Source organism: Rhyacophila brunnea, unplaced genomic scaffold, assembly GCF_057557595.1.
Source record: "Rhyacophila brunnea isolate RB1 unplaced genomic scaffold, BYU_Rbru_1.0 scaffold_23, whole genome shotgun sequence".
Classification (NCBI taxonomy): domain Eukaryota; kingdom Metazoa; phylum Arthropoda; class Insecta; order Trichoptera; family Rhyacophilidae; genus Rhyacophila; species Rhyacophila brunnea.
In genome coordinates this window covers 9,511,067-9,655,245 of record NW_028232893.1, presented here as the reverse complement: position 1 = coordinate 9,655,245, position 144,179 = coordinate 9,511,067, and the positions used below count along the sequence as shown (strand labels likewise).

General features: G+C 35.7%; 4 protein-coding genes across 12 annotated transcripts in view; all 4 read right to left on the bottom strand.

Moving 5' to 3' along the window:
• Positions 1-27,065, bottom strand: part of LOC147069465 (GAS2-like protein pickled eggs) — a 375,836-nt gene extending 348,771 nt beyond the window's left edge. The window contains exon 1 of the mRNA XM_085950140.1: positions 26,629-27,065. The gene's annotated coding sequence lies outside the window, so the exon portion shown is untranslated. The remainder of the gene's footprint in view (positions 1-26,628) is intronic.
• A 13,282-nt stretch (positions 27,066-40,347) lies between these two features.
• On the bottom strand, positions 40,348-87,294 carry LOC147069464 (uncharacterized). 5 transcript variants are annotated; one of them, XM_085950500.1, is made up of 7 exons: positions 87,055-87,294; positions 72,595-72,807; positions 69,367-69,433; positions 59,517-69,261; positions 50,804-51,099; positions 45,547-48,509; positions 40,348-43,558 (listed from the first exon to the last, which is right to left on the bottom strand). In XM_085950500.1, exons 2-7 carry the CDS (start codon positions 72,774-72,776, stop codon positions 41,755-41,757), a joined length of 15,057 nt encoding a protein of 5,018 aa, XP_085806626.1. In that variant the 5' UTR covers positions 72,777-72,807; positions 87,055-87,294; the 3' UTR covers positions 40,348-41,754. The 5 variants fall into 5 exon arrangements, with proteins under 5 accessions (XP_085806626.1, XP_085806627.1, XP_085806628.1 ...); XM_085950501.1 differs by lacking the exon at positions 87,055-87,294 and adding an exon at positions 81,897-82,066; XM_085950502.1 differs by lacking the exon at positions 87,055-87,294 and adding an exon at positions 81,198-81,533.
• A 1,645-nt stretch (positions 87,295-88,939) lies between these two features.
• On the bottom strand, positions 88,940-94,831 carry LOC147069463 (uncharacterized). 5 transcript variants are annotated; one of them, XR_015071178.1, is made up of 3 exons: positions 94,344-94,831; positions 89,939-92,276; positions 88,940-89,475 (listed from the first exon to the last, which is right to left on the bottom strand). XR_015071178.1 is itself a non-coding variant. In XM_085950509.1 (3 exons), exon 3 carries the CDS (start codon positions 92,241-92,243, stop codon positions 91,701-91,703), a length of 543 nt encoding a protein of 180 aa, XP_085806635.1. In that variant the 5' UTR covers positions 92,244-92,276; positions 93,389-93,483; positions 94,001-94,076; the 3' UTR covers positions 90,145-91,700. The 5 variants fall into 5 exon arrangements, 4 of the variants coding, with proteins under 4 accessions (XP_085806635.1, XP_085806633.1, XP_085806634.1 ...); XM_085950509.1 differs by lacking the exons at positions 88,940-89,475; positions 94,344-94,831 and adding exons at positions 93,389-93,483; positions 94,001-94,076 and having other exon boundaries at positions 90,145-92,276; XM_085950507.1 differs by lacking the exon at positions 88,940-89,475 and having other exon boundaries at positions 90,145-92,276; positions 94,079-94,831.
• A 2,001-nt stretch (positions 94,832-96,832) lies between these two features.
• LOC147069462 (hsp70-binding protein 1) lies at positions 96,833-105,253 on the bottom strand. Its single transcript, XM_085950661.1, has 6 exons — positions 104,966-105,253; positions 104,812-104,892; positions 103,416-103,608; positions 101,757-101,978; positions 100,611-100,766; positions 96,833-97,223 (listed from the first exon to the last, which is right to left on the bottom strand). Exons 1-6 carry the CDS (start codon positions 105,077-105,079, stop codon positions 96,898-96,900), a joined length of 1,092 nt encoding a protein of 363 aa, XP_085806787.1. The 5' UTR covers positions 105,080-105,253; the 3' UTR covers positions 96,833-96,897.
• Between the last annotated feature and the right edge of the window lie 38,926 nt (positions 105,254-144,179).

Below are 144,179 nucleotides of genomic sequence, written 5' to 3'. Positions count from 1 at the left end.
TCAAACATGTTGTCAAGAGACCTTTCTTTATCTATAGTCTCCGAATGTATGACTGGATCGTCCTGTGCTCTGTTCAAGAAATACGAAGCATTTCGAACAGAGCGTTGGAGCGGAGCTCAGAGCAGAAGCGGAGCCGGAGCACCAAAAAATTTTAGTGCTCCACTGTTCCGGTATTATTAAATTTTCGTCCTAAAATCTAATGAAGATATTATATTACATGACACTTTACAACTCTGATATTATTTGAAATAAGGCAACACTGCCAAGTAATAAATTTTGATAACCTCGCTTTTTTTTTACAGAAGAGGTAGATAATGAAAGACGATTTGCTGTCCGTCATTTTGTTTAATAATGAAAAGGACGAATAATAAACCTCATTTCAAAACTACTTATTTTTTATTTTTAGTAAGTACCTATTAAAAGTTTTTACCCGAAGCGGAGCTTTAGCAAGTATTAGGTCCCGGAGCGGATCTGGAGTGGAGCAACCCAAAAAAGTGTCAGCTCCAACCCTCTGATTTCGAAGGCACCAATCGTCTTCCACTCCCTTGTTATAAATAGTTATACCGATACATAGTAAAAAAAAACATTTTTCGCTTTTTATTTCTTCGATATTTCGAATATTCGATTAAAAAACTTCATATTAACAGAAATATAATATTAAATATATCTTTGTAAAGGATGGAAGAATTTATTCTTTTCATAAGAAGTTTGTTATGAAAAATAGTGTCTCGAAACAGAGCGATTTTTTTGTGTTCTACTACTCAAAGTTTCGTTGTAAATTTATGATCGACATGACGTGTTGGCATCGTCAATTTTTTCCCGCCTGCCAAATTGGCTTTTTACTGAAGACGTATCTTGTCTCCAGATCTATTATGTTAATGTCATTACGTTAGCCTCAGAGATCCTCCTAATTATTTTGTAACAAGACAAAAAAACCGACTAAGCCGCATTAAATGATAAAAGAAAAAAAACTGCACAAAAAATGTTTGTTTAATTTGATGCTAACGTATTATTAAAATGTAATATACTATGTATACACAAGGAATTAAATTTGGCCACGATCATAATAATATCTATTCGTAATTAAGTGTCCATGTATTGTAACGACTAAATTATTAGTGTTAATAACTTAGTCGTTACAAGGTTTGTGCGTTTGATCAATGTCCGGTGGAAGTAGTAACCAATGTTCCCTGTAAGGTGTGCACGCGCACAAATGTTTTCATCCATCGCACAGTCCTCACATATTGGTGATATACATATTTGTTTATTCGGAAATAGATGATTGTGAGTCTGGAAATAAGTGGATTGAATGGAGGTTGTATCTTTTAAAAGGGTATTTAAGTCAAAAAGTACACCGGGATGCTGTTACGAAATTGAAAAATTTGAAAAGAGGTGGACTTTTGAAAATAGTGACGGAAAGACCCGAAGAACGAAAGAATAGGATTGAGATCGCTGAGCGCAAAAAATCTAGTTGCGATCTAGTCAAAGTGTTTATAATGTACTACCTATTAGCTATGAAATAAAATGCTTCTATGCTTTCTTTACAAAATATTCATAATCATGTATCTATTTATAATAGACAGATATTCCCGTAAGCTAGCGAAGTAAAAATTATGCGTTCGATTTTTTTTTATTTCATATGTCACACTCAGCCTCTTTGCGTCCCTCTTGACAGTCGACGATATTCGCCCATCTCCTCTGGGAGCGGCCCACGAGCCGAGTGTCTACAGGGTTACCTCCATAAACTTTATAGAGAGTTCTATCGCACATAACAACGTGACTGGTCCATCTGAGTCTTCACGATTGCAGTGCAAAAAAATGCAGGGTTTTAAACACACTTATTCGCACAGCAAACATCTGTTGAAAAATAGGTTAGGTATTTTTTAAAATAAAAACTTAAATAATCGATTTTTAATTTGTTTATCAAATATTCAGAGTTTATATTGAAGCTGTGTCAAACGAAATAATAAAAATTTGATTCAAAATATTGAAGAAATAAAAGCGGAAATCATGTTTTTGTAGGTACTCAAAATAAATATTTAACAATTTTGTTTTTTAATTATTTTAGAAATTACTTAAAACACTCTGAAGTTAATACTCAAGTACTCTCTCTCATACAATGGACATCGTTAATAATATACTACTTATAATATTCTTATTACATGCGTGAAACAACAAATTCGTGTAAGACGAAAAACATGACAATTTACAGAAACAGTATTACTTACTAGGCAAAAAAAACACAATTAATTAAATAGATATCCTTGGGAATGTTTGTAAAAATGTCAACACAATTTGACACTGAACTGTAAAATGCAATTACGAGTATTTCGAAACAATGGAGGAGATTTTGACAATGAACACCGTATTACGTAACATAAGATTAGTTTAATTATGTAACAATGCCTTCAAGAAACTGGCTACTTGACTAACATAGTATTATATTGCATTAAATAGATTGTCATATCTATGTATAAAACACAAGCATAGACTCTTAGTAAAAGAGAGGTCCAGTGTCACTCTACTATATTCTATACACAAGGCATTATCGACAGCTAACGTGATAAATATTATCACTTTATCATAGTATGTATGTGTTGAGGTGATTAACTGTTACAATAAGTTAACCGTCTAATCTAAACTGTCAAAACTGACTATCTCGCTTTAAAAGTTAACACAGCCAAGAGAGGGGCTGTTAATAATTAGCACTTTTTGACAGTTCTCAATACTTAAATGTAATAAATTACCGTCAATATCCGCCTTGTGTATAGAAAGTTGTATGGAAAGGTGCTGCCTGGGCATAACACGTAATTGAATAAGAGAGTTAAAACAAATGAATACGATTTATAGCTAAATGCCATCTTTAAATTAAGCCACGAAGTCTCAGCTGAAGCATATTTAGCTGTAGGTATAATGAGGTACATTTATACACTGTTATTATATTTATATATTAATATTAATTATTATAAAAATAAAAACAATAAACTTCATATTGTTCATAATGAGGTATACTTGCAGGTTACATTCTTTCAGAAACATTTGAATACACAAAAACGCTTTGACGTTTGGCTGAGCTATATTTAATCATAAAGAGGACATTGCCAATTCCGACAAGCTATACACCAATACAGTAAAGTTTGACGCAGGGTTTTGAATGTGTGAGTGTCCTACGAAAATGAACCATGCATTATAGACGTGCAATAGTGTGTGTAATACAACAATATTTTCAATTTATTTATTATTTAAAATATTGTGAACATTACAAATTATAAGTTTAAGACGTGCACAACATGGCATGAAACATTATTATAAATTAATAAAAGGGATAAAAATGAAAATATAAAAAGAGAACATAATATAAACATACAAAAGCAGTGAAAATACAATTATATATCGATAGAAGTTCAAAGAAGTACACCGAGTTTGCTGTGGAGACCCTATTTAAAGAATTTATAAAATAGCGTTAAGTGGAATATATCAACATCCGAAGCAATTCGGTTGAACATAGTTATCGCCCTCCCAATTGGCATTACCAATGGCAGGTTGGTTCTGTTCAATGAACGTCAATGCATAAACCGAGAGCAGTTGTCAGTATTCGACGTATGACGTATTCTTGACACATTTTTAAGTTTATCCCGTATTCTTCCTTACTCGAGATCGGTTGCCTGCTTCTCCTTACCCGTTAGGTATTTCAGTTCCGATTATTTCTGATTTCCCTAGGTGTGACCCTCCAGAATTCTCAGGTCACCGTTTTTCTGTCAAGTCACATCTCCCAAACTTAGTGCGCTCGTCAAGAGTATTGACACAGTATCGCCTGGCACTCGTCAGGTTGACTGCGCGTGGGCGAAGGCGGGGAGTTTAGTGATGCAAACCTTCGACTTTGTGTGCCGTTAATATTCGGGTTTGCTCACTGAGCAAACATGTCGCGAAGTAATCCGTAGATCAAGAAAAAAACAGGTATTTTATTAACTGCCTATACTAAGCGCAATTCGTACACGGGACACTTGAACAAGTCCAGTTAGTTACTGACTGTTTCAAAATAATTTACGAAAATTTTAATGGCAACATTATTTTCAACCACCTACTTACTAGTTGACTAAGTATTCACAATAATAACATGCTTTCATTCAGTGGCGTTTTTAGGGACGTTTAACTTTAAATAAATAAATTAAATAAAAAATTCCAACCCCAACGCACGCTGTAAATAAAAATAAACATTATTGATTAAATATTTTTTTTATTCAACAAATAATTCACAAGATTTAGGAATGTAACATTCTTTTTTATTGAACATACATAATTTGTAAACACTTCTGAGAGTATTGACAAAAAAAACCAAAATTTTTTGGCGTAATTGAGACGTATTTTACAACGTTTTTATTAGGTCGTATTCTTATTTGTCCGGTGGTTGTTTATCCAGTACAAATCTTGCAATCGATTTTTAACTAACTTCCCGACTTGCTAGACATTTGAAACTTTTAAAATATATCAGAACACAATGCCAATGCATTCTTTTAATACTTTTAGCCATCTTTAAGCACAATTGAATTCATTTTCAGTTAATTCTGTTTTGTATGAAAAGTTATTTCGGAAGAAATCCGTAATCCAATCCACTATTATTGGTTGCTAGGGGTCTGGGGTCCTAGCAACTAAATTATTAATATATACGTGCGTTACTATGGAAATCAATATGAAATGTCAAAATGGCGTTTTAGTATTATTTCTATCAAGTACAAATTTTTTTGATCGTTTAAGCTAGTCAAGTCAAGTTTATATGATTCAACAGAAATTTCAAAAACTTTGTATATAAAAAGTTCTTTTTATCTTGTTAATTCGAACCTCCACTCACCACTCCACCCATATTATGATCTGATTAGGATCGAGCATGGTTTCAAAAAAATTATTAAACTATATCCAGTACTAGGCTAAAAAAAACGTCTGCATTGAATGAATGATATTAGATGAATGAAAAATGTTTTTGGATGATGCTAAGGCTCGCCAGAAGAGATGATAATAATATAAATTTAAATAAATATACAATAATAATTTACAAAAGAGAAATAGTTCAACTATTTGCCGTCCCTCGCGTACTGACGCCCAGACGCCGTGCACCTATTTCACCCTGATCTTAAGTACGTTCCTGACGTTCTACCCACCGAACAGAGCCGGTACTCCGTTGATCTCTACACAAGGTTAAAAAAAATCATTGATAATAAAAATATGTAAGTATTATAGATATTCCAATGGGCTTAAAAAAATAAAGAACTTAATTATTATTTCTTCACAGTCACAATGTTGATTTTCGTGTGAGGGCGGAAGATTAAGGTCACAGCTTAATACACATTGATTATTTTTTTAAATAGTATGTAGGCACACGTACGCACGTACAAACATAACTACAATACACTAATCGCTTGTCATTTTGTTTGTATAACCTGTAACGAAATTCGAATGTTCCATTTTGAAAAAAAATGGAACGTTTTACACGAAATGGCCGCCAAACACGCGGGAAAACTGTCTGTACAGAATAATAATATGAAATTGACAATAATGTCAAAAGACGTTATTGGTCTTTATGGCAGAAGTAATAATAAATAATTACATTTGACGCGAATAATTCGTTTTAAGAAAATTATAAAAAAAAGTCTTATGTGTTTTTAACACCAAAGAAAAATATCCGTGATATTTCCAATTATATTTTTAATGCTTAGTCCAATCTATTGCGCGTGCACAAATTGAACGTAGTATAAAAGCTGTTTACGAACATTTGTATAAGAACATTTAAATGTTTTTATATAAATTTTCTTGATTTATTTGTATTCCGCCGATATACAAAAATACTGACAAACAAGCAATCAATCAGTGTGAATTAATATTATGATAGATACTTATATGATTTTTACTGTTTCATCGGAAGTAGCGACGCGTGTTCTACTGAAATATTTATTTCTGAAAAATATATCTTACGATGTGGACTATCCAAACTACATTTAATTAACTTGATTGTGCACAGACATTTTAGTTGACACAAATGTATACTAAGAGACTTTTGTATAATTTGTTGATGGAGACGTGTATTTTGGTCTAGACTAGACATAAGTGGAACACCATTGTTGTTAAATAAATGTTATATCTCAAAGAAATGTATTTTGATGAAAATTCAATTAGTCCCGAATGCTTTTCAGTCATTTGCGAAACGGTCTGATGATTTCAATTAACGCCTCGAAAGGTGTACATCCACGCCGCAAGTTTGGAAACCACTAACTGACTAGGTAGACCGTTTATACATTTTAATCAATGACATTTTCTGTAATTTTATTTTAAACTAATTCGCGGTAACGGATTCTGCCGCCGACAAACGAGTGGCGCTGCTTCGCCAGATGAAAATGAACCGTTTTCAATTTTCAAAAACGTTCTATTAAAGCAAGATGGCGGCCGAGAGCGCGGGAAAAACAGTTATTACGTGTGGCGCAACTCCGGCGACTTGACACTCGGGTGACAAATGTCACCGCATTCGGAAAGTAGAAAGCATTTTTTTTTATTACATAGCATAACTGTATTAGAATAAATCGGAATCGATGGCCCGAAACATTATTAAATTTAACGGATTTTTTTCACCACTGGCAAGAAAGAGATTGAATTAATATAATATAAATCATATAGGATTATTGATTTCCATGTCCAATCGAATACAACAAACGTGTTCAATGAATAAAACATAAAATAGAAAAAAAATAAGAATTGAGACTTGTGGCCGTTTGAACTAAGAATATAAAACATGTTATATATTATAGCTACACATTAGTAGGTATAAATATTAGATTCAGAATTAGGTGAAAAATGCTGTATATACCTACCAGAGTTTCTCAACATTTTCTGTCGAAATCTGGGGTTATTTGAACAAATTCGTTAAGGTGATACATCAGTGAAACGGCAATTAATTTTCAACAATAGGCGCGACGCAATTTTGGACTCGCTGCCATTCAGAGAGAGAACGTTGAGCTGGAAACACGTCAATTTTTTTCGTGATGGCAACGGGCGTATTAATTTTTAAATCGTGTAAAGATGACTAAAAACGTTGCCCGTTTACTTTAAAAAGAAAACATGTCAATGAATATATTATTATTGTTACTGATAGAACAATAAACAGAACTTTAAATTGACATATGTTGGATTTATATGACATCTATGTACTTAATTTGGTTTATTCAATTCGCGTCTAATCGCACACAATTTTATCAGTCATTTGCTCCCCGTTTTTACTCTAATTTTACACCCAAAATTCAAAAAACCGGTTATGCCGACAAACGAAATTTTCTCTACAATTATCTAATAGGTAATAGTTCTTGGCTTACCAATCCTTAGGAGTGCGACTGATGCAAACCAGCAAGTTTTTTTATTTAAATTTTGACGTTTTTCCGAAGTGAAACTGTGAATACACTGTAAACTTTTAAACAAAGTGGAATACTTATATATTTTTTTAATTTTCTTCTATATTAGGTATACATTTTCTATAGTTTACTATTATTATCTACTTACACAGTTTTTATTGAAATACGCAATTACTTTTAAGCCAACCAACACTGGAGGACTCGGATGTTTTTAGCATAAGAGCATACATAAGTGAAACGGCAAATAATTTTCAACAGTAGGTGGGACGAAATTTTTCACTCGTCGCCAATCGGAGACCGACAGCGAGGTGTAAGCACAATTTGTTTTGTGATGGCGTCGGAGGAATTTATTCTTAAATCGTGTAAAGATTACTAAAAAACGTTACCCATTTACTTGAAAAAGAAAACGTGTCAATGAATATACTATTATTATTACTAATATAACAATAGCATAACATTAAATGGACGTGTGTTGAATTTTTATTGCAAATTATATTTCGTTCGGCTCGCGTAATTTGCACAATCCACGCATCGCCTAGTCACGATCTTTTTAGACCATGCCTCAACTGAAGTAGATATAGCCTTCCGAACGTGATTTTTTGAAGTCTATATACTGTCTTATATATATATATATTATACTGAATACCTACAATCTTAGAACTCCAAACTCGTTGTGATTTCGTTTCGAGAAGATAGAGTGGTAAGTAATTATAAGAGGTACTTCATTAATAATAATTATTACTATCGGATCCAACCAAACATATTTTTAGTTTGATACTATTATACACATTATGGAATTAATTTTAGGTTATTAAAAGGGGTTCGACAATACGCTTTCTAGCCCCAGAGACAAACTTGGGGAAGTTACATTTTGAATCGAATGCGTTAGTTACTTTGGACAACTAATCACAACAATACACAGTTTCTCACGTCTTACCGATGTATTATTAAGATGGTAACACTACCTATTTAATTATAAACGATACAACTGTGACTGACTGTGACTTCTAGAATTTCAGCTCTAGGATACAGATATATAACATGAAACGGACGGAAACTCTACTGCGAGGTTGTCTTCGGTTGCCATAGAAATGGCGTCAGTTTTGACAACCGGCGCATGACTGCGTTTCAACATAGCGAGATAACTATCTACAATTCTACAAGCTAAATATTAATTCACACATCAGCCCACGTCGAAAAATACAGCCAGCCAAACACTGTTCGGCATTCGAGTTTCTATGGGCAGCAAAAATAATAATATTTCGACCGATCGAAGGCTCGATAGCTAATTATACCTGAAATCACCGGTGTTGAGGTGTATTAATTTGTTCGATTAAAGTTTTGGACGCAGGATTAATTTTATTCACAAAATACGAAGTAAATAATATATTATGTAGATAGGTGCGAATTTAAATTATTAGATAACATTACTTAAGGCTATACCTACATACCTCAGATGAGGTATGGTCTAAAAAGATCGTGGCTAGGCGATGCGCGGATTGTGCAAATGACGCGTGCCGAACGAAATATAATTTGTCATATAAATCCAACATGCGTCCATTTAATGTTCTGTTTATTGTTCCATTAGTAATAATAATAATATATTCATTGACATGATTTCTTTTTCAAGTACCTAAATGGGTAACGTTTTTTAGTCATCTTTACACGATTTAAGTATTAATACGCCCGTCGCCATCGCGAAACAAATTGACGTGTTCACAGCTCGACGTTCACTCTCCGATTGGCAGCCAGTCCGAAATTTCGTCGCACCTATAGTTGAAAATTATTTGCCGTTTCACTGAAGTACCGTCTTAACTGTCGATAGTAGTAAAGTAGCACTTAAGTATTACGTATCCCGGCCTATAGCGTCGTGACCAGGTTCGAATCCTGGGTCTTAAAAGTACACATTCTGTGTTTCATACATAATTTTGAAAACACTTCTGAGAAAATGTATTAGTATAAACCCATAGAAGACACCCCGCAGGAATCGAGCCTGCATCTCTCGAGTTTCGCGCCCGTGCACATTGACCACAATGCTAAAGGCGCCGTACTTAATTGCGACAAATTTTAACTAAATGGCTCTTATAATACTCTCTGAAGCGATTTTCAAAATTGAGCTACATTGGCTATCGGCTTTTGTACTTTAAATCAAAGCAGGTATTACTTTGATTACCTACTAACTTTTTTCAAAAAGATTTTTTCTATTGGTTATAATACATTTCATGTATTATATTTTCATCCAGTGATAGCGAAGAGAAGTTAAAAAAACCCGAAGGGTGTCCAAGAGCCAGTTGGATCGACGAGATAATCAGGTTTAGCTGAAATACATTGCAAGAAGTGAGAAGACAGTATTAACACCAAGTAACCCGCGGCAATTTATTCAATCATACACGAAAATTGCAGAATAAATACGTTAATCTTTGATCTATGTAATGATTTTTTTAATTTCTTAAATGTTCGGCGCTAATCCCTACGTTCATACAAATATTGCTTACGATTACAGACCAAATAACTTTATAGTATTCAAATGCATACCCAGTTTACCATGTTGTAATCTCATTACGAATGGAATAATTGTTAATCATATTTATATATTTTTTAAATCGACGTATTGAAATTATTGTTACAAGTCAATGTGTTCATTTTAGTAAAAAATATTACTTACAATATATAATTTTACGTTTCTGCGCAGTTCCAATTGTATAAACATTGTTTTGAACTCAAATGATGACACAACAGATGAGTAAAGCAAATATACCTAGATATACTATAGCGTTACTGTCATTCGCATTACGCACTAAAAAAAATAATTATTAATTCGTCCATATTATAGGTTATGGTTATATTATATGTTGTGGTGTTTCTTTAAAATAATGAGGAAAATTTTGCAAACCATGAAAAAGATATATTGGAAGCTTTTACAAGACATTCTGGTAATTAATAATAGACTCCTTTGCAGTGGTAAAACATAATGATGGGATTAGGTACCACCTCGATAGGGGGACTGTAAGCATTTTTTTTAAAAATTTACATGAAGATGAAGCGCGTTCCTAAATTATAGATGCCAGAATAAAGTTCATAATAATTAACAAGAATTCAGATATTTTATCGTACATCCGTGGATGGGGTTTCCACCTAGTAGCTTGTGTTTATTATCGTGACGAAAGTTTTAAACCAGTATTCTTCAACCGGTGGTCCGCGGACCGGCGCAGGTCCACAAGAATTTATTACCGGTCCGCGAAAGCTTTCACCATGCTATCAACCGACTAATATCGCTACACGATTCGGGGAATTCGCACTAGATGAAATGCTGGGAGAATTTTTTAAGGCTGCTGATATTAACCATAAAGTCATATTCAACATTTAAAAGAGTTAGGTGAAGACTTTTATAAATATTTCTCTGAAAATTAAGAATTACGTGAAAGCGGACCTCTAACCTCTGGATTAATAATCCCTTTTTGGAAGATATTAAATAAATCAGGCGCACTTGATTCTCGTGAGAAAGAAAAGCTGATGTCACTCTGGTGTCCAGACATAAATTGCAATCATTGTCTCATATTTTGGATATCCCTTGATAAAGAATATCCATCTCTGAATAATAAAGATCATATTATTGGTAATTTTTTCGACTTCCTATTTAAGATGTGAAAAGAATTTTTCACAGCGCTCGAAATGGAAAATTTTACGAACCGGAGCGCTCGATAATTTTACGAAAATATAAACTATATTATACTATACTACATTAATTGTAAATGTGATTTATAAGAATAAGTGTGTTATTTTTTTAATTATATGAAATATCTAGCTCAGACGGTCAAATTAATGTTTCCACCAGACGGAGCGATAATTTTGTGGATTTTATGAACCGGAACGGCGCTCCGGTGCGTTCCGGTCCATTTCGAGCCCTGATTTTTCATCTACGTCAATAATAGAAACCAAACAGAAATCGAATGGATGTTAATGCAGCGTTTCGTCTCTCAGAAACAATGCTGCAACCACGTATATCAAATTTGCTTACAAAGAAGCAGCAGCAGATGTGGCACTAACCAAAAGTTGTAATTTTAAAACATAAGATTTAATAAATACAATTCTATCTGTGATGGTTATTATTTATGGCTAATACCGGTTCGCGAAAAATTTCTCCTATGTTCACCGGGGCGCGGGTGTTAAAAAGTTGAAGAACACTGTCTTAAACAACAGTAATATTCACTCATGTCAATAAATAAAATGAATTTGACAGACGCTGATTTAAAGTTTAGCCCCATGACATCTTGTATCATGGGTGTCATACAAATGACAGGTTATTATGACGAAGGTAAAACCTTCGATGTGTCTGATTAACTTTGACGCGGTGTCATAACTACGAAATAAGCCTATGTTTGGAATTTTAAAATATTACATTCTGGACAGGCAGTGACGAAATAACCGATATCCCACAATGTGGTGAGGAAAATAATGCGAAAATTAATTGATTATCTTATCATGTTCATATACAAAAAAAAATGTTTGACAAGTGCTGATTATAATGCAAAATGTTGCCATTAATCAGGGTCGCGCGAGTCGGTTGTTAAAATAATATTAAGTATTAGGTATGACCACGGTTGCGAACCGTTTATTGATCAGACAGAAATCAAAATGATATCTGGTATGGTAAGCTGGATGGTTTAGGTCATTTAGGATGAGGATTAAAAATATGCATGTGCAGCCCGTATGTGCAACCAACAGTGCTGTCGCCTAGCGGGATAACCAGGGAACTCAGAAATAATGGGAGCTGAAATACATAACGGGTAAGGCGATAGCAGGCAACCGACTCAAGTAAGGAAGGATCCGTGTTAAACTTACACACGTGTCAAGAATACGTTTTACGTCGAATACTGAAAACTGCTCTCGGTTTATGCATTTACGCTCATTTAATTTTGGCGTATTACACGCACTATTGCACGTGCATAATGCGTGCTTCATTTTCGTAGGACACTCACACATTCAAAAGCCTGCTCCAACATACGGCGTATTGAATATAGCCTATCGGTATTCTATTTATTATCTGTTCTGTGGGTATAACGAAGCAGATTCAGTATCTATATTTATAGCTGTGTCATGCTTGTGCTTGATTGTCATAATACACTACGTTTTTGTGCTTGCTACTATTTTTAAGACGTGCCCAAAAATGAGCAATTCGATTAAAAAACAAATTTTGGTATTTCTTTTTTCGATATACTTTTTTTTCGACCATGCCTAATAAAAGTATCTGTATCACTATATTATTTAAAAATGGTTGAACATAATACATAAACATTAAACTTTAGTAATTAATACAGGGTTATTAATTAGGTAGGAATTCTTAAAACCAATATAACTAATATACGATATACATGAAGAATAAAATTCAAATCCAATATAGTCAATGTCTTGTGAGCGCAGACTCCGACACGGTGTTTGATGCGATGGATCCAGATAGACCTATCCATAGAGTTTTTGAAGGAACCCCTGTAGGCACTCAGGTCCTGAGCCGCATCCGAATGGTATATAACGTCAAGAGAGACGCAGAGAGGCTGAGTGTGACCGATTGGAGAGAGAGAGATATCTCGGGATAGATATCTCTGAAGGATGGTAATGCAGTCAGCCATGGATCTGAATAGAGTGTAGCAAAAGCTTTACTAACTAACTAGTAGATACTTCGTTACCGACGGACGGTTTAGTGCCATGGAACAAGGTTTTGAAGAAAAGTATTTTATTACAGTCAGGCAATAAGGCCTAAATATGACAAAGCGTGCCGATTGCTTTCAATATTGAATGCACGTTACATGTACCTGACAATGTTCAAAACACATTATTATTTATCTTGCAGACGTAACTATTGAAAATAAAATTTCTTTATCACGCGTTATAGTTTATCTCATATTTTTGCACACTCGACATCCGTAGTCTGTTATACCACACCCAGTGGGGTTGCAGCGCTCGTAATGAAAAAAATTAAGAACCTGAGCGCTCTTTACATAAATGCATACTTAGTTACCTATCTAATTTTAATGCGTATTTTATAAAAAAATAAGTGTTACATTTTTTGTTTTTCAAATTAATTTCTTCATAAAAACGGAGCAATAATTTTGGGGATTTTGTGCACCGGAACGGCGCTCTGGTCCATTTCGAGCCCTAGGGGCCCTAGGGGGTATGTTAGTTCCCATCAATTTTGTGTGCCCTAGTCCGCGCAGAAAGAGTCCGCGCAGAGAAGCTGCTACTTTCCGTTTACCTTACTGATTAGCTTAAATCAAATTAAATCAAGAACCAGATGTTGAATATTTTAGATGACATCATTGATTATATAAACATTACTGCATACTTATTTGAAATCTAATCTAAAATGCATGTGCAGTCGAAATGCTGATATCAAACATTCGATTAAAATTTGTTTATTTGCATAATATATTTTGCAGAATTCAAATAACAACGTATTATAATATTTATAAAATGTTATCAAACATCATTATCTTATAGTAAGTTGTTATTCATTAGTCATTACATTACGTTGGTTATTAATGTTATTATAAAATATGTTATATTATAATCTTATATTATTTTCCTGGACAATTATCACTAATACCAACGCATCCATATTATCTAGGCTGCAGTACGCTTGATAAGAATAAATAATAACATTAATAACACTTAGCATTTTAAGATATTCAGTGTTTAATTAGTGGTAATTCATAATAATTTATAAAATTAATAATTATCACTCGGTGTTCAACAGATAATATTATAAAGATTGATTTTCGACACATATGTTTCGTTCGCATGATTTGCTTTTTACCGTTTTTCTTGCCAGATCTTGGATTTTTCGATAGGCATCTAGCATGCAAAAAAGGCACCTAGCTTGTGGCGTTTTTTTATTTAAATGTGTTGAAAATAGGTGCGATGAAACTTTTGACTCGCTGGCAATCGGAGAGCGAAAGTCGAGCTGTGAACACGTCAATTTGTTTCGTGATGGCGACGGGGGTATTAATTCTTAAATCGTATAAAGATGACTAAAAAACGTTACCCGTTTACTTGAAAAAGAAAACATGTCAATGAATATATTAGTATTGTTACTAATAGAACAATGAACAGAACATTAAATGGACGCATGTTTAAGACGGTACTTCAATGAAACGGCAAATAATTTTCAACTATAGGCGCGACGAAATTTTGGACTCGCTCGCATTCTGAGAGAGAACGTCGAGTTGGAAACACGTCACTTTGTTTCGTGATGGCGACAGGCATATTAATTCTTAAATCGTGTAAAGATGACTAAAGACGTTACCCATTTACTTTAAAAAGAAAACGTGTCAATGGATATATTATTATTGTTACTAATAGAACAATAAACAGAACATAAAATGGACGAATGTTGGATTTATATGACAAATTATATTTTGTTTGGCATGCGTCATTTACACAATCCGCGCATCGCCTAGTCACGATCTTTTTAGACCGTGCCCAAACTGAGGTATGGTCTTAATGTTTTTGTATATTATTCCGAATCTCCGCGTATATAAAATGATAATTTAACAATTATTCGTCTTAAAGGTATTTTCTTTAATTCTCTATGTCTGTCCTACAAAAAAGAAGCTCTCGTCTTCAAACATAAAACGAAACTTGAACGTCGTCGACACAATATAGGTATTTATTGTCAATTTTGAAATCTATTTCTGTTAAAATGTGTGGTTTTCACACGTATCGAATTCGTCCTTGGTATAATAAGTAAATTTACTTGTTCTACTACTATTTTCACAAAATCTAACGTATTTTCCTGCCAAATAGCTTGTTTTCATACCCCGTCTGGCATGTTTTTGTCAACGACAGTTGGCAACACTGGCTTTAACTATGTCGGCTTACCGAAATTTATATAATTGTATAGTTCTTGTTAATACTCTATGGCAAGTAAAATTCCGAGAAATACATACATACAATTTTTAATGGGAAATAGCCACCCCTAGGTTCAACACTAGATACTATTGAATTGTCCATATTATCATAAATTGATGAAAAGTCCGGGTGCCATATAATTGAAAATAAAGAATTTGACATATAATATTATTTACTTTATTAAAATATAGGTACTTACCTACATAATTTGTAAACACCTCAGATATTATAGATACCTACCTACTAGAAAAAATGATTTTTTGAAAAAATACCGCGTCCGACAAGACTTTATATGTGCTTTAATTACGACGAATTTAACTAGTAGTTCTTAAGGCTATACTTCAGCTGGGCCAGGTCTAAACCAAAATTGTGCAAATGAGTGCGTGTAGAACAAAACATAAGTTGTCATAAAAAGTCAACATGCGTCCATTTAATGTTATGTTTATTATTCTATTACTAACAATAATAATATAATCATTGACATGTTTTCTTTTTCAAGTAAATGGTAACGTTTTTTAGTCATCTTTACACGATTTAAAAATTAATTCCCCCGTCGCCATCACAAAACAAATTGACGTGTTCACAGCTCAACTTTCACTCTCCGATTGCCAGCCAGTCCGAAATTTCGTCGCACCTATAGTTGAAAATTATTTGCTGTTTCACTGAAGTACCGTCTTAATGTATACGTCCGATGGGACTTAACCTGTAACTACTATTTTCTAAAAACTTGTGTTCTCACCCCATCTAGCATATTGTTGTTAATGGACAATAATTGGCAACATTGTGTCAGCGTGGAATTGGGTAGGTAGGTATTCAAAATTAACTGAAGTTATTTCACGAATTGTCACATACCTACTTATCTCAAAATAGCAAATGCCTTTGTTACTTTTAAACTGATCATCAGCTGCCCCATGAGTCATGGCATCACGTTCAGTATCGCACGGAAGAGCCGTGTCCTCTCATCATGACTAAGTTGAAATCGTGTCATATTGCTTCTGCATCTGGTTTCATAAGAATTCAAGAATGCCTAACATATCCAAAATTAGACGTCGAGATCACACTGTAAGAAATAAACTGTGATTGAACCAATGACTTACGAACACTGCACCCGAGTAATAAAAATGCTCTCAAAAACAACCCTGCTAATACAAAATAATATTCATTACCGTTACACAGTATATATCTGGATAAACGAGCACACGATGGCTTAGCGGCTGACGCGTCGGCTTATAATGTTGTGGGTCTCAAGTTAGATTCCTGGATCTGGCAAATATACATATTGTTTTTAATGTATGACCTTAGTAGGTTAAGCATCCAAACTATTTCTCGTACCTACAAACAAATCGGTTAATACAAACCTCTAGTCTGTGAAGGCCCCCATATGATCTTATTAGGATCTGACATAATCGAAATAAAAAGAAAAAATCTCTTCAATTTGAATCGAGCACATATTAAGTACATTCTTATATAAATTGAGGTTTTCAGTGTTTCCAATCTGACACCATAATATGTATACTTCTTCATACCTTTCCGTCAATTTGTCACAAATTAATTATTGTAATGTTATTTAATATTTTCTATACACATACTCATTCTATTACCGCACTGTAAGCATCTATCAAACTATAATGAGAGTAAGTATAATTTTTTTTTTCACGACCCGATTGAAATAAAGATTGCTTAATTCCTAAATTTTTCAAAATTAGCGTTTACGTGTATGTTTAATACATGTTCTCCCTGTCTGCTTCTCTCTTTCACAGTTTCATGTGATGTTTTCTCTCATGCGTTACAGGGGTGCTTGACGGGATTTGATTTGGATTTAAGGTTTGTACTTTTCTATTTGAGTCATTTCCTGTGACCCTGGTTTCGCCTTTCGGCATCTTCAGGCACTATGCGTTCCCACCAATGGCAAATAAACATTGCCAACGAATACAATTAGATAATATCGTATTAAATTATTATATAAACAAGAAAATGTGGCATCATATGTATAACAAAATTTATGTAGGTAATTAATAGTTACATATTAAATGGACGACTCACTTCATACCCGGCGCGCACGAGAAATTGTGCATGAAAGTCATTCACAGATGTATAGGTAGATGTCACGTGACCATTGACGTATCAGTTTCCATTATGCGATACAAGCTTCGAGAATTTATAGTAATATAACCTTTATTGTAATGGTGTATTAGTGTCATTACTCTTGCGTTAGAAACAGATTCTCGGTTACTTACGACTTCTCGGAGATTAGACGCAAGTGAGCCCACGAATCACAGGCGACTGACTGTCCAATGGTTCCTGTCATTCAATTGCATTGAATAAACATTCATCAATATCTTAAAATGGCATTTTATAAATAATACTAACACATGCAAAGTGATATCCTATCTTTCTTGGAGTGTTTAGTAGATTTTTTTACAATTTTTAAATAGGCACATAGGCGTTTTGTAACACAATAATAACGGTGGAGTCGAAACCTGACAGTCAGAAATTTTGTATGGGCCGACCCAGCGGTGTCGCCAGACCGCTTGCAAGCAGAATGTTCATTTGAGCGTAGGATACCGATATTAAAATATGAATTTCGCCATCCGGCAGACTCGACACAAAGTGAGTGTCATTTTATTTTCTAGATGATTCGTCCATATTAATGTCATTGGCTGTTTCTGAAACCTATGTCATATGCATTGAACAAACACTGTACTTACAAATTATGATGCATAGATAGAATGAATCAGATTAAAACGCCCGAAGCGATGCAATTGTTACTATTCTACGTCTAATCATTTATTGTTATATTAGACGGCATCATAGGGAATCATAAAAAATGTATTAGTGTGCCAATTCCGGCACGCACGCCCGCGATTCACTACCGCAGCCCGAGGCGATGTGACTCACGGTCGACAGGCGGAGGAAAACCCGCGATAGTTGACGGATAACTCAACACTGGAAACGCACGATTTTTACACTTTATTTGTGGTGATTCGTGTGGTAAAAATGGACGATTCAATGCAATGTTGCCTGATAAGCCCGACATGCTAATTTACAATGCTTGCAAGCGGCGTTTTTCGTTGACGCAGCCGATGGGTCACCAAATTTAAAAGGGGGCTTCCAAATTGTTCGTAATTCTTACAAGTTGTTTTTTATTTAATAAATTCGATTTAAATTTCGACGCACACGATGGCCGAGCTGCTTACGTCGGTCCCAGGTTCAAATCCTGGCTCTGACCAATACAGATATCGTTTTTCAATTTATAAGTCCGAGTATTGATCTAATAGGTTGAGCAAGTGGCCAACATCAATTTCTCGTAAAACCAAAATCTGCTCATTCATCAACTATCATTCAATAATGTTAAAATCACAAGCAGGATGCTCAAACTTTTACTTGATATGAAGTAAATAAAAAAACAAACAAACAAACAAATAGAATACTGAAATGTCATTTTGACATTTCATTTTGATTTCCATAGTAACGCACGTATATTTTAATAATTTAGTTGCTAGGACCACCCCATTAGCAACCAATAATAGTCTTTTACTTTTTAAGGATTTTTCTGAAATAACTTTCCATACAAAACAGAATTAACAGAAAATGAATTCAATTCTGCTTAAAGATGGCTAAAAGTATTAAAAGAATGCATTGGCATCGTGTTCTGATATATTCTAAGAGTTTCAAATGTCTAGCTAGTCGGGAAGTTAGTTAAAAATCGATTGCAAGATTTGTACTGGACAAACAACCACCGGACAAACAAGAATACGAGCTAATAAAAAAGTTGCAATTACATATTATATTGACGTGGTAGGTATGAAGTTGAAAACCGTTCATGTCTTGTTGGTCAAACTTTTATTTACTTTACCTAAGTCTTGCTTTATTATTTTTATTTCATAGCCATGAAATAAAACAGAGGTTGTCAACCTGCCGAGGACGTCCGAAAAAAATAATAATGCGATAATTGACACCGCTGGCTTATTGCTACGCCTACCTTTTAAGGAGGCATGGCTAAGGTCACAGTGATTGCAGGCCAGGTCATTTCTGCATAGCTGATTAACTTTCCGAAAACATAATTTATATAGTACCCACTAAGTACTAAGTAAGTCATGGTTTGCAATCCTGGGACCCTGCTCAATTTCTTTATTCCAAAATCCGCGTAGTTATATTTTTGAAAATTGGCTATTTTTATCAATTATTATTTGGTTTAGGCAGGCCTTAATGGCTTTAAAAAAACTAACCATCACAATCTGCAAATAAAATTGTATTCTTAGTTCAATAAAAACAAATTTGACTGACAAAGTTTTGTGTGAACTATTTATGTCGGATTTTAACAGCCTACTTCCACCCTTCGCCACTGACTATATACAAATAAATACATTTCAATCTTGACGATGACTATGATAATTTAACAAATTATAGGTTCAAGACGTTCACAGCATGACAAGAAAAAACTAAAGAAATAGAAACCATATTAGAAAAAGAGTACCAAGGTACCTTATAAAGAGAAAATAAAAAAAAACTACACCGAATGTGCTAATCGGACCATATTTTATGGATGTATCTATAGTAACGTAGAATAATATCAATATGCGGAGAAATTTGATTGAACCGGGAACACAAAATGAATGAGAACTGGCTTACGCTATCGGGGGTGGCATAAATAAGGTACAGATCTCAGAGTAAATAGTAATAATATAAAGAGAGTGGTCATTGTTCAGCAAAATGAAGCCGTGTTTCTCGCGTATAACGCAGAGTAGAACCTCAATTTTATTATTAATTATCAACTTAACTATGAAACGTCATACCATCATGGTGCTTCTCAGTACGACTACCAAGATAACATAGTTAACAGTTAACTAAATTTTCCACTAAATTAACAAAAAATAATTATTTCTAACTTCATATTTAACACAAAAACAATAAATTTCAGGAACACATGCTCGCAGTTTTTAAATTAATGTAATCATTCAAATCAATATTTACCGGCGACGCTTCCAAAATATATTTAATTCAGCCGTAGAAATTCTATCTTACACTAACGCATATTGCGAAGACATAAGCGTGCCGAATGCATTCTTATTCGCACTTATTTTCCGTTTTTGTTCAGGCCTTGGTACAGATCCGGGGATAAACTTAAACACATGTTGGTCTCATAACATGCATTAAACTTTGTCACGTAAATATAATAATAAATGATGGCTCAGTTTGTGTGCGCCGCGTAAGGTCAGCCAATCAAAATTCCCGCCCAATTGGCAATACCAATGTCAGGTTATTCATTGATATTAACGCTGTATTTATCTCTTCTGTAAAATTTAGCAGACATTATTAATTATTTTCATAATAATATTAGGGAAGGCAGTTTGAAGATTTGTGGAAGTAAGCAGATAAGTGGAGTTTAGAACTGGAATGCAAAACAGTCAGCGGAGATAGGGATTGCAATACCGGTATCCCAGTATTTTTCGATACCGAAAAACCAATTTTAAATATCATATAATACCGATATATTCGGTATTGAAAGTGGAAACAAAATGTATTAATTAACGTAGAAGGTTTAACATGACTGAATTTTTTGTCGGGTTATGCGATGCCTGGTTTACTTCCATTGCCCTTCAACGCCCTTGAAGACCAGCAATGACACGTGCTATAAAATATCAATATTTTAAAGAGATTTATAAATATATATTTATTGGTACTCAGATACTTCTGTTTTTTCCATATATTTTACGAATACCGGTATTAGAATAAATTGTATTCAGTATTCCAATCCCTAAGCGGAGCAATGTGGTTTTATCCAAAGTAGGGCGGATCCGGAGCACGGATTTCCGACTAAGTATAATTTAAAAAAATTAATAGGAGACCAGAAAAAAATCCATTTAAGTAAGTATGCAGACAGGTATAAATTTCTAAGAATAAAATTAACTTAAAACTTCAATAGAACAATAATCATACATATTATATGAATACTTTTTCGAAGAATATCTTCTATTTTTCTAAGAATTTAATGTTTTATTTTGTGAATATTATTAGTATCTACCTACCGCGTTTTCATGCGTCTAAAAAAGGTATGCTATTTCAACGCTCACGAGTATGAACGACTAAACCGCATAATCATCAGATACCATTCCATATTCCATACCTAAATTCTTAGTAAATATCTCTTCAGGCATAAGAGTAATTTGGTGTAGTTTTTCTATGAAAAAATCAATGATCACTAAGTATAATTAATTACTTAAGTATTTTAACAATCACCGACAAAATCAAACATTACTTAGGCAGATATGTTTCCAATTTGTTAATGTCAATCGTCAGCGTACGTCAAAATGCAGCTTTGATGCTATTTTCAAAGCATGATCCTGGACATTCATTAAACGTTGTAAATAATCTATTTACATCATTTTGAAGCCTTATTATCCTTTATATTTATTTTAAACATTTGATGACTGCATAAAGTATTTTTAATACATAAAATAGTATTCTTTTAAACCTCTCGCTCTAATATTTTAGAATATAGTCATATTTCAGTACGTCCATGTGAAGTGGTGTTAAGATTTTTTATAATTATTAATTTTTAAAAGGATTTATAAAACCATTAGTAAAATTTATGTCGACATTATTATAGTGAAATATTTACAAAAAAAAAATATATTGATAATCTCTGTGATCACAAATTTGACAAGAATTAGGCATTTTATTATTCAAAAAATGGGCAAGATTTACACATTAAAGATAATTTTAAAGATACTGTTTATTAGCTATATCTTTGACCATTCAAATGTGATAAACATTCTACGAATATTTGCTTTATAATAATTATTGGCCTAAGAATAAGGTAGTATTTTTTTGAAATACGCCATTTCTATTGGCATTTCCCATTGGCTAAGCTATAACATACGGCCATAGCCATAGATTGACAAACGATAAATGAAGTAGGGAGTAAGATCATGTTAACTCGCGTGTTTAAACATGTAGGTACCTAACCGATTTTTTTTAAACGGTATGGTTTGTTCGTAATAAATACAAATTTTCGATTGCGTCTGCCGCACAGCCATAAATCAAACCTTCTAGGAACGTCGATGCGGTGTTGCATATGAAGGCAGTCGCACGTAACATCTCGAAACGTATAGATATTTGGATGCGGCGATCGGCGAGCTGGTATAGGAATGACCAATTCGCAGCCCGAGAAGCGAACGATTTGTTGATAGCAGCACTAAATGTTTTTTTCAAACTAAAAAGACGCATTCGAACAATCTGCGGAGCTCCATTTGGCAACGTGTGTTTTGTGAATAACGATGACGTCACATCAACGTATTCGACGCGTTGCAGACGAGGCGAGTTTAGATGTAATAGCTGGCTAACAGACAGTCTTCACACGAATAATACCTATACCATAGACTATAGATACATCTAGACGCCACCCGTTGCATTGCTAAATGACGCTGCGTGCCGTGCGTTTGGTTTGTGGGCGAGTGAACGCATTCGTCTACAAATGTTCGAGACCATATACCATTTCGCTAGTGCTCGCACTAGACGCTCAGAATTAAAATATAATTTTCTATTTTTTTACGTTATATAGTATTTTTAAGCGGTCAAAATGCAACCACTAAGTAAGATATCCATAATTTAAGTTATTTTAAAGAAACACACTAGGTGATATTAAAATATATAATAATATACAAATAAATTATCACGAACATGTATCAACGTACCTATGAAACGTAATACCATCTTTTTGCTTATCAGTACGGCTACCATATTTTAATACAACACACAGAACCATCTTTGCTACTTAATTAACTAAAAATATTTACCACTGACTTTATGTTTAACACAAAAAATAGCAATTTTAGCAACACGAGCTCGCAGGTTATCGACGCTACGTGAAGCGATTCACCACGATTTGCCGGCGATACTTTTGGAAACGAACTCACACATATGTAGACCTTTTATCTTACTCTAGCGCGTGTCGCAGAGATTATAAGGGTGCCGAATACTTTCTCACTCGCACTCATGCATCGTTTTTGTTCAGGCCTGTCGCCAACTGCTTACAGCCCAGCCCACCCGCAAAATTACCGAACGCCGAACATACCCGACGATTCAGGACTATTTGTGCGAGCTCTACTCTACATAGTTACACCAAATCGATGACTTATTGAAAAGAGCTCAGACTAAATTGTATGTTTAAGGGGGGACATGCTCGTCGAAGGTCAAAATTGAGTTTTTATTGTATTTTAAAACCATGATCCTGGACACTCCTTAAACGTTGTAGATGATCTATTTATATAATTTTGAAGCCTTATTATCCTTTATAGTTATTTTAAACATTTGATGACTGCATGAAGTATTTTTGTTACATAAAATAGTATTCTTTTAAACCTCTCGCTCTAATGTTTTAGAATATAGTCATATTTCGGTACATAACTGTGCAGTGGTGTTAAGATTTTTTACATTTATTAATTTTTAAACGCATTTATAAAACCATTAGCATAATTTATTACGAGATAATTTTTGTAAAATATTCACGATAAAAAATTATATTGATAATCTCTGTGATCCCACATTTGACAAGAATTAGGCATTTTATTATTCAAAAAATCGGCAAGATTAACAGATTTGAAGATGATTCTAAAGATATTTATTATAACCTATGTCTTTGACCATTCAAGTGTGATAAACATCTTATGAATAATGATTGCTTTATAATAATTATTGACCTAAGAATAAGGTAGTGTTTTTTTGAAATACGCCATTTCTTTTGTCATTCCCCAGTGGTTAAGCTACAACATACGGCCGTAGCCATAAATTGACAAATTATAATTGAAGTAGGGAGTAAAATGATATTGACGCGCGTGTTTGAACATGTACCGTTTAAAAAAAAAAATTTAAAAAAATCGGTTAGGTACATGTTCAAACACGCGCGTTAACATAATTTTACTCCCTACTTTAATTATAGTTTGTCATTTTATGGCTACGGCCGTATGTTGTAGCTTAACCACTAGGGAATGACAAAAGAAATGGCGTATTTCAAAAAAACACTACCTTATTCTTAGGTCAATAATTATTATAAAGCAATCATTATTTATAAGATTTTTATCACACTTGAATGGTCAAAGACATAGTTTATAATAAGTTTCTTTAGAATCATCTTCAAATGTGTTAATCTTGCCGATTTTTTGAATAATAAAATGCCTAATTCTTGTCAAATTTGGGTTCACAGAGATTATCAAAATAATTTTTTATCGTGAATATTTTACAAAAATTATCTCGTAATAAATTATACTAATGGTTTTATAAATGCGTTTAAAAATTAATAAATGTAAAAAATTTTAACACCACTGCACAGTTATGTACCGAAATATGACTATATTCTAAAACATTAGAGCGAGAGGTTTAAAAGAATACTATTTTATGTATCAAAAATACTTCATGCAGTCATCAAATGTTTAAAATAACTATAAAGGATAATAAGGCTTCAAAATTATATAAATAGATTATCTACAACGTTTAAGGAGTGTCCAGGATCATGGTTTGAAAATACAATAAAAACTCAATTTTGACCTTCGACGAGCATGTCCCCCCTTAAGTATTAATAATTTAGTGACTGTTTACATTGAGATTATGTACCGATTATATTTACTGATAGTGATAAGTCAATGTCTAAGTGGTCCAAATAATGTATGTAGTATTAAGTAGGTTATTATACAGCACTTAGGTACTGAACTAAATCGTTATCCGTTCACCTAATCATCCTCCATCTTTGATTAACAGCAAACATTATTATTTCAGTGGAGATTAGGAATGAATATTATCATTGGATCAATTTATTTTAATCTCTAGAACGAATTCATAGGTACCTACTTAAAATATATTTACAAGCATATTATTTTTTTCGAAATGATATACCTATTTTCATTAGGCTTTCGTGAAATCGGCTTGATACCAGTGACGTCAGTGGCGAAGGGTGACTTTTGGAAAGAGGTAGGGAGATCAGAGAAAAAGAACACACTTGTCAGGTATTACTTACGGGAAATAAGAAGATAATAGCAAATGATTAATAGATACACACTAATAACAACGACACACTAATTCAATGAAATTTCAATAAATTAATTAACAAAGGCATGGTCTAAAAAGATCGTGGCTAGGCGATGCGCGGATTGCGGGTGCAAATGACGCATGCCGAACGAAATATAATTTGTCATATAAATCCAACATGCGTCCATTTAATGTTCTGTTTATTGTTCTATTAGTAACAATAATAATATATTTATTGACATGTTTTCTTTTTCAAGTAAATGGGTAACGTTTTTAGTCATCTTTACACGATTTAAGAATTAATACCCCTGTCGCCATCACGAAACAAATTGACGTATTCACTCCTCGACGTTCGCTCTCCGACTTGCAGCGAGTCCAAAATTTCGTCGCGCCTATAGTTGAAAATTATTTGCCGTTTCACTGAAGTATCGTCTTAAATAATGTAAGTTTAGTATCGAACATTATTAAGAAAACATAATTTTGAAAACCACAAAAATATACCTACCGACACATTAGTAAAAGTTAGATCGAGTGGGACACGAACTCACATCGTTCACTTTCCGCGCGAATGCTCTCGCCTTTAAGCTATCGATCCTTTTATGATTCATGCGATTTATTTCTTATAACTACCTACTTTTTAACTGAGGTATTTCAAATTCCGCCAATCCGTATGGAAGTTGCTTTGTAATCAATGATAATAGTAACTCAATCGTAACTAATGTCCGTCGCCAGCCAAATTTATTATTGATGATGTCGTATTTAATTTGTGAATAATGTTTTTTTTTAATTATTATAATTATTCAATACTGAATAAGTATACATAAGGTTTAAGAATGTTTGTTTGTAGTAAGTATATTATAGTTTATAGTTACCGAGGTTTTTCAAAAATATGTTTATTCTACAATACCTAATTACTTGTAAAAAAACAGCGTTTTAAAATAATATACCTAGGTATAAGTTAAAACATGTTACAATAACAATTGCATCAATATTCCGTGAAGATTAAGAATTATTAACAATCCTCAAAATATTATTATCATACGTAACTCACTATAAGCAATTAGGTACACCATATTTTAATTGTTTGAAATAAAACTAAAAAATATTTTGTAGGCTCCTAAATCAAAATTTATCCAGCTATTTATTACACTAATTCAAATAGTACCTATGTACATTCAATAAGATGGTTTACGTTTTGGGATATTTATTATAGAACGTATATTTCCCCGGCGAAATGGAAAGCACGTAAATTTACAGATCAGCTGTTTATTTGGTATATGTATGCCAGTTGTAAAATCAATAATCCTACCTCTCATAAAACAATCCAGATTTGAGCACGGAAAACGTAAAAATTTACGTTTTTATCACATAATAACACCACTTCTAACACTGTCACAATGGTAATTCGTATTATCTATGCACAAATTGTAAAATAAAAACACTTAACATTAAAAATATATATTTTGCGCGATTTTAATAAACTATATTAAATTGGCGTTCGTCTCTTGGTTTACAGTATACAGACGAATATAACGAATTGGACGTGTATCTTTTATTGTTTATGGTGTGTTATTTAATAACAAAACAAGAATATTGTGGATATTTGTTTAGAGAACGTGCGTTTGACAGCAGAATAGTAGAAAGCATAGCACAATCGGACACGACCTCCCGGAGCGGCGCGTAAAATCATACTAACATTTTCGTCATTTTCATTTTGCTTGCGCGGAGCGAAGAGCTTTCAATGTCGACCGCAAACACACTGGTGCAATTTACACAAATACAGCCTCAGAAAATAAATAAGGTGTAGTATTCCTCTCATAAAGAAAAACGTGAAACTTTAAGAAAAGAAAAAAAAATCCTAATATCCATCTGATATATAATTTAATTATATGGCCATGAATTATATTATAATTAATTGTTATAAATAGTACACATTATTAATAAATCGGTACCGATGACAAAAATGTTTACATTCTCTAATGAAATCGGAAATGATTGGGAAGTTTTAGATTTTAAAACCAGCGCTGGAAATGGAAACAGAACTGAACCTGTTTAATCCATTAATTATTATGGAACCAGAACCTCTTAAATTTTTGGGGTTCTATTACTTACGATCAAAGTTCATCTATGCTGGACTCATTTACAAAAAATATCAATTAATAAATATATCATATCTAGATGTTTTCCAACGTCATTTTTTTAAAAAGATTTTTGAGTAGTATGGATGAATACAATGAATACATCTTGCTGCGTTGAAATGCTCTGCTTAAGATGTATGTCTTAAAGACAATATACAGATTATTTTTAATTTTAAAATTAAGTTCGATCAACTAAATTCACTTTGAATGAGTTCATTTGTTCAAACATGTAAAGACAAAATAAATAATTCCAATTAAATATCAGATTAATATTTTCTATCTGATCACTTTGTGGAATGCTTTAATTGATCAAATATTTTCTATAATCATCTTCATCAACATGAGTATTTACTAATGACTCAAATCCTCGACACTCTTTACAGCTTCATATTTATTGGTTTAAAATTTTATCAATATCGTATTTTCTTAGATTTTAACTAATTCCATCACATCGGTATCGATTGCTTTTACCTGACTATGTTTAATGTGAACAGCACAATTATGGCATGTTTTAACTATTCCACTCTTTTATTATTTATATTAATTCGGTACTAACATTCAAACATAATTGTTAAAGATATCACTTACTACTTTAAAAACATTTGTGAAAGTGCCATAATTATGATTCTTTTCAGTGTTTCATGACGAGGAATTAGTATCCCCTTTAGAACACACTAAGTCGAGAGTGGCACTAGTTTTCCATTGACAATTGCTCTGTCTGTCGCTGATTTCCAAAAGGAGTAGATGCAAACCGTAGAGAAGACTACCGGGCGGCGAAATCATCCAGATCACGATCATCAATCGTGAGGTTACGACGAAGAAGAAACTTTCCATTGTAGTATTTGTACACGGCTAAAAATTAACATTCCAATCATTGACATCGTTATGCTTTGTGCCATAGAAAATGAAAAAAATCAAGTACTGGTGGAAATAATTGTATTTTTACGGTTGATTAGAGGGCACCGCAACGCTTTGTGCTGCGACCGGTGAACCAGTTATACTGCCAGGATACGCATGGCATAATAACAATAACAATATTGTTAAGTACGCCACTGCAAAACAATCATCGCGGTAACGAAGTGTGAAATCCGTAGCCATAGACACTCTCAAATTCTAAAAAATATAATTTCATTCATTCGCCCTTGAAATGGTAACTCTAAATTCTTATTTTTAATTCCAAAACACTTTTTTTCAAATACATCTTGTGCCCGCGTTTGATATTCTACCTAATAATACGTATTTTTTTTTATTTAGGAATACAATTAGCTACAATTAAACCTATATACAAAAAAATGGCAAGAGCAAATGTATTGCAACCAGTTTCTACAGAACTTAATAAATAACGTGAGCCATGGTCCCCCAAATCCTGAAGCGCACCCCCCCCCCCCCTACATATCGCTAAGGTTAAGGGCAGTGTGATTAAATGTATTCCGTGTATTTTTAGGGATTTTTAAATAAATCCAGTTGATTTGTTGTCGGCACTTAGCATATTATGAAGGACTGATCGCGACCTCCTTATGTGGTAACCAATTAACATGGAACCCTTCGCCATATTGGATAAAAAGTCAGGAAACACATTTAAATTAATTATAAAATAAAATTCTACAAGCGAATTATATCAATCATCATAATATCACATCAAATTATATCGCACAGTTACATATTTTTAAATGTTAATAATCATTAAGGAAAATAGCCCGCAGGCGACTTTTTTACTATTAGAGAAAATATTTTATGGTGTGTGTACATCAATGACATTAATATGGACGAAGCATCTAGAAAATAAAATGACACTCACTTTGTGTCGGGTCTGCCGGATGGCGAAATTCATATTTTAATATCGGTATCCTACGCTCAAATGAACATTCTGCTTGTAAGCGGTCTGGCGACACCGCTGGGTCTGCCCATACAAAATTTCTGACTGTCAGGTTTCGACTCCACCGTTATTATTGTGTTACAAAATGCCAATGTGCCTAGTTAAAAATTGTAAAAAAATCTACTAAACACTCCAAGAAAGATGAGATATCACTTTTCATGTGTTAGTATTATTTATTATTTATAAAATGTAATTTTAAGATATTGATGAATTTTTATTCAATGCAATTGAATGACAGGAACCATTGGACAGTCAGTCGCCTGTGATTCGCTGGGCTCACTCGCGTCTAATCTCCGAGAAGTCGTAAGTAACCGAGAATCTGTTTCTAACGCAATGAGTCATGACACTAATACGCCATTACAATAAAAGTTATATTACTATAAATTCTCGAAGCTTGTATCGCATAATGGAAACGGATTCGTCATATGGTCACGTGACATCTACTTATACATCTGTGAATGACTTTCATGTACAATTTCTCGTGCGCGCCGGGTATGAAGTGAGTTGTCCATTTAATATGTCATTGGTGTACATATATTAAGAAGAACAAGAAACATGAATACAATATAATATAATATTGTACATGTGGTAATAGTTAACATTGGGACGATAAGCCACAAAAACAAAACGAAAAATTTAATCAAGTCTCTTAATTCTCTTAATCTCAAATCTCAAAATTATTTAGATTAGACAATTTATATTGAAATCAGTGGGTCTATTCTATACTACGTCTTATCGACCGCTAAAGTGATAAAGTGATAGATATTATCAAACTTAGGGTAGATTTGTATCAAGAAGAAGAAGAAAGAATAAATTGACAATAGATAAGATAAGTTATTATTATTATTATACGCCCACGGTGGCCGCGCGGCATAAGCGTTGGACTACAAAGCCGTGGGTCCCAGGTTCGAATCCTGGGTCTGGCAAGTACAAAAATTGTTTTTCAATTTGTGTGTGTCAGGGTATGGACCTAATAGGTTGAGCAAGTGGCTGACATCCATTTCTCGTAAAAAACAAAATCTGTCAATACAAACCTCCACTCTGTGGAGGCCCATATGATCCTATCAGGATCGGACATGGTCGAAAAAAAAAAAAAATATTATTTATATTGAAATTCTAATGCATTTAAATTAAAATTCCATCAAGTACCTTCGATCGATAGTATTAATATTTTTATATTGGTATGTTATCATTAATGCATGTTGGCGCAATTTCTCTACATTAGTAGTGGTTTCAGATTTTGCTGGCAATGCAGGCGACTCATTTGGGTGTTGGCGCGTTACTTTCAAATGACACTTACACGCTGAAAAGTGATTTCACCATAATTACATAGGATTTTTTTTTGAATTCTTTGATTAATTCTTGAAAATCTTTTTTTGTAATTGGAATGGAGTATGGGGACCGCTTACGTTGTTTCACACAATGGTGGCCCATTTCTTTAATGCGGTTCTGTTGCTACGGATAGAGAGTGATATATACATCCATGATTTGGAACGAGTGTTACAAACTTTTATTACTAAAATAGTTAGTTAACCATTCGTTAAATTACTAGGTATTTATTTAGTGGTCGCCAATGTGACGAAAAACTCGTTTTTGTTTCTATATCAATCATTTTGACGTTGTGTTGTATGCAATCTACTTATTACTAAAAATGTTATTATTATCTTATCTATATTTTAAACGATCACCTACTACGTTTTATCTTCAACATGTATAATATAATAATTGTAATAAAAAATAATGAATCCAGATAACAATATCTTTCAATCGAATAATAATTTTTATAATTATTAATTATATATTTGTATAATTAAATGAATATAATTGTTAAAGATAATTATTTTTAAAAAAATACGCACTGATTGCATGCACGGTTGCTTAAATCTTTGTAAACAACTTAACTATAATTTTAGTTTTGTGTAGAAAAAATATTTTATTAATAAAAACATTCATGAAACAATAGAAATATAAATAAAATAGGTTTTTTAATAAATCCAAGGCTTGGTGTGTAATAATTATAAGTAATTAAATTTAGTCTCACAAATTATTCGCTCATTGGAAACAGTGATAACTAATTAGTTCCGATCGGTGATTATTGCAATTTACTCTTTTGTAAAAAAAAAAACGAATTTAAATTTTAATAATAAAATAATATCCATCCCAGTGCGCAACCTTGTTCGGTTCATTGAAGCATGGCCGCGCGTAGAAAGAGAAAGCACTACGGCCTTTTCGCTCCTTTATAAGGAAGACGAAGGACTTGCATTTTTTAAATCCCGCCAAAATAAAATTGACTTCCTCTTCTCGATGAAATTATTATTAGGAACTTCTAAAAGCAACATCCGTAGTGTATTGAAAGATAGAATTATTTTTATCAGTGTTGCATTTATCGTAATGAGTTTATGATTTATGTCTCTCAGAAGCGTGGGATGAGTAAAATTATAATAATATTTCGACCTAGGATTGTTGCAGAATTATTATTAGGTGCGGTTTAATAAAAATAAATTATTGTTGATTAAAAATTGATCGATTGAAATTACCTAGGTAATCAAACCCAAGGGTCAACGCCGCCATTATGTGAAATGGTAAAAAACCGTACACACCATGGCCTCCACAAGATGGGGAGGGGGGGCTGACAGGCCTCTAGTCTGGGGGCCCGAGCTCAGAAGGGGCCCGCCCGGCGAGGCGAGTGGACCAGATAAGAGAGATAAACACACATCACAAATTTGCTTTATTAGTAAAAAAAGGCGTCAGCGGCGCTATTTTCCTTCAGTAATATTAATATTTAAAATGATGTGGTTGTACAATACAATTTTTAATTTTATATCAATACTCGATAACTCCATACTTTAAATGGATTTATTAAAATATACAAAAAAAAACACCCGCGTACACATTTTTTTGGAAAACGCTACTGTACAGCGTCACACTGCCTTTATCCTTAACGATAGGTAGAGGGGCCCGCCAAAGATCCTAGCCTGGGGGGCCGCTCCAGGGTGTGGGGGCCATGCCCCACATTAACACAATAAATGATTATTTTTAATTGAATTTTTCTTCGGAGATGAAAATTCTTATTTATTTTAATATTTCTTTTATTTAGACATTGATTTAAGAAATTTATTTAGTGTCGACATACCTCTAACTTTTATATTTTTAAAGTACGTATAGGTCGTAAAGAATAAAATTATGTATTGTTGATTTCATAAAATAAAACATTATGTAGTAGGTACATAATTAACCAGAATTCAGGACGTTCACATCGTGACATTTACATTTTAAAAGAACTGGTAACAATCATACCTACACATTAAATTGAAATATAAATCAAATAGTGATGTGCGCCTACCAATTTGGGGGCTCTGGGCTTATCGGGGGCGATTTTCTTTGACACGGATTACGCAATCGATTCATCAACAAAAATGGGGCCTCGAAACAGCTCAATCCACTAAATTAAACCAACATAAATTGAGTATAAGATATTGCCCAAAGCATCCTACCTAAGAGTACAGTCCCTTCGGCGAACAGGCCCAAAACGTAGTCATTCAAAGATATACGTACTAGCTAGATGTACACAAAAAATGAAACCACTAATATTATAATGCCTCACTGAGTTATCCTCGTTAATTGTAATTAAATGATTAAGATTTTTAATGTTATTTTTTATCGTGGAGGTGCGTTGGGCCTCCACCGGGGCTTATAAATAAGGGGTAAATACTTACGCCCATGAATATTTGAACTCGAGAATACAATATTGTTTGATTTTTTGAGATTCTAGAGAATTTTCGAAAAATATTTTATCTTACGCCGTGGAAATAGGTAATAGTTATGTTTTTTTCCGACCGGGTGGTTTTCTCCCTAACCTTTTTTTCTGGCTTAACATTCAAATATTTTTCCGTTCGAGCGGTTTTCCCAGTGACCCGCAACATTAAAATTTTTCGTCCAAAATCAAAGACTAGGAGTTTTTTTATTTACTTTCATCGACTTTTTCGACACAACCGAAATATATTTTTCTTGTCCACGCGGTTTTCTCCCTTATTCTGTTGTCCTCTAGAAGCAGTCAATAGGTTCTTTTACTTTTACTTTTTTTAAAGACTCTTTCTATGTGTGATGGGAATCTCATTAACAATATTTTATTTCTCAGAACTTTGAATTAAAAAATTCACGATCATAGCCTCTAGTTGAAAAAATATCTTTGTGGAAAACAGCAACCTGTTATAATCTCTATATATATAAAAATCTCGTGTCACGATGTTTGTGGTCGAACTCCTCCGAAATGGCTCGACCGATTTTTATGAATTTTTTAATGTATATTTTGTAGGTATGAGAATAGGTCAACAAGTATATTTCATACCGCTAGGTGATTAGGGTATCTCTATCCAGAAAAATTTTCTTTTATTTTTTTGACAATATTTTTTTTGTATTTTTTTTATTATTTGGCATAAAAAAATACCTATAACCTCAAAATTTCACTTTCCTACCCCCATCCTCCCATTTTTTAATCGCGATTTTATTATTTTTGTATGAACAAATTTAACCGTCGTTCGTATTTCAAACAGAAGGAAATTATTTATGTGGTTGAATGACAGATGGCACTACGTCCGAGAAGAATTCAAGAGAAGCGTAGCGTCATTTTGACATTTCATTCGGCAAATCACAACGCAGTGCGTGCAAAATTTTGTACGATTTATTTTAATTTATCTATTTTTATGTGCGTGTATTACAGTGCACAATGCCAGCAAGACGCAAGGGGGGGCATTTGGGCCGTCGAACGAATAAAGCAACAAACATGCGAAATAGTAGAGTAGAAAGAACAGACGAACGAATCCAACAAGATAACATAAACGTGCGTGTAAACATGTCGCAATTGCGTGCATCTCAATCACAAGAGGCACGAGCTGAACGAAATCAACAACGACAATTGGAACGGAGCCAAGTGCGCCGGTTCGTAGTTAACACACGCAGAGCAAATGACCGACAACGCCAACAAGTACATCGAACATTTACATCCGCTTCGTTCCTTCGTCTCTCATTCGAGTACGAGCCAGATATTGAATATTCCGCTCATCCGAAAGTGCTGATTGGTGCTATGGACAAAGAATGTCCTCATTGTCATGCGCTCAAATTCAAACATGAGTCAGCCGGGATGTGTTGCGCATCAGGAAAAGAGCAACTACCAGAAATTGAGATACCACCAGAACCATTGAACAGCTTGCTCATTGGCACGTTTTCAGATTCAAACCTGTTCCTGAAGTCCATTCGCACATTCAATTCATGCTTCCAAATGATTTCGTCCGGAGCAACAGAAAGAGTTCACAATACTGCGGCAAATGGTCAACAATTCCATTCTACGTTCAAAATCAAAGGTCAAGTATACCGCAAAGTAGGCTCATTGCTGCTAATGCCAAACGAACCACATACATTTTTACAAATCTACTTCATGGGCGCGGCGCGGCGGTGAGGACATCAATCATGTGGATGCACGTTGCGGCTACAATAGCCTCAATTCGCCTAATGCCAGGCGCATCATCGGCGAACTGGACGCCCTGTTGAATGAGCACAATGAATTATTGAAATTCTTCAAAGCACACATGCACAAATTGCAAAGTGACAATCACGCTATTGTCATCAATCCTGATAAAACACCAGCTGGAGAGCACGTACGTCGAATCAATGCGACTGTTGTTGACGACATTGCTGGAATCATGGTTGGCGACCGCACATCGACGCGAGAAATCGTGATTCGAAGAAGAAACAATAATCTGGAGTCCATCGCTGACACACACCGTTCATACGACGCTCTCCAATATCCGCTAATTTTCTGGAAGGGACAAGACGGATATTGCATAAACATTAAACAACGAGATCCTGTCACAGGTAATTCATTCATTATGAACATCATTACTCATTTTGAATTGAGAAAATGAATGGCTGATGTTTTTTTTGTTTTTATCGGCGGTCATCGTCTACAGTGCTCTATTCCTCTTTCTGTCATAGATCCCATCCCCACACACTTACGATACATTCGTTACTTTTTATTTAACAACCAAAATATTCACTAGAAATAATTTATATGGCAGAACAACGTTTGCCTGGTCAGCTAGTAATTTTATAATTCTTTAGTTCACGGTACGTTTCAGAGTGTGGGTCTATGGTTTGGGCACCACATTAGTTGAACTACAGTCTTATGGTGGAGACACTGGAGAGGGTTCAGAAGAAATTCTTGAGATTTCTTTACGTCTTGATGTATGCTTAGGTACTGTAATCTAAAAATCAGAAGAAATCTATATTTGGTTACGTATTTGTTCCGACTTATAAGGGGTTAAATGCGAACCCTGTCATTCTTGATAGTGTTGACCTGTGTTTTCCTGATAACAATATTAACAATCGGAAACATCAGTTGTTTTTTTCTCCCAATTTGAGCAAATGGACACCACAATTTGCAAGCAACCGTGCAAAAACAAGGGGGGGAGAGTTCCGGACCGGAACCCAGGAACGACAAAAATACAAATTATTTAGTTGAATGTAATGATACTTCTTTTTCTCGGATCACGACCCTCAGTCGTGAGATCCTGATGATTTAGCTGTCGAACGGTTTTCTCAAAGGGGTGGTCCCACTTCTCTTGGCATTCAACGGCATGCAAGGCCCGTGTCATTGGAAGACCCTAGGGCCTAGGCACTGATTCGATGTTTGCTTTAATATCCTTATAAGGTATATTGTCTAAAAGACAAGGCAGCGCGGACCACACACAAGGATACTAACGATCCTCATGAAATTATAACCATTAGGCCACGCGAATTAGATAGGTAACCAATTGTGAATACGACAGGTTGCAATAACTCGTAGGTGAGCATCTGTAGAGATAGTTACAGGCCAGGTGTAGAGTGTCTGGGGATGGGGTATGTCCCCTGAAAGTGCGGGAGTCCATGGGTAAATGCGTCAGTGGCACCTGTAAGATTTTTTTAAACCCGCCCCCCTAAAAACCAATAATAAATTATTATGGATACTTTTTCGAAATGGACCCCTCTACCATTTTTCTGTGTACGCGCCCGAGTGTAAATATTCAACCAGATTTTTTGCTACTCTTTGATGACGGGTTTGGAGGCCCTTTTTGCGAAATCACCCATTTTTTACACTTTCAACTCGTTATGAAAGATTGTTATTGCCATCTGTGAAATTTTTTTACAATCTGTTATTTTTTTTTATTCATATTGCTAGATGTCATTAGTAATGTTTTTAGTTTAAGTTAACATTTCTTTTCACAGATCCCACTGTTGGATTCAGTAGGAAAAATAATTATTTATTTTTAATGATGCCATGCTCAGGGCACTAATCGCCTCCAATATCTCTTCTCTCTTGCTCCATTACACCAGTTGGACACACTAAGAGTCTGAAAGTCATTTTCTACCCTCTCCAGCTATCAGCACCATTATCCGGTTTTTTCAAAATTGATGTGTTGTTAATTCTTTCTTAGTGTCCCACTCAGCAGTCTTCAGATTTTTATAAAAACTATGATATCCACAGACACATTCAATCATAAAATCAGCACCGACTTACCACATTTTCAGATTGGCCCAAGAATCAGTGGGGCACAGAATTCATGACATATTAGTGTCGTACAGCTGTATCTTTGTTTTCCTGGATAATAGTTTTGATTTCATTTGTTTCAGATGAGCATAGAAGCTATTTCATATACTTCTAGTAAATCCGTATTGTGTTATAGGTAGTTGAAGCAACTAACTCTCTGTACTAATTAATTAACTAAGACTTGTGTGCTGCGTGTATGCTGAGCTTATAGAGAGTACACCTTAGCAGGCTATTTAAACTCTGTCTGCCGCACAGCCAAAAATCATACCTACTAGGAACGTCCCCACACATCTACCTAGCGACAGTCGCATGTAACCTCTCGAAACGTATAGATATTTGGATGCGGCGACCAGGAATGCGGTATAGAAATTACCAATTTGTAGATGTGTGAATGCGTTCTGGTGTCTTCGACATGCAGCCCGAGGAGCACACGATTTGTTGATAGCAGCACTGGATGTTTTTTTCAAACTAAAAAATCGCATTCGACCAATCTGCGAAGCTCTATGTGGCATCATATGTTTTGTGAATAATGATGACGTATTCGACACATAACAGACGAGACGAGTTTTGATGTGTGAGCCGGCTTAAGATCAAACAGGCTTCGGTGCCATTTGTATATATATAGCAACGTTGAGTCAAACTCTTTAATTCAAATAATAACACACATTGATTTCTAAGAGATTTTTATTACAAAATCAGTTCAATTTATAGAGCCAGGATATACTAAGATACCAGGATATACTAAGGATAACAGTTACAAACGAACATACATAATAATATGGCAATAAACTTTTTGTTCATTGAATCTCTTTTCAAACATATATATTTAAAATTTCTCAAAGTAGTGACATCTCTACAAGAAATTACGCTAATCCTAAAGCTACCGACAACCATGAATGTTGTAACTGAACTTCAAACATCCTATGACTATGACCTCAATCAACTTTAAAATTAAAGACATATAATTTTCATAAAAAAAAATAGGTTAAGACAGGACACCTCGTAAGTGACAAAATAACTTTGCAGGAGATGGAAAAAACTTGCATGCACACTGTGTTAGATAATTGATAATATTTTAAGCAATGTTTTTGTCATCTATAGCAGTGCTCCGCAACCTTTTCTCACCCACAGCACACTAAACGTCTTCTCAGAATTCCGTAGCACACCACACGTAATACAATTTATACACCAAAACATAGACCCCACATCCTGGAGGGGCCCCCCCTACCCATCGCTAAGATTAAAGACAGTGTGATACTCTAAAATAGCGTTTTTTAAATGATGTTCGAGATAAAATTAATGGTATTGATTGTATGTTTTGCGATTTTTTGTATTTATTTTGCTTTCATCGGTAGATGTTGACTCTATCAATATATTCAATAATACAATAAAAGTATTTTAGACAAAATATCACAAGGCGTCGTTTCTTAACCCTTGATATCATAACATGAAGTGTAATATAATTGGTTAGGAATAAAATGCTTCTAACTTTTAATACAAAGTTTACAACATGTTTGAATCCTGTTTCACGCATTAAAGTGTATGTGATGATGTGAAAACTGTTCATTTATAAGTCACATGTACTTTTAATTCTCAGTGAATTATTAATAAGATTCAAAACTAAATTTTTCTGTAAATTTAATATAAACTACAGTAAGTCCTCGATGCGATTCCGACTTACATGAATTTGTACTTACGCGATTTTTTTTAAATATGCTTTTTTGCTGCAGTTTGTTTCTCTGCGCTTACGTTTACATAGAATATTATGTTATATGTATATGGAACATGTAAAAAATTATTAAGAATGCAATCTACGATAATTACCAAAAAAAGAGGAATAATATTAATAGAATAAATGTAAATATTGGTTATATGAATGGAAGATATGCAGCAACACCAATAAGCCTTATACTCATACAGGATTAAAGCCTTGAGTCGTTTTGAAGACATAAAGACGTAAAAATGATGATAGTGTTGATACTAATACATTCACTGCAAGCCATGGACGGTTCCAAGAATTTGAAAGCCGTAATAAACTACACAACATCAAAGTAACAGGTGAGGCTGCTAAGTTATGCAGATACAGAGGAAGCTATGAATTTTATCAAGACTCTAGCAGAAATCATAAATATGAGGATTACCTGCCACAACATACTTTTAATGTGGACGAAACTGGGCGTATTAGAAAAAAATGTCAGATCAGTCATATTATTATAATATATCCCAACTAGAAAAATCTATGCCAGATTTTAAGGTGTCTGAAGATAGGCTAACTCTTTAACTTGGTGGAAATGCTGCTGGGGATTGCAAAATCAAACCACTTCATCAATCAATAATGTTTTCTTAAATGTATGTATGTAGGTCCATTTTATTTTCACTTATCCTTTATTATTTAAAAAATTGCATGATTTTAAGTTTTATTCGACTTACACGAAGATGATCTTCAGAACGAATTAATCACGTAAGTCGAGGACTTACTGTATTGTAAACACAACTTAAGAATTTACATTTTACCACATGAAATCAGTTTGCCTGCATTATACAAAAATGTATATAATATATCCCAGCTCTATTCATTCATTATAAGTAATCTTATTTGCTAATCACAGTATTCTTAACGATATAACATTATTCTTAACGATATAACATTATTCTTTTGTATTAAACATTTTGAATTTGAACAATTAAGGTATGTATTATATAATAATAAAAATTAGATACACTGATCGGGCATCAAAAACAAATGCACTAGACATTTTTTCAAATTCCACCTCATAAGACTACAATACAATACTGGTAAGTGAGGAGATTATCACAAATAATAATTATAGGTGACATGTTCATATTACATATTAACATCATTAGAACATATAAGTATACCTACACGAAAACTATATAAAAAAATTTTGAACAGGCAAATCAAAGATGTCTCGCATTGTGTCGGGATGTTCACCTATACTCATCGACAAACGATATCATTATAAGACAGGATTTCAGCTAAATTGGCATAGTTTTGATTGAGGCTACTATTTCCAAGCCTGGCTCATTCCCAAAAACATATTTTGTGGCAAAATGCAATAAACTGTTATACGGGCAAATAAGGCTAATGATTTTTTAAGTTAATTTTTAGTGTAGCATATTTAAAATCGCAAACAAAGGGAAACTTATTCATTTCAATATTATTAAAAAAAACCTATTTACATTTAATGTTTGTATCAAACCAAGTTTGAAAGTGACGGTTGGAATGAGCCGGATTTGGAAATAGTAGCCTCAATTATATATAGATATATAGTTATTGAGGTCTGTAAAGCGGTTCGTTGGTCAGCCTTTTGGTATTAGGCGGAATGCAGTCAAAGAGGTGTCGGTTTCAACGGGGAAGATTGCGAGCTATATTTTATTTTCAGAAATGAAATGAATTTATATTTTGTCAGTTTTGTGATGTCACTTTTTCTACAGCACCCCCTACCTCGTACTTTGCTGTGTGAAATTGAATTACACTCCGTGCCATTCGGTTACATGTAAATTGTATGTAAAACGTTTCACTGTGGCAGTTTGCCGTGAGCTTTCTTATCGGAAAGAGATGACCGTATGTATACTGTACAGTCTCCAATTTTATTAGATTCAATATGAACATTATTAATTCAATTTTCATGGCTGATTTTGCCAAACTCATGAATTCAAGAATGAAAACCTGATCTAACTTAACAATAATAATCCAGTATATCGGCTATTATATGAATTGTATGTAATTGAGGTTGGTCGGTCTTTAATATACGGCCATATATTTCAGATACAAAATTTCACGGTGAAATTTGTTACGGCGAACGTACAAGGTTCTGGACACGGTGCCATTTAACTTGACATGAGTATACAATGTCATGAAAGTAAACATTATCAAATGGGTCCTACAGATAAAATCAAGATACATAACTAATAGGACATCTACTGCAAATTTAAATATTCATAGAAATCGCTTAAGATCTCTGGCACCATTTGCGGGAGTGAAATTTGACAAAGCTGCTACAATCATGAGCTCGATAAGCTCTTCAATGAACCTGATGCTGTCAGATTTATCAAAATCAATCTTCAGTGATGGGCTGGCCGACGGGTATGGATGATCAACCATTGACAAAGTCCCGCACGTTTAGTGGCCCAAAAGGAAAATATAGCGCGGGAAGGCCATGACTCTGTTCGCCTGATAGCAAACAAGGACTTGAGCACTGGGAGTAATCAAAAACTGGGCAGAATGGAGGAGTCGACCCGAGGTTGCCGACGTTCATCCCGGACTGTAGTGCCAAAAAGAAATATAATTTATTTCATGAGACAACATCTCCGACTCAAGTGAATGCAAGTAATCTTTGAATTGTTTTTATTAACTGCAGACCAGCTCAACGGTTAAATGTGACTTGTGTAAAAATACTTGCACATTATGACTGAAAACATTCGTATGCAGAGGTTTGATTTTTTCGCTGCGATCATTGAGACACCCTTACAAACGAAAATCGTACGTTGCCCACCTTCAGTTTGGGAAAATCTCTAGCATAACAATGTAAAATCTCATTCGCTGAAATCACTCCATACTAATTAGTCGATACCTCATTGGCTGCATACCGTTTAATATCAATATGCGTTTAATAAGCACGCGTGTTTTTTAAATTAGTACAAATTACCAAACAGCAAAATGGTCGTTCGGCTGTCTGTAATGAATACAAAATTATTTAATGTGTTCAGTCATAATGTATTTGTACAATTCACCATGCATGTGGCTTATAACAACTACTTAGTAACAAAATATTATAAATGAAGTGTTAAATGGCTTTTGTATGTATGTTCAAAGAGTTATTTGTTCTTTCGATAGTCCTTGACTAGAACAACAGGAAATAGTTTGACAAATTCACTCAATTTGTCGACCGTAAGCGTCATAGAAGAGCCCATGAATGGCATTTTTGTAGTAATATTTTTAAAATTAGTATCAGGCTTTTTGCCATAATTCGAGTACTCTTTGCTCGATGCACTCGTGGAATCTTCTTCCTTGGAATGTCTCGCTCCGACGTGCGTGGTCGATTTCCGCGCCACCTGCTTCAGCCTGGAATTTGGACTCTCGTAAACCGTCGTGCAGGACTCTGCGACGGACATATATGGGCTGAGTCCATCATTCGGGATACGCCAATCTTGCGATGGAATTTCGTCCATGTCGTTCACCATGAAAGAGTCGAGCTGAATGTTCCCGATGGATGGAAAAACTTTTTCTAACATGTCAATAATCTGACGGAGACGTCGCCGCACTATAAAATTATTCAAAAAAGCAAATTTGGGTTTAATTTGCATATTTGCATGTTCACTTTTGTGGTTCGTATAACTGCTGTACTTCACGAAATGGACAAAACAAATATCACAAAAATAGCTCACGTAATGAGACCTAATGTGGAATAGGTAATCTTGGGAGAACTCCGAAGTATAATTGCAACCCGATATTTTACAATCATACAAGTCGCTTAGGATACTTTCGGTTGTGGTAATTTCGCCGGTGACTTCTATACTCGTGTTATGAGACGGTATTATACCGATCAACTCGTCAAAGTGATTGAGCTGATGGTGGTCGAGTAGAGTTGTAAAATCCACCATGAACGCCCGGCAGTATCTACAGTGGAACTTTGAATTCGTTTCAACATTGACCGGTGAGCCCTTTTGAGTTAAAATCCGTTTAAATTTCGGACTACCTAACCTGTGCATTACGTAATTTTGGTCTTCTTCCGGATGCAGCTTGTCAAAGTGAACCCTCATGCTCGCCATATCCGCCGTCAGTTGCATGCACAGCTGGCACTTGTACACGATGACCTTCTTCTCCAGAATCTGATTTACTTCAGTGGGATGACAGGATTTATGATGCTGATCGACTTCTATGTTAATGAATGATTTCTCACACACCAAACACATGAAGTTTTTGTCGTGCCGGCTAGGAACCGGTGACGGCGTTTTAACCGGCGTATCCGGAGGAGGAACTATAGGAACAGCATTGACTTCCAGGAGATTTATCAATTTAAACTCAAGTCCATCGTGCCGGTTTTTGCTGTGGCGTCGAACATATTGCTTTCGGCTGGTTTCAAAAGGGCAATGCCCGCATCCGAATATATTTTTACCCGAGCCGCGTCTGTAGCGAGCTCTCGGCTTGGGAGCTTCAAAACTGCTATCTGAAGGTTTGTCTGTAGTATCAATGCATTTGTCAGAGTCATAAATAATTTTATGCGAATTTTCAAGTACGTCGCTGTGTATGAAATTAATTTTGTTAATATTTGTAGACGAAGACGGTGCACTGTCTGAAGGGGTGTTTAACGCGAGAGATCTCACGTCTATTAAGGTACATATCGGTTGGGTAGTATCGTCTCCAGTTGTCGGTGTATTGCTGACGCAGTCCGGTATGTTGCTCGCGGATAACGTTTCAGCAGGACCAGGTTCAAGTGTATTTTGAACTGTTTCAACGGTCGAGACATTCTTCATATTACAAAGATTCTTCTCTACCCAATCCTCGACGCTGGAATCCGGCGGCAATTCCTTTATTTTTTTTATCCGATGCACCTGCATGCAGTGATCGACTATACTATCTTCGTCGAAGGATTTGTAATTGCATACATCGCAACACCATCTAGAAACATAATACAAAATTAGCACCTTGTCGGTCTATCTTATACAACTCATAAATCTCATTTTCATCAATATTGAATATGCCAGTATAATCACGTATCTACTTCTGCGCATCTCTTCTATACACAAGACTGCTATCGGCAGCTATCGAGGGTAGTTTTTCATATGTTTGTATCGAAGTATTATAATTGTTACAATAAGTTGACGTCTAAACAGTCAAAACTGTCTTATCTCGCGCTAAAATTTAGCACAATCAAGAGAGGTGCTGTTAAAACATAGTACATATTGTAACAATTACAACTACAGACTTACAAACTTATCGTAAGAATGGATGGGGAGTCACCGTTGAAAACTACCCAATCAAGACTCACAACTGGACAGAATCAGACATTCAAATGACGTTTTCAAAATGGCATCCGTATGGTAGTTCGTAGTTCCAGTTTTGACCGTTCTTTAGATAAGTTTATAGGGCTGTAATCTCATGAGTAATGATATATAGAGAGGGCATATTTTTAAGCAAAATGAAGCCGCGTTTCTAGAATATAACAACGATTTTATTATTATCAACTTAAATATGAAACGTTATACCATCGTGTTGCTTCTCAGTACGACCACCAAATTCAAACACAACCATATGTTCTATTAAAATAACTAAAAATAATTACCATTAACTTAATATTTAACACAAAAACAATAAATTTCAGCAACACATGCTCGCAGTTTTTAAATGCATGTAATCAGCCAAATCAATTTTTTCCTTCTCCTTAATACTTTGGACGATGAGACGCACCTGGTGCGTAATGACCAGGCGGCCGATCAATGTAATTAACGTGCATTTTAAAGGTGGTAATTAAAAAATCATTATCTAGTCAGCAGTGAATGAGAAACAATATACATATAAGATCTAAATGTTTTCTCAATATTTTGTAATTAGTTGTAAATAAAAAAAAATATACAAATTGGATATTATGTCTAAATATGTCTTTCAAAATCATTCATTAGAAATTTCTCAAAATAAAAATATCAGTTTTGCTCTTAACTTGACCATAAACAAGGGATATTTATATTAAAACTAGCGAGTACCCGGCATGCGTTGCAATGCCACTTAAAGAAAGAAAGTGTTTGTGTTTTAACTCTGTTTATTGAAGTGCTTTTGGACACACTATATTTTTTGTTTTTCCGTCTGGTGTGTACACACGAATAAATCAGAAGGTTTTCCAACGCGTGAGCAGGCCACATACAGCTGTCCATGTGAGAAGCATGGATTTTCCAAATTTGGTATAGGAGCGCATACGAATAGAAGAAGATAGTTGTACTAATTCAGAAATATTCGCAAGCATACAACAACTGACCAAAGTTTCATTACAATCGGATAAATGATATAGGAACGTATACGAATAGAAGAAGAAGATGGATGTACTAATTCAGAAACCTTCGCGGGTGTGCACACAACAACTCACCAAAGTTTCATCGCAATCGGATGAATGGTATAACCATACGAATAAATAAAGATAGAATGAAGAAGAAGAAGACGGTTTTCCTAATTCAGAAACCTTCGCGGGTATGCACACAACTCACCAAAGTTTCATCGCAATCGGATGAATAGTATAGGAACCATACGAATAAAAGAAGATAGAATGAAGAAGAAGAAGATGGTTTTTCTAATTCAGAAACCTCCACGGGTATGCACACAATAACTCACCAAAGTTTTATCGCAATCGGATGAATGGTATAGGAACCATACGAATAAAAGAAGATAGAATGAAGAAGAAGAAGAAGATGGTTTTTCTAATTCAGAAAACTCTGCGGGTGTGCACACAACAACTCACCAAAGTTTCATCGCAATCAGATGAATGGTATGGGAACGCATACGGGACACAGACACACACACACAGACAAACATTAATTTTTATATATATATAGATTGGCCAAAATGCTCAAGGCATACCACACCATTGACATTTAAAATAGTTTTGATCCTATACTCACTTTCTATAGTTGATTTCCTCGTAGAGATGTGTCCTCATGCCAGAAATAGATTTAGAAGTATACTCGGAACATATCAAACATCGGAACAGTTTGCCGGGCAGTTCCACCACCAGGTTAAGCTTCTGCATAATCCATGGATATTTAAGACTGGCCGTGGCTACCGGTTCCGCTGGGATCGGTTCTGCTTGGATTATTTCCACTGGCATCGGTTCCGTTTGCATCACATCCGCTTGGATCATTTCTGCTTCCACCACTTCCAATTGCATCGGTTCCGGTAAAGTTGAAGACGTCCCTAAAACCTCCAGCACGGGCTTGACATCGATATCGGAGTTCATCTCGTGCAGATTATTAATTATATAATGTATAGCTTGAGGAACTGGCGGTTCAGTTTCTTTGGCTGCAAGTTTTACAGCGGCCGTAGGCGATTCCGTACGTGATTTTTTAGTCACCGGGGTCTGTTTATCTTGCACTTCTTCTATAAAACCGGAACCCCGCTTCCTCTGCTTCCACCAGAGAGGTGAAACATCGAAAGGTTCTTGGCCTTTCGAATACATAGAAACCACGTCAACGGTGCGGCCCGAATGATTTTTCCGGAAGTGATCGTTGAACTGATCTCTCGACGGGTTATAGAACAAGCATAGACTGCATTTGAATTGATTTTGCACATTATGTGCCTGTCTGCAATGCTGTACTATTTCACTTTTGAGTACCGTTCGTGTCGAACAGATCTCGCACTGCCAGGCGCGGCGTTCTCGCAATAATTTAGGGGTACCCCCGCTGCAATTACCCTCGTTCACATGCCTCTCGATTCCTTTAACTTGGGAGTGCAAAAAGTTACAACTGTCGCATTGATAGAGTGTTGCTTTGTGAAGGACGAGGTGGTCACCAATGTCGCCGGTGGTTAGAGGCCTTCCGGTTTCGGCCCAGATTTCTTGGGCACAGTGAGCGCATTTAAAGACAGTCTCCTCGTTGTGTAATGCCTCCCAATGATGCCTGAGCATCAATTCGTCGACGGAAATATACGAGCAGCCCCTAGCGCCGCAGACGAACCTTTCTTTCTTCGGTATATACGCCGGTATATTCTGCAATTTATTCACAGTTGAGCCTAGTTTAAGGCGCTCTTGTCTCTCGGTGCTGATCTTTAATACCGGCGGCTTATCAAGGTTGGAACTCAATGCAAGGTTAGACATGGAATCAAAGTGCTTTGGGCCGCTGGAAGGAACTGGATTCACTGGTGCCGCCGATGGTACAGATATTTCATTTGAATGCAAAAATAAATGCCGAATCATGTTCGATCTTACTTTCGTTGAATAAGCACATTTTTTACAGAGAACATCTTCAGAGAAAACTGGAGTAAGCGGTAATTCGTTCACCTCATCCGGATTGAAAGCCAGTTTCTTAGCGGCAACGGGCGGCGGAGCAGGTTTAGAGGGCGGTGAATCAGCCCGAATTGTTTTGTTCTGCGTTTTACACTTCCTGGTCCTTGTGTTGCCTTTTTCCGATGGCTTCAAAATGAACTGATCCATATCCACATTGGTCTTAAACGGATCACACGGCACGACGACAGTAGAGGTAATCTTGTGCATCCGATTCATGTGGTAATTCAGTAAGATAATCGAAGGCGATTTGAATTCTTCGCAAACCCCACATTTGTATCTGAGCACACCGTGATTGTGAACATGGTCCAAAAGTGACATGTTACTTTTGAACTTTCTCTTGCAGTGGTAACATGGTAACTTGGAGTGCTCCTTGGCGTATTCGCAAATCGTCAAGTGATCCTTGAACTCTGATGAAGTGTTCCCCATAAAACCGCACCAGATGTTACCGCACCTGTACAAATCTTTACCGACAAAACCGCTGCTTTTAGAGGAATTGTCTGCAGACTTGTCTAACTCCAAAATCGGAGTTTTTGGTTTCTCAACTATTTCTTTTTCAGGTACCACATTTTTGGTATTGGACACCTTCTTTTGCTTTTCAGGAGAGGCTTCATCGTCTGACAGCAATTCAATGACATCACATGGGGACCAATTATTTTTTGAGGGTGATTTTGATTCACTCTTCCCAGTGTCAGAAGGTTTGTCATTTTTCGGATCATCTTTATGTCCTTTTTTATCTGACACTATTTTAATTTGCGTAAAAGCTAATGGAACATTGTCGTCATCATCGCTGTCAAGATTAATGATGGCAGGGTCATTTTCTTCCTGAGTAGCTAACGGTACTAAACCTGAATCACTATTTGACTTTTCCGACGATGATTCTTGGTCCTTCAAAAGTTTATTCAAACATTTATTAACTACTTGATCCGTCTCAGGTATTGAGGTATTTCCAGATACCATGGCAAACTTACGTGCAGGGTCAATCTCAGATGACTTGCCAATGTTTGATAATGTAGCAAGCGTGGGTGATACGGCACAAGGTGACAAGGTGTCTGGATGTGGGGCAATCTTAACGAAGTTGGAAATCGCTGATGATGTGCCCCATGTAAACTTAGGTGATTTGGTAATTTTTGATGATGGGTCAATCTTAAGTAAGCTGGTCATTTTTGATGATGGACCACTCTTAGGCAAGCTGACAATTTTTGACGATGTGGCAATTGTGGGTGACAAGGCAATATCTGACAATGGGGCCATTTTCGATAAGCGAGTGATTTTTCTTGATGGAGTAGTCTTTGATAAGCTGGTCAAAGAGGCGGACGGGGTTAAGTTTGGTGATGAAATGGCCTCTGGAGAGTCACTCGTAAATGTTGTATCGACTGTCAAATTCGGATTCAATTCAACGGCTTCGGTTGGGCTGTTTCTGAGAATCGGGAAGAGGTTGGGTACACCTCTCATCGCTGACTGTAGCTGGACTGCTGCCATTTTGGCTTTGTCAGATTTCTCAGTCAGTTTAACTTTCGCCAGACTTTTGGCAATACTATTTGGATCGATGTCAAGTAAGAGAATATGTTCCACGTGAATCTTTTTCTAAAAAATCAAAAAAATATGAAGATTAATTAATATAAGATATCATCATTGAAACAATAATTACAATATGATCATGTGTCAACATTACAAATTTAAGAAATCAAAATGCGTATTGGCAGTTACTTATGTAGAGTATACGTTTTATAACTTTTTTTGCATTTTTTTTGCACTTTTTACTACACTGATACGACTCTTTGCCTGATTACCTCACATACAAGTAGATCAAATGATATTCACTTGTATTAATTATGTACTAATAAATAAATAAATATATGTAAAAAATATATGTTTAGAATAATTACATCATTTTCATCCTAGACCCGTAGTGCAAAGTTATGAAGCATAATATTATATTCTGCTGTTATTTACACAGTTATTCATCTAAATAATGGTGACACATAACGTGAAAAGCGTCAGAAATATAGTTATTAGAAAAATTATGAAAAAATCTTTGACAGAGTGGACACATCTTTCGCGGGCTAATACTAAAGTAACCATTTACAAAGATTTTTGTAAGACGTTTGTTTCTGAGGCATTTTCAAGTTACGTATTTTCAATAAAACGTGTCACATTCACCTTGTGCAAAGTCCAGAATAAAAAATAATTTTAATTGAACCAATGGTGCTTGATTGTATAAAACTTCTTATAGGCTTATAGCACTAATGCAAGACGTTTTTATCTTATTGTGACCCTGATTGCTATAAATAATCTGCAAAGTGAAATGCAAAAATCCCAAGACAAAGATTGTGGACATATTTTAAAGCACTTTAAGGCACTCTTTTTCCGTGTATATTATAATCATATATTATTATTAGTATCACTTGTATTTCTCAATTCAACTGTAGTGGTCAATGACTTCGTGCCTTCTCATTTTTTATTATTTATTAAATTTATTTAATAAATATTTCGACAGTGTAAGAATTAGCAAATCATTTAAACTATTGCACAATAGTCGCATCTGCAGTCAGCATATTCTACACGCGTGACATCGAAGTGCAATAATGCAGAGGCCAGCAGATTTCTCAATTACAAACATCATCAACAATGACTCGCAATTTACCGAATATTCATGCATATAATTAGCAGGTCATAGTCGATTAGTTGTTCAGTCTAAATACCTATTATATCAACCATATTCTTCGTCTGATAAGTAAGCTTTGTGTAAGTCGATCCTGACCCATGAGCTCGGACCTCGGGACAATAGGTATCATAAGTATTGTAACATAACGCTCTTGTACCAACTGTTTACGCTGCAAATAAAACTCGCTCCTGCATCTATCGGAGCAACCTGCACCAAATCTCGACTTCTCATCTCTCCTCCTGACGCCTCTCCATCTACACCTCCTGGTCATTCCCCAAACACAGCGGTCTCATCCTTCTATACTACCATTAAATGTCACAGCACTGACACTTGGCACAGAGGCTAAGCGTTTGCGTATGACTTTACATCTACTCTAAGGTATTAACAAGATGACACAAATATAAACTGAGTTGCCTTCTGGGTGAGGCTGAAACAAGGTTTAATTCTTGAGTGTGAACATAAATACATATTATAGAATGTGTTATTTTCTATACAGTCGAACTTGGTTATTACGAGGAAGATGGGACCGACTGAATTTGCTCGTTGTAAGCATTACTCGTTATATCAGAGAATAGGTGTTTTTAAATGAGCGGTCACATGACAATGTCGCAATTCAAACAAAAATACACAATGAGAATTTTTCCCCGAAACAAGCATGGTATTCATAAACTACAAAAGAAGTTGTTTATTGTAATGAACGCTGGTAGGTACCTACTGACTTCAGCTTGGATTTTTTACATGAAATTTCAATCATATGTGTGGATACTTTTTCAATATTGTCGGCGAAAACACCAATTAGGTAGGTACTTAGACACTTAACTGGTGTCATAAACGTAATCCGACCCCGGCGGCATCCTGTCCGGTCAGATTTTATTGCTAAGGGTCGAAAATATTTTTAAACGATCGACACATCAACAGTTTTAAGAAAATATTTGAAGATATTTTTACTCGGTATATATTCGTTATAAAAGTGAATAAATGTATGGAGAAAATCAAAAATTAAAATGTCAACAAATGTTTCCTCACTACATCTGAGATCTCGCTATATCCGTGATCGTAATAACCGAGTTCGACTGTATTAATTTGAAGACATTTCTTGGGTTTTATCATCTGTTTGTCAAGTCATTAACGAAATCCCGCCTCAAATTCTCGGTTGACGGCGACCGGCTTGACATTTCTATTTATTGATCTGCCCCGTAGGATTCATCCTTACCGAAATATCGACATGTCGCATGTATACCAGCTGGCGCTTCTCAGGATGCTCAAATGCGAGGTGTCGCTGCGCGCTGCTCTCGATGTCGAAGCTGCTTCCGCAGAAGACACAGGCGTATAGTGAGTAGCCGTGGAACAGTCGCAGGTGGTAGATCAGGGTCCAGAATATAAAGGTGGGAGAGTCACACACACACTCGTGGCATCGCAACCGCTTGGCTCTGTGCTCCAGGTTCAGATGCTCCAGGTACAGTTGAGGCGTGAGGAAGGCCTTCTCGCAATTATCATTATCACCTAAATCTGCAAACAATAAAAAACAAAATTATGATTCATATTTTTACTGTAGTATTAGTAGTACGAGGAAGATGGGACCGACTGAATTTGCTCGTTATAAGCATTACTCGTTATATCAGAGAATAGGTATTTTTAAATGACAGGTCACATAACACAAAAAGTCGCAATTCATATAAAAATACATAATTAGAATTTTTCCCCGAAACAAGCATGGCATTCATAAACTACAAAAGAAGTTGTTTATTGTAATGAACGCTAGTAGGTACCTACCGATTTCACAAACCTTGGATTTTTTACATGGAATTTCAACCATATGCATGGATACTTTTTCAATATTAAATGAGCGTCAATGCATAAACCGAGAGCAGTTGTCAGTATTCGACGTATGACGTATTCTTGACACGTGTTTAAGTTTATCCCAGGTTCTTTTTTGAACTTTTTATTTACTCGAAATCGGTTACCTGCTACTCCTTACCCGTTAGGTATTTCAGTTCCCATTATTTCTGAGTTCCCTGAACATCACGTTTGACTGGTGTGATTTTGGATATTGTGCCCTGAACCTAATATTTTTATTTTAAATATTAGGTAATGTTGAGTCAGCGAGGTGGCAATCAGTAGTGTAGTGGGGTCGGCGCTCCGGCACCTCTTCAAACAGTTCTGGTCAATATAATTTTAAATCATGATTTCAGAAAATTATGTGGTTGTTTATTTTGAAGATTCGTAAAAAATCGAGAATTTGAAATATGTAGGTAAGCCAAGTGGCGTAAGCGCCGGCTTATAGCGTTGTGGGTCCCAGGTTCGAATCCTAGGTCTGGCAAGTACACATATTGTTTTTCAATTTGTGTATAAGTCAGAGTATAGACCTAATAGGTTGAGCAAGTGGCTGACATCCATTTCTCATAAAAAAACAAAATCTGTGAATACAAACTTCCACTCTGTGGAGGCCCATATGATCTTATTAGGATCGGACATGGTCGAAGAAGACGAAAAAGGGAAGGTAAAAATGAGAGAGAAGCTATTAATCAGTCCAATTCCGAAATGATTATGAGAAACTTATTGCCTTTTTTTTTTACCGAAACAGGTTTTTGGTAGGTACCTACCAACATAAACATTAAAATATTAAAATAATATTTTAAATATCCAGCAGTAAGTAGGTACCTACCTATCAAAAATTATATAAAAAATAGGAAAATGGAGATTAGCGATTTTAACACTAATATCGTCGATTTTTAATGCTAATCAAATAAATATGTACAGAAACATAAATTAATATTAATCTTAGCTAAGTTTGTAGCATTTTTCAATGTGTGTTTGATACAATCCAACCCGATGATGGATTGCGCGAATGGTTGACAACCATTCCTCGTAAATATATGTGGAGGGTAATATGCTTCGTTTAGGGGCGAACACGGTTTAAAAATGCGCCCGCAGTGGAGTAGGCGATGTAAGGCAACCCCCCTCATACCGAGGGTCGCCGCGGCTGTTTATCGCGGGTCAAATTCACATAAATTGTATTTTCATTCAATCGTTTTTTGAACCAGAACCCGGTCAAGCGAATGAATAACAACATAATACCCTTTAAGTAGTTTAACTTAAGATATTTCTGTCTTTCCAGATTTTTTTTTAAAACAAGTAGGAAGTAGGTTATAGTTATTGATTTTTAATTAATTATTATTTCACCTACCCAATAATATACTTATGTAGGTATGAGTAATTTGGTTATAAATTAAAGTGTATTATTACAATAATCAGAATAACACATTTCAGCACAAAAAAACATCAAACAACATTTTAGGTCCCTAATATTATAAATTACAAGATTTTCAAGACAAAATTTTCGTTCGAAATTTCCCACTTTCAAAGTCCGATAATAACGTAGACACTTACAAAATCAACGCACAGCTTCGCCGAAAATTAAGAAAACAGTTTAATGATCATCTTTCAAAAACAAAATATTAGTTGTTAGTTTATTTTTTCTGTTAAAACCGACATCGTTGCAGAGGGCTGTAAACAAAAACAGTGCAAGGACTACGTGACGCTAAACAGCTGTCAAATGGCCGCTTTCCTTCTTTCAATGTATGGGTGTAACCAAACACCAACACACACCTGCACAGCGCAGCTACATATAATTACAATGCACACAGCCAGAGTTATTTTATGGATTAGTATGTATTGGTAAGTAGCTATGTTTTGAAAATGTAGGGTAGTGGCTGGGGTTGCCAGAATACGAAAATAGGCCAGTAATGATAATAATGTAAAGGAAAATATTTCAGGTGAATAAATCGTCCAAGTATTTAATTCTAAACTATCCTAAACGCCAATTTTTCGAAATACATTTTTTTACATCAATCGATTCTCTATGAAATTTCCAACATTTCTGTATAAACCTAAATACATAGATGCACAAATACAATGCATAAATGAATTTAAGAAACAATTGTTTTCATGCTACTTCTTATGTATCTTACGTGACATTATTTGACAATGTATTGAATTTTTCATAAATTTTAAATTGGAAAAAAATTCCCTAAACGAATTGTAATTTGAAACAAAAAAATATTTTTCAAATCAAATCAAATCAAATTTATTTATTTTACATAACGAACATAACAAATTACAAATTCAAAGCGTTCACGACATGACATAAAATAAGTGTTAACAATTTTTAAAATAAAAATACAGAGAGATGTGACTTAATAATACAATACGTAATAAAATAAGAAACAAAATAAGAAAAGAAATAAAATAAAGCAACAAAAATAAAAAAAGATGGAAGCACACAGGGTGAACTATCGATAGACACTATCTTAAAAACTCATAAAACAACGTCCACCTAAATATCACCCTCACGTAAGTGGAATATATCAATATCCGAAGCGATTTCATAAAACATGGTTATTTTTCGATATTACAGAACTAAAATCGAAATAAGTGTAAGATCGTATATTCTAAATTTCGCTTTCCTGCACATTTTATGGTTTGGCATTGTAGTACGTTTAGAATTGGATAGACGAAATCGACTTTACATATTAATTATATTCGATTGACATATTTTCTTATTCTGTGTTATTACACGAAAAAATATAGATATTACTTTATGTTTGGTAATGTTTTCAGTTTTTGAATGATAATAACTCAAGACAAAACAATCAAATCATAGCATCCATACGGCAGTGGCGAAATGTGGATGTAGGCTGTGGAGATTAGACATAAATAGTGCACACTAAACTTTAAGGCGATACTTCAGTGAAACGGCAAATAATTTTCAACTATAGGCGCGACGAAATTTTGGACTCGCTGGCACTCGGAGACCGAACGTCGAGGCGTGAATACGTCAATTTGTTTCGTGATGGCGACGGGGGTATTAATTCTTAAATCGTGTAAAGATGACTAAAAACGTTACCCATTTACATTAAAAAGAAAACATGTCAATGAATATAATTATTATTGTTACTAATAGAACAATAAACAGAACATTAAATGGATGCATGTTGGATTTATATGACAAATTATATTTCGTTCGGCATGCGTCATTTGCACCCGCGACCCGTGCATCGCCTAGCCACGATCTTTTTAGACCGTGCCTCAACTGAGGTATAGCCTTAATACATACCTACTTGTTTTCATTGAACTGAGAATATAAATTGCAGATTGTATTGGTTAGTGTTTAAAATTCAATCAAATACTGCAGAAACGCATGTGGGTATTTACAGGTTTATTTGATACGGTGCAAGAACCTTATGGATTGGACGAATGGCTAACAACCACTCCCCGTAAATATATTTATATCATATAATACAGGGTTTCCCAAACTATGTTCCGCGACAATTTGGTTATTTAAAAAGGTAAAAAAGGTTTTATACACTGCAACACATTCTACTAAGTAGAAGTAAAATAAGTAAAACTAAAATAACTAAAGAATCTACTTCATATTGAAAGGCGATCAAGCGGGTAGCACAGCCGATAGTATTTAAGTAATAATAAATCCAATTGATTTAATTAGGAAGTGACTCTGATTTGAAAAAAAAATACAAAGATCAGCCTTTAAATGATTTATGGGCGAGTTTGTCAGAGTATCCCAATTTTTCAAAACATGCTATTATTGTTTTACTTCCGTTTTATACAACCTATTTATGAAAAGCAAGATTTTCTTTTTATGCTGCAACGAAGTCAACATGCAGGAACAGGCTCGACGCCACACCAGATATTAGAATGCAACTTACCAATATTATGCCTGATATCAAGAAGATATGCAATTCAAGGAATCAACATCATCAAAGTCATTAAGTGCTTTATTTAATCATATTTTTATGTTTAAATTATATTATAGTTTTATATTTAAAAATAATTACTAAATAAATGATGTGTTTTAATAACATTTTTTTTAATTTTTACTATGAATTAGCCAACCTAAAAAATAAGCTAAGTGTTCCGTCAAAATATCCGGGTTTGCGAAGTGTTCCATTGCAGAAAAAGTTTGGGAAACCCTGATATAATATATGGGCCGTAGCAAGGTACGTTTTACTGACCGTTTTTTTGTAAAGTCTGTGCTCACCGCAGAAACCTGAACTCATGAAAGAAAATTTCTCCACCGTATGTATGCGATAATCAGGGAAGGAAAAAAAATGTAGATGTAGATGGTAGAAGATATAATAGCCAGCGCTCGAAATGGAAAAGTTTACGAACCGGAACGCTCGACAAATTTTCTGAAGATATTTACATAGTCATCGAATCGTATGTGTATTTTATAAAAATAAGTGTCAGATTTTCTATTCAATGACCTATCTAGCTCAGACGGTCAACATATTTTTTCCACGAGATATCACGAGCCGGAACGGCGCTCCGGTGCGTTCCGTTCCATTTCGAGCCCTGTATAATACTGAGCTCTACGGTCTGTCAAACGATCGCAACGCAGTTTAACCAATGAATGTTGAAAAATGTAAAACAGTTTCATTAAATTGTTGGCTGTTAAAAAATCATTTATTTTTTTTTACGTTGAAATCCCTCTTTCACGATAATAAAAATAATGGACATACGTATGTCTAAAAATAGTATATTACTTCATCCAAAAAGTATGCCCATGCCTGAAAATAGTGTTATTCAAGTATCCTTACATATTTCTTTCACTTTTTTTAAAACTCGTAATCACTAGGGCAGCGGTTGCGTACCTATGGCACGCGAAATGATTTTGCATGGCACGCGTTTGAAGAGATTAAATACTAATAATATTAAATGACAGATCGCATTGTATAAAATATAGCAGGCAAATACTCTTCAAGATTAAGCATTACGTTAAATTTAAATATATAATTATTGCATAGGTCGGTCGCGTCACATAATATAATATTATCGCACTGACCTCATCAAGCGGCGGGGGATGTTGCGCTACAAAGCTCTAATTTTGATCGATTTACAATGCTTGAGACCACTGTAGAGAAAGAATGCATCATCTGATCGGAGCAATTCTGGTGCCAATTTTTGCGTAAATAACCAAATTAATTAAGGGGGGACATGCTTAGCGTAGGTCAAAATGGAGCTTTTATTGCATTTTCAAAGCATGATCCTGGCCATTCCTTAAGCGTTGTAGATAATCTATTTATATAATTTTGAAGCCTTATTATCCTTTATATTTATTTTACACATTTGATAACTGCATAAAGTATTTTTATTACATAAAATAGTATTCTTTTAAACCTCTCGCTCTAATGTTTTAGAATAGTCATATTTCAGTACATTCATGTGGAGTGGTATTAAGATTTTTACATTTATTAATTTTTAAACGCATTTATAAACCATTAGTATAATTTATGTCGAAATTATTGTAGTGAAATATTTACGATAAAAAACTATATTGATAATCTCTGTGATCCCAAATTTGACAAGAATTAGGCATTTTATTATTCAACACCACTGCACATGCATGTACTGAAATATGACTATATTCTAACACATTAGAGCGAGAGGTTTAAAAGAATACTATTTTATGTAATAAAAATACTTTATAAGGTCATCGAATGTTTAAAATAAATATAAAGGATAATAAGGCTTCAAAATTATATACATAGATTATCTACAACGTTTAAGGAATGTCCAGGATCATACTTTTAAAATACAATAAAAGCTACATTTTGACATACGCTGAGCATGTCCGCCCTTAATACATTAAATTTCATTTCTACCCACAAAAAAATACTGCACCAGATAAGAAACAAAAACATGGTGAAGCTAGTATGTAGAAGTAATACTGGCAGACAGTTTCAAAATTGGTGGACCGAATTGTATGGCGTAATTGAAAAAAGCGATGAATCTATATGTGTGGTATGTTCTGTGAGTGGTATCTAGAATATCGTCATTTTTTTTAAATAGAATTTTTAAAAACTATTATTTGTTATACCTGCTCGGCACGTCAGACAGTTGAAAAATAATATTTGGGATATTTTGGCACGCGTACGTAAAAAAGGTTCGCTAACCCTGCACCAGGGCCTAGGGCCTGATCGCTATTTTGATATATCAAAATATTTGTTGCTAAATATATTTTTAAATCAATTCAAAACGTGGCAGCAAAATATTTCATTGAGATCAATATTAATATTGAAGATGTATATTGTATACCTACCATTATCGGAAAAATCTTTATTTTTGATAAGCGCACGGTGAAACAGATATAAGATAATGAAAGTACTCCTCGAAGCGAATATAAATAAGTAGGTATTATAATGCTTGCCTTCTTACTCGAATGCATACTAGTCAATAAGGCACCTCAAGCGTAGGGTTGCAATAACAGTGTCATAAAAATAATCTCACACACCCGGCCGCGCGGCTTAAGCGTCGGCCTATAGCGTCGTCGGTCCCAGGTTCGAATCCTGGGTCTGGCAAGTACACATATTGTTTTTTACAAGGCCTGAACAAAAACGATGCAGAAGTGCGAGTGAGAAAGTATTCGGCACCCTTATAATCTCCGCGACATGCGCTAGAGAAATATAAAAATATATAAGAAAAATACAATAATAAGAGAATTATGGATATCCTTACCTAATGGTTGCATTTTGACCGCTTAAAAATGCTATATAACGTAAAAAAAAATATAAAATTATATTTTAATTCTGAGCGTCTAGTGCGAGCACTTTGGCCGATCACTAGCGAAATAGTCTATGCCATACCGTACCATTATGGTACGTGGGTCCCAGGTTCGAATCCGGGGTCTGGCAAGTACACATATTGTTTTTCAATTTGTGTGAGTCAGGGTATGGACCTAATAGGTTGAGCAAGTGGCTGGCATCCATTTTTCGTAAAAAAACAAATTCTGTTAATACAAACCTCTACTATGTGGAGGCCCATATGATCCTATTAGGATCGGACATGTTCAGAATGCCTAAGGAACAGAGCTGCTCTCAAATGTGCTTTGACTGAGTGTACGGAGTTAACTTTACTAAATAAAAGGTACCATAGCAGAGAAAAGCACGGAAAACTGACACAAAAAATAAATGAATTTAATGATAGGTATATAGATTATCCAGTCATTCCTCTTTTTGTCCTTTGAGTGGACAAGAAAGCAGACAAGGGTTTGCGATGTGATGGGGTTCGTTTAAAGCCTCAAATGGAGATGGGCTGGATACATAGCTCGAAGAATAGACAATCGTTGGACAAATTTTGTCATCCAGTGATATCCGAGAGGTACAAAACGTCCGCAAGGTAGACCTAGAGTACGCTGGATCGATGAAATGATAAAGTTCTGCGGAAGTACGTGGCAACGCAACGCACAGGACCGAGAGAAGTGGAATCAGCTTGGAGAGGAATTCATCCAGCAGTGGATAGATTCAGGCTGACGATGATATAGATCAATGTTTCTTAACCTTTTTACATCCGCGGACCTCAAAAAATGTTTTGCGGACCATCACAACATTGGAATAAAATAATAAATATTTATAATATTTACATCTGTATCTATTGTCTTAGTATTTAGACTATTTTTGAAACAATTGTCGAAATATAAGACAACCCCACTTCAAATGTTGTGTTTCTAGGTAAACCACGCCCCCGTCCTTCTATGAAGCGATTTATGACTAAATACAATAGTGTCATTCATTGTGAACCCTTGTAGGTGCACGAGTTCTGAAAGATATTTATTACTTGAAATTTAATATAAGCTTATAAAAATGGATACTAACTACATATTTTTGAAATGTAGAAAATTTTTGCGGTCCATCCAAAAAAGACTGGTTAAGAAACTATGATAATAAATTATGTAATACAAAAAAAGCTCAACAGTGATGGACGTGAAAGCGAAGAAGCATCTATTTCGATACCTAATAGTTTACACATTAAAAATAACAAGTAGGTATGATAATCACGTAAGTTAGCTGCGTTTTGCAAAATTTTATTAGAAATAATGATATTAAGACAGTTACAGAAGGGTGTCTCACCTGCGGTGCATTTGTAGAGTGGAAATACGCTGTCTTTCGGCAGCATCCCATCAATCTGGCCCATCCCCTTCGCCTGCAGGTCCACCGGAGAGGGGCAAGACACCGTAGAGGCGATCGCATCCACCTCGACATCATCGGAGTCCTGCGCGCTGGTCGCAGGCTTAGCACTGTGCTCGTCCACGATATGCGTCAGCAAGTCGGAGCCAGAACTCGCAATAAACGGACACTCGCAGCACTTACACTCGTACTGCTGACTCGATAGTTTACAGTGATCGTCGACGTGGTTGATGAATTTTATCGGGTCTTTGGAAGAGTAGGAACACCTAACATCGGCGCACCTGTAGAATCCGTCGTCTGCGATTTTGTTCTGCGAACGGACCGGGAGAAGAACATCTTTCAGAAGTGATGTTTTCTGACTCTGACCCGATGGCTGTTTCGATATGACAACAGTTCCCGGCTTCGACAAGACAGTCGGCGTGTACTTAATGACCATCAGTTTAGACTTCTCAGGCAAACGGGGTTCACTTGTACTGGGTGAATCAGGATTAAGACTTACGACGTTATCTATGCAAAGCTGCGATAGCGGGCAATCGGGTGAAGATTCTGGATCGGTTGCGGCTGGCTGAACTACAGTATCTTTAACAATTGGCGATTTCTTAGCTAAAAGGTCACCGATAGGCCTGAGTTGTAACTTCGGTGTCGGTTTGTCTGCGATGACCTCTAAAGCGGGCTCCGTTTTCGTCGTCTCGGCCAACTCGACGTTCATATGCGCCACAATATGGTCGAGCGCATCCAAATATGTTGGACGCTCGTTGTTCTTTGTACGGGTGACGATAGTCTGGAAGCCGCACACTTTGCAGAATCCATCCCACACGTCGTTTGCGTGAATAGACTTTATGTGATTGGTTATCAATAGGAAGTACGTCGTGTCGAATTTGCAGCCTCCGGTAGAACAAACGTAGTGCACGCTGCGACTCTCGCATCGATTCAATTGCAGGTCGCCTATATCCACAAAACATCTATGCATACACCTACTATCGCAGCTCAAAGGCATTCCTAGTGACAATTCTGGTGGTTCTGTCTTCATAACAATATCTTTATCTATGAAACATTCTTCGTTTGCCGTATCTTTATTTGCAGGAGTCACTATCTCTTGTTTAATTTTGATTAACTTATTGTCAATATTTTTCAACTTATTTAAGTTGGATTTAGCCGATTCGTCTAGAATAGAAGGAGACTTCGCGTGAGTTTCTTTTGGTCGCGATTTTTGTAATACCACAAACGGCTGCGATTGAATATCCATCGAGTGATCTAACGCGATTTTTTTTATCTTCGCGTCCTGGTCCGGCGAAAGTATTTGTCTTTTTTCCGAAGTAGCAACACTGATCGTTTCCTGGACGTCTGGCTTCGGTATTTTAGATCTGGTTAAAATTTTATTCGGAACGTCATCTTCGTCATTTACCGCGTCAGAATTATCAAATATGTAGTTGGACAGGTTAATTTTGATAATTTCGCACTGTTCGTCAAAATGATTAGAAGATACGTGATTTTTAATATTTTGCTCTGATACCTGAGTGTAATTGCACAGTCCACATATATACCCGAATACGTCATCTGAATTCAAATCTGGCGGCAAATTACTGAAATTATTACAAGCGTGTATCATTTTAAGGTCGTTTTCTCGACTGCAAACATTACATTTTGCCTTGTATTCTCCCGTGTGACTTCTGGTTATGTGAGAGAAAAACGTCTTCGAAGTAACATTCGTGAACAGGCGTTCGCAAAAGCGGCACTGGTATTTCAAAAGCTCACCGGTCGGCGCTTTACTTTTGACTTGTTTTGTATCAGACGATTCAGTCATGGCCAGTCGTGCGAATCCAGGATGTAATCTGGATATCATAACTTCAGAATGTGGATGAACATTTTTAAAATGGGCCACAATATCAAGTCCATTATACTTATGACAGAGCACGCAGGAATATTTAGATGAACTGGAAATGAAGTGATAAGATTTTATGTCGAACGACTTGTCCAATATTTTCTCGGGACTATTGGCAGGGACAGGGGATGTAATGGGCGAAGTTTGTTTAATTTTCGTAATCCGCTTTTTCTTTATAACGCCCATACTCCAATTGCCACGCTTTTTCTTCTTTGACATAAACTTTTTAGTCTTTTTTATAGAGATATCGCTTGCACCAGCGAGAGGTGCAATATCTGTATCGAATTCTACATCAATTTCTTGTGAATCCTCTTCATCAGATTTTGAAGGAGAAGAATTCATGTCAGCTAAACTAGAAGTTTTCGCCGCGACGCATTTTTTCATTTTTCCCCTTTTAAAACGCCGTTTTCTCAGAGGATTATTAGTAATAATATCACAAAATTTAACATGTTTTATCACTTTCGCTGATTTACCTGCAGTGTTGCCAGCCTCAGAATCGCGTTCAATGGGCGATTTTATATGTTTCACGGGCGAAACAAATGTTTTAAATGCATCGACGTCTTCGTTATTTTCATCGTAATCGTAAATTTCAAGGCGCTGCGTTTTGGAATTGTCACTTGCAGTGAACGATGCCTTCTTATTGGTCGTACCTAATTCTTCGAGATGAACTTGAGGAAAAATATTCTCGTTCAAATTGTTGACGGTGTCGTAAGCTGGGCCGAGTTTTTTGCGCGCTTTCTTCGGTATAGCAGTCGCCTTCACACTTTTAGGAGATTCGCTCTTTTCTGCGGTCGGCGGTTTTCTTTTTCGTTTCGCAACTTCTGCGGGGATTTTTGCATTTCCCGTTTCAGAAGTTAGTCTGCACATTCTGAAACCTAAGTTTTCAGCATCCATCACACCCTGGCTAATAAACATATCCCTCAAATCTTCTTGAAGCATGATCAATTCTCGATTTCCTTTCGTATATTTCTTGGTGGTTTTGGTGGATTTTTTGTTTGACGGGTGGGAGACTACTGCTTCAATACTCTCGTCAGGTTCATTTATTGAAAGGTCAGATTTGAGCGACGGACTTGTTTCTACATTGGTATTTTTAGAGACATCACTTGTGGCTGATTCTTCAGTACTGTTGTTTTTCTCCGCAGGAGGCAGCGGTAACGTTTCGTGCTTTTCACTACTTTCAGGAGTCACATCATCCTTCTTGAATTGTGTGAATGCTTCAAACATACTTGCAAAATTTGTTGAACCATCTCCGCCTTTTGAGTTTATTACAGCTAACACTTGACGCCTTGTGGATTCGTCTTGTAAAACATTAGCTAAGCTTCTGATCATTTCTTCAAAATTAAGAGATTTCGCATCATCCGACTTTATTGGCAGTGGTGTTGGATTTTCATTCAATTTTGTACTATCCGACTTTGCTGGCAGCGGTAATGAGTTTTCATTCAATTTTGCATCATCCAATTTTATTGCTAGCGGCGTTGGTTTTTCGACCAATTTCGCATCATCCAACATTATTGGTAACGGTGTCGGGTTGTCGTCCAATTTTGAGTCATCTGACATTATTGGCAGTGGTGTTGGATTTTCATTCAATTTTGCATCATCCGACTTTACTGGCAGCGGTAATGTGTTTTCATTCAATTTTGCATCATCCAATTTTATTGGGAGCGTTGGGTTTTCGACCAATTTCGCATCATCCGACATTATTGGTAACGGTGTCGGGTTGTCGTCCAATTTCGCATCATTCGACATTATTGGTAACGGTGTAGAGTTGTCGTCTAAATTTGAATCATCTAACATTATTAGCAGAGGTGTTGGGTTTTCACTCAATTTCGCATCGTCCGAATTTATTGGCAACGGAGTTAGTTTTTCATCCAACTCTATTGGCAATGTTATTGGGTTTTTGTTCAATTTCGCATCATCCAACTTTATTGGCGACGTAGTTAGTTTTTCATCCAATTCCGCATCACTGGGCTTGATACGGCGCGTTGATAGGCTTTTGTTCAATCTCCCACTGCGTCGCCTTACGTTAACTTCCGGTAAAGTTTCAGTAGACGAAACATAATTGGAAGATGAATCAGGTTCTATTTGTTGAGTGCTGTCAATACAACTTTCGTCATCTTTTTGAGAAACTCTTTTAGCGGCATCTCCGCGTACATCACGAATACTTTGTGCTGTTTCAGATGTTTCGTGTGTCTTTATTTTGTCGTCAATAAGGGAGCAGGTTTCTTTTTTATCCTTTTTAGATTTCTTACCAGACCCGATAACTTCGATATCGGACGCAGTTTGAGCATTTTCGATTTCTTTTGAATGCAACTGAACGTCCGGTAAAGTATGCGTCAGCTTTTCACAAACAATTTCGTTCGTACTAGAAACTTTATCCACAGAGACTTTCAGGTTTTGGTCATCTATAATTTCCACGACTTCAATAGAAGGCTTTCTAATTTTCGGTATTTTAAACTTCATCGACTGACTATCAACAGATCTGGAAGACGAGAAACTTCTTCTTTCTGAATTCTCAGATTTCTTTTTATCGTTAGTTTTTGAGGACTGTGACGATTTATAGCGGGAGGATTTATCATCTCGAGAATGCTTACTGCGCTGGTGTTCACTTTTGTTTCTATTACTCGAATCACTAAGCCGACGAGAATCGCGATGTTTGTCGCTATTCTTTTTATCTGACTCTTTAGAATCGGTCGGTTTATTTTTGTTAGTGTCTCGGTTTTCAGTACGGTCTCTTCTTTCACGATCATCAGCCCTAGAATCACCGCGCCTGTTTCTTGGATCTTTGGGATTCTGCTTAGCGATAATCGGTGCGTATCTGTCAACAGTTTGTCGCGATTGATTGTAGTACGCCTCGGTTTGATGGGTCGGTGTGTCATCTACTCGACTACTATTTCGCATTTGACAGAAACTATTTCCAACCGATCTCTGGTTCATAGTACGCTCGTCAACATCACCATAGCAAGATTCGCGATTGCGTACAGCATAGGAATTATCCGAGAATTGTGTAGTATTAAATGAGTTCACATTTTGGTCATAAAATCCGTGTTGAGAGTCCATTACGCCATAGCTATATGGAATAGGTTTTTTGGAATTCATATTGCTATTAATAATCCCACTGCTCCAAGAGCGGTCCACTTGCGAGTTTCTATCCACATCGATATCAGAATAGTGTGATCTGCCCACGCTGCGTTCACGGTTGAATGTTCTTCCTCTACTTTGGCCTCTCGCAAATTTATCATTGGCTGAATCCTCAATGAGCGATCGACCCACACTCGGTTCGCGAGCGAATGGTCTTCCCTGACTCCGACCACGGTTCATTCGATCCAAACTAGCTTCTGAATCAAATGCTTTCGCCTGGCTTCGACCACGGTCCATTCTGTTCGGTTCTCTGTCTGGAGCAACTGCTCGTCCCATACTAGGTTCGCGATTAAGTGACATTCCATGGTTTTGGGTTACACTCATTCTATCTGGAATCGTTTCTGGGTAAAGTGTTCGCCCCATGATAGGTTCACGATTTAGTAGCCTTCCTTGACTTATGCCACGATTCATTATATTGTTCGTATCAGAAACGAGCGTTCTTCCAATACTAGGTTCGCGATTAAACTCTCTAGCACGACTGTTTCCACGATACGTTCTATCAGAATCATTGAGGGTTCTTCCCATACTAGGCTCACGATTAAGGGATCGTCCTTGACTTTGGCCTCGATTCATTCTACTGTCCGTATCAACAAGTGTTCTTCCCATACTAGGTTCACGATTAAACCCTCTAGCTTGACATTGCCCCATATTTCTTATATCTGGACCATCCGGATTGAGGGTTCTTCCCATACTAGGTTCACGATTAAGTGATCGTCCTTGGCTTTGGCCCCGATTTATTCTATTGTCCGTATCAGAAACGAGCGTTCTTCCAATACTAGGTTCGCGATTAAACTCTCTAGCACGACTGTTTCCATGATACGTTCTATCAGAATCATTGAGTGTTCTTCCCATACTAGGCTCACGATTAAAGGATCTTCCTTGACTTTGGCCTCGATTCATTCTACTGTCCGTATCAATAAGTGTTCTTCCCATACTAGGTTCGCGATTAAGCCCTCTAGCTTGACATTGCCCCATATTTCTTACATCTATATCGGGGATGAACGTTCTTCCCATACTAGGTTCTCGATTAAGTGTCTTTCCTTGACTTAGGCCGCGAATCATTCGATCCGGTACCATATCATTTTCCAGCATCCCACTTGGTAATCTTCCTGGACTACGATCTCTACCGAATCTACTATCGGGAATAAATGATCGCCCAACACTAGTTTCACGATTTAGCGACCTTCCTAGTATCTGACTTGCCGAATCCACAAAAGGCACCGGCACCATATTAGGCTCATTCATTACTATTCTACCCTGGTTTGGTCCTAGATTCATTCTATTAAACCTGGTATCGTGGTTTATATTGGTTTCTTGCACAGGCATTTCACGGCCCATATCATTGTAATTCATTCCGACTTGGACGTTACCCATGTATGCTCTTTGAACTAATTGACCGGCATCGATAGGTCCCACTATACTGGGAGACCGTTGGAAAGAACCCCCTGAATTTCTCTCTCTCGGATCGCGTAAAAACATTGGCGCAGGACTAGCAGAACCATCATTTCCCCCATAAACAGGACTATTAAAACTATCCAACATCGGGTTTATAAATTTAGAATTCAATAGTGATGGGATACTGGTTGATATAAGAGGTTTCACGTTTCCAATATTGTGAGGTAAACACCTAACGTCATTCCCACTGTTATGCATTGGACTCATCAGCGCGGGATAAGATTGAACTGCGCTATATCTAGGAGATTCTCCTCCAAAGCGAGCATCCATATCTTGGAATGCGTGCTCTAAATGCGAGCCAGTAATTGGCGTGTGAACACGTGCACCGATCTCTTGGTGGTTAGTAACCGAAGTTACTTTTTGTTGATAGAAAGGTGCGGGTGACGGAAATCTAAAATTGGGATTTGGCATGTTCATCATTTCATTCGAAATACCAAATGGACTCGGACTACAGTTTATATCTTCTCGCATCGGAGTACGGCCGCCCTGCCTGGCGTCTGGCACTGTAAAGCTATCGATCACCTTACCAAATACATCTAAAGTTGTCAACGGTGTATGTGGTTTTGGTGAAGGTGGTATAGATAGCCCCGCATCTAGCCTGCCTCCAGTTAGATTTGAGCCAATAGTGCTAGCTGTTAATCCTGGTATGCCGGCGTACACGTTGGTCTTATTGTGTACTTCATATGCCCTATGAGTCGGAGTAGCCCAAGGTGATGTTACATTACTATTGTCAGAACGTAGCGATTTTGGCGTGTCTTTTTCACTAACTCTGTGAGTAGATATTTGTTTCGTCACTGTTGTCTTACCGGGATCGGTAATGGGAGATTCGTAAATTGACTCCGTTTCTATAGGAGATGCACGTCTATCATACAAGAAACTGCTGTTAGAATCCGGAGACTCCGGTCCAATGTAGTTTGTCAAGTTTTCTGTCGTGATTACCGTTGGAAACTTGCGTATTCGGTGGTCAACGTCCTGAGATTTTGGGACACTATCAAAATCGCCTATAGTATCTTCGACAGTGCTGTCTAAAATTGATGTGAATCGTGCTCTTTCTTTTGGCGTGAGTACAGAACTGACAAATCTTTTGTGGTCCTCATATTTTCTAGTCAAGTCTGTAGTTTGTATATTTTCACTAGAGAGTTGAGAATTTACAGAAGATATAGAATTATTTTTTTCCTTGTATGTTTCTAAGCTTATTCGCCTCGATTTTTGCTCAATGTTTGATTGAGCATTGTTATTTTCTGTGGAATCATTTTTTTTGGCTGACAGCTTAGATTTGTCCGTACTTTTTGAAACCGCAAATATATTGGAGTCAACTTTTGCTTCTTTTATCTCGTTGCTGAGCGCCTGTAAAATGTCCTCTTCAACGGTTGGCGGTGGTTTACTAGAGCCCAAAACAGTTTTTATATCTTTTTGCGGATTATATTTCAATGGCGCATTATTAGATATTTCTTTCTTCGGAGATTCCACAGAAGGCTTCTTTTTATTAGAATCAATGAGGTTTAACTTTATGTTGTTGCCTAAAATTGTTTCATCATGAGTTTTTTTCGTCATAATTTTCTTTAAAATAGCCATTGGGAGATCATCTGTCAGTGATACATTAGTTGTTGTAGTATTTTTAGCTTTTAGCTGGTTATACTTATTAAGAGATTCCAATACTAAATCCTTAATGTTTGTTTTCTCATCGATTTTATTGTTATGTACATTTTTGGGTGGCTGGGTATTTAAAGGAACTGTATCTTTAATTTTGTATCTATCGCCTTTAACATTTCTTTTCTCGTCGACTTTATTGTTATGTACATTGGGTGGCCGGATATTTAAAGATTGTGTATCATTAGATTTGTTTCTGCCATCGTTAACATTTTTTTTAGGATCTTTATCGAAAATTTCTGACAAATTACTATACAGAATTTCGATATGTTTCTCGGCTTCTTCATCGCTTTCACCAATTTCGCCGTCTTCTTTAACTTTCTTTTCTTTGTCAACCGATGGTTTCGTGAGCAGTGAATCATCCGAAGAATCCGTCAAATCGTCGAATTTATTCTCTTCTTGCAGCTGTCGAACCAACTTATTTTTGAGTTCATTCAGCCTACTAATTTCCAAGGAGTCAATCGCTTTGGATTTGTCTTTCACTACGTCACGTTTGCTCAGGCTGCCTTTGTTGTACATCTTACTGAACTCTCTGGAGTATTTAGTCCGATCGTACTTCGACGGAGAAGGTGAACGGCGAGAATCCCTTCTGCGGTCATCGGTGTCGTTTTTGTGCCGTTCTCTTTTTGAATCCATCGCCACATTCGCCGAGTCGTACTTTCTAGGTTTACGTGGACTTGGCGATCGTTTTGAGTTATATGACGATTTTTGATCATCGCGTCTATATCTATCAGGACTTTTGTGTGTATTTCTAGCACACCTCTCGCGAGACGTTGGTCTCCTAGGGCTGAACGAGTTGTTGCTTGAGATTGTGTCAAAGCTGCGCTCTTTGGGAGATACCTTAGAGAGTGAGTCTTTAGTTGGTGACCGAAGAATGCGCGTGTAGTTAGCTTTGCGCTCCGATGCATACTTTCGTGACGACGGGGATGACCGCTGCACATTGGAACCTGTGACAGTTTCGTTCTTTTGCTGCGAATGAGTATTTGTGGGCCTGCGAGTAAACAGGCATTGTTCATTGTTAGAAATGAAATCCCTCGTAGCTTGTTCAAGAGTATCTATAGCTGCGACGGCTGGTTTCGGCGTTTTATCAAGCTGTTCAACATTAATATGATGTGGGTCCGTATTAATTTTGCTAAGTGGTTGGACACTGATATTAGTTTGTGGTTTAACACTATGCTCGCTACGTGACACCACATTGTCACTGGTTTGTGGTTCAATTTCAACATTGGCACTTGGTTCTACACTGGAGCTCGGGCGAGGTTCAGTACACATTTTGACGACAGTCTTTAATTTCACTCGGCATAATGCAAAATCACTTGGTACAACATTTCCAGGCTCATTTACACTAAACATATTTGATGAAATAGTGTCATTATTAACGGGTTCTTTAATTTCTTCAGTTTTATCAGTGAGCGGGTCTGTGTGTTCTTTGTAAAAGTTCATGCTCACTACTGGTTTTATTATATTTGGTTCGATGATCTTCGTGGGAGGTGGCACAGGTAGAGGTATAGATGAGTCGTCTATTGTAGCAATATGAGGAATTGGTGATCCAGCACCCGTGGCCTAAAAGAAAAACAAATAAATAGTAGTTACAAAACAAACCATTAATAAATGACGTCTCTAATACACGTACTATAAAATAATATGTATGAAGATATTACATCCTACCTTTTCAAGTTTTACGGAGAGTTTCATCAACACATTTTCACATTTCAAGAGGTTGTGCATTTTCATTCTGAAAATAAAATATAGTGATAATATCTATACGTTATCATTATTATTTGAATTTGATTATTCAGTGCAGCGAAGCGAGAACCTATATGCGTAAATAACTTGGCATCAAATGCACCATGGTAGTAATAAACTCTGAAGTCAAGTGGCCAAAATCTGGAGGAAAATATCTTATGTAGATCGTCCTTGACAAAATAACGATCATCGTGACTAGAAGATAGCAATTATTGAGGATAGTGTGAAGATTGTCTGCACTCTTACTCTTGGTGCTTTTCGGAAGTCAAACGGTCGTGAGTCGTGACTGTGTGGTCTCATGAAAGTAAATCTATGTAGGCGAATTGGTCTGGTTTCCCACGTGTTGGTGTTGGATCGATAGGCTTTAGAGTATAGACATTGCCAGAGAACAGCTTTGAACTCTGAGAAGCAGTACCTATACTGATCTTCAGATACATCGATATGACCGGACAAAACAAAGCATGATATAACAGAACATGATGTAACAGGACATGAATAAACAGAGCATGAAGAAACAAAACGGTGACAAAACAGAACAGCGATAAACATAACTAAGACAATTCAGAACAGGGGGAAAATAAAACATTTAATTTTGTCGTACATACCTACCTATTTATTAATTAAATACTTATAAAACTTACTACAATTATTGTTTTTGTCCGTATTCCACGGAAAATCTGATGAGGATTAAATTGTCCATTCCTTTTTTATATGGGAACGTTTAATACAAGCGTATTCAAGATTGCTGAAAAAAGAGTAGTATCTACCGTTAATCAAATAAATAAATATTATGATATTACTAGATAGATTGTAATACACTTTCAAATAGTAAAATTTTTGTTTTTAACCTACATTCATTGTAGACAAGCATTTTGAACATATTGACGAGATATTATAGGTTGTCAGTAACACCGAGCTGAGTCCCGATTAATTGAGGCTTTCCAGCGATTAGCAATGCACAAACTATATAAATATATTTTTTACAGAGAATTGACAATCTATGTTAAAAATGTAGGTATACAGCATTCAGAGATACGACAATATTAAATGTTATATTTTTCCTCTGTTCTTAATTTTCATAATATGTAGTTCTGTTTATTCATGGAACCGATATGACCAACAATTAACACGGAACTTTGAAAAAAATGATCTTTAATAGATAGAAAATCTCAATTCGCAACCTTTATAGCCAGATGCCAGGGTTGGCGAATCTTTTTACATACACGTGCCAAAATTTCCCAAAAAATATTTTTCGACTGTCTGACGTGCCAAACAGTCGGCTCGTTTTTTTTAGGAAAATATTTTCGCCGCGTGCCACAGGTTGCACATTTTTTTGCAGTCGGCTCGTTTTTTTGCCTGCTATTTTTTGTACAATGCGATCTGCGAGTCGATTGGTAAAAATAATATTAAAAACCGAAGGAAAAGCGCACGGCTATGTCGTCATTATTTTTTTATATGTAGGTAAGTATGTAAAACTTCTTTGAAATTTTTTATTGGTTTTCGTTCGCGTGCCGTGCAAATTAATAGGTTCGCCACCCCTGCCATATGCGATGCCAGTTGAAACCGCGATTTGGCACTAGCTATTAATAATTGTAGCTTTTGATCTACACATCCCATTTCATCATTACTCCTCTATTCTATAAAGTCCGTTGAAGAAGAACTAGCGTCGAGTTGCATTTAATTATCTACGTAACGACTAATTAAGCATTACACCAATAGTGTGAGTAACTAACGGTACCATCACTAATAAAAAGACAAGGAATGTCAGGGATGATTTCGCAGCGATGAGTGCTTTGAGCCTGGAGTCAGCATTAAACTATATTGCTGATCACCCCAGATTATTGTCTAAAATGAAGAACGTTCAAATATATTGAAGTGTAAAACAACTATTCGGTTATTTGTGTAACAACCAGGATAACTGTAACAACCACACCAATAAGACGGTGAATTAAAATAAATAAGATGGCTTCGTCCAGGCACGATATGGAACTATGAACACATTTTGGATGAGACAGTCCGGAAATGTGTACGTATGCAGTTCGCCGTATCACACTTCACCGTAAAATGTTGTATTGGAAATATATGGTCGTATATTAAAAATCGTCCAACCTCTTTGGGTCGTATAATACTGTGATAAAATTCATGTCTAAATAAAACACGGTTCTTGTCAGTTTACAGCAGTGTTTCCCAAACTTTGGACATCTGTGTACCCCTTTTTTATAATTTTTTTAATAACACTGAGTATCCATCGTCAAAAAAAAACTGCATAAGTATACTTTAATACCAATCAAAATATATTTATCTTTTCCTTTTCTAGTACCTACATAAACAAAATAATAATAAACGAAAAATAAAATTCATTCATAATAAAATAGAAATAAAAGTTATATTATAAATAACATTCATTATAATCAATGAGAAGAATGACATTGTTTATGTTGAGACATATCGTCATAATTTAGTTCCCCGGTTGTTAATTTTAATCTGACATGCGATTCCATATTCAAAAGCCTGTTCCTTTTTTTTGAATTAATGTCTACAAATGCTGAAAAAGCAACAACAGCACATATATATGAAGTTGGAAAAGGCAAGATGTATTACAGCACTTTCTCTGTTAAAACTGGATACAGATGTTGCATTTGCATCCAGAATGATGAATGAAAGGTACACTCCTTCTATTTATTTTTCAAGAATCCGTCGAAGCTATAACCAACAATAATTATTATTGCTCTTCTTCCACATGTGATAAACTTTCTAGCATGGATGTTGTATTGATGTCGTATTAATGCTTGTTGCACCAGGCGCAGCCAAAGCCCGGTGCAGCGCGTACCCCCACCAAACTCTTCCCGTACCCCAGGGGTTACGCGTACCACACTTTGGGAAACACTGGTTTACAGGAAGCCAGCAGCAAACAAATTTCGAAAATAGCCGATATACTGGATTATTTGCTAGGTTAGGTTAAGTAGTAAGTCCGAAGTAGTATTCATACGAAAGACGTTTCAAAAATATGATTTAATTATGGACCACAAAATTTTTCTTCTGTTCACGTCACGACTTCACAATATTATTTTAATTCAACTATTTCATCACAATTAATGTGGGATAGATATGTGAAAAATCACTCGATGGATGCATTGGGAATTTGTCTACCTTCTGTCCTTGTCTAGGAGAAGGCTTCTCAGGGACTTAATTTTAACCAATTGTTCACGTCTTGCGACTTGGCCCGTCGTATCAGGATTAGGAGATTGAAGTCGAGCTTGCATACTGTCCAAAAATGGAAGGTACTCCTGTAGCTCCTTCAGCTTTTTTTCATACGCAGCAGTTTCGTCCATCTTAGGTGCATGGAAGTCCTTTTTAAGTTCTCTATAAAAAAAAAATAGAAAAGTCCCGTTCATCAGTAGCTATTTGGTGCTGCATACATATCACACATATTTTGTTAACCATGAGAATTTACTAAATATAAATATGTATACATAATCTACTTACTAACTCTGTATTTATACACTGTAATAGTCATAGTATAGGAAATAATTTTCGGGCTAAGCCAAATACATTCTAAGATAAGGGTAGGTACGCAACCAGTCAATCTCGGTTACAATAATTATTGTGAATTTCGAAAATAATATTGATATTGATTGATTCCATATTTCGAATGTTGCTGGAAAAGGTCAATGGTCAAATTACGTCTAAGAACCGACTTGTTTTTTTCGCGTAATTGTTTTAAATTTGTTCTCAGACAATTTTGTTAAATAAACGACTGTTTTTGGCAAAGTAATCAATGTTTTTTTTTCAACCATATGTTTTTATTTTGTAGAACAACTACAACTCAAATTGTTGTAGCTTTCTTTGCCGTGAAAGTATTGTGAACAAATAAAAGTTATATTTTTTCGTTACCGTCAAGTCTTTGAATGCTAAACGTTATATATTTGTTTAGCATTAAACTGGTTATTATATTTGGCACATTAACTTACTTTTTAAACACTTATTTTGTGAGTCAAATGATTTATTTATTTAGAAATTAAAATTATTTATATATGTGCAAATCCATGTAGATCATACAATCATTTATAAAACTTGTAATTATCAATAAAACAATAAAATTAATTATGTGTTCGGAGTGGGTAATTACTAATTAGTATTATCAATTTTGAGACATGATCGTGTCCTATTCAGAAATAATGCAATCAAAACATAAATAAATAACGTAATCAGAGGTTAATGGCAATTATGTAATCAACATAACCGTCGGAATGTATTGTCAGCTTTACTATGTTCTGCTGACAAAACGATTAGAATGACCCGTGTCTCAAATTCGAGCAAAGAAAAAAGTCGTGTGTGACAAATTGTAAACAGCAAGAGTTTTCAGGCAATTAGGCAACCCTCTATTCAATCTAATAGCAACTAGGTACTCAAGTTTTAGTTAGATATTTCTGTATTATAAACGATATTGTAAAAATTGTACATGAGTTGTTGTATCAATAAAATTGTTGATCTAGTGATAGTTGAGATTAGGGATTCCAATCCCGGGATCCCGAGCTATTTTCGATACCTATGAATCCCGGGATTGATAAACATAATCCCGAAACTTTCGGGATTGATTTTTTTATCAATTTTTATGGAAAATAAAATAAAAACGAAAATAAATTATTAAATTAAAATTTAAATTAAAATTAAATTACTATATTAGAAATAAACTGAGTTTGAATGAAGTTTGATTTATACTCATGTGTAAGTTGCCGGTTTATTTTATTTTTTCACATAAATTAATAAAAATGAGAAAGATTGGAAAAAAACAATTCTTCGCACTATTAACAAAGTAATTCCACCATGATCTTGTACGTTTTACGGCAGTTTCATATTTGGCTGACTAATTAGATTTATGAAGCGGAAAGACCATAAGTACACCATGATTTGCTTTACTATTTTAAAACTCGGTAACCCATTCATTAAGTCTTTACTATCAGAAACAGCAATCTCATATTAAATTCACATTATTATTTATACAACAATATTATTTACTCCATTAAACTTATGTATTTCCAAGATTAAACATATACAATATAAACAATAAATTTAGATACTATATATACTAATACTTGCTTTTCCCTCCACCACCCGCCACGTCTCCACACCCGTTATGCAGGCGTATACCGTAGCGTAACGAACGATAGGCGCTGTTCAAATTTGTGCCGAAAGTGTCCCAGGAGCAACTTCCCAAGACCTTGGTTGGCGTGCACTAGAGTGTGCGTGATCCCTACTTCCATATAATGTATTACGGTCAATTCTTGATGAGAAAAGACCTTCTCGCTCGCCGTATAATGCCGCAAACTTTTTAAAAGCTGAGAAATTTTCCCTCGTAGATACCAAGTCCAACTGAGGGTCGGACCGACTTGAGAAGCTCTTCCCTTTCAACCGACATATGGGGACACTCCCAGAGGATGTGATCGGCATCCTGCAATTCGCCACATAAGCAAGTCGGAGATTCTATTAGGCCAAGCTGACAGAGCTTGGAGGCAAAACCACCGTGTCCGGCTAAGAAATGAGAAGTCCAATGGTCGGGAGTCAATCTGGTTATCTCCATGCACCACTTTATTTTAGGAAAAAACAAATGCGTTTGTCTGCCCTTGGCCCTATATACTAATACTACATTTATTTTTGACCGATTCTATCAATGTTATTTGTAAATATATTTTTTTTATATTAACAATGGAAAAAAATGCCAATCCCGGGACCAGTCCCGGGATCCCAGAATTGTCAAATTGTAATCCCGAAACCCGGATCAGAATTTTGGCTCGAGATTGGATTCCCTAGTTGAGATGGTCTGTAAACGGATAAAAATTTTGGACTGAAAGGGCCGAACACTCTAAAATGCTTTGCAAATTTAATACTTTTTTATTACTAGTGTACGCATTGCCGTACGCACGCACGCACTTTCCCAAGTCGCACAATCAATAAGAAGAGGTGATTATAAATAATACCACATTTTGTATCGGAAATAATTATAAATGGAAGGACTTCTCCCTGGGAAGTTGAAAAACAACTAAGGTAGGTACTAATCGTTTTCCTCCGTCATTCCCAAAGTGGGCGACATCACTCCCCTGGGGGACGCTGGAGCGATTCGGGGGCGGCAATAGCCTCGGATGCAATCGGGGGGCGCGGTGGAATAAAAATACGAAGATTTGATTATATATTGTCAACATTTGAGAGCACTCTACACTGACGATTTGATGATATTATTAAAATGACCATTGACCCCTTTTCAAGTACAAATACAAAAGAATTTCTAAAATTACAAGAATAGAAGTAGCAATAAATGAGGAATTGAAAATCAAACGTCTATCAAACGTTCTGGCTGCAAATCTATACTTTACCTTGGATTATGGGATATAGTACACAAGTTTTAAATTGCATTTCCTTTATCATATTTAGTAGAGCGTGGGTTCAGCTCGGGAACAAATCTATTAACTAAAAAAAGAAGCTGACTGCAAATAACAAATCATGCTGATTTAAGAATGCTGATGACTAAAATAGAGCCAAACATTGATAAATTGATGGCAGCACATGTTCATTCTTCTCATTAGGATTATTTTTATTATAATTATGTTTGGTTTTCTTAACTTTCGATGTTTAATACGAATTTGTCTGTTTGATTTTAATAAATATTTTTTCAATATTTATAACACCATCTTGCTTTACTATGTATATACCACACATTATAGATATTTACACAAAGAAACATTAATTTTCCACAGCATCTTTATGTGTTTTTTTTTGCCTAAAAGAAAATGGGGCAGTAGGCCAAACTAGTTTGGGTATCTGTGTGCCAACAAGGTAGTCTCCGAGATCGTCATGCAAAATGCACAATTATGTAAATGTTAATAAATACCGCATTAATATTTATCAATGACCAAAACGTCACAGATATTTTGGTGTCCATTTGTTCAAAATATGAAACATTTGTTTGCAAAATAAGGGGAAAATGTAGGCAATCCCCAATTAGGCCCCACAGGGTTAAAAGGCACAGGGACCTCTGGGTGCAATTTTTTTAAACATTTATAAAAACACCTTGAGGCACACGAATCAGCTGCCTTAGCACGAATGATACTCGATAAAAATATAATATAATATATTCCTTTAATAAAATATTCCTTTTATAAAATAATATAATATAATTTATTTTAAACCAAAATATTTTATTTTCTGGGTAGACGTACACTAGGCAGTAGGTACTGGTCAACCCCACACGTTTCTATTTATTTGCCTTTTAATACTTCTTAACGCCATTTCTTTGTGTTTTCATGTAAAATTGTGAACGTCTTGAAATTGCAATCTGTAAAGTTCACTGATGTATATAAATACATTTGAATTGAAATAATTATAAAAAAACATCATATTATTCATTTAAAGTACTCTCTCAGTAATCAGCCACCCCAAAAACCAGACAAGTGTCCATACATATTTATAAACTAAGTTTATTGACTAAATATTGAACAGTAAATCACTTGACACAACCAGTTGTTCAGTGAGGCAGATATTCTTGAATGGCTTAGGATTCCTGGCTTTCCTTCTGACCAAAAGGTTAAGTTTGTGTCCTTGGGCACTTTCCTCCCTGGTACATTACTTTCTTCGCGATGAACGTACGTTTTACCAAGAAGTTTCCAAAATAAACCCGTCTCAACTGCGGTGTGTACTTGTACGCGGCGGACTACTGAATTTGACAATCGAATACCGGCGAATTATAGAGCTTGGAGTGTACTGTACACCATCTTTTATAGGGCACGAGTTCATCGACACCAATCTAAACGTTAATGATTTAGGAATTAACGATGCAGTCCGAATTAAGCCGTAAAGTTTGTCCGAGGGCCTCAGTTGCTCCCATTGGATTAACATCACAAATTAGGGATGGCCGCCATAAGTTTGAATAATTTAATCAATTAGCCCGACGTGAAAACCAATTAGCCCAGGTGTTCGCATCCGTAGACATAATATGAGAGACACTTTATTTTGTGATACGTCGACCTGAGACGATAGTATACACGAAAAGTCATAGTGCCAGGCCACGGTGGTCGTGACTCCCACTCCTCACAACTTGATAGGTAACGCGAGCGTGCCTCGAATTCATCTGCATACTATGAAACACGTTTTTTTGTGATTCGTCTACCTGAGACGATAGTATACACGAAGTCATACTGCCAGACCGGGAAGTGGTCATGGCTCTTCCGCAGGATCTTTTGCGTGCTATTGAATGCCGAGAGGGGTAGGGTAGAGCCGTGGAGAAAGCTACCGCCTGACGTCCAAATCAAGGGGCACGATCCTCGGCTATAAGGTTCTGACGATGAACCAACAGAATGATTTTAACACCAATGAATCATGTTTTTAAAACAAAAGTGCCTTATTTTTCACTAAAATACTAAATATCGTAGTGTTAATAAAAAACACTTCAGTGTGTGTTTGCCTTTGGTGAGTGTACACGACGTCTGAAGATGCCGAAAGGCGAAACCCGGGTCGCAAAAAACGACTTAAATGGAATAGTACAGAGCTTGAATCCATTAGAAAAAAAACACTTTGTTTCATAACCAAAATACTGGCACACTGTATGTTCTTACTCCTGCTCCTTATTGTATGAATGTATAAAAGACAATGCGACCAATAAATTGCCTGGTACCATGAATATTCTCGAACCTAAACGGGCGTCTTAAGATATATCCGTAATCAAACTGCGTCTCTCATAATATACCTACACACGAAACTGATAGCTCGAACACATTAACATCACGTCACGTGCTGTCACGCTGGAGATAATTGAGATAGTGATTCAATATTTCTATCTCAGTGTGACAGCATGTGACGTGATAGTAATGTGTTCAGGCCATAAGGCGTTCGCGCGGTGCCATTGTGGTACCAAATTATGGAGTGAGGAGTCGAATCCACGATCAATTATATGGCTGTCGTTATGATTGTTCGCGTATAATGCCGTTCCAGGTAGACGAATCACTAAATAAACTGCGTATATCATATTATTATGCAGACGAATCAGAGGCGGGCACGCACGGAGCCCATCATGAACCAAGTTACGCAGGTGAGGAGTGAAAACCACGACCACTTCTCGGCTTAGCACTACGACTTTCTTTTCAGGTAGACGAATTACAAAAGAATGTCTCTAATAGTACCTATGTAGGTATACGGATTCAATCCCAGCACCCGGTCTAAATCTGATGCAAAAAAATCCATCTTCCAGTACAATGAGAGTGTACATATTCACTCACATTGTGGCTGACACGTCACAGGGAGTAAAAATCCACTTATTTTCACAATATTATCTCTTGTTCCTGCCTCCCGCATCCATTTTTTACACTATATATATCGCTCTGGTATATAAGACGTCGCGATACACTCGAGAATGGAGGCAGTTTCAAGAGATTTCATAACAATTTTATAAATAAAAAAATGTATATTCAATTACATAACGATATATCCAGTACTGAAGTAATAAATTGCCAGTGTAAACCATAAAATACCTACCTACAATCAATATAACTTATCACGTTCTGTTGTTCCACTATTGACTATAGACTGATTTCAGATCACAAAATGGCGGCCTACTTTAGACGTCATACAAATGAAAAATAGCAATCTATTTAATATTGCTTAGATAGCATTCAAATTACGTTATTATTCTGAGCTAACAATATTGACGTCATCAACAAATTCCGACGCAATAAGAGTAATATTTTGTATGTGCTATTAGTCTATTTTAAATTAAAAATATGACTGCTCGATTTGTCATAAACGTAGGTGGTACAAAACGTATGACGATAACACTAGCTTCCGATAATCGCCATTGGAATATTATTTAGTTAGACACTCTAGTTATTTGGTATGAAGTTGTACGTAAAAATGACAATGAAAGAATATGTTTTATTTTTTCACCGTTTATGCTACAAACGAGACATTTTAATATGGACTCCCCACAATGTATACCTAAAATATAATAAGCCAACGTTCTGATTGCACTAAAGTTTCCACTGCATTTACGCAAACACTGATTTTATGAAGCCGCTAACGTCACACCAGTCTGTTAAAAATATAGGTATATATCCACGGAAGTACCTACATATTATACATGTTCGTTATATTTTAAAAGTGAGGTTATGTTTCTAAAAATGTGCGTTTGCTTCGAAATTCTTTTGTTTTATTTGAAAATTATTGTTCTAAATTTAAAACAATAACCTTTCAAGCAAAATAACATGATTTCAGTAGTAAAAACTTATCCAAAATTTAAAGGTTATAAAAAAACAACTAAGTATAATAATAATAGTTTTACGTCAGGTAAAAAATATGCAATGAAAAGATTCAAAAAAGTCACTATCGAATTACCTACCGGCCACTAGCCGCTGTCGTTGAGGGAGAATGTGCCACGTTTACAAGATGATTTTTGTTTTTATTCCACTTATTATCAGTTCATTATAACATAACATTGTGGTTGGCGGAGTAAACAACCCACAGGTCAAAATATTATACAACTTTGTTAGTATGAATGTGTATGTCATTGTAAAACAGTATGGGTTTATTAATTTGGCCGGCGATGTACGGACGAAAGTCGTTGGTAGTGCAATGGCGTCATCGTGCACCCATAATGGCGATAGCCACTGCGCAATAATTTATTCGAATTCTACAGCTATGTATTTTTGGCCCATTTTAATTAATTTAAATGATCAAAATCAGAAAGCAATATTAGTCACTCATGGTTTTTTTTTTTTTTTTTTTTTAAATTATTATAGGTTTTCTAAATCATCTTTAGTAGGTACCTATATTATAATATATATATTAAGTGCAATGTAATTTAGTAAAACCATACCTCCAAATTCAGTTTTTAGAGACGATTAAGCTGGACCATATTTTAAATAAGTAAGCGCATCTACTTATTGTTTATCTGTCAGTAGATTTGTTATGATTATGAATGTTTCCAAAATTATTCATTTATTACTGGTATCAAATTATTAAGATTCTAAGATTCACAACGTATGTAGGTACACTGAAGTTTGTATTGTTTTAAATTTGAATATAAAATATTTCACGATGAATTATGTTGTTCTAATCGAATGGCAACTTAGTGTAGTCTTAACCTATTTTTGGTCACTGTAACGATTTTGCTGACGAACTGATATCATAGCTTATTATGTAACTGGGTGGAGTAAATGAATGCATAAGCATAGCTGGTATATTTTATTATATGCATTCACTCAATACGTATACGTTGCACGAAAGACACACCGAATATATGTATATACACGAGAATACTAATACAATGTATAATATACCAAATCAGTTGACCAGTATTAATTAATATTACCATTTAGTACTTATTAATTTAGTCCCCACGATGGCTAGTTACCCGGGATGTAGATAATATTACAAAAGTATACTCTCCCGATAGACATGTCACGACCTTTTTTATCTTGTTGGCAAGCACGGAATTAATACACTGTTTGACAATGGCGAATTTTCAAGGCTGCGAGACAGTAATTTTAAAAACTCGGCTCAAGAACGGAAAGCGCAATAATAGAAAGAGAGAGTTGTCGATTCTCGGAGGGTTGGTCGTCCCGTCTAACAAAAATACAACCAAAGCCACTTGCAAAGATGGTGTTGCATTCCATGTCAAATAGCTAGGTAGCTAAACACTTTAAAATATGACCACTCACAAGATTAATAAAAATATTATAAACAATATCGTAGACAACCGATGTACCTACCTATTGTACGGAACGTTTCGATATTTTAGTGGATTATCGTTATGTTTAGGCACATATTATATTTATCATCAACACACAATTTACATTTACATAATATATACATATATATATATATATAAAGTTGTATGACGACGCTGAAACTTTGACGAAACTCAGCTGTTGGATAATTACGTTCTAATTTATATAAGTAATTATTTTAGGATAAATAACAAATAAAGTTAAATTGCATCTATCGTATATTGAGAGAATGATGTTAAATAAGTTGCTTTATGAAGCAGAAATGAGTTATTGTTCTGTTTAACGTGAGGACTGTTGTAGACAGACTCGAATATTTTCATTTAGATTTGTAATAATATTATCTTTTCGTGTGGGAATCTTTTATTTCTAATCACGCATGCGTGGATCCTATATCAGTATACAACTGGGAGCGGATGTCGAATGTGTGCGAAGCGAAATGCTCGGCGAGCAGCGGCTCAGTTTCGAGAACGCGTTGCTCGGAGGCGTCGCGTGCTTCTCGTGTCGAACATTATGCATTGCAGCAGATCGGGATAATAAAAAACCAACACTTTTGCTGGAGAAATTGCCTTCAAAACACAATAATATACAGCAAATCCGTCATTTATTGACAATAATTACCTACTTACTAACAAAATGTCCACTTATAGTTAGTTAATACGCACAACGTAGGTAGGTACACACCATTTACCAAATATGGCGCAAGGTCGGCTTGAGAGATGATACAACTTAGATAATAATGTAGTTTAGTTACTTATATTGAGTATATCCACTTCAAAAATTGACAAAAAATCGACCGCTGCATTGTGTGCTAATGAGCGTCGAGCGACAGCGCTGAATTCTGATATGCGACTGACTTCATTCGGGTTGAACTTTTTTCAGAGTTCATTCACAGACGTTGGGGTTGCCAACGCGCTGGCTCATGTAATTTTATAAGAATCGAGACATATCGGTATGTACTTTACTGCTGTGGTGTTTTTCTAGACAGCAAAATTACTTAATTTCGACTTATTTGTGAAAACAGGTGAATCAAATAAGCATCATTAGTATTGATACAATTTAGACAGCAGTGTATTTATAAATAACGCATTCACTACGATGAACTTCTGTATACTGGCAATACTGCAATGGATAACAATTCCAACATCTCTCTTCTAATCAAAATGGCGTCATTGATTCTAGCTCAACATTTTGTTTGCGGATTTAGTCTTATTTAAATCTAAGTTTATTTAATAAACTAATAACGCCGGTAACAAAAAGTAGATGAAAATTAATTAGTCATGTCATTTTTATACTAGCAACAGACGCTATTTATTCGTAGTCAAATCCAATATGTCTGACACCTTCATTTATTGTGTTCTGATGATACAAATGTCGATGTGTTTTTGTTGAAAACATTGTTCATTTATAGATTTTTTGGTCTGGTTTGTGCTTGAAACGCCTTGTAGAATTATCAATACGATGTTTCAAGGTCAACTACGCTGTGATAGAGGCAGGAGTTGAAATGCAGATCATTGCTTTAGAAAAATAGATACCATAGTGAATTACAAACATATGGTTTCATTTCAAACTGCGGAAGCGACGATAACCTCACATACGAAATGACAAATTTGCTAACTGAGATCTGGGATAGCCGGGTGGGGAAATATATTAATACAATATCGAGAAATTATTGAAGAGGAATTGAAGCAAAAAATGATATATGGTCTACTGATTAAATTAGACACGAGTGACTTTTTGACACATTGCAGTTTTATTTGAAGAGAACTTCACACTTCTACTATGACGTCATGTTTGTCAATTTGCAAGGCAATTTTTCGGGCAAAAAAAACACCTCGTAGAAAGACATTTTCTCATCAATTTTACGCAGGCTACATAGACAATTATTTATAACATGAATAATCACGTAAAACACCGAGAAATGTAAACAAAGCAACAAACTTCAAAACCACGCGAACACGAATCGCTATGATGTTTTCGGAACTGCCAACAGAAGAAGAAAGCAACAAGCTTGTTGCCAATACAACCACACATACAAATATTATTGTTCAATGCGAAAATTAAACCACCTTCAAAAATTATATTACGGAATATGTTTACGACTTCTACGAGAGTTCTTGGGGTCAAATTTCTTTGGTTGTAATCATCTCTCACTAAAATGCTTTGTCTTAAAATAGAAATACTCACATTATATTTGTTTTACTTTAAGCATTGTGCATAATAATATAAATTAGATGTACGAATGGGCGTTATTTATGTTTTTTTCGCCTGCGTCATTTTTTTATACAAACAGTTAAATGAGTTGTCTTTTTTGTATCAGTGGGTCGATTCTATACTTATCGACCGCTACAGTGATAAATATTATCAAACTTAGGGTAGGTTTGTATCAAAGTATTAGCACTTATTGTAATAATTACAATATGTTGGTTGGAATTGTTGCAATAAGTGCCATATTTTGACAGCACCTCTCTTGGCTGTGATAAAATTTAGAGCAAGATAGACACTTTTGACTGTTTAAACGGCTAACTTATTGTAACAATTATAATACCTCAATACAAATATGTAATAAATACTATCACTTTAGCGGTCGATAGTCGCCTTGTGTATAGAATAGACCCGCAGATGCCATTCTAAGATGTAGGTACTTACTATTTAGGAGTGCAATGAAAACTGATTTTCAACCACCGACTCGAATGACAGTCGTCAGTATGGGCGTAGATATTTATTTAGCAAAGATTAGCCGCTTCAAATTTCAAGTCATTGCTGCTTATAGATTCACTCCTAAATGCAGGTTTGATAAGGACCCAATAGACACAATCAGGATTTCGTCGGCCCAGTTAAATTTCACATAATAGATTCTGACATTTCACTCATATGACATGATATTGAGGTTAGGTATTATTTTTGACTCGGCTAGTGAGTCCATATATGGATCTTGTGTCGTATCCATATAGATTACAAGACGTCGTGTCGAGTCAGTCCAAGTATAAAGTTAATTTAAGCATAAATTTTATTCGATAAACTAATGTAACGCTACATAAAACAAAGCGAGATTAACATGTAGGAACAGGACGTTCCTCAATATATTGGACACGTAAATAGAGTTTCACGATTCGATTTAAAATAAAACTGGTCCCACATAATATAAACCCACGACGGAACAAAGATGGGCAACATCCATGTCCTGCACCAAGAGCCATAGCCATATGGAACCAATATTCATTCACGCCTATTCTACTTTCACATCGTGAGGTCCATAAGCTCCACCTTGGAACAGAAATGGCGATAAAACATGCTTTACCCATGGCGGAATACCGCCATTGTCATGAGTTTTCTTTATTGATCCAAAGCATTCACCCAATAAGATGATCAAATGGCTTGTAGAAAAAATCTCTTACTACAATAACGTCTACTCGGTGGAGGGCCATGTTCTACATTTCTTACAAAAAAGGGTAATTTATGATTATGATTAAATTTTGACAAAATTCTGTCCATCATACATGATTATTCACACGTAGGTATACATACATAAATGAAGGACATATTTTTTTGAATATATACTTACCTAATTTGATACAATGATTTTTTTATTGAAAAATTGGATAAGTTGTTAGTAACTATGTGTATTTCCCAATCATGGTTATAACTTAGAAAAGGTGCAGCTGCAATCTATTATATTTGAATAGCAATTAGGCAGGACAAATGTGACTATTGTAACGGTTACTATCGCTCGACTGCACTTACATCAAGCTACGCATCGCTTTCTCTCGGTCGGTGCCGCTCCAACTATGTCATAGTTCTGACAGAACTATCGAAATTCACGCTGATGTGGTATTTTTATAACACAGAATTTATCTCAGCACATGATGGCGGTACATTAGCGTCTGCGCCTAGAATCTAGATGAATCACCAAACGGTGTGACCGCTCGCATGTCGACCCTTCCGCCGCACTAAATGCAGAAGACAGCCGATGTGGTATGGCTGCTCATAAATCAAAGCATAACGACAGACGGCGTTAATTAATAGGCGACCGTCAATCATTTGTTTAAAGATATCAACTAACCTTTCCTATGATCTGTTATAGTTTTTGCTTTTTTTAACATATTTTGTTATTTTTACTTCACTTTTACACCCTAATACATTACGACCACGTCGTGTGAGCTCTCGCCACTGTCAAAAAGTGTGCAATGTTGTTTTACTTACTATTTAAAATGTTCAAAAAGTGTGCAATGTTGTTTTACTTACTATTTAAAATGTTATCAGACAGCAAAATTTTATATTGTTTAATTTGTACTTTTTTTTTTTAATTTTATTTCCTTCGCTTTGTTTTTTTCTGTAAGTTGATTGACCTGTACTTTTTATTCTAAATGTCATGTTGTGATCGTCTTGAATTACTAATTTATGTGCTCAATGTGTTTTGTTAAATACCTAAATAAATAATGTAGCACATTTAAAGCTGAAGCGTCAATTACATTGAGCTTTTTTATGAGCTGATTATTGGCAAATTTATAATCTGCCTGTAAATTCGCCCAGTGTAATCATCGAATAAGCTAATAAGCAGGTTGTAAACACTCCACCTAGAAAAGTTGAAAGCCGGTCAACTTTTCACACTACACGCCGGCGTGTGGGCTTACTGCGTCTGCGCAGTAGAGCGATGGTGGTGGAAAAACGAACTACTCATTTTGAAATTTAAATTTTTGACGTTTAATGGAAACATTGTTATGGAGCGTAGCGACCTCCCGGTAAAAAAACGAACTACGTTCCGTCAAAATCGCTCGCTGGCTTGTGGCTTATCAGCGAATGGAAAGTTTTGTGTGTAATCATGAAATCGCAGTAGCTGAACTGATTTTAAATTCGCCAATAAGCAGCTCGTAAACAAGCTCAATGTAATTGACGCTTGAAACAAATAAGTATTAGTACTAAAGCCTCAATTACATTGAGCTTCTTTACGAGCTGTTTATGGCGAATTTACAATCTGACTGTAAAGACGCCCAGTGTAATCATCGAATAAGCTAATAAGCAGGTTGTAAACACTCTACCGAGAAAAGTTGACAGTCGGTCAACTTTACACGCTACACGCCGGCGTGTGGGCCTACTGCGTCTGCGCAGTACCAACCTCCCATTAAAAAAACGAACTACGTTCCGTCAAAATAGTCGCTGGCTTGTGGCTTCTCAGCGAATGGAAAGTTTTGTGTGTAATCATCAAATCGCAGTAGCTGAATCGCCCGCTTTTAAATTCGCCAATAAACAACTCGTAAAGAAGCTCAATGTAATTGAGGCTTAACCTAGGTAAGCAAAATCTGCCGAAATGTACCAGAACCACATTAATGTCACACACGCGTATCACGCCTCCTGATAGGTATAACGCGCGTGATAGGTAGGTATAACGTTTTTTAATTTTCTAAAAATTTACAGTTTCGAGTCACTTATCCCTAATTTTAATGGCTACAAATGACTGGTAGTTACCTAATTTACACTATTTTAGTAGATAGCCAGTTATATTATTGAATATTGTGATTGTTATAGCACGTGCGCTCACGTGACGGTGATGTAAGAATAATCTGTATATTATACTTAATTGAATTTGTTTTTGAAAAAGTCGACAATTTTAATATTAGAGATAAGTATGTGGGTAGATTTTATTATTTATGTTAATTGCAACACCAATATAGGTATATCGCAGCTTTTTTTCACTGGTAGGTAAACACTTTTTCTCGGAAGATTTTTTCATTTTTTCCGAGTTATCTCTTTTAGCTTACCTCAATACAATATCAGCTTAATAATACCAACGATTATCCCAACTTTACATTGTAAGAAATGCAAAGATTAGAAAAATACATACGTCTAATGCGTGCTTATTGTTGTCAGAAAACGCGCGCATCCATCGGCATTGCATAGCGAATGTCAAACTTCAATCGTTTTACATATTATCCGTTAACTAATCACTATTAATAACACTCGCTACTTGATAACTGCGCGTGGAAACTAATACATCACAAAAATTCACTTCTTACTTACTAACTTATTTAAAAAATACTTATAATAAACCACTAGACTTGTCAGCACGCCATTAGCGCGACAATGCGACAAAGAATGAAAGAAACAAGCCAAAGCATTATTCACAAATTAACATGCCTGAAGTTCTTTCGGTTTTGTTCAGTATAAAAAAAAAACAGCAACCCTCGAAGACTTCAGGTAGGACGGCACCTACTTTTGTTTCCGGTCGTCGCCTCTTTTGTGGGCAGTGCTCATGGATGCAATCTTATTCTGTACATACCTAATAATATTGTACCCACTATAACGTATCTATAAATAACCATATTATGACATATTCTTCAAAATACGCCTGCGTGGAATACCTATCGCTTGTGCTTCCAACCCCATTTAATTCCAGAGCGTATGTATGCGGGCGTCCACGCGTCCTTAGCTGTCAAACTAAAATGACAAGACTCATTCATTAATATTAGTATTTTACCGTATGTACTGCATTACTTTATCATAATATTATTATCGTGAATCATTGCTTGTATAATAGACGCTTACTCATATTTCGCAGAACGAATTATTCGATTACAAACAAATGCGAAATTCGAGTTGTTATGCCGCAATTGTCGTCTACCTACATACATTCTTATTCTATTCCGCTGTATGCTGTTGTAACGAATTGCAGTCACATTTTGTGTTGCATACATACATTAATAATGATTACTTGTCAATATGATATATGATCATTTTACAATTTTCACAGTATTAGGATAACCTGAAATAAAATTTCGAGACATTAATTTCAAAACGTCACATTTGCGACAAACTTAAACACAATTTTATTTGTCACTATTTCATTTGAACAAAAGAAGATTCTATACCAGCGATACTCAACCTGGCTCTTTAAGCTTTTGTGTGCGGCCCGAAACATTTATTATCAGGATTGATTCACTATTGTAATTTTTGACGAACAGGGGCCTTATGTTAGAACTTACGAGTTGTAGTCCCCCGGTCGACATGACGTCATATGACATCATTGTGACGTACTACCGGAGTGATAATAGCATTCGAGAAAATAACGCTAGTCAAATGCTGGCGTTATTCATTGTCCCCATACACAAATAGGTGTTTCAATAGGTAATAATATCTATGGTGAGCAGTGTGTGTTGGGCGGCTTGCCTCGAGCGTGTATTGGCTGACGTCACAATTACGTCATGTCGTCGGGTGACTTGATATCACTAGTTAGAACATAGGGCTGCAGATATGTATATTATTATTCTGTTTTAGTTTATAATTTTTAAAATCTCAAAAATGTTTTGTAAAAAAGGGGGGGTTTCATGATTTTTTTTGTCACACCAGTAGTGGTGCGGCCCGCGTTACTTTACAAATATAAATGTATTTGGCCCGAAGAAAAAAAAGGTTGAGTATCATTGTTCTATACGTTTATCCTTGATACAGCGGCTAACTCATTTTGAAAATAGCTGATATACTGGATTATTTGTTAATTTGGGTTAGTTTAAGTTAGGTTATCCTAACAAATAATCCAGTATATCGGCTATTTTCAAAATGTGTTGGCCGCTGTATCCAGGATAACCGACTAGTACCCAAAAGAATACCTAGGTGGTACATCATAAAACATTTGGAAAATAGACAGTAGTCCACATCATAAAAAAAACTTTGAAATGTAGCCTGTAATTATTCACATCTGTAATTATTGTAGAAATGACAATGAACACTACATACCTTACCAGTTTTAATAAATAAAAAATGTATTTCATTGCCAATAGGTAGGTAATAAACACGATTAAATTCGAGCTATTGATGACAGAACCAGTTTGAGATACTGGTGTTCGCAAAATTTATCCCTTATTACTATTTTTTTTAAATGAGATCTAAAATCATAGGTAGGTAACACAAACAATCTACTGTAACCTAGAAACAAGCATCTTTCATTTGTTTATTCTGCAAGTTGTCAGGACACTGGATTATTTATTGAAAAAAGCCACCTACTACTGACGGTTGATTGTTCCGTTTACTTGCCAACGTGTTTAGTTTTCATGAAAAACAATGATGATTACATACTGCTAATCGTCTTACATAACATAAATTTATTAGCGTAGTATATCTACATCCATTTTGTGTTTCACATGAACATGGGGCCATTTTTCAAGTTTTTTTTTTTTTTTTTGGACGAATATAGAGCAGGTACGGTATCTTTACGACACATTTTTTTGCAACACTTGTATTGTTAGAAAAATTATGGTTCAGTAAGGCCATCCTCCCACGGCGCAACTTATGTCCGTCGGAACTGAAACTAAAATTCCAGCCAGTATCTAGCTAATGTATTTCAATGGCGGCTCGCTGACGGCGAGACTGGAATCTCTCAGCTTCAAAACGGTCGCGAAGAGATGCGACATGCTAGTCGCGCGGTCTCTGAAGTTTCCAGTCACCGTAAAACAATGGTACCAACATCATTAGATTTCGGTGAAAAATCATATTTTCTTACCAAAATTGGTTAAATGTTAATTGGAAAATCAAAATAACCTTATGTAAACGCTGCAGCGCGCGTGTTGTCAGTTTTTGTACAACACGGTTGATAGTTGAGTTTATGTGATTATTATTTCAACTGGGTTTCAGTAGCGCCGTGTGCGAAGCATCACATTGGTCAGTTTATGAGTTCCTTCATAAACCAGTTCCATCAGATTTCAGTTGCGCCGTGGGAGGATGGCCTAAATGGCGACAAACACTGGATTTAACTTGTTTTACAGAAGCAAATAGGCAGGTACCTACCTACCCATTTAAAAAAACTACCTTTACAGGATCAAACATAGAACAGATCAACAAGAGAAATGTAAAAGTTATCGCTGTGGACCAAGGATTTGAAGCAAGTTAATCAAATATTGTATTCGCGTTACATGTCAACATGTCATCATATTTTTTTATAGTGGCATACTTGCCTCATTCTCAATCGATCTATGCTCCGTGCTTGAGGTCAAACGACATTTTTGCCAAACACATATCTGTTACTTTTTACTATTGAGAACATTGATTTACCACATATGGAATCTTTCTAGCTAAATTCGTACAGGTCTTGTGCATAACCAATTTGTCAATTCGAAAGGTAATTGAGGCTGTTCATTGGTTGACTTATTAATTGATATTAGACAGTATGCAGCCAATGAGGTGTCCGCTGGTTGGTATGCAGCGGTTTTCAACCAATGTTATTTTATATTGCTAGGTTGCAGGTGGGCCCGAACTCAACATGGACTCCAGATCACTGCAGTGGTGAGGAATCGGCACCATATTACAACCTTGTATTGAGCTGTAATAAAACAAAAAACCTATTTTATTGAAATTCTTTATTTCTTTATCTCTCTTCAAATTCATTCCATATTCGTTGGTGTTATCTTTGTTGAATGAGCAATCACGTTGGTTCTACTAATTATTATTGTTTAATGTACACAACACACTTATGATATCTCATTCAAACAAAACAGACAATGACGTAAGTGCATTCAACACAGATTACTGAAACGAGAACATCTGGCCAGGATGGAGCCAAACTTCTGATAACTATGCAAATGGTATAAGTAAACAACAGATCGAAGAATCTTGAGATTCACAAATTTATACAAATAATGAGTTCATCTATCGATTGGTTCCCAAGGCAGAAAGACGAAGACGGCTCTAACAAAGTTTACATACAACTATAATTTGAGAAATTAAATAAATATAATACATTTACAACTGATTACAAAAATAATACACACTGTATTATTGTCAGGGACAATGACAAATTTAAATTGAACAAAAATCACCTATACAAGACGTGAAGTCCAAGAAAGTTTCATGCCATTAACTTGCTACCATTCTAATACTGGCTGTATTGATAATTTTACAAAATTCGTTTATACTGCTTTCTTCCATATTATCTTCCACTATTTTATTCCGATCGTGTCCAATCCTAATAAGATCATATTGGCCTCCACAGAGTGGAGGTTTGTACCTATAAACAGATTTTATTTTTACAAGAAATGGATGTCAGCCACTTGCTCAACTTATTAGGTCCATATTCTGATATCATACAAAAATCGAAAAACTATTTTATAGTCAGCAAAAACTAATAAAAAATACTTTGTAGATACTGAAATAATATGTCAGCCATGTTTTCATTGTTTATAGCAACCTGACATTTCCGAGTCAGTTATTGTAAACTGTAGGTATCCTTAAAGGTTAAATCACATATTATGATTTCACAGTAGCTTATTTTAGTTGTTTTAATGATCACCACTGACAGACTGAGACCTCTGATCAACTTCTGGTACATCAACACTTGTCAGGCGCGTAGATACATTATGTTATTATACAATCATTAACTTTATCATGTTATATTGGAATACAGATTTCAATTAATTTTTCCAAAATAACATTCGATTGATACCACAATGTGTATTTGAAGTTATCATAAATCCACCCAGAACTACAATGTGAAGAGATAATAATTCACGGCATGGGTTGTGGTTTTGGCTCTAGAAAATCTAATGTATTTGTTTCGTCAGTCTCTTCAAATCGAGATCTCCACATCTGGAGCTCTTCCTCATTCGGTATAGCGGTATTAAAAACGCTATGAACATAGTTATAAGCCTCCGGTGAAAGCAGATGCAATGTGATCGCGAAAGCTTTCAATTGAAGAGACGTTTTACCCATCAGTTTTTTACCGCCCTGACGCAGAATCAACTTCTCTTTTTTTTTCTTGATGGCGACCTTCTTTTCAACTTTGATAGATCGAAGTTTCCCTTCCAAGTATTTCTTCTTTTTTTTCTGCCTGTTTATCGACTGATGCAGTGTTTTGATTTTTTTCGTTTGTAACATTATCGTGGTCTTCATGTCTCGGACGGATCGTTCGAGGTCATCGGTCTCTCCGCACAATGTGGCCGGATTGTCGTCCAGCGGATTCGGTTCTTCGGACAGAAATTCTTCAATTTCATCGCAAGGTTCTTCTTTTATGTCATTCAGAGGATCCATATCCAGCACTCCGATCACCATGTTTGGTTCTGACTTAACAAAGTCCTTTGAAGCCTTAAACACAAATCTCGATCAATCATCACATTAATAAGGCAATTATGTTGTACATACTATGACGATATAATATGGAGACATTGCCATATAATAATTGCATCAAAATATTGAAAAACTGGTAAGAAAAGAACATTGAAAGTTCTCATGCCCTGGAACCGAATATACAACATCGTCGGTGTTTTGTAAAAAGGGCGAATTAACCAAAATGCTACTTTACAGGAGAGGATTTTTAACTTTTGACATTTATTTGTTTTTTACCTGTAGATGATTATAAATATCTAACAAGTTTATAATAAAGCTTAGAAAGAATACTGTCATTATAATAGGTATTATGATATAATATTTTAAAAGGCCTAATATGTCACATTTGCTATTTATTTTGTAATTTTAATTAATTTAATTTTAGTCGATTATCGTTTTTAAGTACTTTCCTGTGGAGATAAAAATTCGCTGTTTTTACACAGCAAAGCTAGTGGGGTACATATTGTATTTTCATTAAAATCTCGATTTCGCCAAAATGGTTGATTCGCCCTTTTTACAAAACACCGACGATATGTCAATTGAGAAAAATACATGAATGTGAAAATGCTACAAGCAGCGGCCGCATTCATAATAATAATTATCTGCTATTAAATTAACTAACGTCGCTTATGTGTCAGGCGATCATTGTAAATACAATAAAACCTCGATTTAACAGACAAAATTTCACTCATAAACATTGTCCAATATGTGTGACCACACAGCTTTGTGCGCAGTAATTGCTTACGTTGTTACGTGGTGTGACTTTCTACAGCAGTTTTAACGCAACGCAGTCGATGTTCTGACGTGTAAATAGAATTTTTGTTATTATAAAATTTAAACTTTCATAACTTACTATTTAGGTATATTATATTATAAAATGACACCCCCTCACAAGTAGTCTGTTACATCAAGGTTTTACTATATTATATTACTAAGTAGATATTTTCTATACACAATTTTGGCGCTCTGACGCATTGTACTTAACTATTGCAGTTTCTATTCGAAAGAATAAAAAAAATGAAGGTGATCAAAATTTGTCATAATTATTATATTACGGTTGAAATAAAGTGAAAAATATATTATTTCATTACCAGTAAACAAGATTCAATTCACGCTATCGATGACAGAACCAAATGAGACAATGGTGGTCGCCGGAATTTAACCATTGCCATCTTCTAATTGAGATCTACAACATAACACAACTGTGACCCAGAAACAAACGAAAGCCTAAGTTCCTTACAGTGGGTTTTGTGCCATAGGTTTTCATTTGGGTAATTGTGCTGCAGATGTCGTCATGAGCTTTTATATTTTTTTGGTAATTGTGCCGCAGATGCCGTCATGAGCTTTTATGATTTTTTTTTACGAAAACAGTTTATTACATGTAGATAATTATAATAAATATCTTTTTCTGTCAGCGCATAGTCTTTTCAATCCAATAATTGTTAATTTAAAATTTGAAATTTTCATACATTTTGATGCATCATTATCACAGACTAAGATTATATTTGGTAATATTAGGTTGGGGTAGGTTAGATTAGGTTATGTTAGGTTTGGCCTAAAAAGAAAGTTGTAAAATTTCATGGCCACCTCTGCGGCACATTTACCTTTTCATACATTTTGATGCAACATTATCACAAACTAAGATTATATTAAGTAGGTTTGATCGAAAAAGTTATAAAATCTCATGACATCGGCACATTTACCTTCATTTGTTTCTGGGTATCTTCAGTAGGATGTGTTAGGACACTGGAGCAAGATTGTTTATGGAAAAATTCACTTACTGCCACCGGCCATTGTTGCGCTTGCTTCTGTTGCCCAATTTACCATAGCATACCTACATTTATTATGGTTTTTACCGTTTTACAAATGTTTTTCTGGCGATATGGTGTGTAAATTTATTATTTTTATTGTTTTTCAAATCAGTTAATGTGATTATTAATCGAGAAACCACTATGGCGCAATATCACCTTACTTGTAAATAAGTTGATAGTTGGTATAACATTGATTATAAATCAATCCAACCGAATTCATAGACCAATGTCTTACCATGATTGTTGTTAGCGTTATCGCTTAATGTGAATCAAATTTAGCTCCACAAAAATGTCACATTCTCGAGATAAATAATCTTTCGTTCAGTCAATGTAAGTTTCAATGCATATTTTCAGGTTATGTTATCCACTTGTCCACAAAAGTTATCACCAAACTCAGCTACCGCAGATGTTCTCTCCGGTCATTATTCAAATACTGTGTTAGTTATACTATTATTGTAAAACATGAATACCACAAAAGATAAATATTTGTTATTCTCTTGAACCGCAAATCACCAAATGACAGCTCGGCATATCGCGATTGATTTACGGGGAAAAATATTGTTAAAACATATATACTTGTTTATTATTCATATTTGTATTATAGTTTTCTTGCTAAACAGATACGAATACCATGTAAGATTGATATTTTACTAGCAGAAACAAATAGGGCGAACGGTGGCCAAAGACCAGAGCAGCACAAATAGTACAATAATTGTGTTGCCTGATATTTATGAATAATTTTCCACATTCTAATATTATAATATATCCAATATAAAAAGGTTTGACAAATCTATAAAATTATTTGTTGTGCTATCTTTTTACATCACACGCGAATTATTTTATTAAAGTGTATAATTTAAATCTATATAAAAATGTATTTAAAAAAAATAAATGTAAAATACATCAATTAATCCAAAATAAATTGGTACCTATATTAGAGAAATCTTAATAATTAGCATGACAATTGATTATATCGTCGTTTGGGATGTTCCTGCACCTGTACACATGCACGGAATTACTGTCGGAAATTGTGCTTATTTTAAACTGTCATTTCAATAACTGTTTACATGTAAAAGTGCTGACTGTCTCTCTAAGCTTATTCTTCAAGAGTAAGCGAGGCGCGACGTTGTCATTTTATACTACTATCTGACAGGTCGTATTGAAAATCGGAACTCAAAATGAGTATTCGTTTTTTTACCGGCATGTTCGCCCATATCGCTCTACTGCGCAGGCGCAGATCGAAAATAATCTTACTTGCGCACAATAAATCATCACAATTTGGAATCTTCCAATCTTATTTAATTTATGCACGCAATTTTGCCAACTGCAGGATAATACATGTTTCCCCATACATTTTCTTACTGTGCACAGTACGTCCATGCACGTGTAAACGGGGTATTATGCCACTAGAGCATTTACACGCTTTACAAATTTAATCCATGCATGCACGGCCGGCCATAGAAAATGAGGATGTATACACGCTGTATTTCACACTCATTACACTAGCCCCAGTTGTTTTAAATAAATTAATAGATTGTACAAAATATACTGCCATCTTTGGCAATAATGGTGACATTCTTAACAATATAAAAGTCTTTATGATATTATATTTCTAAATGTTTCTAAGCTTTTATTCTTTCATAGAAAATAGTAGCGATAAAAAGAATGTAGTACACTCTCAGTAATCCGCCGCTCGATTATCCGACAACTACTATAATCCGCTGTTATTTTTACTAGTTGAAAGCACAAAATCAAGCTCTATAATTCGCCGGTATTCGATTGTCAAATTCAGTAGTCCGCCGCGTACAAGTATACAATGCAGATGAGACCGGTTTATTTTGGAACCTTTTCCTTCGCAAAACGTGCATTCATCGCAAAGAAAGTAATGTACCAGGGAGGAAAGTGCCGAAGGACCGCAACACAATTATGCCGTGCTCCAATGCAACCGGGACACACAAACTGACGCTTTTGGTCATAGGAAAAGCCAGGAATCCTAAGCCTTTTAAGAATATCTGCCTCACTCAGTGTTGCCATATTTTTCTACGCTGATTATAGTACAAAGGCGTTAAAATTATAGTATTTCTGAAAAATATATAGTACAAGAACATTTTCTGTCTTGAATCCTTTATAATTATAGCATTTTGGTATATTTGGTGTAAAATTACAGTATTTTAAATTTTTCGCAGAATTAAAATTATAGTATTGTACTATAATTATAGTACGGTTGGCATCATTGGCCTCACTGACCAACTGGTTGAGTCATTTACTGTTTAATATCTAGTTAATAAACTTAGTTTATAAATATATATAATTTAGTAAATACTTGATCATAAATAAAACCGTAATTTTCTAGTACAAATTTCTCAAAAAAAAAACTATTTTTATGAAATCCCTGTTTTAATTTTTACCATATTTTGTATGTATGTACTATAATCCGCCGCTTTCACTAATTGAACACTTGTCTGGTTTTTGGGGTGGCGGATTACTGAGAGAGTAGGTACTCTATATATTTTTTTTAAATTATCAACTATATTTTTAGGCGTCGCACAGTATTGCATGCAGTTATCACACGTGCTGTATCATGTTGATAACTATGAACCTTTGACTTCTCAACGGGATATGATTAGTTGCCGAGTAAGAGATGTTAAAAATTCTTGAAACACTTTAAATGCAGGATGGCGATGGTACCGATTTGAAAGACATTATAATGTTTAAAAAAAATGGTTAATTTCACATACTTTTATTTTATACACAAACTTATTACATAACACAAATCAAGTTGATCAAATTTATCTGTCGACATCAGCCTCTGCTGCGGCTTCGTTAGAGATATTACTATCTTTACTGACGGCTTCACTGAATGAAACCATATCCAGAATGCTCTTACAGCAATCCAACTCCTCATCATAGCAATCCTCAAGGTTACTCTCAGCGAATTCCATAAATTTCAAGATTGTGTCTTTAAGGGCGAGGTCTGATTTTCCAAATTCATTGATCATGGTTGAGTTGGAATTTGAAATGATTGCATGTAGTGCTCGTAATATCTGATCAGGACGATCGTCGATGTCGCATGTGATCGCTGATATTAGGTCTTTTACAACACCCGTGATGCCACCTGCAACAAAATAAAGCATAATATTTGTAGTAATCATACCACTCAGCATTACAAGTCAAAACAAATCGGAGTGGCGGAAGCGATTGTCAGCAGTTTCCTTAATCATAACCTAGATCAACAGTGTCTATTATAATTTATTTAATTTATTGCGACAATGACTCTTGTAATGTATTGATATCAGGTGTATAAATAGTGAGGACGATCCATAGCTCGTCACTTCACTCGACTCAATCACATGCTCACAATATCTAGCTCTCGACACTTGTCATTCGACATTCGTCTCTCAAGCACAGACTCCCAAGCTCGTCACCTGATCATCATCACTACCAGATAGCGGCTCGGTCTGAGCACCTAAGCTCACCACGATAGTCTGTATCGTTATCTTACTCTGACCATTGTAACTAGCTATACTCTTCATCAAGATAATAAACACTACATCTACCCCCACTAATGCTGCCTTTATAACCTCATCATCCTCTTCCTCATCGATCCCCAAAGTGGTGACACTGACGTGAGTAAACAAAGTCGACGTGATCATCCATCCCTAAACATTTATGAAATCTTACTGTTGGTCTTTCGCCCACTCAAAGGCGCGACTGAAATTTAAATTACTAACCAGTAGGTACCATGCGGGATGTGTATAATTACGTTTTCAGCATATTATAGATTGAAAGCGGGACAAGTAAAAATATGTTTTTTTATAATGTTGTTGTTATAATTAATTGTCTATCGGGCCGAAATGATGAAAAAAGGTGGATCGGATTCGAGATATATTTTATATAGGTAATAAAGAATCTTGCATTTTTAAATCTTATGTCTATTCCGTTTTGAATGAAAAATATTTTTACCTATGTATGTAATTGTAATAATTGTAGTTATAACTAATAAACAAAAGCGTGTTGTATGATACAAGCACTTATATAATAAAGAATAATAATATACATAGTGATTAATAATAAATATTTTGTGTTGTTTGATTCATTAGTTTTATTTTCATATACTTCATGGTTTCCTCAAAAGAGTTATATCTCTGTGTAGACAATAAACGCATTGTAAGCATATTTGTTGTGTCACATAGTTCAAACTTACAGTGGGTCCAAAAGCGTTAGACTTTCTATGTTTATTATTTACATATTATAGAATTGAGGCGCCGAGTCGCTAAACTGGCTCCTGGCGATTTTTCGATAAAATGAGTTTTGAATGTACTTAGATGCTCTATCGATAGATCTATCGACTTTTCCAGTTGAGAGTTTTAAATTCCTCCCAATTTCATCAAAAATCAAAATGGATATTGACGTGAGTCGCCAAGCGCGCTCTTTGAAAAAATAAGGAGTCGCTAAATTGTCTCTTCTTAACCGACCAATCAGACGCCGCCATTCAAATACTGATTTCAAACGTACGGTAAAATCTCTATACAACCGCGTCAAACCGTTCACGTCTGTGCAGTGAGAATGTCTTGATTTTGCTTTATCTATTTGATTGTTTTTACTAATTAATAATGGATGTTTCATTAGTAAGTGTAACGGAATCTCTACCAGGAGAATCAAGGAAGCGTTTAAGAAATCCAGCTGGCTGGAAATGTAACGTGTTACGCCAAGAAAGGTATTTAAAAATTGACATTCCTAACATTAATTTTTGGTATAGATGTTTCAATAATCCAGTGGTGTTTCATAATAATATTTTTTGTTTCGTATGCTTATATGGAATATAATAAAATTATCAACTAATCGGGATTTTTTACTTTCAATAAAATAATTGTCAGCGATGATTCTCTTGAAAATTTCGATCGAAAATATCTATTGGTTGAGAAGTTGTGTTGATTTTATAAGAGTACTAAATAATTGTGCAAAACATTAAAAAATTCCCGCTACCCGCTAATTGTTCAAAGCGCCCAAAGACGAAGTTTTAATGTATCTTCTTTATTTCTAAACAGTTTGCAATACATTCTTGATTTATCAATAGAGACCTTGGTCGCCAGGCTTCTAGTTATAAACTGAAACAGTTTTCATGGCACAACTCTTTCATACATAACTTAGAAACACTTCAGAAACCTATGTATCAGAAAAAATCTTGAAATCTCTTCATCGGTTTCCGGCCAATGGGCTTTACCAATTTAGTAACCTATGCCCTACGTAATTACAATGAAATCAACTATTAACCATGCAACTGATGCACTTGGTTTCCAAATTATATATATTTAATAATATATTGCATTCTTAAATTTGTGACCATCATCGGATCCGTGTGACCCAGCTCTCAATTATAACATTATTTCATAATATATATTTTCACGTAGAATCAGCCAGTATCCAATTATTGAAAGCTCAACGAAATAACTGAAATATTATTTCTTAATATCCATCAGCGATAGCCAGCGAAATGTCCAATTATCACATACTCAATAAAATAGCTGATCCACAATTTATTGAATAAATCATTTTAACATATTATTCAATAGTGTGCACGTCAATAAATAGCGGAGCACAATTGATTGGAAAGGACACAGTCTCATAATTTGCCGGACTGAGCATATCTCACCGCGTGGTACCCTGCACTGTTATACTGTCATACTTATCTTAGTATCAATCTTAATCCGATCAGTAATCTTCGCGTCAGTCTCTGTATCGCTCTGCACAGCTTCTCATCCACCAAACCTCGGACCAGTAATATAACTCTTGTACCAACTGTTTACGCCACAATAATAACTCGCACCTCCATTCATCGGAGCAACCACCAATCTGAATTTTCATCTCAACTCCTGGTCATCTCCTATAGCGGTCTCGTCCCTTTACAAAGAGACCCCCAAAAATCTTTTGAATTATTCGTTGAATAAAGAAAATAGTTTATTGAACACTGTTTTAATTCGTAATTAACATTTTTACTGCCGGTAGGTGTATGTATGACGGTACCTTGTACGCCGCAAATTTTATTGCAAAAATAAAAAATTAAAATCAATTTACGTTTCAAGTGGTTTCAGTTGTGTGTTCAACATATTTGTATGTTTAAAATATTTGATTTACATTAGTAAAATCCCGTTTAAAGCGGGACGTTCAATGACGTCATTTTTGTATGAGCGGCGTTCCGTTCACGGAAAAGTTTACGTCTTAAGACGTCATTGGCAGCCATCCGGTTAATAGTGGAAACAAAACTGAAAATGAGTACCAATATAAAATTTGTGTCAGAATTTCTTAATAGTTTGACAGTTTAATGATTTCAATCAATAGAGAAAGTCACCAGCTAATTTATGACTTCAATGATCGACCAGTAGAGTCTTATTTAAGTATTTCTGGGGGTAGATGGCATTCAGATTAAAGCCCGTTAGAGCAGAAACACACTGTCATCACGTGACGTGAGATGGTTTTGTTCAATGTATTTAGGGTTACTCACTCTTCATTTCAGGATATTGTGGGTAGAGACACGAGATAAGGAAAGCGGCTTTATCCCGCAGCTGAATTATTGGTTTCTTTATGCAGCGCGCCAACACGGCTGATCCTCCTTCCATGAAGAACACTTTTGCACACTGCTCGTGCTCTCGGATGAGACCTAAAAATAATACACCATTAAAAAGATAATATTATAATGTTACTACCAGTGGCGAAGGGTGGAGTTAGGTTACGTTAGGGTGGGTTAGTTATACCGTTACCATAATATGACATATTAATTTATAATAGATTTTTTTACGAGAAATAGATGACCTCTTGCTCGACACATTACGTCCATGCTCTGGATCCAAACACACACTGAAAAACAACAAATGAATTTCCCCAAAAGTGGGATTCTAACCACTGACTACCAGCTGTCCATCGAGAGCGCTATGAATATTGTTGGTGTTTTGTAAAAAGGGCGAATCAACCATTTTGGCGAAATCGAAATTTTAATGAAAATACAATATTTACCCCACTAGCTTTGTTGTGTAAAAACGGCGAATTTGTATCTCCACAGGAAACTACTTAAAAACGATAATCGACTAAAATTAAATTAATTAAAATTTCGAATAAAAAGCGAATGTGACATATTAGGCCTTTTAAAATATTATATAATAATGCATATTATGACAGTATTCTTTCTAAGCTTTATTATAAACTTGTTAGATATTTATAATCATCCACAGGTAAAAACAAATAAATGTCAAAAGTTAAAAATCCTCCTCTAGCATTTTGGTTAATTCGCCCTTTTTACAAAACACCGACGATATGATGTACCAATTACTATGAACCAGTAGCGAAAGGTGGATGAAGGCTGTTAAGATCCGACATAAATAGTGCACACTAAACTTTGTCAATCATACGTATTTGTTTTCATTGAACTAAGACTAAAACTTATTGGAGATAGTGTTTTTAACTCAATTAACCTCTGCGTAAAGTAAACAAAGCCATAATAGATAAAAGTCAAAAAATATTCATCTATCTAAAATTATGCCATTAATTCACACATAATTTTAGATATTTTATAGAAAGGAGAATTTTTTTTCTATTGTGCATCAATATTTTATGCATATTGGGCTTCAGCTCAATTTATTTCAAGTGTACTCACATGAAATGGCATACAGGGCGGTCTTCAACACACTTTCTTCGTGTTCAGTCTTTAACATATCCAAAACAATATTCAAGAAGCCGCACTCCAAGGCGCGAGACTGGCAAAATGGGTTGTTCTGACATAGCTCGGCAAGCAACTGGCAGGCCGTGCTTCGGACAGTCGGATGTTCGCAGCTGAAGCAAACCGAAAATATGGAGTATCCGTCGAGTTTATAAAATCCTGTAAGCAGAACATGAATACCAATCATTAAATCTCATTGCTGAATCCCGTATTGATGAATGGGGCTTGAAATACTTCCGCCAGCTAGACTACAGATTAATTGGGCGATAGACATCCAGGCGCCACAAAGATGAATGAAATGTGCGGAGAAATATATTCAGGTTACGTCTTGAAACCAGCGGTGTGTTTCCTTAAGGCTATACCTCAGTTGAGGCACGGTCTAAAAAGATCATGGCTAGGCGATGCGCGGATTGCGGGTCGCGGGTGCAAATGACGCATGCCGAACGAAATATAATTTGTCATATAAATCCAAAATGCGTCACATTTAATGTTCCGTTTATTGTTCTATTGGTAACAATAATAATATATTAATTCACATGTTTTCTTTTTAAAGTAAATGGGTAACGTTTTTAGTCATCTTTACACGATTTAAGAATTAATACCCCCGTCGCCATCACGAAACAAATTGACGTGTTCCTAACTCGACTTTCTCTCTCTGAATGGCAGCGAGTCCAAAATTTCGTCGCGCCTATAGTTGAAAATTATTTGCCGTTTTACTAATGTATCACCATAATGGAGATCACGCAATTGATTCGTCAGACGAAAAAGGGACATTGAAACCGTTCAAACCTGTCATACAATAATTAATAAATCAAACTAAAATCATAAACCCACACACCCCAAACATAACAAAATCCTTGTGAATAGCATCAAAAGAGCCCATGATATAACCACTCAAACTGACACGTACTTATACACAAAAAAAATAATGAGCAATATTATTATGTGTCATCAGTCATTCTTAATAATGATTGCTTTGGTTGAAGGATGCGATTCATAGTTTTTATTTTTCATGGGGGGGGAGGTTTAAAATCAGTCATTGCGTTAGGCCTCCATGTCCCTAAACCCGCCACTGCTGTCTATGGTGGGATAACTTAACCTTGAAATTGCGGAGTTTACGATTTCTTCTACTGCGCACGAATTATATAGGTTAAATTTAATTTATTATTGATAACATTTTTTTTTCTGACTGCTCTTACATGAAGCCTATTGCATCATTTTCTCTCGCTCGATGACGCTCTAACTATATCAAATTTTCTGTCAAAACTATCGAATTTCACGCTTATGTGGTATGTTTATAAAATACATGATCTTTACAAAATGTATCCGACCTTCGGCTGGAAAAAATACAATAACTCACTTGGAGATCTGAAACCCTGCTTCACTTTAAAATAGTCTTCGTGAGATTGTACATACTTCTCCCAATCATATTGCCATTGATGGAATCATTTCTAAAATGCCTCTGGCAACGGAGTACAACTGCATGGTCGCATGTCACATAATAACTTAAATTACGTGCGTTTCAGCTCCAAGAACGGGCAAAATTCACAAAAGTCATGTCGAGGGAGAAAGGGATTGGTTGTAGTATTTTCTTACCGATAGACATATCAATATTGTACACTGAATCCAGCAGCAGTTCAAAGGCTCCGTTGACATCCTCAGGCAGCTCATCGTCACAGCTGATTCGGGATATTTTACTTGCGTCGCTCAGTACTTTGATGCTCTCTTTCATTTCTTTGGTCATGTCCACCGTCAGATAGCTGATGGCTTGCTCCAAGAATCTCTTCCTCTATGAATAAAAAATAGTAGAGACATTTTAAAATCTTTTCAATATATCGTATTTTCGATGGAGATAAATAGAAAATCAATTTGCAACATAGCCTACGATCGAAAGAAAATCATCTTATATAATATATTATATTATGAGCCCAAATATTTGAAAGTGATGCCTAAAATAAAAAAGGACTATGAAAAAGTCTACATATTAAGTAAGCTAAAAGTAAATTTCGCAATTTTCCAAAAAGGGCTGCACTATTGTATTATAGTGCCTGTACACATCGTCGGTGTTTTGTAAAAAGGGCGAATTAACCAAAATGCTACTTTACAGGAGGAGGATTTTTAGCTTTTGACATGTATTTGTTTTTTACCTGTAGATGATTATAAATATCTAACAAGTTTATAATAAAGCTTAGAAAGAATACTGTCATTATAATAGGTATTATTATATAATATTTTAAAAGGCCTAATATGTCACATTTGCTTTTTATTTCGTAATTTTAATTAATTTAAATTTAGTCGATTATCGTTTTTAAGTACTTTCCTGTGGAGATAAAAATTTGCCGTTTTTACACAACAAAGCTAGTGGGGTATATATTGTATTTTCATTAAAATCTCGATTTCGCCAAAATGGTTGATTCGCCCTTTTTACAAAACACCGACGACATGCATGGATTTACTGGCAGCAATAGTGCGTATTTTAAACCATCTTGTCAATAACTGTTTACACATAAAGTGCTGACTGTCTCGCCAATTTCATTATTCAAGGGTAAGCGAGACCCGATGTTCGTCATTTTATAGTACTTACTATTTGACAGGTAGTGAAAATCGGTTAACCTCAAAATCAGTCTACACGGTGTAGTTCGTTTTTTTTCCGGCAGGTTCGCCACTATCGTTTTACTATGCAGGCGCAGATATTGAACAAATTCAATTCAGTTGCGTGAAAATTCAGAAGCTTCCGAACTTTTTTTATTCACGCACGCAACCTTGCAACTTGCAGGATAATACATGTTTACATGTGCATTATCTTGTTATACCCGCGATAATACGTACTGTCAGCGGTAAATCCATGCACGTGTAAATGGGGTATAAGATTTAAAATATTGTAAGATGCTTTTAAAATTTTGACCATCAATAAAAGACCTTGACATTGCCATTACCATACTATCAGGTATTTCGATAAAAAAAATACACAATTTAATCAATGTTCACTTACCTCTTCATCCATTGGCAAAATCGGTTCTCTTCCAGACACATCTTCTGATCTAGTGGCCTCTGTTGCAAATCTCAACAAACCCTGAAATATAAATATTCACATTATACATTTTTACTAATTGTTTTCATCGGTACAGTATTAGACACTGAATTACCTGTAGACTACTTGGCTGTCTCGGTTGAATCGGAGCAACCTGAAGAGGTTCTGGGTTATTCGGATAGGTTATGGCTTGCATGTTTTGATTTGCCTCGTTATGTGAATTCGCCATCGTGTATAAAATATGTGACAACGGTAACCAATAATTGCTACCGTTACAGAACTTAGCCCTGTCTAATTCACGAATGAGAATAATTGGTTGCTTAAACTCGGTTTATGATTAATATTAAATCATATCAACCTAGAAGATTCTACGTCGATTTTAGACATTTGCAATATTTCCAAGGACGAGAACTGTCAAAATAGTGCTGCCATAGATATTAATTCGATAACAAAATATATAAAAATTAAGGAATACTCAATTATGAAACCGTACTTTTTCATTCATAAATTTCTACAAAATAATAATAAATTCTCTCTCTTCTCTTCTTGGTCGTGCACTCATGGCTGAGGATCGTGACCACATTTAAATTTCGCCATCCTTTGAGCGACCAAGACTTTCCATCCTTCTCGATCTTCCGCTTCTCTCAGGGCAGAATGGATGGTGCCCCCCAGTCAGCTCTTTCACTTGGTCGCTCTATCGCGCAGACGCTCTTCCTCTGCTTCGCCTTCCCTGGAGGCTACCCAAAACTACCAGTCTCTCCAGGTTGTCCGGTCCGCGCCTGACAATATGTCCAAAAAACTGCAGAATTCTTCTCAGACATATCGTCGAGAGCCGTTCCTTTATCTTCAGTCCCTGGATGATTGACTGGTTCGTCCTGTGCTCCGTCCAAGAAATGCGAAGCATTCGGCGCCAACACCACATCTCAAAGTCATCAATTGCCTTCCGTTCTCTTGCCTTCAGGGTCCACGACTCGACTCCGTATAGGAATATCGAGAACACTAATAAATGTTTGCACAAGCATCATTTTTGTGGCAATCGAAATTCCCCGATCCTTCCATATAGTGGTAAGGCGTGTCATCGCATTTTTTGCAATTTGTGTGCGCCTTCTTATTTCCGCTTCGCATCCGCCCTTTCCACTGATGGTCGATCCAAGATATACAAACTCGTCGACTGTTTCGAGGTTTTGGAGTGTAGTTGGTGATGGTAGAAGGTTGGCCCGATCAACAACCATTAACTTGGTTTTATTCCTATTAATAAGGAGGCCGTATTTGCGACTCTCTTCCTCTACCCGGTGTAGCAACTCTGTGAGTTCTCTTTCATCAGCAGCGATTAGTGTGGTATCATCTGCGAATTTTAAGTTATTTATTTTCTGGCCACCAATTGTTATTCCGCCTTGCCAATGATCTAGGGCTCTTCGCATTATATGCTCTCCATATATATTGAATAACTGGGGAGATAAAACACATCCCTGACGAACTCCCTTCTCGGTTCGGAAACTCTCAGAAAACGCACTATGTATTTACTCTCACCTTTGTGTGGCTATTGTTATATAAGTTTTTGATGAGACAGGTAAGGTGTGATGGAATTCCCATTTCCAGAAGTACCTTCCACATACAGTTCCACCTTACGCAGTCAAATGCCTTCTGGTAGTCAATAAAGCATAACATCATAGGGGTATTAAACTCTCTGCATTTTTCAATTAGTTGTCTGATGTTCAGAATTTGCTCTCGAGTTCCCTTCCCCATAACAAAACCTGCTTGTTCCTTGGGTATTTGTCGGTCGATGAAATGCTTCAGACGCCTGCTGATTATATGTAATAAGATCTTACTTGCATGTGTAATAAGTGAGATTGTTCGATAGTTTTCACATTTACGTGAGGAACCTTTTTTTTGCAGGGGGATCAAAATTGACTCTGCCCAGTCCTTGGGCCATACACCACTTTTCCAGATCATGTTGCATAATTGATGTATGATTCTTTTTCCGTCATCATTGACAAAAAATACTCACGCTCGGTGATCGTTCGACATGGTTGATGGTTTACTCGCCGAGCCGTGGAAGTCCGTTCATTTCCATAACCACCTCATTTCATACGAGCCGAAAGCATGTGTACATACGTACCTAACTCTTTTGAATTTTGTTTATTTTATTATTGCCCTATACCTACATTAAAATATACATGGGAGGTAGGTGTAGACTGTAGAGATACTGTTTCAAAATTTCAATAGAATTTATGACTGGTTTAATGTTAATATCAATGGTAACCTACCTAGGCTAAATAATGTTATAAATTATATTAAATATTTAATACAATATATTAATTAAATATTTTTTCAACATAAATGCACGCGTTTTACGATTGATGCATCCAAATAAACATAAGACGTATAAAGTTTCTTGTTTGGTTTGGAGAATATCTATGTGAAAGGCGACGTCATTAATCTTTGAAAAACAAAAAGTTTATTGGCCACCTTCTAAATTCAACCGCCCTCGTTTAATGCACATTTAGGTAGTCAACTAGAGTTTATTTCTATAAGCTGGCGTTCACGTCACGTCGTTCGCGGACGGAATGCATTGTGCCATCGCGTTCGACTGTTACACGTTTTCAATGGGAGGGAACGAGAGGGAATGCAGTGTTAAGATGCTCCCCCGATGACCTGAACCTCCCCCCCTGTGTGCGCGCCTGAGAGTTTTAGAATTTGTAGCCTACCATTTTTTTCAGGGGTTGTAATGCTATAAATTATGATATTGTTAGGTACATGTATATATGTATATAAGTTTTACAGAAACTACGTAAAGGACGCATAATTCGTTAACGTCCCATAATATTAATACACCCCTGTCCTGCCCTATTGAAATGGGTATATTTCAGATTGATAAGGCATTAGTCTTTTTTCACAATATGAAAACTTGGAGCCTATTGCAACAGCTATTGGAGTGGAAAATAATAATTATGTCCATACATACCTACGTGGCGTCGCGCACATCCTCCAATCGGGCTCCGCTCTCGCTAGGACCGGCCCTGCGTAAATTCGATAACTACTACTTGTGAATGCGTCAGGTCGCAATAACTCGTAGGAGTCGTAGGTGAGTATCCGTAGTTATAGCTGTAGGCTAGGTGTTCATCGCCGGACCAGTGCGGAGTACCTGGATGTAGGGTATGTACCAGAAAACTGGGGGGTTTAAAAATTATACATAGTAGGTTATACATAGCCAGCAGCGCCTCCTAGATTTTGTTACCCCACCACCTCCTGCCGCTTAAAAAAAGAAATAATTAATATTGTAGATATTTTTTTCTAAATGGACCTCCCATACCATTTTTCTTTGTACGCGACAGATCGAATTGGATGTTAAAATAGCCTTTTGAATGTGCATTAATACTTGCGATCATATTTAGAATCCTGTCAATTGTTTGCCATCTATAAATAATATTGTATTATTAATTACATGAACGTCTATTTTTTCGAGCGAGTTACCAATGCATAGATTTTCCTATTATAATCCAATTGGAAACTTACAAGCTTCACATGGGATTACTAATAATATTCTTTTCGTCGAATGGCTCACTTCGATTTGTCTTTGTCGGATTCTCCAATTTATTCGTAGGTTTAGGTATTAACCCACAAAGAGAATGACAATCTGGAAAACACGTGGTATTTGGTCAGTTCGTAGGTCGGAGTGGACAAGAAGGATCTCTTTTCAGATGGACAGTTAAATCAAAAATACCACGGGTTTCCCACTGACACAGGCCTTGGGTAAGGATGCAGAGAAGACTGTTAGGTGGTCGCGATCCTCAGTCACGAGATACCAAAGAAAAATAACTGCTAGTTTCTCAATATAACATTATTCTTTGATAATTTAATGTACCTAGTTTCAGAAAATTAATATGAACTATCGATCGATAATTCGGTATATCGACGGGTACTTGATGGAGTTTGAATTCAAATTCAAATTTTATTTAAATTTTGTACTACTTGCCATTTTTTTGCGACCCGGGTTTTGCCTTTAGACATCTTCAGGCAGTGTGCGCACTCACCAATGGTAAATGCACACGCACAGCGAATACAGTCTCGTTTATATAACAAATTAGTAATTGGGTACAATAAAATTACGTGAATCCTTATTACCTAATAAAGTAAATGAGCAAGTAGGTACCTACCTATCAATTTTTTTAATTATTTTTTATATCCTCTATTTCTGCCTTGATTTGCAGCGTCGCGTGTCATCGCTCTAACGTGCAATAACTTCGATGACCATATTTCATGGATATAAATAGGTATTTCCTCCTTCCTACGGCGTCAGCCCATATCCTTCTTGGACGGCCTCTGGGTCTCTTCCGTTGGGCTAGCCACTTCGTCATGATCCTTGGCGCTCTAACTAGGAAGCCCCGGTAACTGGAGAAGTGTGGCGAGAGACCGGAGTGAGTGGAGAGCGGTTGTGGAGGAGGCCAAATCCCACCCCGGGATGTAGTGCCGTGGAAGAAATAGGTATTTCCCTTTGAGAGTTAAAAATCTTTCCGAGTTTAGGTCCGATATAAAGAATTTTGACCAGATAACACAAATATTGGAGAGTGCATTACCTTTTGGTGCGGTAGGTAGGTAATAAGTTTTAAATCTCAAGTATGGAAAAATAGGTAGGTATACGATAAACTTAAACACGAGTTTAAAAATATGTTATTTTCAATAATTATGAGTGTATACAAGTTTGTCACGTAAACAAAACGTAATAGCCGCACACGAACCGCCAAGTTCAGATATAGGTACGTCATGCAGGTTTTCCTGCAAACAAAAAACATTCTTCTCCTTCTTATAGGCTCTACTTGCCAATCTCTAGATGGGTGACAGTAAGTTATTTTCTGGGGATCGGCAAACATAACGTATTTGGTAATTGTACCGCAGAGGTGGCCATGAGCTTTTATATATATTTTTTTTATAAAAACAGTTTATTCCATGTAGACAATTATAATAAATACCTTTTTCTGTCGACGCATCGGCTTTTCGATCCAATAATCGTTAATTAAAATTTGAAATTTTCATACATTTTGATGCACCATTATCACAAACTAAGATATATGAGTTAATATCTGTACCTCAGAGGCAGACGGATGCAACTCCATTTTTGGGGAAAATCAGTTTTTTTAAGAATTGTCATGCTAAAGGCTTTATTTATTAGAGGCAGAGAGATGGAAGTCCTAGTCCAAGATATGCATAGCATAAAGATGCAAATGCCATACCTACCTTAGAAGCAGAAGGATACAAATCCAATAATCCACTAAGATAAAATTCTCTCAAACCGTCTGCAATATGTACTAGACGAGAACGAACTTTAGAGGAGGATACAGCACTATGGACCATATTCAAGTCATCAGAGAAATCAGAGCGGTAACATGAATACAAGCTGCTACTATCCATGGGTTATAAAGACTATGAGAAAGCGTTCGATTCCATAAATAAATTTTCAATACTCGATGCACTCGGAAATCAAGGAATCCCCGGGCGCTATATAAATATTTCTCTATTGGCGATTATAAAATGGCGCTATTTAATCAGCTTGGAGATTAGCGAGGCCTTCATCCAGCAGTGAATAGATTCAGGCTGGTGATGATGATGATGACGATGACATAATATTTTTTTTTTAAAATGTGTTTTGCTTTGTTATATTTATACCTATAAATTTTTTTAACTTATAAATTGTTTTATTTTGGCTATGTAAATAAGATACAAATTCACATAATATCTTTAGAGGCAGAAGGATGCAAATCCACACTACGTTTTTTTTTTTTTTTTTTTTAGATATAAATTGTATTATATTTATTCCTTTCTTACATATTCCAGAAGTACTTTAATTGAATTAGAATAAAAAAAATAATGATCATTCTATGTATATTTTCTTAGAAGTATTCGTTTAAAATAAAAATTGTTTTTTGGCTCTCCTGAACAATTGGGTATTTGGCACTTGCATCCGTCTGCCTCTGAGATACAGAATTAGGTTGGGGTAGGTTAGATAGGTTTGGTTTGGTCCAAAAAGAAAGTTGTAAAATCTCATGGCCACCTCATGTATTTTTTTAAACAAAAGAAAAAAGTGGGTTTATCATAATTTAATTAAGAAAAAAGGATGGATGGTCACCGTACCGGGAAAAACAGTGTGCTGCGTTGAAATTTTGACATCGTATACGGTTATAATAATATTATGGCTGTGAACGTGCGTTGGCGCATTGGATTAAAACGACAATATTACAATTTTTGAATATTTTGAAAACCTATGTACATAACTATGGTGATCAATACATTTATTATAACATATAGGTAACATAAACCATTTCTGATGAAACGGAAACATGAAAGTACCTAGTTATTAATTAGTCAGAAAACATAATGTTTCCGAGAGTTTTAATCAGTCTAATGACTCTAATCTCTTGTAGGTACATCCGGAAAATCTTATTTCCACAGTATAGAACCTGTACACGTGCATGAATTTACTGGCACCAAAAGTGGGTAAGTTTAACTATCGCGCTAATAACTGTTTACACGTAAAAGTGCTGGCTTTCTAGAGCAGGGTTTCCCAAACTATGTTCCGCGGAACACCAGTGTTCCGCCCAACCTGAATAGGTGTTCCGCGACCATTTGGAAAGGTTTTATACACTGCAACACATTTAAAATTGTTCTACTAAGTAGAAGTAAAATAAGTAAAACTAAAATAATTAAAGAATCTACTTCATATTGAAAGGCGAGTGATGATCAATCTCCACTGATGTTTATGACGTCGTCAAGTATCTAAGATAGGTCATGGCTCCCACAAGGGGGGGGGGGGGGGGGCTGACAGGCCTCTAGCCTGGGGTCTGGGCTTAAGGGGGGCCCGGCGTGAGAGATCGACTAGCCAAGTGAGATAAACACTCATCACAAACATGCATTAATAGTAAAAAACTTTAACAACACGTAGATTACCTAGTTTTATGAGTCTCACAAGGTCTACCATTGCAGCATATGAAGGGGGCGCATGCGCGTCGGCACTCCCCCACTGCGCATGACGCCGGCGCCCCATCAGTTCCCTCCAATGCAACATGGCGGAGGGTTGCGCCGGATAGTATCTATCTCACTTCGCCCTAATTTACCGCACGCATTTGCAACACCGTCGAACGTCGGACATTCCCTTCGCGCGACGCACAAATAACTACGCTTTGATTAATTCCAATCGCGGCGCGTGTGCTGTGTTTTTGACGTGAAGAAGTTGGCCAGTTTGTGATAAATTTGACAGATAGTGGAATACAGGAGATGTGGTAATCTGTGATTTCGAGGATTTTCTGCTCGCCTACGCATCTTTTATAATGACCAACTGTGAGTAAAATACCTACGTGCAAATAATACAAATCTGCGAAGTACACCTTTCGGTACAGCCAATCTTTAAAATAGACTGAAATAAATTCATGAAAAATATTTGTCCGTGGTCCATTCCTCGTGCAATGGAAACGCACACGGTCTAATTTTTCTTCGTTTTAAAATACCAGCGCGATTAATTATTTAAATTAAGTTAACTACTGATTATTTCTTATGTCACCGAACGAATTAACTTTTTAAAATCGCAACATTTCGCCTTTTCTAACGTAATAGTGACAAAATAAAACACGCTTGAGACTGGGACGTGCTAAAGCAATTTATTTTGTTGCATTGAAAACGGCATAAAAGGTGTTAAAACAATCAATTTAGGTACGTTGGTATTTAATAACTATACGAAAGAATTATTCTTCATACTCCCAGTATTATTAAACATACAATTTACGATGACGTCTTATAAATGTCAAGTATTTACTAGGATACTTTCGATTAAAATTATTATTGAATAGCATTAGACCAAAACCAAATCTATAATTAGGTTTTTTTAATGAGATATTTATCGATAAAAGTCACATGACATGCATTTTATGTTGTCATTATTTACTAACTTATACAATAAACACAATGGATATGTAGGCATAGCCAGATACAACCTGAAAATATAACACACCACATTATTATGTTTATTGGTTTAATAAAATTATGTTCGCCATAAATAAAATTGCCTAATGTAATAAATATTCAATCTAACTAAGGTATGTACATAATACTAGTATTTATAAAATAAACTTACGCGTGGTTAACGTCTACAAAACAAATTAATATTCCGGAATATCATCATTTTATTTAGGTTTTGAAACTGTCATTTTTTTATTTTGTTCATAAACATTCTAAATTTAAATGGTAAACCATAGATATGTATGCAATGTTGACTACATACAATAAATTTTGTGATAATCAAAATTGTTCACGGAATCATTTTCGCTAAAAACGTGGGCTATTACGAACATGGACATCATAGGTAAAATAGTGATAATAGTTTTCTTTGTACATTTTAGATAGACTCTCCCGTACCGAGCGAAGTTGTGATGTAAAGTTATATTTACGTCAAAATAATTTGTGGGCTGGCCACTAGTGTGCCAAACGGCTGTAATTGGCAAAACATTCATTTATTTTAGTGACACAAATTATTCATGTTTTAGTTAGAGCTATGTCGGACGACTTAAAGGACAGGAAATATGGACAATTGGCATTAAACTTGAACGTGTATTGTTGGCATGGCGAGAATAAATCATGTCAACTTACTAAGTATACCTACATTGTTTATATTGTTCTAGCCTATGTATTTCGAGTTGTCATTTATTTATGGTAGGTACCTATTAATATTGTTTTTTTTTTTATTAAATTATTAATATTGTAAATCTCAAAAAATATGGATGGATGTTCAAGTATCACGAACGAAGTCTAATTGTTAGCCATTCACTAATTCATTCGGTAGGTAGTAAGAGGAACGACGCAGTGGACAAAAACACAACAAATCATTATTTGGATACGTTATTGGTCAATTTGAAAAACTCGGTTCAAATCTTTATGGAGAAATTACCTACTTAAAAAATTCGATTTTCGACGTAATGAAGAAAAAACCAAATCCGGATCCTCGTATTACTAGGAAAAAGCGCTACCTCTGTGATACGGCGGATGGAAATGATTTAAAGCAGCCAATTTGAATATTAAAACGATTGACTTCCTACTAATGAACGAAGCATAATACCTATGAATAGTAAAAATGCCCAGTAAAGGAGCTTGCTCTTATAGAGGTCGGGGTATACCTACTCATGCAAATGTAATTCTTTCGTAAACCGGTAAAATTTACAGGCGGATATGGCTGAGAAATGAACTCTACATACATTCCAATAAAACCATAAGTACTCTGACTCCAAACACAAATTGAAAAAAAAAATATTTGCCAGACCCAGGATTCGAAACTGGGACCCACGACATTATATGCCACGCGTAAGTGGAGGTTATAACATACACTTTTTTACGAGGAATGGTTGTAAGTCATTTTCCCAACCCATTGGATCATTGGACTGGATAAAACACAAATTGTAAAGACAACATGCATTTTTTTGTATCGAGCCACAGGATCTACGGCTTTAGAGATGCCCGCTCTCCCACCGTGGATGCCCTGGTATAAGTCAACAATTAAAAAGCAAGTAAGTAATAATTAGTTTTAAAACTTGATGGTTTTAATTCGCCATGTTGGCATATTTGGTATGTGGCTGTCATTGTATAGATATGAAGCTGCGGCTAATCAAAAAATGCTTGTTGTTTTTTCAATGTTTATTTAATCCAGGGCAAGGACCCGACGTTTTGGGCGAATGACCAACAATTATTATGTTGTAAAAAAGGGTTGTTATTACAACATCCACTCTGTGGATGCACCATATGTGCCACTTAGGAGCGAACATGGTGATTTACTATATTTTTACTGCTTTTAACACGTTCACCCGAAAAAATCAACATAACAATCGTTTGATTTTTATTACATGCAATCGTAAACACCACAGTTAAAGCGACACGCAATTAAATAAATTTATATCGATACTAAAGCACGAACAAACCATTTTTATCCAGAAATACACGACAAAAATGATAAAATAATCATTCTTCGATTTATTATCACGGCGGTCCGACATGCCCGCTTCTCCCCTATTCTCTATGACACTCTCGATAGCCATACAGTGTGATTAAAAAATATTATGGCGACGAAAAAATAATCAGTCTTCGAAGCACTGATTTTGTAGCTAGGTATGTAATTAATTACCTACACATTTCGTATTTTCTGTCTGCGTGTATTCAAACAAGCTATTGATTGCTGACCGAGCAGGGGTAAAATAATTGGTTGGCTTTGACAGACAGAAAGGTTATTTTGAAAGTATGCAGTAGATGGTGTGACAATTTATTTATTATTGTAACTTTTAAAAGTCAATATTGATATTGGTGTTAGTAGTCGTTGGTATTCATTCTAAATTCAAATGTTATCTAAAAAGTCACTTAGTGTGTGTTTTTTTATGTACCCTCAAAAATATCTACAGATAATTTATTATTTATCATCAGCTATCCACAATATATGAAACAATAATATTTTTGTGCGAAATGTTAAAATTAGCTACAGATAAAAATGTAAGAAAATTAAAAAAAAATATTTCACAATCTCATTGTAAAAAAAAAACAACCAAACCATAAAACAATCAATCAAAGTATGAAAAAAATCATGGCAACATTATAGCGCCTGTACAAGTGCATGGATTTAGTTGCACGAATAGTGTGTATATTTAACTATCGCGTTAATAACTGTTTACACGTAATAGTGCTGGCTGTCTCGCCAAGCCCATTCCTCAAGAGGAAGCGAGGCATCTATGCACGTGGCCGATCCAGCGCAGTCTCTGCATTTTCATATGGCACGTGATCTTTTCGCCCCCATAAAGTATGTATAGCTCCTCATTATACCATAACCTCCAAATTCCACGTTCTTGAATAGCCCCAAAGATTCTTCCCAAAACTATCCTCTCAAAGATATCCATACTTCACTCACCCTGTTTGCTGAGTGCCCAGCATTCTGATCCATATGTTAATACCGGGCGCAGGAAAGTTTTCTATAACGTTGTTTTGGTTTTCCATGAGAGTGTTTCTTTTCAGAACTTCTCATGCATATATACACACTAGAAAAAATCATTTTGTTGAAGAAGAAAAAATACGACACCCGACGGGACTTGAAACTGTATGTGCTGGATTCGCGCTAGTATGCTTTTCCAATTAAGCTACGGGCATCTTATTAAATTACGACGATTTAAACTAGTAGTTGTTACATGAAATGCTTATAGAATTGCGTTATAATGTTGGCTATCGGTTTTAGTATATTAAATTAAGGTAGGTAATTAATTCATTACTTAATAATTACTAACCGACGTCGCGGATTATTCTATTATTTAGTTTTTATAACGTACTTAGACTGGCTAATAGTATTAATAAACTATTTCTTTTTTATTCAACGCATAAGACACTAGATTTGAGAATGTAACATTCTATTATAATTATTGAATATACATAATTCGAAAATATAAATCATGCATGTATACACTAGATTTGATATTATATCCTTATGGAGGAGGTTATACTTTGCCTTCCGACTTCCAAACCCTACCAAACATCATGATTTTTTTCAGATTGTCACCATATCTGAGAGCAATACGATAAAAAAACTGATAAATCATATTTCAAAAGCTTCTAACCTTATTCTGCCTTCATTATTTTGGTTTTAATGTTCTTTTATTTTTATGAATTCTGTAAAAAATATTATGTAAGTACACGCGTTAGAAGTTATACTTCTTTAGCGTAACAAAACAAAATAAGCCTTTACCTGAGTCTATTAATATTACAGTGGATTAGGTTGATAAAAACGTACGCGATTCATCTGTGTCTCATATAGCACATGATAATTGTAATTTAATTATTGTATTGGACCAAAATCCATCTTTGCCATACAACGGTTATAATCGATTCAGGAGTGCCCATGATGAATTAATAAACATTCAAATTTTAATACATTTTTTGAATTATTTACCAACTCAACATTCACAAAATTATTTATTTATTGATATATAATGTTACTCATAAATAAAACTTACATAAATACAGCCTCAAATCTTGATACACAATCTTTACAATGAAAAATAAATATACACTCCAATATAATGCATGCGCATGTACCCTTGAGACCGAAATGAATATAATCATAATAATAAATTATATGTTGCATCGGCGCGCGCAACTTCCGTCACCGCCAAACGTGTTACATCGGCGCGCGCAACTTCGTCACACGCCAAAAATACACTCTGATCTGTTTTCATAAACGCGCCAAAAGAAGTATAACTTCAAAAATCATTTTCAATTCGAGGAGGTAATATTATTGTAAACTAATATATTTTTAAGTACCTATCTGATACCTAACCTCATCTGTAATGAGGTGTTGTAGGTACGATATCTTTGGTTAAACCGAAATTAAACACACTGTATTCAGGTTACGTGTACTTAAATGCATACTTTTTTCACTTACCTACGTCTTTCCTACGCGGTCTAAAGGCATAGATAATAATACGGTATAGGGGACAGTGCGCGTGGCATCTATACCTATGTAGGAAAATAAAAGTGTTGGAGAAAATGCCATTTTTTTCCTGTGCGCGTGTGTGTGCGCTCATGGCGCCATTTAAACGTTTTTTATATGCAAGCTAACCTCCGTTTGAGCTTTTCTTCCGACATTCTCGAAAGTTCACGAGAGCTGTGTGCTATTATATAGTAATCAATGGAATATCTTTGTATTATGTCTAACAACCTATTATTAGATATGGAAAATCAACATTACCCTATTATAAACATACATTACTGAGACTTGGTTTTTTTTACATTAGCCTGCTTGAGAGTGGGTCGATTGTTTGACCCCGCATCAGTTGAAATACGACCTTGTGGTGGAGCGCAAAAAAACAGATTAATTAATTCTGTTTTCCCTGGTGGAGCGAATTCTAAAGAAAATTTTGAGACTCCTTTCCTTGAAGTTAAGTTAATCACACATCCGTGTTAAACATGGACCCTAAGTAAAAGAAAGATCCATAAACTTAAGAGTGGCATAACGTGGTATGGAGAGGTGCATGCTGGGTATAACTCGAAAGGACAAAAATTTGAATGAGTGGATAAGGAATCATACAAGGGTTTTGCGATATAATAGAGTTCGCTAAAAACATCAAATGGAAATGGGCTGGACACATAGCTCGAAGAAGGGACAATCGAATTAAACAAGTCGGTGAGGCCCCGAACGAGAGAAAGCGATGCAATTTTGTGCACATGGTATCTACCTGAGTCCCGGTGACTCGACGTTCTATCTATTTTTACAACGTTTTTTTTAGCTCGTATTCTTGTTTGTCCGGTGGTTGTTTGTCCAGTACAAATCTTGCAATCGATTTTTAACTAAATTCCCGACTACCTAGACATTTGAAACTTTTAGAATATAATATCAGAACACGATGCCAATGCATTCTTTTAATACTTTTAGCCATCTTTAATCAGAATTGAATTCATTTTCAGTTAATTCTGTTTTGTATGGGAAGTTATTTCAGAAAAATCAGTAAAAAGTAAAAGATTATTATTGGTTGCTAAGGGGGTGGTTCTAGCAACTAAATTATTAATATATACGTGCGTTACTATGGAGATGAAAATGAAATGTCAAAATGACATTTCAGTATTCTATATTTGTTTTTTGTTTACTTACTTCATTTCAAGTACAAGTTTGAGCATATTGAGCATAATAATTCAACAGAAAATTTAAAAAAGTTGTATACCTATAAAAAGTTCTTTTTATCTTGTAATTATTTAATATATTAACCTATCCTTGTATCCACTATGTAAACTGTTTAATATTGATAAATAACGTGTAACCTGTAATAATAAATGTGGGTTACATAATCACTTTATATTATGTAAGTATTTTCAATTCGACAATATTTTTCGGCCTGTCTCTCCCACGCCTGTGATCCCTGTCTTCAAAGGGTGCCGGAGAGGGTGAGGTATTGGTATTATTTAGTTATTTATAAGAGTTACTTCGCATTGCAGGTTAATTTGAGGATAATTTCACACTATTGCTATGACATTTATTTGTCAATTTGCAGGGCGTATAAAATGCCACGACAAGTAGATAAGCAATACTACACTCCGGCATTATTATTTAGTTAAAAAAACATTTCGTTTATAATAATTGCACACGAGTAAGTAGTGAAATGGATATAATAATTACAAGATAAAAAGAACTTTTTATATATAACGTTTTAGATTTACTGTTGAACCATATAAACTTGACTTGACTAGCTTAAACGATCAAAAAAAAAATGGACTTGGCATGTCATATTGATTTCCATAGTAACGCACGTATATATTAATAATTAAGTTGCTAGGACCCTAGACCCCTAGCAAACAATAATGGTGTCGAAATAATTTATAATTAATAAATAATTTAAAAAATGCATTGGCATCGTGTTCTGATATATTCTAAAAGTTTCAAATGTCTAGCTAGTCGGGAAGTTATTTAAAAATCGATTGCAAGATTTGTACCGGACAAAGAACGTTGTAATAATAAAAATGGCCGCACATTGCTTATGTAAGAAATTCGGAATGAAAACTGAGCGGTGTTAATATTTGTGGAGTTACCAACTTAACTATGTTTTATGCCCCTTCAAAATAATTTCAAATGTCATAACAACACTCATAACAGATGGAACGTATAGGACTACTTCTATTTATAGTCCGAATTCTTTGGTCTGCGCTCACCTTTTGTTATAGTGGGTGGTAAATACTTTGCACGATTTTCCGACAGTTAAGCACGGGTTCCACTGTAGCAAATGGAAAAATATTTCCTTACCGGGTCGCATGGACGGACAGATCTTCGCTTCTATATTTTAGAACACTTACCGCCAAAAGTTTATATATATAATATTATATACTATCTGGCGTTGGTGTAGTATAACAGATCATATCATCAACGTCAACTGGGGTTAATCCACTGCTAGATAAAGGCCTTCTCTTGTTTCTTTCACTTTTTTCGGTTCATAGTTCTTCGCTGTTACGTACATCCACCGAACTTGGTCGAGTTTCCTCATCCAAATTAAAAATTTTCAAATTTATTTATTTTACATAATACGAGGGTGGGTCAATAATTCCTTAGAAAAAAGCATTAAAACAGTTTTTATTTTTGTATTTTTTTTTATTTCTCAACATAATCTCCTTGGAGCTCAATACACTTGGTTAGACGTTTCTCAATTTTTTTTAAACCGTCAGAAAAATAAGTTTTCGGAAGGTCCTCAAAATAAGCATTTGTCCGATCGATGACTTCTTCATTTGAAAAAAAACGTTGTCCACTTAGCCATTTTTTTAAGTTTGGGAAAAGGAAAAAGTCACTGGGGGCTAAATCTGGCGAATACGGTGGGTTGTCGACCAATTCGAACTTCAATTCTTCAATTTTAGCCATTGATCGTAAACATGTGTGAACACGGGCATTGTCCTGATGAAAGAGGATTTTTTTCCTGTTTAAATGAGGCCGTTTTTCTTCAATTTCGTTTTTTAGCTGGTCCAATAAAAATGCATAATAATCCCCTGTTATTGTTTTTCCTTTTTCCAAATAGTCAACGAAAATAATTCCACGTGCATCCCAAAATACAGTAGCCATAACCTTACCAGCTGATTTTACGGTTTTCGCCTTCTTTGGACATGGTTCGCCTTTCGCAATCCACTGCTTTGACTGTTCTTTCGTCTCGGGAGTATAGTGGTGTATCCATGTTTCATCTACAGTCACAAAGCGACGAAAAAATTCATCCGGATTGCGTTGCATGAGCGACAACAGGGCTTTAGAGGCCACCACCCTATTGCGTTTATTGTCGACTGTGAGCAAACGCGGCACCCATCTTGCAGAAACTTTTTTCATGCCCAATTTGTCATGTAAAATAGAAATGACGCTACCTTTTGAGATCCCTGTAACCTCAATTATCTCACTCAACTTTAATCTTCGGTCACTTAACACCATATCGTGGATTTTATTGATCATTTCTGGTGTAGTCACCTCTACAGGACGTCCTGAGCGTGGTTCATCCTTTGTTGATGTACGACCACGTTTAAATTCATTTAACCAGTTATAAATAGTTGCAAGTGAAGGAGCAGATATGCCGTGAACTAAATCCAACTCATTTTTTATTTCCTTTGCTGTTAACCCTTTTATATTAAAATGTTTAATAACAGCTCTAAACTCAATTTTCTCCATTTTTGTAAACAAGCAATTTTTTTTTTAAATGTACGAATATAAAAAACAACAACCCGACCAATCTGATTGAAACTTCGCAGCATACTGAATCGGTAGTGCCGCTGCATGAAAACAAACCGCTTACAGTACTAGTCGCGCCACCTGTCGGCTTTTCTAAGGACTTATTGACCCACCCTCGTATAATGAATATAGCAAATTATAATTTCAAAGCGTTTATGACATGACATAAAATAAGTGTGACCAATTTTTCAAATAATAATACAGGGCAATGTGAGTTAATAATACATTAAGGAATAAAATAAGAAATAAAATAAGGAAAGAAATAAAATAACAAAAATAAAAATACATAGAAGCACACAGAGTGAACTAGGTTGATAGACGCTATCTTAAAAAATTACAAAACAACGTCCACCTAAATTCAGCTCACGTAAGTGGAATATATCAATATCCGAAGTGATTTGATTAAACATAGTTATTGCCCTCCCAATTTAAATTATTAACGGCAGGTTAGTTCTGCACCTTGGGAGAACAAACAACGGATGCCCTCGATTCCTAAGATGATTATCAGATACACAAGCCAACGCCACCAAGAATGGCAGAGTTTTCATTTACGCCGCGTTTAAGTCGGAAAAATATGTACCTAGCTAAATAAAGATCCCTTCTAAATTTTTAGCTACAGTATGTAAGCATACCTAAAAGAAAGTCAGTCGGATAGAGCCACGGATAGTATCAATGCAGTCGAAAGTAAAGGAGTCTCAAAAATTTCTTCCAGACCCTCTCCACCGTACTTCAACTGATGCGGGGCCCAAACAATGGACCCACTCTCAAATCTGCTTCTAACTAAGGAGTTATAGAGAATTTTTAGTTAACGTAGAAAGACCCGGGAAGTAGGCAACACGAAGCCCATCATTTTAGCGCCTTTTTACAAATGATATCCACATGATCACTAAACGTCAGTTTACTGTCAAACGTAATGCCGAGATCCCTTACAGATAATATTCGCGAAAAAACTCAGCAATGCAACGAATACTGGAAAAACACTACTCGTGAGGCTTTAGTAAACGATAAAACATTGCATTTATCAATATTTTTTCCAATTTGTTACGCCTGCCCAATCTAATATAATATTATCTATATCAAGTTAGAGTTGACAACAATCGTCCAAGGTGACAACTTCCACGAAGAGTTTCAAGTCATCATCGAACAACAAGAATATAGCATTTTTATTTACCAATGCTATGTCATTTATAAAAATCGTGAACAGCAATGGCCCCAAGTTTGAGCCCTGTGGTTCAATGGTCTGTCCCTCAGGCAGGGATGATTTCTTTTACGCAAATTACGCAATCAATTCATCGGGAGATTTAAAAGGGAGCCTCGAAATTGTTCAAATAAATCACTCAGTTATTATTAATTTTATATCAACATCTTACAAAATGCGTAGGTGAGTAATTCGAATTGCTAATTGCCATTTTGTATGTTGACGCAGTATGAAGGTTAGATGCAGAGTCAAAAAAATAAATGAGAGCAAAGGGAGATCGGTTTGTGTTCGGTTTATTGCTTGCGAAGGACGCGATAGATTCCGATCGCCGGGCGACATTCGGCAGACTAGCCGGCGACCAAACTTTTGTTGTCTGTTGTGCCCAGAGCCGAAGTGAGAATTTTCTTTCGACCCAAACGAACTGCGCCTCTGGAGTGTCTTATGGAGATTTTCAAAGTACCTAATGGCAATAATATAATGTATGCAATGTAGATTTTTTTCAACATCCAACAGCTTTGGCATTAATTACATAATATTGTATTTTTTCCTGACCATGTCCGATCCTTATAAGATCATTATGGGCCTCCACAAAGTGGAAGTTTGTATTAAAGCTATACTTCAGCTGAGGTATGGTCTAAAAAGATCCTGACTACGCAATGCGCAGATTGTGGAAACGACGCGTACCGAACAAAACAAAATTGTCATAAAAATTCAACATTCGTCTATTTAATGTTATGTTTATTGTTATATTAGTATCTAATAATACTAATATATTCATTGACATGTTTTCTTTTTCGAGTAAATGCGCAACGGTTTTAAGTAATCTTTACACGATTTAAGAATATATTCCTCCGACGACATCACAAAACAAATTGACGTGCTCACAGCTCGACAATCGCTCTCCGATTGGCAACGAGTGCGAAATTTCGTCCCACCTATTGTTGAAAATTATTTGCCGTTTCACTCTTAACAAATTTTGTTTTTACGAGAAATAGATGTCAGCTTCTTGCTCAACATATTAGGTCCACACTCTGACTCACACACAAATTGAAAACCAATATGTGTACTTGCCAGACCCAGGATTCAAACCTGGAACCCGCGACGCTATAGCCCGACGCTTATGCCGCGCGGCCATCGTATATTATCCTACATACCCAATTGCATGCTAGTATTCAAATTAGTGAGATTAGTAAAATATTTCCACACGATGAGCCTTGACCTCCAAGTTGACCACCCGCCACACCCATGCGGATCCCAAGTTTGCTAGAAAGACTGCTATCGTCGGCAACTGTGCAATCTTAGTATTTGAAGCTGTACACCTACTCCACGGGTAGCCCGGAACCCCGCAGAGGAGTGTTGGCGTCAATGCATGCAGCACTGCACATCATAGATTCAGTGACGTCCCTAGACAAAATGCCGCCCGTGCGTAGGGCCATAATACCGCCCTATTTTGTATACAATGCTTTTTTATCATCCGTGCTCGTGTCGTTTCTAGTCACCAAGGACATCGAAGGGCAACGGAAGTAAACTAGACATCGCGAACCCGACGAAAAAAATACAGTCCTATTAAACCTTTTATGTTAATTACCTAATACATTTTGTTTCCAACCAATGAGGTGATTTTTTAAAAGGAAAGATTATCTTCGTTATTAAGTAGGTAGGTACTCAGCGCACTTAGCTATTTCTATATACCTATACCAAATGATTGCCGCCCTTCGAGTAACTGCCGCCCCCAAGCGACGCTCAATCTGCCTACCCCCACGGGACGTCACTGCATAGATTTGGTACTCGCCGCATTCAGGTGAAGACCTACACGGTTCGAATAAATGTTTTGGCCTAACACTGGTTTGAACTGGTTCGAGGAGCAACCCTTAAATTTACTAACTAATCGATTGCGTCAAAGAAAATCACCGCTGACCTGCACCATCGATGACATGCTTAAAGTCAAGGGGTGGTTAGGCGAATCTTTCGCACGGTTTTTAACACACTGCCGTACTGATTCAGCCGTAGAAGAAAAGGTGAATATTCTAATATCTGGTGCAATTCAGCGTAACATCTGCTGAGTAAACTTCAATTCCCGATATTTGTACTGTCTACTTAAAATTAACAGGGTCTCGACCATAGTCTCGACAAAGTCATTAATATTAATGCATTTAGCACACAAATCTTCCGTTTAACCTTGTGCCAAATAAGTTTGAAATCCGCCACTGATAGTCTGTCAATTATGTCTGGGAGAGATGACCCAAATAAATAATTAACACGCCAAAACAAGTTTAAAAAAAATGTCAAATTTAATTATTCCGTACGTATGTTCGAAAACGTGACGTTTACACGTTTTCTTTCGGATAAATCCGGTTTGTTTTGTTATGCCGGAAGTTGTCGAAAGTGGTGTGATCGTATACCAGACATGTCCAACGCGTCGTTCGCGGGTAGGATTTCGTCTGTGAGAATGTAATTAAGCCCGTACATTCAGAATTGTGATTTAATTTAAATTTAATGAAAATGACTGACAAAATTTAGTGTGCACTATTTATGACGGATCTTAACAGCCTACCTCCACCCTTCGCTCATACGTACATATTAATGCGTTGAATAGGATTCAAACATGAAACTGTTTGTTGTGGACAATATATAAATATTAGGCATTTTCTTCCCAATATTGGAGTATATTCCATGTAGGTATACAGTGTACAAAATGTCATTATTATTTTCATTGTATCACCATCATGTATAGCACTACAACCCTTGGCGGGTCTTGGCTTCCTTCAAAAACTTCCTCCATCCTGGCCGATCCACCGACGACAATCTCCAGTTGCTCTGATCGAACATTCTTAAATCTCATGTCTCGGCCGTCCAGGCCTTCTCTTGCCTTCGGGGTATAGTCGGCCTTGCTGGTATCTCATCCGGCATTCTATGTACGTGGCCGATCCAGTACAGTCTCTGCATTTTCAAATGGCACGTGATATTTTCGCCCCTCCCATAAAGTGTGTAAGAGCTCCTCATTATATATTGACCTTCAAAGGCCACTTTGAACAGCCTCAAAGATTTTTCTCAATACTCTCCTCTGAAGATATCCATATTTCTCTTATATATCTATATATTCTGTTTGCTACGTGGTCAGCATTCTGATCCATAAGTTAATACTGGGCGCAGGAGTGTTCGTAGTGACCGTGAACGTCCCTTTTCAAGCACCTTCTTCTTCATAACCTTCGTATTTGAGAATCCTGATCACACTTCTTTAATTGCTTATGTTTCTTAATTCATGTTATTATCAGAACACCACTCAAAAACACTACTTACAGACTGTTGAAATTAAAATGTTGATATTAGATACCACGTAGTAGGTACTGCGGTAAATTTTATTGGACACAGCGCGAGAGAAATGTCAAAGCAGGACAGCGTATAGGTATATTTCAGCTATATGCCATCCTAATTCGAATCGAAAATAAATATATTGAGTCGGCAGTTATTTAAGGCAGCTCTCACATCAAAACTCGTCTCGCCTGCAACGCGTCGAATACGTCGATGTGACGTCATCTTTATTCACAAAACACACGTTGAAAAATGGAGCTCCGCAGATTGGTCGAATGCGACTTTTTAGTTTGAAGACAACACATATTGTTGCAATCGACAAGTTGCATGCTTCTCGAGTTGCGAATCGAAGACGCAAGGACGCTTACGAACACCTACGAATTGGTCATTCGTATACCGGCTCGCCGATGGCCGCATCCAAATATCTATACATATGTTTCGAAGGTTACGTGCGACTGTCGCTAGGTAGATGTGCGCGGTCTTCATAATAACACCGGATCGACGTTCTTGGAAATTTTGATTTATGGCTGTGCGGCAGACGGGCTAGTTTAGATGTGAGAGCCAGCTAAAGAATATAAGCAACATAATAAATACCAAATCGGAGCTGCTTTGGCATATGAATATTACGTTAGATGCTCGTAATTAAAAGTATTTTTTTTGAACATTAATAATATCAAATGATCGTTTCGTAACGAGTCTTTGCTAGAGGTAAACAATAAAAAAGTCTGACAAAAGAGATTTTTTGTGCTCTTTCAGTATAATCTAATCACTAATTACGCAGGTAATTAAGCATGCTAATAGTTGGATGTATTTACCTTAGATAACTATGTCAGTATTAAAATAGAAGCCAGAATGGCAAATGGCAAATGTTTACATAGCGATTTAGAAACGTCTTCCTAATTTGAGCAATTCGTGTGTACTGTAGCCATATGACTTCAGGTTACGTTTGTAAGGGTGGTAAATAGTCTGACGGGAGTGTTTTCTTAGGGGTTGTTAGATGTATTTTAAACCGTAAATAACCATGTGGTGATATTTTTTTTTATTTGAATACATAATTTATATTACATATACGTTCTTCTCTTCTTCTTCCACGGCGCTACATCCCGGGGTGGGATTTGGCCTCCTCCACAACCGCTCTCCACTCACTCCGGTCTCTCGCCACACTTCTCCAGTTACCGGGTCTTCCTATATGAAACCAGTCCACTTCTACGGCGTCAGCCCATCTCCTTCTTGGACGGCCTCTGGGTCTCTTCCGTTGGGGTAGCCACTTCGTCATGATCCTTGGCGCTCTAACTTCAGGCATTCTCTCCACATGTCCCGCCCATCGTAGTCTTTGGGACTTACAGTATCTTTGATTGTTTGCTGTTCAATTAGCTCTTCCAACTCGTGATTCATTTTTATTCTGTAGTTCCCATTTTCCAACGTGGGTCCAAAGATTTTGCGGAGTATTTTGCGCTCGAAGACAGCTAATTTGTTTTCCTCGTTTTGAGTTAAGCACCAAGTCTCACAGCCATAAGTGACCACTGGCCTTATAATGGTTTTATAAATTAGAAGTTTACTTCTTCGGCCTAGAATTTTCGACCCCACCAGTCGCTTGCAGGCATGCCAGCATTTATTCCCGGAGATAAGGCGGATTTTTATCTCCTCTGCTGTCTTATTTTGGGTATTTGGGTACATATACGTTAAACATTGCAATTAATACTATTTGTTATAGTTATATTATATATTGGCAAAGAGTATGCAGGGGAATTGACTCCAGTTATTAATAATTACAAATATTAATTACAAATATTAATTACAAATATTAATTACAAATATTAATTATAGTTATTGCGACTAATTTTAGGTCGCTCGCCATATGCTGTCGTGGCTAGTACTTCACTGGAACTCACACCTCTATATAATAGCCCTGTCTACATTCGGGCATCTTCTCCTTTGCTAGATATTCTGCTATGTAAGTTTGTGTAGCCTGCGCATTGCCTGCCCCAAACCGGTTTCAAAGTGACCGTTTTTCGTGAAGAAAATGCTAGCGCACGTAGCTACATCACCAATGGAGTTCTGTTCAACATCAGTCTTCAATCTTGATAACCGAAAGTGAACAACGTACGTCAGCCAATAACTATGCCTACATTTTGGTCACTCCACTTGAATTTTTTAATTCTGGTTTTAACACAGCAGTTTGGCGCATGTTTAGATGGAAAATGTTGTATCTTGTACATCAAATTAATAGTTTTCAATTTTTTACGGGAAGCAGTGTTGTCATAATATTATTTGTATAATGCTGATTTTAATACAAATATATACAAATTATATAAATTTGGAAACAAAAACTATAGTAGGTACGCAGAACATTTTTCGTTTTGAATCCTTCAAAATTTTTGTATTTTTGGCTTATTGGGTGGCTTATTTATTTATAGTATAATAATATAGGTACTATTATACACTTTTTGCTAAATTATTCGGTTGGCAACAATGACGAACAGAAATCTTGCACTTTCATCTCGAAAATGGCCACTTTGAAACGGGTTTGAGGCAGTCAATGCGCACGCTACGCATGCTCTGTGATGCGTTCCTCTAGCGAACGAAGATGCACGAATATATGAACGATATACATAACTCATCAGTCATTTCAGATTTTTTTATTGTTAGCAACATTTAAAATTGTCGTTGTGTTGTAAAAAGGAATATAAGACCAACATTCGTCACCAAGTATTATAAAATATCGGGGCAGCATGCTGTGCGAGGAAATGCACGATTCCGATGTAAACGAACCTGAAAATCATAGAACATTCGAATCCAGTGAAATTATTTTTTCCTGTCAGATCAATGAATTGATTATAAACACAAATCCTCATATTTACATTGGCTCGGAGATTGGTTGACGGCAAAGGTTCTGTTGAGTGTTTGTCTTTTGTCAAAATGGCGTGATCGACGCGACAGAGCGTGATGTCACCCCGGAGGAGGGTTCACGGTTGCGTCACAATAATTTCACAATCGCATTATTTATGGGAGGGCCAGAGTGCCGGAGAGCGTGTGCACGCTGTAAACACTGAACCGCGGCCGATAAAAGCGATGTTGCCCTATACTTAAACGGAATTATTATTTTATCTACCCGCGCGTTACTTTCGGCGATAACTGTATACAATGTTAACTGTTAGTGATAATAAAAAGTCCTGAGGCGTTGATTAATTATTAAATTTTATGTACCTCTCCCATATTAAAATGCTATTTTTTTTTCAACCTTGTCTGATCGTAATAAGATCATATTGGCCTCTGCAGAGTGGAGGTTTGTATTAACAGATTTTGTTTTTACGAGAAATGAATGACAGTCACTTGCTCAACCTATTAGATCCATACCCTGACTCATACACAAATTGAAAAAAACAATATGTGTACTTGCCAGACTCAGGATTCGAACCTGGTACCCACTAAATTATAGGCCGATGCTTAAGCCGCGTGGCCATCGCGGGTGGCTCGTGATTCATTAATAAATTATTTAGTTTTAGTTTGATTTCCTACATTTTTGTGAATGTCTTTATAATATAATATGTGAGCAGATAGTATAAACGTATATAAATAGCCGGGCCACGGAAAAAAGTTTGGGAAACTCTGCGGCGTCGATCATGATGATGATTGATGACGTATGATGTAGCAGCTGATCGCCCTAAATTGTCTCACTTGCAGTGTTGCCATCTTTTTCTATGTTGATTATAGTACAAAAGTGTAAAAATTGTAGTATATCTAAAAAAACTATAGTACAGGAACATTTTTCATATCGAATCCTTCAAAATTATAGTATTTCTGTGATATTTGCGAAAAAATATAGTATTTTACATTTTTCGCGGATTGAACATTATAGTATTGTACTATAATTATAGTACGGTTGGTAACACTGCTCAATTGCAGGAACGATGTATAATTTTTTTAAGTGCTTACCATCGCAATCCTGATTTTAATATCGTGTCTAGGCTCCAGTAAAGGTATTTTACGTGTTAAGCCTCAATTACATTGAGCTTCTTTACGAGCTGTTGAAAATTATTTGCCATTTTACTGAAGTTTCGCCTTAATATACGACCATATATTTCCGATACAACATTTCACGGTGAAATGGGATACAAATTTCCGGACATGGGCGTAAAACACGAGAAGAATTGTTAAGTCATGCTGAATACCATGTAAAATACGCTACTGACTTAATTTGTATTTAATCTAACGTATTAATGTGACACCGCAAACAGCTATAAAATTGCCAAAGTTTTTCTCAGTCTTAAGCCTCAATTACATTGAGCTTCTTTACGAGCTGTTTATTGGCGAATTTAAAAGCTGGCGATTCAGCTACTGCGATTTGATGATTACACACAAAACTTTCCATTCGCTGAGAAGCCACAAGCCAGCGACTATTTTGACGGAACGTAGTTCGTTTTTTTACCGGGAGGTTGGTACTGCGCTCTACTGCGCAGACGCAGTAGGCCCACACGCCGGCGTGTAGCGTGTAAAGTTGACCGGCTTTCAACTTTTCTCGGTAGAGTGTTTACAACCTGCTCATTAGCTTATTCGATGATTACACTGAGCGACTTTACAGGCAGATTGTAAATTCGCCAATAAACAGCTCGTAAAGAAGCTCAATGTAATTTAGGCTTAACACCCTCTTTAAAGGCCTGCCCTTTTTACACACTTATGTTTGTTTCGCCATGTTTATGTATTCGAGTCATTAGATACCTGCCAAGCCTACGTCAAAAGAACATCGGAATACAAAATGGTGACAAAAATATATTTTCTGTAAAACGATCACTTACATCGCAATCCTCCCCGTATCCGTTTCAATCGAGCAGTCATCTGCTACGGCCTACGGCGCGGCGTAGACGGTGGGGAGCCTCGGCGTGGCGCCTACGCGGCTACACACCGTAGACCCACCGTAGAGCCCCCTCTTATTGAGATACGAACACCGCGTAGCGACGCGACAAGGCTACACATCGTAGACGGGGTACGCCATTATCTTACGCATTATAAGGTCATTACACATACAATAATTAATATTGTTTTTTGGATATATTTATTTATTTAAAAAAAAGACACGTTGAGTACATAACAAATTATTAATTCAGGACGGACACAACATGACATTTAGAATACAAATTACAAGTAATCAGTTAGAGAAAAAATAAGGTAGAGAAAAAAAACAAAGCAAAAAATAGTTTTATACAAAAGAAATAAAATAAAAAAAACAATAATTAAAAAAAATACAAATTAAACATTGTCATTGTTGTAATAAAAATGCAACACTATACTTAAACAAATTCTCATTTTTTTTTTTAAATTAAATATTCTTTATAACACTACAACAGGCCAAGAAGTCCAATGACAATGTAGTGAAACTGTAGTGTACACCTAGACTTTGAGAAAATCATATAAATATATCGTGACCTTACCGATGAAAGCCCAGCTCTTACTTATTCCACTTTTAATCAATAAATTAGGACCGGTTTCGTCCGCCTCAGAGGGACATTATGAACAAATATTATTTGTTTTATTAAATCTAACAACAATACAATGCAGTTCCACCATGAATTGACAGTTAACAAAATAAAAGAAATGTTAATATGCATTAAAGTTTGTCACGTAAACGAAACGCGCATTCAATCTTGGTAATATTTGAGGACACTCGTCGCTTTTTGTGTTTCTTGCATTTTATGGCCTGACTGTTATAAAGTAATAATCAGAATTCGGCTTCAAAACCTTGGTCGATGGCGACTGGTTTTGACATTTATTATGAATAACACCCACGGTGGCCGCGCGGCTTAAGCGTTGGGCTATCACGCCGTGGGTCTCAGGTTGGAATCCTGGGTCTGGCAAAGTGCACATATCGTTTTTCAATTTGTGTGTGAGTCAGGGTATGTACCTACCAGTGGCGAAGGGTGGAGGTAGGCTGTTAAGATTCGCTATAAATAGTGCACACTAAACTTTTTTAGTCATATGTATTTTTTTTTAATGAACTAAGACTACAATTTACAGATGGTGTTAGTTAGTTTTTAAAAATCGATTAAACCATGCCTAAACGAAACCATAATAGTTTTGGTCTAATTTGGGGAATACGACAAAATTGTGCATACTTTTTCATTCATAGTTATTTGTTTTCGTTGGATTAAAAATACATATTACACATATTGTTGGTTATTTTTTTTAATTCATTAAGCCCTGACTAAACCAAACTATAATAAATAAAAAATATTATTCTATTTATAAAATATTCAAAGTTATGTATGATTTAATTGCATAATTTTAGATATTTTATAAATAGACATGTATTTTTTGACTATTATCTATTATGGCTTGGTTTCTCAGGGTTTAATTGAATTTTGAAAACTAACCAACACTATCTGTAAATTGTAGTCTTATTTCAATGAAAACAAATATGTATGTCTGAAAAAGTTTAATGTGCACTATTTATGGCGGATCTTAACAGCCTACCTCCACCCTTCGCCACTGGTACCTACTAGGTTCTACCTAATAGGTTGAGCAAGTGGCTGACATCCATTTGTCGTAAAAAACAAAATCTGTTAATACAAACCTCTACTCTGTGGAGGCCCATATGATCCTATTAGGATCGGACATGGTCGGATTAATCTCTTATGTAGGTAGGTACATCTAACGATTAACCAAAAAATGTCTCGTATTTTAATTTTTATTTATTTATTTAAGAAAACAACATTGTGGACATAACAAATCAAAATTCAGGACGTTCACAACATGAGATTTACATTATGACAAATATTACTCTCACATATGAGAAAAGAAAAACAACATGAACAATTTTATACTTACAATAAAATAAAATTTCAAAAACAAAATGCAAAGTACATCATTAAAAATGTCTACGTCTTTAGGGTGTGCATTTACTAGTCTTGCACCCCTCGCTAATGGTGCCTGTTAGGCTTGACTCTATGAAACAGTTCTGACCCAGAATTGCATAGGGCCTAGGTTTCTTGGCAATGCCCTAATCTTTAGTTAATTGTGTGTATATCAATTTAAAGATTTTTGATGTATTTGTACGCTTAAGATAGCCGAAAATACATAATAAAATAGGTAAGTACTTAACCTAACCTATACTAACTAATTTTTAGACAATTTGAAACTAAAAATGAAAAAGAGCACGTCCCTAGACGTCACTGTAGAAACAGTATGTTCGATTTAGCTATCCGACTTTTTGTATGACGCTTTCATTTGCCGCCTCGCTTCGCCCTGTTCTTAACCTCATGTCCTTAGGCAGGCGTTTTACCAACTAATTCCTCCGGTCTGTAAATAAATAATATAGCCGTCTCCTGTAGTTGTCCCCAGACCCTCCAATGAAAATGTACCTGTGTCTAAGAATTGCTTCGGGGAATTGAAATGAAATGGATATAAGTATGTGATGTGGTATTGTACTCATTCTAGTATTTTTTTCTCATTGCACAGTTTGGCTATCATCAGACCTTTACAGAAAATTATCGATTATATTACACTTATTCTTTTTTTGTAGTAGGGGTGGATCATATGGTCCCAATGAGTCATTCTAATCGGATTTTTAGTCTCTTTCGCTGTTCCCAACCTTTAGCTTTTTTACGCCCACGGTTGCCGCGCGGCTTAAGCGTTGGACTATCACGCCGTGGGTCCCAGGTTCGAATCCTGGGTCTGGCAAGTACACATATTGCTTTTCAATTTGTGTGTGAGTCAGGGTATGGATCTAATAGGTTGAGCAAGTGGCTGACATCCATTTCTCGTAAAAAACAAAATCTGTTAATACAAACCTCTACTCTGTGGAGGCCCATATGATCCAATTAGGATCAGACATGGCCGAAAAAAAACCTTTAGTGCTCCTTGCAGGTATTTTCTGGCAACCACCTTGTCTTCATACACTGACTGCTTCGTCGGTACTGTACCATTCACACGCAGACTTTTGGTTTAAGTTTAAACCAATCTTATACCTTGTTTATACGTGCACGGATTTAGTATGTATTATCGCGATCATAACAAGAAAATGCACGTGTAAACACTTATTATCGTGAAAGTTGCAAAATTGTATGCGGAAATCAAAAAAATGAAGAATTAAATTAAAAAAATAATTCTGAATTTTTCGCGATAGTTGGATCTTGCATGACTTATGCGCTTGCGCAGTGGAACGATAGTGGCGAACCTGCCGAAAATAACTACCCGCGCAAAGCATTTTGACGTTTACAATTTTTCACAGTCAGTCAAAAACCGTACTAAAATAATAACGCGTCTCACTTACTCTTGAAGAACTTGCGCAGTAGAATGATAGTGGCAAACCTGCCTGAAAATGATCTACACCGCACAGCGCATTTTGGCGGCTACAAATTTCCACAACCTGTCAAATATTACCATACAATGACCAAAACGCGTCACGCTTAAGCGCCGGCTAAACATGCTTTCCCACAAGCTTACCTGCCCAAACCGGTTTGTATCGGGAAGCCCGTGTGTATGGACGGGAAAACTGAAGCTCACTCAAACCGAAAAGCGCTGTAAAAGTGATATCGCGAAGCCAAGTCGCTGCTATTTAGCCGACGCATTACGCTTGAATTGGTGAGACAATCAGCATTATTACAATATGTAAACATTTATTATCGCGATAATTTAATTTACACACTATTGATGCCAGTAAATCCATGCACGTCTACAGGCGTTATACTGATCCCATTCACATACATAGTCTGACAGCGTAGCTAAATAATTAAGTATGCACTTTCGTAAAAAGCATGAAATTTGGTCTGATCTAAGAATATAATATAATAATATGATGACGAAGAAGATACAGAAGCCCCTAAATTCAAGTTTCTATAAATAATTACCGTCTGATTTGATTGATTTTCAATTTTAGTGTCTTATTAAACAAATGGCCATCAGAATATGCCTAATAATGCCGCACGTGGCCCCTACAAAGGGGGGCTGACAGGGCCCTAGCCTGGGGAACCGGACTCAAGAGGGGCCCGGCGAGTCAAGTCGACCTGATAAGTGAGATAAACACACATAGCAAATTTGCTACACTAGTAAAAAAAAGTCGCTTGCGGCGCTATTTTCCCGCAATAATATTATTTTAAATTATGTAGTTCTATGGTACAATTTTTATTTGTTTATCAATACTCGATAACTCCATAATTTAAATAGATACAAAAAAACACTAAATATACATATTAATTTTACCGCGTACGCCATTTGGAAAACCTTACTGTAGAGTGTTACACTGCCTTTATTTTTAGCGATAGGTAGGGGGGGCCGCCAAAAATCCTAGCCTGGGGGCCCGCTTCAAGGTGTGAGGGCCACGATGCCGCATATCATGGTATTATAGAAAAGTGTACAATTCGTTGAATTTTCCGAGCTAATATGCTACAGAACTATAACTATCAATGAATTGTGAGTCTACACAACTCATTCATGATCGCAAAGATTTCACCAGATACCATAAACGTAGACGGGACAAAGATTTTTCGTACGATAAATCACGTCTCTGAACGATAGGATAATTATTTCATGGTGGTGTTTAGAACGTTTTATACGTCCAGTGTATTGCTTTTGCAATTTACAATTGGGATGATCAATATTGTGGCTCATATCGGCACCATTGTAGTTAGTATATATATGCTCATAATAATATTAGTTTTTGAAGTTATACTTCTTTAGGCGCGTTTGGAAAATCAGATCAGAGTGTATTTTTGGCGTGTGACATGTAACACATAATTTATTTTTTCACACAAAAATAAACGCACTCGATTGGATTCGAACCACCGATTGTTCGGTTATCAGCCGAACGCACTACCATTACGCCACCGTATGATACTCCAATCGTGACGATTATACAGTAAAATATTATAGTTTAGAATTGTTCCGTTGCCTAGGCAGCGAATTTATTATTGTCAGCCATTTGCAATTCCTTACGTAAACAAAATATTAAACGTCATAGTAGCAGTTGTTACTTTAAAAATAAAAAACAACGATAAATAATTATATAATTTAGTAATATAAGTTAAAGTGTATAGAAATAAACCAACGGCGTTCCAATAAGCGGTTTTCTTGAGTGTGTAATTTAACAAGATAATTAAGAGCTAGTCGAAGAATCTAGGTTATCACAAGTTTTGTTTTTGTTTTGTTACGCCAAAGAAATATAACTTATAACGCGCGTACATAAGTACTTACACACACCGATTTTTTTATTTATTGCGGCAGATTACCGTTATCTTCCGCAATGCAGTTTTATAGACACCATCTGTGAATCACAGTTATACCGTTGTTACAACACCACCTGTCTAAATATTGTACCTGCCTACATTTATTACCACCTATGTTTATAGCAATAAGCTTGACTCACTTGAAACACCTGGGGCTTTAAGTAAAGCTTTTAAGTTACACCTTCATCTTCATGATCATGATAGTTAACTCTTGGAATGCGCCATAGCATTTTTAGTAACATGAAGTATTATGTTTCCCGGAGCTACGGGATGCTGGTTTGACCTGGAACGAAGCAAGAAGACTGGCGAGCGACAGGGATTCTTGGAGGCGCCGCGTGGTGTCCATATGCTCCATTTAAGGGGCGGATATAGCCGAAGATTATGTTTTAATACAGCTGCAGAGTCACGGATTCACGTGCCATAGACCTCCTCTTTTAAGGTGGGCAAAAGTATTTGTGTTGTCTATTCCTTTCAGTACTTAACCGGGAATGCCAGTTTTACCTACAAACTCGGTTTAATATCATCTTCTACCTGCTTATGTAATCTTTCGATCGATAAGTGAATATGTCAGTGTTATCACGTTATCAGTGATAATTCTGACAAGATAAGAATTGATTGCTGGCAACATAATTTGAAACACATAACTTCAGTAAGATGAGGTGAGTTGTTTTTATTGAAACGTGGAATAATCAACGTTGCAGGGATAGTAGTTAAGACAGATGCGGTACATTTAATACAAACGGTTGATAAGTTTATTTTTTATAGTGGCACTACTGACACCATCTACCAATTAGTTAGTGGTTACTATACCTAGAAGGAATCGTGAGACCTATTATTACATCATTTAATAGAGATTCTAGAATGACTTTTGCGTGGTTAAATTAGTAACTAACACCCACGATAGTCGAGAGGTAACGTGACAGCGTATAATGCCGTGCAGTGACGTCCCGAGACAAAATGCCGCCCCTGGGCAACGCCAAAATAAAGTCCCACTTTTTATACAGTATTTTTTATCATTCGTGCACGTATCGTTTCTGGTCACCATGGACGTCGAAGGGCAACAGAAGTAAACTAGACATCGCGACCCCGCCAAAAAAATTACAGTCCTGCTAAACCTTTTATGTTAATTAATTCATTTTGTTTCCAACCAGTGAGGTGATTTTTTTATGGAATGTTATCTTCGTTATTAGATACTAAGTAAAGGTAGCTATTTCTATATTTACCAAATGATTCTCCTCGATTTGACGCCCCCAAGCGACGCTCAATCTGCCTACCTCTACGGGACGTCACTGATGCCGTGGGTTCGAATCACGGGTCTGGCAAATTCACAATATTATGTTGTTTTGGACCGTATACGTCGAGCAAGAAGTGGCTAACATAAATGTTTCTCGTAAAACTAAATTCTGTTATATCTGCTCATATTGTGATCCTTTTAGGATCGAACATGGTGATGTGATTTAAATTGGAAAATTAAAAAACTACCATTTTGCTATGACCTCAAATCGTTTTATCAAAAATGAAAAATAATACTATTTTTCCAAAACTTCTCTTTTGTTTTATCTTGAGCGTCAGAGATGTTTTCCACTTTGAAATCTTATATCATTTAATATAAATAGATTTTTGGGTACTACAAAAAGAAGTTCTTCTACTCTGCACTAAATTTGGGTGTATTGACTGAATTGTATGATGCAAAGTTCACTTTCAATCAGCATAATATTATTCATACCATCAGTATTAGATCTCGCAAAATGCTTGGTTTTGTTATGAGGGTTTCAAGATCATTCGAAAATGTCCGAAGCTACGTACATTATATAAAATATCATTGGTATTAATTATTCTCGAATATGCCAGCATTATTTGAAGTCCATACAATGAGGTTGGATCGAGTCTATAATAGATTTCTTAGATTTCTTTACTTAAAAGCATTACGGATTCTTTCTTTATGATAATTATAATAAAAAGAATTTCCGACTCGACGTTTTCTTCTAGGCGTACTATCAATGCAGTCCTTGTCCACCCGAAGAGTGATTGCTCTTTTAAAGCATTCCTTTTCGCTTCTTATTGGGTTCATTTATAGTCCGTCTTTCTTGGCAAATATTAATTTTCACGTTCCCACCAATAAATCACCAATAAGTCACTCTGCTGTCTTCGCGATACTCCGTCGCAGGACGGATGTGATGTTTCATGATGCTGTGTATCGTGCAATTAACATGTTTGATGGCACCATAACGGTTGATTTTTTAAAAACTATATAATAATCGTGAATGTCATTGTTTATATCATTTTACTTCAATATTTACAACATACTTTCTTTTCTATTTTATTGTTATATTGGTTGTTATTTGTAATTAAATCATTTTTATATTTTGTATTTTATGTATAATGGCGCATTGGACAATCTCTGTAATGCCATAATATGTACTCTCTTTTCTCTAAATATATAATATATATACCTACTGGCTGCAGTACCCGGCTTTGCTTCGCTTCGTGTATAATTTATCTTAGATATTTAAAAAATAATAAAAAGTAATTATTTTTTTAATATTTAAATATCTGTGTAATACAATATGGCAATATGAAAATAATTCTAATAGAAGGAAAGGTCAAACAAAAGAACACTAAATAAAAATCGAATCCAAAATATGCAAACGTTATAAATAGTATTAATATGTAGTAAAAAAATTCAAAATTGTAAAGAACAAACAAACAAACTTTGTATTTTATATAATACTAATTCAGAAAGCTTCGCAGGTGTGCGCACAACAACTGACGAAAGTTTCATCGCAATCGGATGAATGGTATAGGAACCATACGAATTAAAGAAGATGAAGAAAATGATTGTACTAATTCTGAAACCTTCGCGGGTGTGCGCACAACAACTGACGAAACTTTCATTGCAATCGGATGAATGGTATAGGAACCATACGAATTAAAGAAGATAGAATGAAGAAGAAAATGGTTGTACTAATTCAGAAAGCTTCGCGGGTGTGCGCACAACAACTGACGAAAGTTTCATCGCAATCGGATGAATGGTATAGGAACCATACTAATAAAAAAAGATAGAATGAAGAAAAAGAAGACACGGGTTAAATCTGAAATTCGAGACCCCCACCATGCACTCCGGCTCGTCGGCCTGCGTCTACTCTCCAAATTTTGTCGAAATCCGACTGCGCGTGTGGATTTGTATAAAGAAAAACCGACATGACAGTATAAACATCCAAATATATTTTCTAAATCATAGTATAGAATATAGATTTACTAAAAACATTAGGTACATATAAAATATCATGCATTATTAATTTATTTTAATTTTATTATATTGCTCTTATCTTTCGACACCAAAGCCATGACACATTTTTTTTTATTAAAAATGTATGTCACCATTTAATCTTTATTTTTACTAGCTAATTATTTTTCCATGATAATGGATGATAAAAAGTAGTTCAAAGTAAACTTGATTTTTTTTAATCATAATATAAATAAAACCCGAATTTAATTTTACCTGTATTAATTTAGTTCATAATGATACACGTGCGTTGGTGACCGGTCTATTTCGGTTTCCGAATAAATTAATTAATTTGTTATCAGGCGAATTAGCGATGCTGTCTACGCCGTAGGCCGTAGCGCCTCTACGGCTCTACGCTGCATTTTAGTCACGCCATTCTGAATCGGTTGTGGGTAGCCAATGGAATGTGCATTATTTTAAACTAATAATTCCATAGTTATTGCATTGCATTTCTTCTTTAAGTGCAGGTGTAGGTCATATTCTATGATTTTTATACATATTGTTTTATCAAACCTGATTTTCCGGCTGCAAACCCAACGAGTTATCAAATAAGAGATATATGCTTTATGTAGGTAACTCAGAAATAATGGGAACTAAAATACCCAACGGGTAAGGAGAAGCTGGGAACCGATCTCGAGTAAGGAAGAATACGGGATAAATTTAAACACGTGCCAAGAATACGTAATACGTCGAATACTGACAACTGCTCTCGGTTTATGCATTGACACTCATTGAATATTAGTGTATTACACACCCTATTGCACGCCTATAATGCGTGGTTCATTTTCGTAGGACACTCACACATTCAAAACCCTGCGTCAAAATTTACTGTATTGGTATATATAGCCTATCGGAATTCTATTTATTAATCTGTTCTATGGTTTGTTACCATTGAAAATGTCCATTAGCATAGAACCGATGCTTAAATATAAATTAATTGTAGAAAAAGTGCAATAAATTAATTATTACACAGGTGTGGAACAGGTGTAACAGTGGTGAAAGATCGAATTGGGCTGTGGAGATAAATAAATAGTGCCCACTAAACTTTCCAGATATATTTATTTGTTTTTATTGAACTGAGAATACAAACTGCAGATTATGTTAGTTTTCAAAATTCAATTAAACCCTGCCTAATTCATGCCATAGTAAATAATCGATAAAAAAATATTCGTTTATCTATAACATTTAAAATACCTACATCATTTTAGATATTTTATAAGTAGAATAATATTTTATATCGATTATGGTTTACTTAGTATAGGCAGCGCTTAATGAATTTAAAAAAAAACTAACAAATACAAGCTGTAATATTATGTACATATTCCTAATTCAACGTTTCACTCACACATTCAAAACCCTGCGTCAAAATTTACTGCATTGGTATATAGCCTATCGGAATTATATTTATTATATTCTGTTCTGTGGCTTTATAATTCGCAAAAGTATGTCGACGCATCGCCAATCTATCTAGTCTAGGTTCGAACTGTTTGATTTGTCGCTGTTCAAGAACAAGCTACTTCTCTGTTTTGTTTTGTATCGTTTTTCTTCTGCTCCCTTCTTTTTGCTCCGGTAAGAGAGGTATGCTTGTTCCGTGAAACGAATCTGTCAACTGAATAATCCATTACAATTAGCTGAGCTTTCTCCCAGCTGTAGCACCTACGTAGATTCAACGGAAAATAGCAGTGCCTCCCACGCCCCGCGAGCCACAGATGTAGTACACAGCTTGTAGATATGGTATTCGGAGTTTAAGCTACAATAATACTAAGTAAGCCATATTATTTATTGCGATATAAGAGGTAACATTGGGCCATACCCAGCGCCATCTTTAGATTAATAAAGCCTGAGCATTTCTTTTTGCACAAGCAACGAGTGGTCCACTGTTCAGCTGTCAAAATCAGATACCAGATTGCTTGACATATTGATTCGCCCTTTCTCGTTTCAAATTGAATTATAAAAAAATTCTCAAATAAAATATATGAACTATCAATGTTATTTATAAATAATATACATTCCTGTTATTCATCAGCTGTCAAAGTCAGACTAGTCCTTTACACAAAAACCAGTGGTAATATCGATTTCCAAAAAAATGTAGCATTGATATATGCATTACATTTTGTAGAAGGTGTGTTAATGCTATGTGTGTATTATTTGTCATTTAACTCATCTATCCAAATCAAACCATTCACTTTGTGAACACGGCAGACGCGTCAGTATGAGCACTCTATAGAACAATGACAGGTCACCCATTGACAGGTCACCCATTGACAACAACGGGAGGGGCGGAAGAAGTAGGACCAGTCGTTGTGAATGTAGTGGCTTTCTACTTGAGTCGGCAATGGCCATACTCATTTTCATCGAGTATCGTACTGTTATAATAATACATCACACCTATCAAATTTACAATACCATTCGATTATTGCATCATATAAACTTTAAGCTTTTATAATCTATCTTTATATTTTATAATCTTTTTGATCCCAAATTTGACAAGAATTAGGCATTTTATTATTCAAAAATGGGCACGATCAACACATTTGAAGATAATTCTAAAGATACTGATTATAAGCTATGTCTTTGACCATTCAAATGTGATAAACATCCTATGAATAATGATTTCTTTATAATAATTATTGACCTAAGAATAAGGTAATATTTTTTTGAAATACGCCATTTCTATTGGCATTTCCCAGTGGTTAAGCTACAACATACGACCGTAGCAATAGATTGACAAACGATAAATGAAGTAGGGAGTAAGATTATGGTAACGCGCGTGTTTGAACATGTAAAAAAAAATCCGGTTAGGTACTGATGTACTGAAATATGACTATATTCTAAAACATTAGAGCGAGAGGTTTAAAAGAATACTAATTTATGTAATAAAAATACTTTATGCAATCATCAAATGTTTCAATAAGGTTAATGTAATAAAGCTTCAAAATGATATAAATAGATTATCTACAACGTTTAAGGAATGTCCAGGGTTATGCTCTGAAAACACCATAAAAGCTCCATTTTGACCTACGCTGAGCATGTGGGCCCTTAATACAAACCTCCAGTCCGTCGAGGTCGTTATGATCGGACATGGTGAAAATATATCTATATATACCTACCTATATATGTCTATAATGTGACGATTTGGTGGTTTAACCGTATTTTACAACCGCACTTTTCATAATATATATAAACAAAATAGTCAGGTATTCCGTGTGTGTGTGGGTAGGTACGTGATATAATACATACATACAAAGTTGTTGTGAGCCTTCACTCACTTGTGAAATATGACTATTCTCCGCCTCGGTCGAGGGCGTATTTATCAATTTTCATATATGTATATATCTCGGGACCTTAGCTCGAAGAAAAAAGGTTACAACAGCTCACCGCTTTTTTTCATCGGAAGATATAAATTGCGTTTATTAATATTGAGCTTCTCGATTCACTTTTTTACCAACATTACATAACTTAAATTTTACTATATATTATTATAATATTGTATCAATGGCGAGGAGTGGAGGTAGGCTGCATAAATAGTGCATACTAAAATTTATGAGTCATACGTATTTGTTTTCAAGAAAGAAAGAAAGGAAAGCAAGAGTATGGTTGGTCATAATTAAATTTTAATAATTACAAGATAAAAAGAACTTTTTATATATCACATTTTTAAATTTTCTGTTGAATCATATAAACTTGACAATTCTATGTATTAATAATTTAGGACAAATAAGGAAATTGTCAACAAATCATTTTTTTGCTATTTTGCAACAAACAAACAAATATAGAATACTGAAATGTCATTTTGATTTCCATAGTAACGCTCGTATATATTAATAATTTAGTTGCTAGAACCACCCCCTTACCAATCAATAATAGTCTTTTACTTTTTACGGATTTTTCTGAAATAACTTTCCATACAAAACAGAATTAACTGAAAATGAATTCCATTCTGCTTAAAGATGGCTAAAAATATTAAAAGAATGCATTGGCATTGTGTTCTGATAGATTCTAAAAGCTTCAAATGTCTAACTAGTCGGGAAGTTAGTTAAAAATCGATTGCAAGATTTTTACTGGACAAACAACCACCGGACAAACAAGAATACGAGCTAATAAAAACGTTGTAAAAATAACGGAGAATTTGAGAAATTCCGTAGACCATGAATGCTTACCGGCGAATTCAATAAATATAATTTTTAACCAAAGCCAAAGGTTTTTTTAACCTCTTTTTTTTCTTAATTCGCCAAATTTGCTTCTACCGTGTGGTATTGAATATCGTGGCAAAAATCTTTAATGAAAGTTATCTTTTAATTAGTACGTAGGTAATATCTACACAAATAAGAATGATGAGTTACCTAATCGCTTATTATTGTTGTGTCTCCAAACCACAAACAGTTTGATAGTTTTCCTCCCTTAGTTATTGTCTTCCGATCGGCAGTGCCGCGTTTGCGCTATAAACTTCAAGCCGGGGTTTATTAGCATATGGGTCGCGACTGTGAATTGGGTCGATTGGCATTTCAAGTGGATCCCGAAATATTTTCGGCAAAAATTTTAGTTAGAGTAAAATGTTCATTTTTTTTTTACTATATTTACATAATAATATACAAATACTTTATAAAAATATCTTATTACTCTGTTATTGGTATTCAAAAACTTTGACAGCCATTTTCTCCTAACAGATTTTTGTCAAATAGTGTTCCCTTGTACTGAGGCAGCGAATTATGTAGCTACATTCTAGATGTTTTTTTCAACAGAATACCTACAAGCGAAAGTCACCGCACGCCACTGGTATCTATCTTTCAGGAGTACGAATACAATATTCTTATTATTATCTACATAGTCGCGTAAGTATGACTGACAACACGTACTTATCTACCCACTATTGGCCATACAGCCATAAATCAAACCTTCTACGAACGTCGCACCGATGTTGCATATGAAGGCCGAGCACATATTATGCGCGACAGTCGCGCGTAACCTCTCGAAACGTGGATGTGTAGGTATGGGATGCGGCGACCAGCGAGCTTCGACGTCTAAACAGGAATAACCAACTCGTAGCGTGTGCGTATGCGTACTGGC

Bases quoted from the DNA above. Each gene is read 5' to 3' on its own strand.
- LOC147069464 (XM_085950500.1), bottom strand. From the start codon at position 72,776: ATGGACGAAACTGCTGCGTATGAAAAAAAGCTGAAGGAGCTACAGGAG. The intron at 69,434-72,594 runs GTAGACAAATTC...TTTTATTTTCAG, and splicing joins CTCCTAGACAAGGACAGAAG to AATGAAAATGCACAACCTCT. The intron at 51,100-59,516 runs GTGAGACACCCT...TATTGTTTGCAG, and splicing joins ACTCTACAAATGCACCGCAG to ATTTAGGTGATAATGATAAT.
- LOC147069463 (XM_085950507.1), bottom strand. From the start codon at position 92,243: ATGGTGATCGGAGTGCTGGATATGGATCCTCTGAATGACATAAAAGAA.
- LOC147069462 (XM_085950661.1), bottom strand. From the start codon at position 105,079: ATGGCGAATTCACATAACGAGGCAAATCAAAACATGCAAGCCATAACC. The intron at 103,609-104,811 runs GTAAGTGAACAT...TTTTATTCATAG, and splicing joins TTTTGCCAATGGATGAAGAG to AGGAAGAGATTCTTGGAGCA. The intron at 97,224-100,610 runs GTGAGTAACCCT...ATTTTGTTGCAG, and splicing joins ACAATATCCTGAAATGAAGA to GTGGCATCACGGGTGTTGTA.